The sequence below is a fragment of the Sminthopsis crassicaudata genome, chromosome 4, assembly GCF_048593235.1.
Source record: "Sminthopsis crassicaudata isolate SCR6 chromosome 4, ASM4859323v1, whole genome shotgun sequence".
NCBI classification, from domain to species: Eukaryota; Metazoa; Chordata; class Mammalia; order Dasyuromorphia; family Dasyuridae; genus Sminthopsis; species Sminthopsis crassicaudata.
This window is the reverse complement of record NC_133620.1, coordinates 41,542,862-41,687,040: the sequence shown is the minus strand read 5'-3', so window position 1 is coordinate 41,687,040 and position 144,179 is coordinate 41,542,862.

The following is a 144,179-nucleotide window of genomic DNA, read 5'->3' as shown; positions in this document are numbered from 1 at the left end:
TTTACCACACACTTTATTCTCTCTTTCTCTCTCTCTCTCTCTCTCTCTCTCTCTCTCTCTCTCTCTCTCTCTCTCTCTCTCTCTCTCTCTCTCTCTCTCTCTCTCTCTCTCTCTCTCTCTCTCTCTCTCTCTCTCTCTCTTTCCTTTCACCCTGTCCCTTCTCTGACTGGTCCCTCCTCTAATCTGCCTTCCCTTCTATCACCCCTCCCTACTCTTATTTCCTTCTCTTCCTACTTCTCAGTAGAGTAAGATAGATCTCTATACTTCATTGAGTGTATATCTTATTCCTTTTTTGAGTCAATTCTGGTGAGAGTAACTCCCTACCATTATTAACTCCCTACTATAACTCCCCTTCTTTTATTCTTCTATTATAAAACCTTTTCCTTACCTCTTTTATATCAGATAATTTTACCACATTCTACCTCTCCCTTTCCGTTCCTTCCAGTACATTCTTCTCTCACCTCGTGATTTTATTTTTCCCCTTCATATTCAACTCACTCTTGTGCCCTATATACTCTTTCTAAGTGCCCTAATAATGAGAAAGTTCTTATAAATTACAAGTATCATCTTCCCATATAGGAATGTAAACAGTTTAACCTTATTAAGTCCCTTATGATTCCTTTTTCCTGTTTCCCTTTTTATGTTTCTCTTGAGTATTATATTTGAAAGCCAAATTTTCTATTCAGCTCTGTTGTTTTCATCAAAAATTCTTGAAAGGTCTCAATTTAATTGAATATTCATCTTTTCTCCTTAAGGATTATACACAGTTTTGTTAGAAAGGAGATTGTTAGTTACACCCTTGCCTTTTGGAATATCATATTTCAAACCTCTGTTTCTTTAAAGTAGAAGCTGCTAAATCTTTTGTTATCCTAATTGTGGATCCACAATATTTGAATTGGTTCTTTCTTACTGATAGCACTATTTTCTCCTTGATCATGGAGCTCTGGAATTTGGCTATAATATTCCTAGGAATTTTCATTTAGTTGTCTTTTTCAAGAGGTGGTCAATGGATCCTTTCCATTTCTATTTTACCCTCAGGTTGCAGAATATCAGGGAAGTTTCCCTGATGAAGGAATTGTGGCTTTCAGGTAGTCCAATAATTTTTAAACTATCTCTCCTGTAACTATTTTCCAGATCAGTTTTATTTTTTTCAATTATTCAATTCTCACTCTTAAAGATTTATTATTTTTTCAGTGAGCTTTGTATATCCTTTTTTTCCTTTTTTATTAAGTTGATTCTGCTTTTTAAGGATTTGTTTTCTTCAATATGTGTATGTGTGTGCCTCCTTTACCAAACTGTTGACTCTTTTTTCATGTTCACTTACATTTTTCTTTCAATTATTCCTCTACCTCACTTACTGGATTTAAAAAAAAAAATCAGTCTTTCCATGACCTGAGACCAATTTAAATTTTTGGAGGCTTTGGATATAAGCTCTTCTTCTAAATGTGTGTTTTGATCTTCCTTGTCACCATAGTGTTTTCTATGATCAGAATTTTTTCTGTTATTTGCTCATTTTCCCAACTTATTATTTGGTTTTTAACTTTGTTAAAGTAGGGCTCTGCTTCCAGAGGGAAGAGTTCACTGACCTAAACTTTAGAGGTTTTATGTAATTTTTCAGAGATACTTCTAGGAACCTGTAAGCTTTCAATTCTTCCAAGATGGTGTGATTTATAAGAGGTCTACTTACTCCTCTCCTGCCCTGGGCTCTGGTTTGTAAGTGACTGCCAGCACTTTTTTCTGCCATGAAAATGTGAGATTTCACTGTGACTATGAATTGGTGTGCTAATGCTTCTCCTTGCCTTGAGATTGTCACTGAAAACTGAAACCCAGATCCAAACATGAGCAAATCCTGCCTGAGTGCTAACAGAGAGATCCTGTAATCTCCTTCTGACCAGTTGTTGACCCCCTTACTGCCTATGGGATGAAAGCTCTGGAAGAGCTGCTGCCATTGCTGATTCAGTAGTTCCTAAGGCCTCTTCTTAGTTTAGGGGGGCCAGGGTTGTGCCAGCACAGCCTGAACTAGAGGACTTTCTTGACAACCTTCCCAGTTGTCTTGGATTGGATTTTTTTTTACTTCATCTTTTGGTGGACTCTACTGTTCTAGAATTTGTTCAATGTCATTATTTAAAGGTGTTTGGAGAGGCTTGCTGGAAAGTTCAGGTGAGTCCTTGCTTTTACTCTGACATCTTGTTTGTATCTCCTTGAATTCTTCATAATAAAAAATTTTTAAAAGTGAACCAGAATCTCTTTCCTAAACATAAGAAAAAACTGAAACCCCACCAAAATCTTACAGTATAAGTCAGAATAAAAATCCAGGTCATCCAACTCTACAGCCAGGATTCTTTTCTCGCTCACTTTCTTGTCCCTAGCAGACTCTCAGTAAATAAATATATTGAATGGAATTGAAGTCAGGAGACATCACAAAACTTCCCTCTGAAACTGCAACTGTAATAGTTCCTACAGCTCTACTTTATGATGGAAAAATGGAAGTAATAATAAGCTCAGTCAGGTAGAAACAGACAATCCCTAAAGTTCAGAAAACACTTCAACTTCTCTTTTAAAACATTATAGAAATATACTAAGCCTATTTTCATCTCTATGGTAGAGTTAGGAGGATATCCCAGCTTATTATCCCATCTTTCTCTCTGTGCCTTTTAAGCCCCAACTCTGCTTTTCATCCTCACCATAACCGTCCAAATGTCTATTAATTCTTTCCTTCAGGGGGCAGCTAGGTGGTGCAGTGGATAGAGCACCAGCCTTGAATTCAGGAGGACCCTAGTTCAAATCTGGTCTCAGACACTTAACACTTCCTAGCTGTGTGACACTGGGCAAGTCACTTAACCCCAGCCTCAGGGGGGGGGGGGGGCGGGAAATAATAAAAATAAAAATTCTTTCCTTCAGCCAAAGAGTTTAAATAGACTAATTGGTGAACTAATTCTAATACACTATACTCTATACTTGTTTTCCTTGTAATTATACTCTTATTCCTTGACAAACCTTGGCTTTAGGTTTTTCACAACATTCTGACTTCCCTTCTATCTATATGTTGTTGTACATAACTGAGGGGGTATCATAAGTCAATGTTGACCGGGTCCTCTATAGATTTGTATTATGTAAATATAAATAAGAATCTTTAGTAAAGAAAAATTTCATCTGGATCCTTGCTGTAATCCTTTTACATCCCCCCAAGTAATTGATTATCCCACTCACCACAACAACTTTTTTCAATTTCTTTATCCATCTTTAACTCTTCCATTGTTTCCCTTCCCCCTACCTTATAGGTGAAAACCTTGACTTCATTGAAAAATGGAAGTCATTCACTAAGAGCTCCATCTTTTCCCCTCTACCTTGTTTCACATCACTAAGAAGTCTTCCCCGATTATCTTTGCCTTCAATCTTATTTCATATGAAGTGACCCTTTTCCTTGCAAGGCTAGCCTTTCTATATGTACCATTGAAGCTATTCCATTCTGTATTCTCTAGTAAATTGGCTCCTCTATCACACCTATTCTCTCCTTTTCATGAATTCCTGTTTCCCTGTTAGCTGTAAATATGCTTATGTCTCCATCATCTTGCCAACACAAGCAAATATCAACATAAAACTTCATTTAACTTATCTATCCACAAAAACTATCACTCCAAATCTATCTTTTCTTTCTTGGTTCAACTCCTTTGAGAAAGCTGTCTGCAATTAGTGACTCTACTTCCTCTCCGCTGACTCTCCTAAATTCTCTGGAATTTAACTTTTAACCTCTTCGTTCAACTGAAATGTTTTTTTTCCAAAGTGACTACTGACTCCTTAATTGACATAGCTAATGGGTGCTTCTCAAATATCATCTATCTGGACCTCTCTGCAACCTCCCTCACTATGGATCCTTCTCTTTTCCTTAACTGTACTTTTTTCTAAGATTTAATGACATTGTTCTCTTGGTTCTCCTGCTACTTGTAAGATGGCTTCTTCACAGTTTTATAACTGAATTTGAATTTCCTTATATACACACTAGTCTCCAGATGCTTCCAAAAATTTGTCATGGGCATTCTTTGTTCAATCTGCTTATGCAGCACTAATCTCTCTTCTTGCTTCCAGACTCATATTTCCAACTACCTATTGGGCTTCTTGAACTAGATGTCCTGTAGCATCTTAAACTCAGCATGTCTACAATGGAATTCATTTTTCATCTTAAAATCTTTTTCTACCTTCACTCTTACTTTAGAAGGCACCATGATCATCTCAATTACCCAGGCTTATAAACTAGGTCACAAGTCTTGTTTCCTCATTTTCTTTCATCCTCCAAACTTTTCTCAACCCCTAGGACTTGTTTCCAAGTCCTATAAATTCCAAATTTACAACATCTCTCATATGAATACTCTTTTGTCATATGAAACAGGTACCACTCTGGTATAGGCCATCATCACCTCACACTTGAATTATTGCAATAATTTGCTAATTGGTCTCAAATCTCTCCACACTCCAGTACATCCTCCACTCTGCTGCCAAAGTAAACTTCCTAAAATATATGTCTGACCATATCACCTCTACTATTTAAAAAGTTCCTACTGTCATCAAATATAAAATTCCCTTTAGTTTCTAAAGTCCTTCACAACCTAATGCTTTCTATGTTTATAACCTTCTTACCTATTACTCTCTCTCTCTATGTATTCTATGATCCAACAATAATAGCCACCTTGATATTCACCACACATGTCTTTATATTTTTCCCTAGATATTTTCCATGCCTGAAATACTTTTCTTCTTTCTTAGTTTCAGATGACCTCCTATATTCCTTTACCTCTAAGCTCACACTCTACCTTCTGTAAAAGGCCTTTCCCATTTTCCCTCAACACTGGTACCTTCACTCTGAGATTGTCTCCAAATTCACCCTTTCTTTATCTTGTATATACATATTTGTTTGCATGTTAGTCTTTTTCACAATAATGTCACCTATAAATAAGGTGATATATAAATAAACAATATTGACAAGTAACATTTTAGGAAATATCAATTAAGATCATATGTAAAGTGCTTTATAAAACTATTTTCATAAATATGAAATATATATAATAAAATATGAAATAAATATGAAACTATATTCATAAATGCTAGTTATGTTTAATTATGAAATTACATTTCAAAATTGGTTATCAAATTATTTTTAAAAACCTCTTCCAACTGATATAATTAACCAGTCTAAAATAAGCAGACATTAATGTTTTAATAACATTGTTTCTACTTTCAAACACAGTGTAGTGAACAAAGTTCTAGAATTAAGCAAGAAAACATAGGATTGAATCTAAACTCAAATATTGACTAATTAGTAACATTACCTTGAAGTGGCCATTTGCTTCCATCAAATATCAGTTTGTTTATCTGGAAAATGGAGTACTCACTTCACAGAGTTGCCAGGAAGATCAGAAATATAACATTTAAAGAACTTTAGAAAAATCTTAAAGTGCCAATTAAGTGTGAATTATAATTATTAAGCAATCTTCATGAGCTAATACCAATTGATAAAAGTTTGTACCTCTATTAATAATAGACATTTAAACCAATAATTCTTTCCAATCTATCATTTAAAATTCTTCTTTGGAATGAGAAATTGGGGAAGTGATGAGAAAGTTCATTTAGTTCAGTGTAAATTACTCACAGAGCTCTTTGGCATTCTTCTCAGTGGGTGATCTTCCTAATAGTTGCTGGAAAAGGACAACACTATCAATAATGAAATTCCTTTTGCATTTGAGTTTGGAGGGTTGACCTGCTTCAATAATACAGCTCATGTTTGTGGGAGGAAGCATCTAGTTTAGTAATGCTCTGTTAACATACAAGCGTCTTTTGGTCAGTTCTCATTATGTTCTGTGATCTAATGAAAAATTACTAATGAAAGTTTCTCAAATCTCAGTTAATTCTTATCAGGCTACCTAGAGGGATGAGTCTTTTTCTCCCTCTGTTCCAGACAAGTGGGTCTCTCTTTGTTATAATGATAGATATTATCTGGGAATTTTTTAAGAAAGAGAACTTTATTGTATATCCATCCATAAATGTTTCCAATGGCAGACAAAACTATTTTTCTCTACTTCTTTTTTTTAATAAATACCAGAGGCAAAAAAAGCTTCCCAAGTCGTGGTAACCATTAGAGGAAGAGGTTTATGTGAGTCATTGGAAATTGCTGAATGAAAACAAAAACAAAAACAAGTAGCAGGATGCATTTTGGAAGTTATTTATGAAAATCTGAACTGCTCCAGCCTAAGGAATTAAAAATACTGGCTTAGGGAAAAGTAGAAGTAGTCTCTGAGTCTAACCACTAAAATTCCTGAGGTAGACAATCATATGATGACACTATTATCGCCAAGGTGACTTGGATATCCAAAGAAATCCATACTGCATGAATTTTTCACGATGCAGGTTTCTGACTTATCAATTATGGACCATGAAAGTCTATGAACTAAATGTATAATTGAGTTGATATTTGAGGTAAGATTGAGAAGATTGAGTACAAATTGGGCTGTCTTCTGATTAGATGTTGGATGCATACATACTGTGACTTAAAGTAATGAAGGACAATTTGTTCTTTCCTTGAACTTCCTGATTTCATGATCATTTATCCTAGAAACTGAAATGTTATTGGCAATTAATGTCAATTGCATCATCTCATTTAATCCTGTGAAGTAGATATTATTTGCATTTTTACAGATGGTGAAATGGACGTTCAGAGAGGTAAAGGGATGTAGATAGAATTTGAATATTCCTTATTTTTTAAAACTAGGACTTCTCTTTTGATTCAGCATGGTGATGATGATGATTTTGATGATTATGATAGTGATGATGATAGTGATGATGAAGAAGAGGAGGAGAAAAAGAAGAAGGAAGAGTTCAGTTTTGTCTGGACCTATGATTCCAACTGTGTGGGAACTTTCAAAAGAGGAAATTCTCTCTAGAAAAACAGTCTGTAATTTAGTTGTCTGAGGGCACAAAGAGGTTAGATGATTTACAGAGAGTCACCCAGCCAGTACATGTGAAATGCAGTCCTATGAATTGTATTATCCTGTTTTTTCAAGTGAAGAATTTGACATGCATAGTGGTAAGGTGACTTAGAGGCTGAATAATGAGGAAAGAGAAGGAGGAAGAGAAGGAGGAAAAGAAGAGGAGGAAGATATGAAAGGGGAGGAGAATGAGAAGAAGGGAAGATGAAGAAGGGTAAAGAGGAGAGAAGGAAAGGAGGAGAGAAGGATAAGGGGGAAAAGGAACCAAAAAACAGCTACTATAACTTCTACAACAACAACAACCCTATGGAAGACCAATTTATTCTCCTATCATAGGGGATGGGAGAATTGTGCAGTCAGTGAATGCTAGCCAGGGTGATGAATGGCAGAGACTCTATGTAATTTGAGAATGTTATGATAATTGGGAAAGCAGAGAAAGAAGATGAAAACATTTGGGACTGAGATAGTATCCAAGTCATTTAGCTGTAACTATCACCATGAATCTAAAAAAAAAAATAGAGTAGTAGAGGATCGCAGGCTAGTCCTATTCAACTGATCTTGAGAATCGGTTTAACATGAATTATATTTCTTCATGTTCTGGTACCACACAAAAGCAAAATACATGGGGAAAAACCAGAACCACCAATAATCCATTGTTTTAACAAATGTTTCACTGCAGAGGGCTTGACTGTGGCCACAAAGTATGAAAGCTCATAAAATGAGTAGAAGATTTGATTATTTTCATGCTGGCTAGTATTGCATCATAAATAATTTAATAAAAGGCATTAATTACATGCTTACTAGGTGTCAAACACTGAACTAAGTATGAGGATGCAAAGAGAAAATTAAGATAGTTCCTACTATAGAGAAACTTATGTAATGGAAAAGACAATATAGATATGGAAATTATGAATAGTAAAAGGTATTTTGATTTAAAAGCATGGGATAGTGAGTAAAACCATAGAGAAACATGTTTGATGTACCTTATCTAATAGTAATGACATTATTTTATTATGGGCTGTAAGAATGTGGTTCCCGCAAAACAAGAGAAGGGAATTGTAAGGGTCCTTTAAATGGGCAGGCACAGTGCAACAGGAGGTTGAGTGGCCCAGAAGTAATCTCTGTGGATATAGGACTGTCCTGTGGGTGGGATCCTGGCCATATTGAGATAGCTTCGTAATGGGTGACGGCTCTCTTGCTGGTTGGCTCTGTGTGTGACCTCACAGGCCCTTTACAAGCCCACTGCAGACAGCAGTCGCTCTCTTTAACCTGGCTCCCTAGCTTGGGATAGCTGAGCCAAGCTGATGGATAGCCGAGAGGTAAGGAGTTTAGTAGTGAACACGTGGGTCTTCAGACCAGGTGTTCACTAGGGAGCTAACAAGTTAGGGCAGTAAGGGCATTATGTGAGTAGGTATAATAAAGGCTTTTAAGTTTATACATGGCTGTTCTTGAGTGTGCTACCGGTTATTAAACTATAGATTCAAGAAATCTTAGCGAGAGATCTTTGAAGGCCTCAGAGGCCTTAGAGTTGTCACTGCAAAGGTCAGTGGTCAAAGGTACTCTGTTGGGCCTTGGACAGACTGGTAATAGTAACTGCCAGGAGTGCATGTTACAATGGCCATGGTATTAGAATTGAAAATGAAGGTAGAAATGACATGAAAGTATACATGAAAAAGTTTGATAACTAATAAAAATATGATCTAGGATAATAGGCTTCATGCATAAAGTTCCTATTGGGCCTATGATGAGGAAAACCTGAGTCCAAGTCCAGACTCAAAACACAAACTCTATGACTCTAGAAAAGCCATTAAACTTTTGTCTGCCTCAGTTTCCTCATCTGTAAAATGAGAATAATTATCACGTTTGGGCCCAGTCTCAGTATGAGCCAGTCTCTTCCAGCAGTCTGACAGTCTGACAGTCTGCCAGTCTCAACCAACCTCTGCCTTGGTGTGACTTTGTTCCCAATTTAAATACCTTATTACAATTACATCATTACAGTATACTGAGTGTATGTGAACTAGAGAACCATTACATCACCATGCTAAGTATGTATACTGGAGAACCATCATCTCATCAGTTCAACTGAGTTAACACCTTGTTTCAAGTATACTTCTCCAAAGTTCCAGCCCTCTACACATAATAATAGCAACTACCTATTCAAAATAATTTGAGATATTCTTTGTAAAGAAATTATAACAATGTCTGATATATAATAAGCATTTTATAAGGGACAGTGAGCAGTATAGTGGATGAAGCCCTGGAGTTAGGTCTGGCATCATGTAGACTCATCTTCCAGAGTTCAAGTTTAGATTCAGATACTTACTAGCTGAGTAATCTTGGGCAAGACATTTAACCCTGTTTTCCTCAGTTTCCTCATCTATAAAAGAACTGGAGAATGAAATGGCAAACCACTCCATAAAACCATAAGGTCACAAAGATCCAGACATGACTGAAACAAGAACTACAAGCACTATATGAATACAAATTGTTATTGTTCTTATTAAATCAAATATTTCTGAAACTAGACATGGTAGCTCTTATGAGATACTGATCAATCAGGATAACTGGAATGCCAGATTCAGGGTTCTAGAGCTAAGGGAATAAGTCTTCCAGTTCAAGTTCTCTGTTCTGGGTAGGAAAGGAACTGGTGAGAATATTACCCAGGAATAAATCATTGAAAATAATATTCAACAAATTATAAGCAAAGGTGATGGTGGTAGTGGAGGTGGAGGTACCTTATCCTCAATTAAGTCATTATAAAAACATCTTTTTCAAAAATGTAGGGAATCATTAAAAATAATTTCATTCCCAAACTAAGATTAAAAATATAGTAGAGAAAATCAAGAAATTACCAAAAATATAAACAAGGAAATTGGAAGATCTTATGGACACTGAAAAATTTTACTCAAACTTCAGAAAGTATACCTTAAAAAGTAAATATATAACAAAAAATAGCATAATATCACAAATGATTTTGAAGAAGAAATTAATTTATTTAGATAATAATTTTTAAAAGCCCATTTTTTCAATATGGCGATATGAATCCACCCAAAAAAACTCGGTATTTCAAAACAGTAATTTAAAACATTAATTGGTATCTAATACAGTTTTTATGAATGAACTCATTCTCTCACAATTTTTGATAGAGAATATAACATATTTCAGGACCTGCATACAACAGTATCATTAACAACTATTGTCATAGTAACAGGCAGCAAACACCATCATGGTGTTTTAGCCTCTAGAGAGGGCTATTGAAGATCTGTGGAAATTCATTGGAAGCTTATATCAATAACAAGATGCTGGATGCAGTAGAATGTTTGAGTATCATATTGCCCAATTAAAGGCAACAAAATAGAAACTTGCAAAAAATGTTATTGGAAGAAAGATCATATTTGTTATGCTGTATTCCCTTAAGTATCAGTTGAAAACAAGTCAAAAAGTTTAAGTTTATACAAAGTGACAAAGCTAAGAACAAAAAAATATTCCCATATCTGTTAGGATTCTTGCCGATGTTATGGGCCAGAACTTGAGACGAGGTAATGTGCTTATTCACACCTTTAAAGGAGTTAACACCAATAAAGGAGCTCCCTCATTGGTTCTTTAAGGAGTTCCTACAAGCCCATGGAGTACCCACAAGCCCATTCTCTGGAAGGATATAAAAGCCCACTCTCTGGAAGTCTGGAGTGAGTCAAGGGGAGAACTTCGGGGAAGCTCGAGGAGATTCAGAGCTAGGATTCAATGGATCCGCATCCAGCAGATTCAAGTCGAAAGGAAAAGCCTGCTCATGGACTTCTGGGAGATTCACAACTAGGATTGAATTCTGGGAAACCCACAATCCCACACTCTTGGAGACAGAGTCTGATTCATTCCTGTGTCTACCTTCGTGCTGGCTGGAAGCTTTGGATTCAGAAGAAGCTAGAGACTGAAGCTGGCTGGAGACATTCTGACAGGAAAAGATTCAAGACTATGAAGGACACAATATAGGATCTGGACTTTTAACTCCTGACTGCATTTTGGTGATTATTAGAACTGAACTGAAAGGAAGGCTGCCTCAAGAAGCTCCCCAAGAAACCTGCCCCCAAGAGAACGATTACGATTTTAGAGACAACAGAACACAACACATAGCAATAAAAAACATTACTATACAGGCTTAAGAAGTAAAGAAATAAGTGGCATAAGAAAACAGAAAAGGAGGATGAACATTTTTGATCATCTACATGTCATCAAAAATTCCAAAATGACAAATAAAATGCAAATAAAATAAATAAGGGAACAATTGCCATCAATGCATTGAAGGATTGAATACACATCAAAAAAATTGAATAAAACTCTACTTTCTCTGCAAAATTAGAAAACAATAGTGCTGATTATTGGCTCAAACTCATCGTGTTGGTTTTAAATTACTTACAAAGCACTTTACCAGTGTAATCTCACCTTCCTTAACAGACATCATTCCATAGTTCAAACTAAAAGATGAGAAGCCCAGCAATCCTTCCAAATACAAACCAATTATATGTTTATGTAATTAATCAAAGTATTTACAACTTTGATCATTTTCTAAAATCCATAAAGTAATATGAAGGAACAATATATTGGCTGAGAAGCAAAAAGTGCAGGCAAAGATATCCCAAAGGTATACAGATGAATACATTATTGATTCAGTGATTATTGAATAAGCCTCCTGAAAGTTTATATTTATTATGCCATGTCTATTGATTGCTAAAAGACTTAGTTTGTTCCACATGAATGGTGTATTCATGTACTGCAAATATATAAAATAGATCCAAGCATTGTGAGAATCATAGAACTCATAAAAAAATAGTTCCTTATTTAAAGAAAGCCAATAGCCACCAACATATCACCAACACAACAATCTAAGGAACTATCAATATGAAACTTACATGAAGGGAGTTTAAGCTTAGGGTAGTTCCCCCTAATCTTAAATTCATTATCATTCCTGAGTAGAATGGAATATGACTTTTTAAAAATGAGCAAAAAAAAGAATGGAATATGATTTTCATATCAAAGAGGGAGTCATAACGAAACTTCCTAGGAATCCCTTGGTATTTGTAGATGACAGCAAGTTATAAGATTACACTGAAAATCACATTTACATGTGCTTTCATCTCAATGAAAAATGAGAATTGATGATGATGACAGCCTTTTACAAAACATTATTTCATTCAATGTTCACAACAGTCCTTCAAAGTAGATCCTATTATCATTCCCATTTTATAGATGAGGGGAAGTTAACTAACTTACAGAGGGGCACACAGCTAAAGAACATCTGAGATAACATGAAAAAGGTAAAATCAGGTCTTCCTGAATCTACTCTATCCATTATATCTCATTCCTTCAAATATTGTGGGGTTAAAGGGTATACATGTTTGGGACAGCCTAAAATCATGAAGCTGTCCATAAATTCCCACCCAGTAGTGGACTAGCAAATGTTTAGCATCTAGATTACTGCAAGGAGGTGGGGTGTACTATATAAATCCTTTTAGTTTTAGTTCTCATGGTTAACATTTTTCTATTGCTATTTTAAGTATAGACCATCAACAAAGCAACAAAGCAGATCTAGATTGGTAGAGTTTGCTGGTTCTGAAGGTATAAATATTCAAATTGAAAATTTAGTAATGGAGTTCTGAGCCTATAAAAGCAGATTCTGGGGTCAGCAAGGTGGTTCAGGGGATAGAGCACTACCCCTGAAGTCAGGAGGACCTGAGTTCAAATCTGTCCTCAGACACTTAACACTTCCTAGCTCTGTGACTTTGGGCGAGTCACTTAACCCCAATTGCCTCCCCCAATTGCCTCACCAAGAAGGGAGAAAAAAAAGCAGACTCTGCCATAGGTTTTCTTCTACTCTTCAACATACACACACATCCCCTCATACTCACACTCACAGAAAGAATTGGAGACACAGAGAGGAAGGGAAGCCTTTAAGTTTGGGCTCCTCATTTAATGTTTTTAATTTTCTTTGGTTATTCCCAGAGATCCTAATGGACAGATTGCTTTACAAAATTTCATGTTTTGGGGTATTTTCCTCACCTCATCATATCAGAAAATAAATTAATAAACCTCTCTAGTTCTTGTTTTTTTTCCTTATTGCTTCACTAACTCATCGAATTATTATCTTATTAAAAAAAGATATAATGGTAATCATGCAAAAATGATGCTATCTCCATTAATAACAACAGCAACCATCCTTTCAAAATTCTGAAACAAAAATCATAAAATAAGTATAATTCCATTTCGGGGTTGTTGAGAGGAGACACACATTCACATACACATACACATACACATACACACACACACACATACACACCCCTTTTCTTTTTTTTTTCACTTAACTTGAACAGCTATGATGTGTTGTCATTATGGAAAACAATTCCATCTCCTTACAAGTCACTTAGAGATCATTTTCCATGAAAGCATTTACTGGCCTGCATGAAGAAATTAGTTGAAATTACTTTGAAAGTGAAGGGGAAATAATAGAGATTCATAAGAGTAAATGGAAGTAAATGTTCAAATGTAAGTAAAAAGGGGACAGAAAATATCTCTGAAGACAACACCCAGAATACTAAACATGAAGGAAGAAGGAGTCTATGTTTTAAACTTTTAGAAAATAATATCAAAGAAAACCATGAGAATGCCTCCAAGTTGTAAGTAATCTTCACTTTAAAAATTACTCCTAAAGATGTCCTTATTTCTAGGTAGAAAATGATAATATATCCTCAAAATCTCAACAAATTAAAGAAGATATTGTCACTCAATGGAAAGAACACTAGCTCCAAAGCCCAAGTTTCTAGGATCCATTCCAAATCTACCTTTGTAACATTAGACAGATCTTGGTTTATTCACTTGGAAAATGAAGATATTGGACTTGATGACCGCTAAGAGCCTTGCCAATTCTAAATCTAAAATCCAGTTATCCAGAAGACACCTTAGGCATCATTCATTTTACAATCTATTTATTTTACAGAAAAGAAACAGGTCCAGTGGCTTGTTTCAAAGTTACACAGGGATGGCCTCACTCTGCCAACTTCCTTTGTACCATAATTTTAAATTGTCAGCCAATATAAATTAATATCAAAATTTGGGAGGACTTTCAAAGGAGCAATTAAAAATTTCCCCCAAAAGTCATTGGGGTGGGTTTCAAACTAAAAAAATCATAAAATTCTATACTTGAAAGGGAGCTAAGAAGTCAGTAAAATTCATTATTTAGTTGATGAACTTCAAGCAGTCCTTAGACTCTGCTTATATTGAACAAAATTCTATCTCACAGTAACTTCTACACACTGATACATAAGAGATTAACAGTTATTGAATGATTGAATAACTGATCGTTGTCCTAGCTTCAGTCTATATTTCCAAACTTATTATAATGCATTCCATTATAAATGTTCCAACTAAACTTGAAAATTGCTATTCCACAAATGAATCCCACTTCTCACCTCCATGGTTTTCACAAAATATCTCCCATGCCTCCTCATTTCTACTTCTTAGAATCCTTAACTTTCTTCAAAGTTCAAATCCAGCAAAACCTTTCCAAATATGTTTAGAGCTGTTCATTACCTAAATTTACCTGGTGACAAGAAGATGGATTTATCTATAAATCTATAAAGCCATAACATTTTCTATATTTCCTTTTCTAAAAGTTATGAATCTTTTTCATAGAAATTTAGAATAATACAAACCCTCTTTGAAAGTTCGCCCAAAAGCTTCACTTTGAAATAGGAATGACCTGAGGTTCTCAATTCAAATCAACAAACATTTATTAAACACCAACTATGTAAGAGCCAGTATTCTGAGAACAAAAAGAATAAAATAATTCATTCCCTTTAGAGTTTAAATCTTCTGAATTATAGGTTCAAGAATTACTGGTTTAGGAAAACACTTGGATGAGGAAACTCTATATAAATGCAGTCAGTATCTTCTCTGAAATTTATGTTCTTCAAGAATTTTCCCAGAACATTCAGAATAACCTGTCATAGATCACGTAATATGAAATCTGTTCTTTACTAACTGAGTAACTTTAGATAAATTATTTAATTTCATTGGGACTCAGTTTCCTCTTCTGGAATTTGAATTGAATTGTTCTGAGGTAGGACTTGAAACCTGCTCCTGAATTATAGGTGGTATATACAGAAATATTTTTAAATAGATAAAAATAAAAAAATATATAAATGTTTACATAGGTAGAAAAAAGGTCATTAGAAAGATAAATAGATAGATATGGAGAAGACAAAGGGAATGGAAAGAAACAAAAAAATTAGAGATTGAGGCAGAGATACAGAGAGAGAAAATGGTTTAGAGTATTTTCCTTCATTCTGGATTTTGATATTCACAATAAGAATGTAAGGTATGTAGTAGAAATACTGTTCCCATTTATTACTGATATTATTGCCTCCATTTTACAAATAAGGAAATTGAGATTCAAAGTAGTAGATTTGCTAACAGTCATCTTCCAACTACAAGGCTATTGCCCCTTCTACCATACTTCATTCCCCCCAAAGTAATGCCAGTACAACTTTTGGCAAGTTTTGGCAAGATATAAAACCTTGAGAAGGGCCAGTTATTTACTAAGTCACTTAAGAATCAATTTAATTATGTTTGGAGAGACTCCTCACCAAGTTACTGATGAGTTTATTACCATCAGTTAAGTCCGATATGGCTTGAAATCAGCCAAAGTGGAAAGGGTAAAATCACACATTCTAAGAAAAAAAAAAACATTTTTTAAAAGTTAGAAAAGCATGCCAATTAAACTTCCCCAAACTTTCCTTGCAAATGTTTTCCCTCACAAAGGAAGTAGCCTGTTCTAATACCAAGCAGATAGACATATTCTATTTTCTACACGGGAACATTCTCAAGGCCATTTGCCTGAACTGTCTTTGCTTGATATTTTATAACATTTTTAAAAATTAGCTCTTCATCAGATTATTTAATGAGGGGAGATTTACAAGGCACAGCACCACATTTGCTCAACGTACAATTGGGTTACACAGTTCATAGACCACAAATTGCCTTCATGCTGAAAGAAGAACATTTACTATAAGAGTAATGTAGGTGAAGTTCTCTCCTATAGATTACCACATGGGGCTTGTTCAGGCAAAGATTAATAGCATCCAGCCAACACAGGCGGAATGTTAGGAAACATTTCAAAATGGTGAGATCTATCAGCATATGGACTAATCTCTCAAGGGAACTAATGGGAGTCTAATCACTTGAGTCATTTAATACTGGTTCAGACAAAGTCATTCCGGAGAAAACCACTGTACACTGGCAGGGTGATGGACTGGATGACCTAAGAAGTCTCTTCCATCTCTAAGTTTTATGACACAATGAAACAAGGTCATATATTAAAAATGAATGCATCTACTAATATAATTCATTCTCCCTCCAAAAAGGACCACATTGTAAAATTTTGAAAATTTACAGTTAATCATAGAAATTATGAGTCATCTGAAAATCATCTTAAAAATCAGCACTGTCCGTTGACCCAGAGTTCCCATCGCTTGACATATGCCCTGAAGAATCAAAGATAAAAAGAAAAATGACATCTGTTCACAAATATTTATATCAGCCCTTTTTGTAGTAGGAAAGACTTAGAAATAAAGCAAGTGCCCATCAATTAGGGGAATTCTTAAGCAAATTATGGTATGTGGATAATGAAATATCACTGTGACATAAAAAGCAATAAATAAAGAATTCAGAGAAATATACATGGACTTATATGAATTGAGACAAAATAAAATAAGCAGAAGAAGGAAAGCTATATGAAAAAGAAAATTATATTTAAAAGGAAAACTATATAAGTTGACAGCACATACATATAAAATAAAATAAATCTCCATCTGAATGCTATGTTATATTGTAACCAAGCATATCCCTAAAGAAGAGAAAGAATGAAAAAAAAAGTTTCTCCTTCCCTGCCTTTGTAAGGCTAAGGAATTTGGGGGTTGGGGTGAAATAGGAGTGAAAAGAACTGCTTATACTGTCAGACTTATACTCAAGTGGGGTTTAGTTTTGTAGAATTGAATTTTCTTCATTTTTATTTTTTATTCTTTAATCCAGAAGATAGCTACAGGTGGGACACATCTGGAAATGAAATTGATGTGAAAATAAAAATATAAACATATATTTTTAAATCTCCATGTTCCCTATAGTAACTTCCATCATCCAAGCTTATTTCTTCACAAAACAAATGTTTCTACTTTTATACCTAACTTTCAGTCCCATGATATGCTTTGTAAAGAATTATATGTTCTTTGTTGATGTTGTTCTTTCATTTTTCAATCATGTCCAACTTTATATGACCCCCTATGGAGTTTTTTGGTCAAATGTACTGAAGTGATTTTCCATTTCCTTCTCCAGTTGATTTTACTGATGAAGAAACTGAGGCAAATAGAGTTAAGTGACTTTTCCAGGGTCATATAGCCAGTCTGAGGCCAGATGTGAACTCAGGAAAATGTTTTCCTAAATAATGGCACAGGACTTTCTACTGCAAAACTTCTTAAACTATGGTTTGTGACCCCATATGGAGTCATATAACTGAATGTGGGGGTCACAAGATTTATTAACAATAAATATTTGACTTGAATACCTATTTTATATATCTATATAAATATAATTATAAATTAAAATATAATAAATATAAATTAGATATATTTATATAAATATATTTTATATACCTATATAAGGTCATGTAAAAATTTCTCAAGTAAAAAGAGTTCACAAATGGAAAAAGTTTATGAAGCCCTGTTCTACTATACCACCTAGCTAATCATGTTTGATCTTAATCGTCCATGAATTGCAGAGAACTGTTAAAGTTGTGACATTTAACTGTGCTTTTTTCCTTTTCTTTTATGAAAGAATTCTATTGGATATTTGGAGAAGGGATAAGGATTGGAAAATAACAATGGATTTAAAAATAAAAAGACAATTTTTTTCCCAAAAAGTGGGTTCTTTGATCTCAATAAAGATTGCTTGTTTGACTTCCTACATTTGTTTCTACCTTTTGTCAATTCTAATGTTATATACTGATTGGTCTGGGAAAAAAATGTGGCTTATAGAATATGCAGAACAAATTTTCAGGGAATACTTTAATATATATGTAATATGGTGAGCATCTGTAGGTCTACTGACATCTCTTACCAGACTGCAACCTTACCCCAGTGATATTCTTCAAACTGAGAGTGCCAGAAAATTGTTTTATGGCTCCATGGATTGATCAATCAACAAGGATGTAGTATGCCCCTGATATATAATGATTGATCCTGTCTTAGGTAGTAAAGTCACAAAGACAAAAAGGAAAGAATGTCTGTACTAAAGGAGCTTACACTATATCAAAGGAGCCTAACATACACATATAAAAGCCATTTGCTAATTATTATTTAATAAAAATAGCCAGTATTAATATAGCACCTTGTGGTTTGAAAAGTGCTTTATCCAAATTATTTCAACAGATCCTCACAACAAGCTTATGAGCTAGTCTCTCATATTGTCACTATTTTATATGTGATGAAATGAAGATTTTAAAAAAAAATAAATTATTTGTCCAGGGTCACATAGTGTCTATGACAGAATTTTTTAACTTGCGTTTTTCCATGCACCCAATCCAGTGTTCCTGCCCACTGAAATATCTAGCTGCTTCATACCCAAGTCATCCTTCTCCTAGACACTGCTTCTGAAAGCCTGGGATCTGACAAGTAAGCTTTTTCTCTCATCTTAGCTAAAACACAGACTACTGACCACTTCCCCAGTAAAGTATCATTTCCTTCCAAATAGTGATTTTTTTCTTTCATAGTGTTTGTAATGCAGTAGATAAATACTAAATATCCAATTAATTAACGAAGGCTTTGCTGTTTATTAGCACAAGTAGCTCAGTGGATGGAGTGCTGAGCATAGAGTCGGGAAAGCTCATCTTCCTCTTCAGTTGTGTGATCATGGACAAGTCACTTAACTCTTTTTATCTCAGTTAGCTCATCTGTGAAATAAGCTGGAGGAGGAAATGGCAATGCACTCCAGTATCTTTGCCAAGAAAACCCCACATAGAGTCAGAGTGTGAAGCAACTGAACAACAGGGTAGTTACTTAATCATTCATTTATCCATCCATTCGTTTATTTAATTATTCATTAATTAATTTAGCTGCTAATTAATTTAACCAATTATCTATCTAATCATTTGTTTTTTCTTGGAAGGTTTTGGACAGGCCTTAAGACTTACTTGACTCAGGAGATAAAGGCTTAAATCATATATGTCAAGAAGCTTCTTGATAGCATAAGAACTAAAGTGAGCATATGAAAAGGCAAGAATTCCTTTTCTTCAAGCTTAACCAGAATGTTGACACTTTTAAAACAGAACCTAATGCCCTTCTAATTCAACCTGTACACAAAAATGAATCCTTGTCATAAAATGGCATGCAGTCTCACTTTTTTGGACAACTCTAACCTTAGTATATTCTCATAACTTCCAATTTACTATTTCCTAATATCTAGTATTACTATTTTCTCAATCTAGCTTTTTTATTGTTTTGGGTTTTGGTTTTTCATTTGTTTTGTTTTTTTGCTAAGGCAATTGGGGTAAAGTGACTTGCCCAGGGTCACACAGCTAGAATCTATTGTCTGAGGCTGGATTTGAACTCAGGTCCTCCTGACTTCAGGGCCAGTTCTCTATTCACTGAGTCATCCAGCTACCTCCATATTTTTGGTTTTAATATGTATTTCTACTCATTTTTTCTGCTCTTGCATCTGGCATATATAATGCTGAACATGCCTAATCTTTCTTCCATATAGCAATCCTAAAAATCTTTGAAGACATGTATAATGACCCCATCTGCCACCATTCCAATCTCTCCTTCTCCCTCCTCTCTTCTTCTCCTCTGCTTTCTTGTTTTCTTTTCTCTTCCTCTCCCCCACTTCTCCTTTCAGCTTCATTTTATGTGTTAAACTCACCCAACTGAATTCAAGCTTCTTCAAGCCAGGAACTATCTTTCTCTGTGCCTATATTTTTATATCCAGCATTTAGTACAATGATGAGCTTTTTATAAATACTTATTGACTTAAATTGACATATGTATATGTTTACTTGAGAGTAATTATATATATAATTATATATATAACATATATATAATTATATATAATTGGTTTATTTTTAAATAGTATGCATATCTTATACAAAGGTTGTATAAGCTTTATTGTATATAGATGTATAGATACATAGACAGAAATAGGAAATAGTAGGTGATTAATAGATACACACATATATTATATATTATGTACACATATATTATACATATACATACATTATATATGTATAATATGTATCATACATATATACATATATTTACAAAAGTGGAATGACATATATAGAGGGAAACATGTATATACACATATATCCTGTGTGTATATAATTAAATTAAGACAAAATACACAAATGTAGTTATTTAAATAACTACATAATAGCTAACTATAAAATGATTTGAGAGGGAGGGTATTAGTAGGTGACCAAATTGGGAAAGAACATAAAAGTAACTGTTCCTATCACAGGGCAGAAGTAGCCTCAAAGGCAAAAATTTCCTTATCAATTTGCAAAATTCTTCCTCTTACCAACCCTTTATGTTTGGGAGATGGGAACACATAATGACCAGCCTCTCTACTCTCATTTCATCCAATGTGTGTCCCAGGAGATCACCAGCCCCAGTATATTTGCTTGGCAGACAGGACAAAATAATCAGTTTTTTTTCAGGCCCATTGACCCAACACATTTCTCCCCTGAGCCTTGAAATTCTTCTAACTCCCTGTTTATTTAGCAGGTAGCCTCTCCATATGATAGAAACAATCCCTTTAGCTTATCTTCTGACTTGATCCACAACACATAAGCTTTGCCAATGCTGAAATTCCACCAATATCACCATTGGTGGGAAGGAAACAGAACTGGGAGGTGTTGAAGAAGGCTTTCTCAATGATATGGCAGAACTCATTTTTGGTCTGCCAGCAGACTCCTGCCAGGTGAGTATTTAGCAGAGTGCGACCTGAGCTTGGGCCAGGGAAAGAATATTGCCATGCTCTATAGGTTGCTACGATTTTTGAATCTGATATTTTGAGTTACTTCCAGGAAACCCAGTTGGTTTCAGTGTGTTCCTCTGTGGGGAAAGCCAGCTGAGATTGACTCTCCAGCCTGGCACTGAGTAATGGGCAGGCTGCTGGCCTTCCTCAAACTGTTGTAGTTGTATTTCACCCATGAGTCCTGGAAGCCCTTGGGCAATGGGTGTACTTAAAATAAATCAAATAAGAAGTAAATAATTCGAACAGGTCAGACCTGTCATTCAAAGGCCTCCAACAAGCAGCATAAGGCTTTTGAGAAGAAAAATCATGAGTGCTCAAAGCAGGATCTGCTTTGCTGAGGGGAGGAGGAGACTGGTCTCATTCCAGTCTCAGCCTCAGAAAAAGAATTTGAAGAGATTATGGAGCTCATAATGCCTTTGCGATGCCTTTGGAAAACAGAGCCAGAGAAAAGAGAGATAGCAACCCTTCAGAGGCAAAGCAGAATAACTTAGAACTTCATGTCCCTTTTTCATATATTTTAATTTTGAAGTTGCCCACACAGACATACTTGTTTCTTACAAACAACTCTCCCAAAGACATTTACCACCAGAAATGTGACACTAATATAAAATGGGAAGCTGAGCAAGGAAGATGGACGATCTCTGAATAATTTAAACTCATTCCTCCCCTTGGAAGACTTTCTTTTTAACCTCTGAAACTTCACCTGACCCTTTTCCTTTGGCTGTGGCAGTAAGACAGGAAAAAAGTCCATCCAGAGCATTCAGGGGGGTGGTAGAGAGTAGGGAGGGAATATATAAAAAACTTTTCAAAACAATCAGGCTCCTTACAATTTTTTTGGGTTTGTTTTTTGTGGAAGATTTGGATTGTAGTTTTCTGCTTTGTCTCTAAACTGTATGTCCTAAAGTGGGAAAAGGGTGAATTTAGGTGAGGCAGCTTGGCTCTCAGCCTACTAGCCCTTCCTTGTTCCATCCCAAAGGAAACTGAAAAAGGATCTTGAATTTTTCAGATCATGGATTCACTGGTCAGAGGTTGAGTGTGGACAAAGAGCACAGCACACACAAATGGATGCTTGTTAATTGGGTTCTTGCTATGTCTGGCCAATTGAGGTCAAGGTTTCATAGTGAAGGAAATGGAAGGTCTAGAAAGCAGGAAGATGTCTCCCCAGGAGATGACTGGTTGGGAGTCCAAAGAAGCTTGCTGGAAATAGGAGATTTTGACTAAGAGCCAACAGGAAAATGGCTAAAAGAGAAAAGGCTGGATACCCTAGAAATCCAAGTCAGGAAAGATTTCCTTCAACTGTATCACATGGTTCAAGAGTGGGATAAAGACAAAAGTTTATATAATTCAAAGAAGGCAGAATGAGATCATAACATCCTGGATTAAGAGCTTGAAGACTTTTCAGCAATCCTACTTTACACATGAAATAATTGAGGCATAAATCTGGTCTCAGACACTTAATATTTTGTAGCTCTGTGACCCTGGCCAAATTAACACCGATGAAGGAAGGAAGGAAGGAAGGAAAGAAGGAAGGAAGGAAGGAAGGAAGGAAGGAAGGAAGGAAGGAAGGAAGGAAGGAAGGAAGGAAGGAAGGAAGGAAGGAAGGAAGGAAGGAAGGAAGGAAGGAAGGAAGGAAGGAAGGAAGGAAGGAAGGAAGGAAAGGAGTATGGGAGGGAGGGGAGGGGAGGGAGGAAGAATGGAGGCACAGAAAGGGGAATTTAACTGAGAGAAAATTAATATGTGTTCGTGGAAGGATTTCTTTCGGTCTTCTGAAGTCTTCTTTAAGTCTACTTTCCCAAGCAAAGATACAATGTGAGAACAAATGATTCTGCCATCAATAGATTTGTATAATAAAATTATTTATTCAGAATAGCAATGACCTCAAATCCATCATTTATCTTTTGTTTGGTCTCAAAATCATTTGATGATAAGCCAGAGAGAATGTTGAGCATGTCCAATCCTAAATGATATAATTATCTGCAAGAAAAAAACTGTGATCTCTGTCTAGACATACTCACAGAAAACACCAAAGAGCGTGGAGATGAAGTTTTCTTGGCTAGGTGTGGTGACTAGCCTGGAGATGTCAGCCTCACCTTCCCCTGAAGTACTGATGCATTTAGAAGGATAGAAAGTAACACCCCAAAGAGCTTACAAGTTACAAACCAGTCAATCAATCAATCAGCATTTAATACAATCCCTCATGTGTGTTGTCTCCTCTTGTTAGATTGTAAGTTCATGGAGGCCAAGGACTGTGTTTCTTAATTATATCCTGGCACTAGTGCCTAGAATATAGTAGACACAATAAATGCATACTGAATCCAGTGGCTGCCCAGTGCAAGATACCAAGGAGATAAAGACAAAATTTAAATAGCCTACCATCCTAAAGAACTTATCAGAAGTAACAATAGACAACATAGATAGATAGATACATGTATATGCATATATATAGTATATAGAATATATGTATGTTTATATATATGTAAATAAATATATGTATAAAATTTGAGGGAGAGGTACTAGTAGATAGGAGTATTAGAAACATATTAAGGAAAAGATATTTGAGCTAAGTTCTGAAATAATATAGGAATTTTAAAAGTTTGGGATAAAGAGGAAACATAATAAAGATGTGGAAAGGCTTGTAATAGAAAGTTAATATGAAAAACAAGAAGACCACTTTAACTGAACCAAACAATGAATGAAGGGAAATAGAGTATAAATTATAAAGACAAGTTGGATTCAGTAACGAAAGGCAATTCATGTCAAGCAAAAGTTTTTATTTGATCTTACAGGTAAGAGGGAGCCACTACAGTTTATTGAGCAGGAAAGTTATCTATCATGACATGACTGGAGGATACATTAGAGAAATGAGAGACCTGAAACTGGAACACCAATTGGAACTCTACAGAAATAGTCTAGGGAAGAGTGATGAGGGTTTATATGTTAACAATATTACTTTGGTAGAAGTGACTCATAAAATCATAGATTTAGAGTTGAAAAACAACTTGGAGATCATCTAACTTTCTTATATAAGATTTTTTTAATGAGGTCCAGAAAGATCAAGCTCCTTATTCAAGGTCATTCAAAGTTTCAAAACAGGTTCTTTAAACAACAAATCCAGCTTCCTTTCCATCATATTATCATGTTCCTTAAGCCTAAACTGGACCGGAAACCAGAATGGCTCTATAAATAGAAAAGAGACAGAAGCAAAAGATGCAGTGATATAGGACCACTCGAGACAATCAATCCAATATTCACATGAGTCCTGAGCAATCCACAAAGCAATGCTCAGGAGTGATTAAACACTCCCAGTTAAGAAATGCTTCCATGTTCAGCAATTGCCATGAGACTAATGATGGGATACCTAGTTAATACTATGTGACAAGGATCATCACCTCTAATGGTGAACAACTGCCCTGTAATGAAAGAGCAACATGAACATAGCTCCAGAAGAAAATGATGGTATTTAGTAAACAGTATGTAAGATGAGGACTTGAACTCAAATCATCCCAAGTTCTCTCAACATTCTATCTTTTTCCTCTCCTTTTCCTCTTATTTTACATAGTTTGGAGAGCAGTAGACTAGATTAAGGAATACAAAAATAGCAAAATTCAATTCTATAGACAGTAAGTCTATAACCTCTAAACGGATGCTCTACTTATAATCATGTCATTTAATAATGACTGCATGTTCAGTGTCCTCAATTGCCATCCTCTCACTGTTATAAATGAACACCAAGTAGAAAGAGAAATTCCATTTAAAGTAACTGTAGATAATACATATATAAATATATTACTTATATAAATATAATTCATAAAAATATTTTGCACTCTACTTGTCAAGACAAATCTCAAAACTACATAAACATAATTACAAAGCACTTTTCAGGCAATGTTATAGCTAAACAATTGAAAAATGTCAAACACTTATGGGTAGGTCAAGACAATATATTAAAAATGACAATTAAATCAAAATTAATGTATTTATTCAGTGCCACCAATCAGTCAAGCTACCAAAAATTATTTTATAGAGTGAAAAAAAAATAAAATTTATCAGCAAGAACTAAACATCAAAAATATTAAGGAAAGTGATAAAAAAAACATTTCAAAGAAAGGGGGCCTAACAATAGCATATCTAAAACTACAATATAAACCAGCAATCATCAAAACTGTTTGATGTTAGAAATAGCATGGTGAATAACTGAAATAGGTTAGGTACACAAGACACAATAGTCAATGACTATAGTAATATACTGTTTGGTAAACTGAAAGACTTCAACTTCTGGCATAAGAACTCACTATTTGACAAAAATTGCCAGGAAAACTGGAAAATAGTATGATATAAACTAGGTAGGCATTGACCAATATCTAATACCTTTTCCAAGATATGGTCAAAATGGTTATATAATTAGACAAATTAGGAGAGCAAGGAATAGTTTACCTATTAAATGTACATAGAAGGGGAAAATTTATGACCAAACAAAAGATAAAAGATAAAAAATTTTGTAAGTTGCCAAAGATTATGAAGAAGAAATTTTCAGATGAAGAAATTAAAGCTAAGTCATATGACAAAAATGTTCTAAATTACTACTGTTTAGAAAAGTACAAATGAAAAAACTCTGAGCTACCACCTCACACCTATCAAATTGGCTACTATGACCAAAAAAAAAAAAAAAAAAGGAAAATGATAAATGTGGGAGAGGATATGTAAAAATCAAAACACTACTATATTGTTGGTGGAGTTGTGAACTGATCCAACCATTCTGGAGAGTAACTTGGAACTGTGCCTAAAGGGTTATAAAGCTATGTATAACCTTAGAACCAGAAATACCACTACTAAGACTGTATCTTTAAGAGATTATTTTAAAAGAGAAGGGAGACCTGCATGTATGAATATATTTATATAAAACTCTCTTTGTGGTTATAGAAGAACTTTCTCCCCATCAACTGGGGAATGACTGAACAAATTGTGATATATGAATGTAACTGAATTCTATTGTTTTATAAGAATGAAGAGAAGGTGGATTTCAGAAAAACCTAGAAAGACCTTAGTGAACTAATGCTGAGTGAAATGAGCAGAACTATTGTACCAAGCAAAAGCAAGATTATGTGATAATCAACTATGACACACTTTGCTCTTTTCAATAATACAATGATCTAATATAATCCCAAAGACTAATGATGGAAAAATACTATCCACATGCAGAGAAATAATTATGGAGACTGAATACAGATTGTCGCACACCATTTTTGGTTTTGTTGTGTTTTTCTTTCTCATCATTTTGCCCTTTTATTCTGATTCTTTTTTTTCTCAACATGATTGATGTGGAAATATGTTTAATATGGTTGTGCATATATAATCTATAGCAAATTGCTTGCCCAATCAGCTAGTCAACAACCTTGACCAGCCAATCTTACTAACCATTAAGGTAGGAAGCTGAAGTCCTTTTTTTCACTGTCCAGACCCTGTTTCCATATCATCAGTGGTCATCTATAGACAGAGCAGTACCAAATGCTATCATTAAAATGAATCATGAAGTTTTCTCTTCCTCAGTTAAACTATTTTTCTCTATTAATTAGTTCCCTGCCAATGATTATTATGTTGTTCTTGCTGTTTTTGTTTTTATGCTTGTTGTTTAGTTGTTTCACTTGTGTCTAACTCTTCATGAACTCATTTGGGTAATCCTAGTAAAGACATTAGAATGGCTTGCCATTTACTCTGTCAGTTCATTTTTTCAAATGAGGAAACTGAGGCAAATGGGTTTAAGTGACTTGCCCAGGGTCACACAGCTAGTAAGTGTCTGAAGCCAGATTTAAATTCAAGTCTTCTTGAGTTCAGTCCTGCTACTCCTATCCAATGTGCCACTTAGCAGACTGCAGTCATTATCAGTGGTGCTGACTCATACATTCCCATCTCTGTCAAACATAGATCATAGTCCTACTGTAACCTAATCCTTGAACCTACTATGTTCTTAATAGGGTACCATCTGATCTGCTCTTGTTCTACAACCTCATGTTCTTGTCATGTGTCCTGTAACTTTCCTTACATAAGTGTTATATGGCATTTGCATGAATTATTATGAACTAAATATGAACATAAGACCTTTTCATGTGTTCTCATTCCAAATTACAATATTCCCTAAGAGAAGGAATTATTAGGTAGGGAGGGAATAGTAGATAAAATGTTAGATTTGAAGATAGAAAGCATTCAAATATTATTTTAGACACTTTACTGTATGACTCTGGTCGTGTCATTTAATCTCAGCCTTGATTTCCTTATCTGTTCAATGGGTATAACAAATATAACACCTAACTTTCAGGGTTGTTGTATAGCTCAAATGAAATTTTATGTGTGCTTTGCAAATTTTAAAACACTATGTACATATTAGCTATTTATGATTATGATTATCAGTTCCTACTGTTTAGAATAGTACTTTGAGCAATGTAAATGCTTTAAAAATGTTTTGACAATCCATTCCCTTGAGGAATGTGGAGAAGCCATCTATCACTGGCAAGATCCAATTGTTAAATTTTTATTATGAACATTTCACCTCGGAAATCATCAAATGTTATAAATCAAAGCTTGCTTTGTGTTTTATTGATTTTCTAGACTTAAGAAAGTTATGGAGAAAATGGTAATAATGTAGATTAAACTTAAAAGTGTGTCTCATGTATATTTTTCCCAGAGAGCTGGTTATTAAACATTAATCTGCCCACTCAATTCTTTTTTATAGAGAGGTTTCCTTTCAACAGGGTTAGGTTTCATGGTTTATGATCCCTCATTCTTTGGGTACTCCTTCCATTGATGCAGAAGCACTTAATAAATGTATTGGATTGAATTAAACTAATAAAATGTAAATACTAAATCAATCAATGAGCACTTGTTAAATGCCTAATATGTGCCAGTCACTAGGTTTAGAAATCATAAACTAAACATTTCTTTTTATCAAGTAGCTTGATTCTACTCTAGATTAGATCACATACACAGATAAGTACTCAATAATACTACTTCATGTAATTCCCTTTATTGATTTCTACATAAAGGATAAATTCCCTTTTCTTTTTCTTTGCCAGGCTCCCTAGGCCTATTTCCTTTTGTATAAAGGTGCTTGATTGATTCATTAATTTAGCAGCCAGTACCTATCCTGAAATTTCAGATCTTAACTGAACATTGGGTATCTCTTCACTCAGAAGCTTAATTTGAGACAAGAGAATTCAGAGCACTGTCTACATGCTGAAATCCATTTGGGGAACTTACAAAAATTCTGAAGAACCAAAATATTTCATATACTGGACTACTCCAATCCAAATTATACTTACTTAACTTCCTCCTACAAAAGAAACCTATTTCTTCCCTTGTTTACCACCATATAACTAAAGGTCATATTGGCTTGTTTCCCCCCAGATGGCAGGACTCTTTATTAACACAAGTAGTTAGAAGCCTTCCTAACTCTAAAATGGCAAAAACTAAGATATTCTCCCTGGCAAAACATTCAACATGTTCTAGAAAATTTGATTTAAAAGACCAAAATTGAACATTTTAATCTCCTCTGGTTAAATATCTAGCCTTAGGATTTTGTATGATGAAATATAAACTGAAAGATTTTCTGATGCCTTTTGTTTTTCATTTCAGGGTATCAAATGGATATGTGCAAAACACCTATTATGTTCAAGTCTGCTATTTGCAGGTGACACAAAAATAAAACAACCTCTCTTATTTAGAGCTTACATTCTACTTGGGCAAAAAAAAGTCTATAGATAGATTTCTGAGAATATATTGATTAGGATGAGAAAACATGATCATTATTTTTACTACTTTCTATCTATAATTGAATTTTTTTTCAATTATTTAAAAACATTTTTATATAGGACATTGTGTATTTCACCAAACTTGCAAATAGTTCCAGGACACATACACACACACACACACACACACACACACACACACACACACACACACACACAGAAGTAACCAATGGGAAAGTTAGCTACCCTATCTCCCACAAGGCTATGGCAACTATGAGCACATAGCCACTTTTATTCTTTGTTGATCTTAATTGAAGATTATCTTGAGATGACTGGCTAGAAAGCGACCTTGTGAGGTTTGGAAGGTCTATACATTTGAAGTTAAAATGAGTTGAGTAGGTACAAACGACATGTTCCATAAGTATGATACCAAATAGAGAGTTAATAGAACAAGGGAAAGAGAAGACAAAGAAGGACAGGAAAAAAAGATAGAATATATTACCATTATTAGCAATAATAATAATAACAGTTAATAGTATTTTAAAGTTTGCAAAGTGTTTTAAATATATCTCATTTGGTCCTCATAATAACTCTAAAAGCATATGCCATTCTTATTCCCATTTTACAGATGATGAAATTGAGACTAAAGACATTTAAAATGACTTTCCTGTGGTCACACAGTGAGTAAGGATTTGTGGGGAGATCTGATCCCAAGGTCCTCCTATTACTCCTAGTCATTCTGAATTGTCTAAACAAAAGGTCATGGCTTATATTTTAATGCCACCTAAAAATGCTATATACTTCATTCACTAAAGGTAGTACAATCAAAGGGTCAACCCAGATCTGGAAGACCTGAATTCAAGTTCTGTCTCCAATGCTTATTAGATGACTCACCATTCAGTATTTCCAGGAAACTTTCTAAGATTTTAATTTGCAGAGCATTTATAAATATATATTTTTTTCATCCTGAGAGTTCCCTCCAGACATAGTAGATAAGATCTCAATTCAGATACCACCTCAAATATATACTAGGTGTGGAGTCCTGAGCAAGTCACTTGTTGTCTCTCAACTTGAATTTCTTCATCTATAAAATAAGGACTCTCATAAAACCTAGTTTTCTCAGTTGTTGCAAGAATCAATGGAATAACATAAGCAATACATTCTGCAAATCTTAAAGTGCCATATCAATTTATCATCATCATCATCATCATCATCATCATCATCATCATCATCATGTCCTGCATTACTATTATTATTTAATTATATTGGATATTGTAGTGTGAAATATGTATATATTAATTATGTATATTAAATATATTATGTATTAATTATTTTCCATCTAATTGATTCATTTAACATCTTTACTGTCTAATTAAGCAACCTTGCTAAATACTCAGTGGAGAAATGCACAAGAGCTTTGAGAGAAGTTTCCCCAAGTAGAGAGAATCCATCCTTATGTCTTTCCCCCCAGCAGATTAGCTTCCAAAGAGAATTCCCAAATCCAAGTGGTGACTGTTTTTCTTTTGTTTATTTGGAAGGAGGGAAAAGAGAGCTTGTGACCATTTTTTTACCATAGGTACATTTCCTCTATTTAATTATTTGACACAGTTGACTCATGCCTGTGTAAATTATCTCTTGGTGTGTTTAACATTAATGTATAATGGTTCTGTATTTCCAAGCCAAATGGAATTTTTATGAGACCATACAACCCTTCTTGGCTTCCCTTTTTGTTTAATGGTCATGGTGTTGCAAACAGCAATGTGCAATATGAACAGTTAAACTATTCTCTTAATTATTGCATCTGGTTTGCCATACCCTGCCCATCTAGTATGTTTTAATTGAAGGGCAGAAAAGATCTCTGGTTGATCATTGATGGCTTTAAATTGGCACATAATGATAATACTGAGTTCTGGAGGGAGTTCTCCCTAAATCTCAGCATATGTCTTTATGTTAAACAATTAAACCACATCTGGATAGAGAAAGCTGATCACTATATTTCTCAGTGGACTGGAGGAGAAAACAGATTCCATAGGCTTAATGCTTGTTAATATGTATATGTATGTGTGTGTATGTGTATAATGATATTTTAGGGGGAAAGAAAGAAAGGAAGGGAAGGAGGGAAAGAGACAGAGAGAAAGAGAGAGACAGACAGAGACAAAAGGAGACACAGAGACACAGAGAGAGAGGGAGGGAGGGGGACAGAGAGAGAAAAAAAGGAGAGGAGAGAAGAGAGAAGATAGAAGAGGAAAATAGAGGAGAGGAGAGAGATAACCTTGAACTAAAAGAGTATTTTCAGATAAAAAATGAACAGGTGTTTGAAAGAAAATTCCCACAATGAAATACTTTTTTTATATATCAGCAAGGGCATTTAAGCAATAATGAGGAGATTTCATGCATTTTATGCAAGGGTACCAGAGGGAATTAGGAACAGAAGAATATAAAGATCTTATTTCAAGAAAGTATATTATTATTAGGATTTGTCGAAACTCCTGTGTAGTCTTAGCTCAACCAGAACCTGCTTAGCACTAAAAAGGGAGTGTAAAAAATGAGAGTGTGCAGAGCTTTTAGGAAGGGTTAATGAGCTTTTTCACAGGGCCTGAGGCAAATCAAATATGAGTAAACATATTTCCAAGTAGGATTTAAGGTGAATTTCGACTGTCCCCAGTGCAGTTAAGAATCTTATTGCCACACTACTTCCTTCATAAAACTGTATTACTAGAAAAGCCTTTAGACATCAAAGTTCAAACACTCAAATAAGGAAACTAATATCCAGCAGGAAAAAGTGACTACTCAAAAGTCACTCTGTATTAATAGACAAAAGCAAGATTTGAACCCAGATCCCCTGATGCCAAAGCCCATGTTCTTTCTAATAGACTATATTTCCTGACTTTTCCACTATAATATAATCCATATAATATAATCTATTATAATAATTTTCTACTACATAATCTACTATGATCTGTATATGTATTAATAATAGTGTTCATCCCTTATAGCAACAGATAAATGTAAAAAGGGCTCATGGATAGTGAAGATGCTATGCTTGTTTGACTCACAGGGACATAGAATAGACAGCTCTAACCTCTTCTTCCCACAACCTTATCCAAAGGAGACTTTAATTCCTTCCAGGAGAGGAATCAGGAGATTGACTTTCTCCTCGAAGACAGATGGATACCAGGCTAGAAGTATACTTTCTGCCTTAAATAGGATTGGGTTCCATGTAACTTTTGATCATTTCATCATTTGGCAAGATGGGGACTCAGAGTTCTACATCTAAGACTTGATCCTGTCACCATCTAATACCTATTTCACAATGACCACACATAGCAAATAGCAAAAAAAATCCATCAGTAAGTGGATCAAAGCAGTATCAGAACAGATATCATAGAATTTAAACATAGGAACATATATAACAAACGAATGGAGAGTGAAAGAACACTTTCATTGGGAACGAAGTAACTCATGTCAACCAAGAAGAAGGGTCCTATCTCAACCAAGGAGAAACTCAAAATTTCTAGAGGAGCAAGCTGGGAACAGGGACATTGTAAAGACTTTCACTTCCTTCAGATCTCCCCAAATTTTTCATTCAGCAGTTTGAAATAGGACTAGTTTCTTCTATCTTTTCTCCCAAAGTTGGAAGCTAATCAATGATGTGCTTGAATGATCCTCTTGCTTAAAGAATCCCAAAAGATCTGGAGCTGCCAAAAGCTGGAGCTTTCTCAACTCTCTTGCCAACGCTATCCTGCCCCTCAGAGGAAGGCATTCATCTCCGTCAATAAGGAGAGAGTTTGATACCAATGTGCTTTTGGACAAAGTTTACATATAACATACACACACACACACACACACACACACACACACACACACACACACACATTTTCCATCAATCATTGTCATCATCATTACTCAATTACTAGCCTTATCTCATACTAATCTCCCACTGTAAAACCTTCAATACTTTTTCCATTTGTTTTACAGAAAAAAGTAAGATGTCCATAATCTGATACTTAAGATTTTCTGTAATAAAACCAAAACCCACCTTTCCAATTTTGTATTACCCCTCAGCATTTATATAAATACATTTTTATTCCAAAAAATATATTCACTGTTCCCTAAAAAGTCCTTGCATTTGCCTGCCTCTTGCTTGTTTTAGTGTAATGGGCCAGAACCCTGGAGAAATATTTTTGAGGCAAGGATTCTTACAAGGTGTTAACTCAGTGGAATTGATCACACAATGGTTATCTAGTTTAGCATGGTGATTAATTCTCTAGTTCAATATGATTAATTTAATCTTACAACAAATAATGGTTCCCTAGTGATATAATGATTGGTTTATACTCAGTATGATGAATTGATTTAATTGTAATAGAGTATATAAACTGGGGACAAACTCGGCCAGACAGAGAAGACTTGACCAGCCTCATGGTGGCTCTCCTGCCTTCATCACTTCTCCACTAAGACCAAGGACTCAGGCTGGTTCTGAGATCCTCCAGAGAGCTAGTCTGGACACTATATTTTAATCCACCCTGGTGTGGGGGCTCTAGAAAGCAAGAGTACATTTTGTTACCCCAACTTGGGGACTCTAGAAAGCAGGACATTACATTGAGATATGCAGACTTCTGACTGGCTGATTGTCTGAGACTGCTGACTTAGACTGGGAGACTGAAAGAGACAATGAAGACTTTGGACACCACTATTCTTGTGGTGATGGTGATTATTCTGCTGAAATCAAGACCCATCCAGAGATCTTCCAAATGGGCTTTGTTTTCAGCAGAATAATCATCATGTGAATAGTCAGGAATAAAGTCCAAAGTGTTTATGATCTCCTTCTTGTGGGGCGTGGATAGCTTTCTAGGGGACCTTCAGGCAGGCCTTGGTCTCAGTGGAGGAATGAAGGAGGGAGGAGAGCCACCATGAGGCTGGTCAAATCTTCTCTGTCTGGCTGAGTTTGTCTCCAGATGGTGGGAGATAGCATGTCTCTCTTCAGTTTTTATTGGTCCTTATATACTGAATTATAATTATATCAACTGTAGAACTATTACATCATCATGCTAAGTACTAAGTATATGTAAACTACATAACCATTGTCTCATCAATTCCTCTGATTTGACATCTTGTTTCAAGTATATTTCTCCAGAGTTCTGACTCTACATTTTAAGCTATTCCTTCTTATCTAAAATTTCTAACTCTCATCTCTTCGGTTATCTAAAGCCTATCCATCTTTAAGAAGACTATATGAAATCGTATCTTTTCTATAACCATCCCAGCCTCTACTTCCTCTTGAGCCCCTTCCCTTGCATGAACCATAAAAACAGCTAGGTGGTACAGTGGATGGAGTACTGGCTCTATATTCAAGAAGATCTGAATTCAAATCCAATCACAGACTCGTCCTAGTACTATGACTCTATGCAAGTTTCTTAGCCTCTGTCTGTTTAAGTCTTCTCAATTATGTAAATCAGGTTAATATTATAATGGGCTTCCTAGAGTTGTTTTGAGGAATAATATATAGATATATATAGATATATACATATCTAGATAGATAGATAGATATATACACACACATATATAGATACACACATATACACATATACACATATGTATATGTGTATATATATATGTGTATATATATATATATATATATATATATATATATATATATATATATATATATATATATATATATATATATAGTAAGCTTTGTACTGTTAGGTAGCCTTCTATTTGAATAAATCTTGTTTCCCTAGTTACTATAGAATGTAAGGCAGGGTTCAGGTGTATGCTCTTTTATATCCCTTATAATGTTTTGAATGATTTATATAAAGTGTTCATCAAACATATGTTAATTGGTGGAAAATGAGGAAACTATATTATATGTTAACCTTAAAGTCTATTTCAAGGTAGGCAGGTGGGGGTGGGGGATATCCATGTGCCACTTAGATAAATATAATAAGGGAATCTTCACATACACTTCCTGCTACTATACCCTTGGGTTCTTATTACAAAGTCATACATTTTAAAGAATCAACCAATTAACATTTTGTAAAACACCTACTATGTGCCAGGTACTTTGTACTAAGTACTAGGAATATAAAAAGAAGCAAAAGATAGTTCCTCCCCTCAAGGAGTTTACAATCTAAGGAATAGCAATAGATTAAACAATAATGACCTAGGAAGTTATAGGTCTTAAACCTCAATCTTAATTCTAAGTCTAGATGAAGTTTGCTTACCATGCCTGCAGTCAGAGCCTTGAGTCAAAGAACTCAAATTCAAAATTTAGCTCTTCTTTTTAGCTCTTTAAATAAGTTACTGCAAGTATTTTAATCTAACTTTCCCCTGGCATAAAAAGGCATCATTAACTATTGATCAGAGAAATACAAATTAAAACAACTCTGAGACACCACTCCTCACCTCTGAGATTGGCTAAAATGATAGGAGATGACCAATGTTGGAGGGTATGTGGGAAAAGTGGGACACTGATACATTCTTGGTGGAATTGTGAATACATTCTACCATTCTGGGAAGCAATTTGGAACTATGCTCAAAAAGTTATCAAACTTTGATCCAGCAGTGCTACTACTGGGTTTATATTACAAAGAGATCTTAAAGGAAGGAAAGGGGCCTGTATGTACAAAAATGTTCTTTTTGTAGTGGCAAGGAACTGGAACCTGAGTGGATGCCCATCAGTTGGAGAATGGCTGAACAAGTTATGGTATATAAATGTTATGGAATATTATTGTTCTGTAAGAAACGATCAGCAGGATGATTTCAGAGAGGCTTGGAGAGACAGGAACTGATGCTGAGTGAAATAAGCAGAACCAGGAGATCATTATATAGAGCAACAGCAAGATTGTATGAAGAGCAATTCTGATGGACGTGGCTTTTTGATGTTGTTCACTTGGATTTTGTTTTCTTCCTCATTTTCTTTCCTTTTAGATCTGATTTTTCTTGGGCAACAAGAGAATTGTATAAATGTTTATACATATCAGATTAAACATATTTTAATGTGTATAACATATTGGATTGCTTGCCATCTGGGGAGGGAGTGGGGAAAAGGAGGGGGAAATCTGAAACAAAAGATTATACTTGTCAAGGTTGAAAAATTATCCATGCATATGTTTTGAAAATAAAAAGCTTAAAAAAAGGCATGGTGACAGCTAGATGTGCAATAGATTGAGTACCAGCTCTGAAATCAGGAGGACCTGAATTCAAATATGGTCTCAGACACTTAACACTTCCTAGCTGAGTAACCTTGCGTCAGGTACTTAATCCCAAGTGCCTCAGGAAAAAAAAATGCATGATTAGATGAGCCCTAAAGTCCTTTAGAACTTGAGATCCTACTTATGATACAGTTTTATCCCATTTTTAAATATTCCCTAATTCTGCTTCTGTTCAAACACATAGTTATTACTTAATAAATGCCTTCTCATCTAATCTGTCCAAGTTTTCTTACACAACTAATGCCCTAATGTCCCCTTCATCCTTCTCTCTATCAGAATTCACTCTCAGAAAATGATCATACAATAACAATAATACTGAATAATTATATAGTATAATAATAAAGACGATGAAGAAATAAAACTAGCACCTTAATATTTACACAATGCCTTCCATATTTTATTTCATTTGATCCTCTAGCAACCTTGAGAGAGAGAGAGTTGTTGTTATTAGCTCTATAAGAGGTTAAGTGATTCATAAAAACATTATGGAGTTAGTAAAGACCTGAGACAGGATTTGATTCCAACTCTAGCATTCCATCCACTATGTCACCTAGATAGTATTATTTCAAGTGAGGTATGGATTGTAGAATGGCAGAACTAGAAAGGAAGAACTATGGGGATCGTTAAATCTAACTCTCATACTTTTCAGATGAACGATCAAAAAATATTAAGTGGTTTGCTTGAGGCCCCATATTAAAGTAGTGGTGGACCCATGACTAAAATTCAATTGCCTTTATGTTCAATCCAGCTCATTTTCCATTATAGCCTCTTGCTTTGCAAGGCACTAAGTCCAAGAAATGGAGGCTTGATTATGGAATTTCATGTCTTTTTGTGCTAATTGCAAAGATATTCGAGGCAAGGTATGGCAAGACTTTCAGGCCCCTGGAAGTCGTCACCTCCTCTTAAAACCAATCTTGTTTAAATATATTTTGAGTCCATTTAGCCCTTTGTATTCCCTTTATCAGAAATGGGAATGGGGGTCAAAACTAAGTTGCTCAACTTCCTATTGCCTCCATTTCTCATCATTTTTGTAAAATGAGGGGTTTAGACTGAGGTAGGAGCCAAGCTTTCAAAGAATACCTCATAAAACATACACACACACACACACACACACACACACACACACACAGAGTCATTTGGAAATGGAAAGCCTCACTCAAATTCTTATTAATAATGATGTCTCTGCTGAGCATATGTAGAGACAGATAATTAGGTTCACATAACGAGTGGTCATTAATTGGATCCAGATGTGAAAGAGTATGCTAACCATTAAAGGGAAACTGCACCAAATATTCAAGGAACAAATAGAATTGTAGCCCCAAAGTTTATGGGGGATTAATGGACAAAGTAGCCATAAAGTCTTTCAGGCAGCTTTGAGTCCCAAGTTGGAGACATTTATCATAGCACCAAAGGTTATTACAAAGAAGTCTTGTCAGTAAACAATGGTGCCCCTTTGGAAAGAACACAAAACAGAGCCCACAGCAGGCAGGAAAGGCATTTGCCATGTCCCAGGAATGCCGCCTTTTTATTTATTTGTCAGTGGTATTTCATGTGAAATTAGCAGTATTAAAAAATGACGACCTTCATCTTTTATGGATCCCAAAACAATACCTCGCCTTTGATGGCTGGGATGAGGGGACAGTGCATCCCCACGAACCCACTGCATGTACCACCATCACTGTCGAAAGCCTAATTTGAAGACTGCCTGACATACATTTGTGAATTGGCTCTTTAAATCCAGCTGTAACTCTGAGCAGGTGCTGCAGGGAAACAACACAGTTACCAGCTCCACCACCCACATGTGGCAGTGGGGCCGTGGAATTCGAATCTACACACCCTTAGCACTGGAGGTAAGAGAGAATTATGTTGGCTTTGCAGGGTATTAGCAAGTCTATCTTCTCCACTGGCAAGTCACTGGAGGGTAAAATAGATTTCTGTGTTATGTGCGTGAGAGAGAGACGGCAAGGAGTTACGCTCGCGGGAAGACCTCATTCCTTTTACTAGTGTGCAGTGAGACATACATACTTCAGTCAATACATCACACGTCTGTGAAGGGATGGAGGCACGTCCTGATAATTGAAAAGAAAACCAAATACAAAAGGGATGGCATCCAGCATTGCCTTTGATTTTCCCAAGACTAGAATAGATGACAAAACTTCGATACCTGCAAAATGCTGCAACCTAAGAGTGCCCAGACCTAACTGGGCAGTGGAAACATAATACCTCTTCCTTATTCCTCTGGCTAAAGTCCCCCCTCAAAGTTTTACCACCCAGCATCTTAGGGGACACACTAAGAGAAAGCAAGCTCTGATCCTGTAATCAAGCTCCAGAACCTTCAAAAATGGGGCCCTCTGCAGAGAGAGTAAGTGTCCACATCCAGATTTGAACACAGAGCTTCTCCTAGTCCCAGAAGCTAGAAACGAGAAGGGAGTGCAATCTAGGCATGTGGACAGAAAGGTGACAGGAGAAGGAAGGGACAAGAGAAGGTGAGCAGAACCAAGAGAGAGAGACAGATAGGGGATCTTGTTTACAGAACAACAGAGACTGGTGCCATTGTATAGAAGTGTGTCTGTTAGGTATTAAGGTATATGAATATGTATGTATGTGTGTATGTGAGAGAGAGAGAGAGTGAGTGTGTGCATGTTTGTGTGCATGGATACATATATGAGTATGTATATATGTGTGTGTGGAGAGAAAGAGAGACAGAAATAGAGGCAAAAATAGAGACAGACAGAGAAACCAAGAAACAGAGACAGACAGAGGGTTACAGAGAGAGAGAGAGAGAGAGAGAGAGAGAGAGAGAGAGAGAGAGAGAGAGAGAGAGAGAGAGAGAGAGAGAGAAATCAGAGGGAGACAAAGACAGAGAAACAGAAAGACGGAGACAGAAAGAGAGAGAGAGAGAGAGACAAGCAGAAAGAGGCAGAGAAAGTGACAGAAGGACAGACAGAGACAGAAATTCAGAAAGAGGCAGAGACAGAGACAGACAGAGAAAGAGACAAAGGTACAGAGACAGAGAGAGAGAGATACAGAGAGACAGAAAGTCATAGGGAGACAGAGACAAAGAGACTAAAGATGGAGACAGAAAGAGACCAAGAGAGAGACAAGCAGAGAGAGGCAGAGAAAGTGACAGAGGGACAGAGAAAGACAGAAATTCAGAGAGAGAGAGAGACAGAGACAGGGAGAGGGACATAGAAAGAGAAGAGAGACACAGAGAGAAGAGAAAGAGAAAGGAACAGAGATAGACAGAAAGACACAGACAGAGAGAAAAAGTGACCGAGAGACAGACAGAGAGAGGGAGGCAGAGAGAAGAGAGAGACAGAGGGACAGAGACAGAGATAGAAAGACAGAGAGAGAAAGAGACACAGAGACAGAGAGAGATAGAGACAGAGAGACATAGAGAGAGACAGAGACACAGAGAAAGAGAGAGACAGAGAGAAATAGAAAGAGACAGCCAGACAGAGAGACAAAGAAAAAGACAGAGACAAAGACAAAGAATACAGAGACAAAGATAAAGACATACAGAGGGAAACTAAGAAACAGAGAGGCAGAGACAGAGACAGACACAGAGAGAGACAAAGAGACAGACAGAAAAATAAAGATACAGAGAGAGATGGAGAGAGGGAGACAGCGAGAGAGAGAGAGAGAGAGAGAGAGAGAGAGAGAGAGAGAGAGAGAGAGAGAGAGAGAGAGAGAGAGAGAGAGAGAGAGAGAGAGGTGTGTGACATGGTCAAACCTGGGCTTTAGGAAAATCACTTTGGTTGACAGCTGAATGGAGTACAGTAGAATTACAATGGGGAGAAACTTGTGGCAGGTCGACCTCCCAGCAGGTGTGAGGTGCTGAGTCCCAGAACCAGAATGGCAGCATGTTACAGAAGAGGAAGGGGCATATTTGTGGAAATACTGCCAAAATGTAGTGATTGGCCTTAGCAACAGACTAAATACTATAGGACGATAAGAGAGAGAAGGATTTGTAGATGATAAACATGAGAGACAGAAACATAACTAGAAAATTTAAAGAAGAAAAGTTGAAGAGGGAATATGAGTTCTACTCTGGACATGCTGAGATTAAGATATCTGTTGAGATGCCTGAAAAGTAGTTGGAGTTGGGAGATTAAAGATCCCACTGGTATAAGAAAATGAAGGTTGACACTTTCTCTGCAATTTAGAGCTGCTCCCTTGAGCACTAAGAAGGCAAATGACTTAACTAGCATTGCAAGGCCAGTATGAGTCATAGGACCTAAATTCAAGTGATCCTGCCTCTGAGACTAACACTCCATCTCCTGCTCCACACTGCCTTTTATAATTACCACACTCTTTATTTATGGGATCTCACTGAATCCTCACAAAAGATCAAGGAGGTTTATTATCCCCATTTTACAGATGACAAAAGACAAATGAAGTAATTGGCCCTGGCCCCATGGAATAAAAGAATAAGAAATAAGGAATAAAACTGGGACTCAAATGTAGGTCCAAGAATCTCAAATGCAATGGGACAGTCTGCCGCAGTTGAAAAAACAGCTACCTTGGGAACCATTTTTTCCCAACTGGAATGGCTTAGTGGTTCAAGAAAAATTGTTTTGCCATTAATGTGCACTTCTCTTCTGGAGAGAGAACTAATATAAACTATGAAAAAGTACTTCACTTAATAATCATCAGTCAACTTCTTAAATGCCTGATATATGCCAGGAAAGGGCATCCAGGTGGCAAGTGGATACAGTATCAGACCTATAGTTATCTTTTTGAGTTCAAATCTAGCATCAGACACTTACTAGCTGTATAGCCCTGGGAAAATCACTTAACCTTGCATACCTCAGCTTTCTCATTTATAAAATGGGTTAGGGAAAGAAATAGCAAACTGTTCTATTATCCTTGCCAAGAAAACCCCAAATAGAGTGGAGCACAATTGAAAATCACAAAAGAGTAGCAACAGCATATACTGAGCACTATACTGAGCACCAGAGATGCAAAGACATCGATGGAATAGTCCTACACCCTCAAGGAGTCTCTATTCGAACAGGAGAGACAATGTGTACCATAAAGCCATAGAGAAAGGACCTGTCATTCATTGATATGGGTAATTGTCAGATGAGGAGATCTCTTCTACCAAAATATAGGTGAGCACTAACTCTGGGATTTATATCTTAGGGTCTTCTATAGCTGGGATTCCTAAACAATTTTGATCTCTCCATATATATATATATATATATATTTCACCTAAACAAAAGCACTTCATATATATATATAAATTATATTATTATATTATATTATTAGAAATTAGAATATATTGGTATTGTTGTGATAATAGTTTTGTCTTTGAATCAGGGCCCTTGAGAGACTTCGATTGGTTTTTGCAACCCAAGGCCATCCTACTCTAGGGGTCCATAAAAGTCTTGAGGGAACAGGAAGGATGACTTAACTTTAAGTTCAAATGATATTTCCCAAAACAGGTCCAAGAAAATGGATCCAAATTACAATCTAGGAAGTAGTCATTGTTTGACTGGATTGAAGGTAAATCAATGAATTCTCGATCCTACTACCCAATAATTACAAACTGAGAAGAGTACCAAATTTTGCCTAAACAAGGCAAATATAAACCCCAACTAGCTGAACTACTCTGCTGGATTTATATTGTGCTTTGTCATTTAAATATTCTATTAATCCACTCTGACACACCTTTACTTTTCTACCAAGGGACCACTATGGACCACAGGTGCATAAGCAGAGTAAATGACCACCTCTGTGATTCAACTTCAGGGACAAGGGGAAAATCCCATGTTTTAGCCTGTAGGAAGGTAGATTGAATTCTCCTTGAAGGAAGGAACTTTTTAGCATTTTTTAAAAAATTGTAATTCTAGCACCTAGTCCCATGTGCCTGGGACACATAGATACTCAACAAATGATTGGTGATTAACTGGCCATATATAAACCTAGGCCAAAAAAACAAAACAAAACAAAACAAACAAACAAACAAAAAAAAAAAAGAATAGTTTTTAGTTTTAGTTTTTAATGTTTAGTTTTTAGTTTCTTGTCCCCAGTGGAGGGCACATCATCCTGAATATAGTAGGTGCCTAATATGTGCTTTTTAGATTGGGATAAAATCCCATGATCTGCCAGATTTTCTCAAACTCTTGCATGATGATTCCTAATCTTCCTTATAATACAGTCATCTTTATAAGAGCCTCATCCTCATAATCTATGTATTTTATTTCTTTTCAAATTCAAGTACCTTCCCTCCCACCATCACTACTGAATCAACATTGAATCTATTAATCATATACATCTTAATATATGAAGAATCTATGAAGAAAGGTTATGAAAGCTAGAGGGAGGAATATGTCTGACAGCACAAGGCAACTTGAGGGAGAAAAGAAAGATGCTGTCACTCAAATGAAAGTTGGCTGAGCCAAAAACAAACATCCTGATTTCACCTCTGGCAGGTTCTGTTGGGGAATCCAGATTATTTTACTCTCATCGTCCTTCAACCTTGGGGAAGGGGCTAACTAAGGAAACTGCCCACCATCACCCTTCACCTCCATCAAATCAAGAATTGTTTATTAATGGAGTCACTCATCATTTTATGAAAACAAAGAAAATCGTTAGCAATTGTCCAATGGTTACATCATCATTGATTCCACTGAGCTGAACAAAGAACAACTCAAACGAGACACCAAATGTAGTGGGGAATGTGTGTATGTTTAATAATTTGAAATTCAATAAAGTCTAGCACATTTTTCCTGTAATCTTTTCCCCTTGGTTTTCTTGATCGTTTTTTAAGTCAAAGGCAATTTAATGTATGGCATATGCAGAAGAATGCTAGCAATTGGCAGCAGCTGGTGAGAAAAGGCTTGAGCAGTGACATCTTGTATCCTTCCCTTTCTGTAAGGGACTTTGCAAGTGAAGGAATAGGACTATTCCATACTGGATTTGGAGGCAGAGGTTTGGGTTTGAATCCCAGCTCTGTGAGTCTCAGGGTACAGTTGGAGATAGGCTGGAGATGGGCAAATACCCATACATCTCCCTGTTCACCGAGACCATGACTCTGGCATCCCAGAATGCTATGCAGTCAAGTCTCACCTGGAGCAGCTGATGTTGTTAGTCCAGGGAACTTGGATGGACACCATTAGACTTGGGATGCAGACCTGGCAGTCACTATAGGATTATTGTGATGCCCTGGCCTAGACCCAACATGGGTCCCTGAGATGGCCTTCCCTGTTGGCTTTCCCTCACTGTGGCCTGACTTCCATATGGGTTTAACCAGTGGCAGCTTAAGGTCCCTCAGAGGGCCAAGATAATATTACCTCCCACCACTTTGGTTCTGGGAGCAGAGGAAGCAAGAGACCCAACTGATGTCAAACACCTAGTGAGGGTCCTTCCTTGCACCTGAGAAAAGTTATAGGCTGTGGGAATGTGCGCAGAAAGGGCTACTTCAAGGCCCACCTGAGGGACAATCTAGATAAAAACCCATATGATTGCACTAGGCCTGAGTACCAATGAACAATTCCCTGACATAGTAGAAAGAAAGGAGACATTGCCAGAGGACTTGAAGATTGTCCTATCTAAATACCTGTTTTTACTTTGAAACCTCACCAGTGAAATAAACCTTTTCCCTAAGAATTTTCTTCTTTCCTTCCTTCCATCTTTCCTTGCTTCCTTCCTTTTCTTTCTTTCCTTGCTTCTTTTTCTTTCTTTCCTTCCTTTCTACCTTCCTTCCTTCCTTTCTTCTTACATCCTTCCTTCTTTCCTTCTTTCTTTTCTTCTTTCTTTGTTTTCTTACTTCTTTCTTTCTTTTCTTCCTTCTTTCTTTTTCCTTCTTTCTTTCTTTTATTCTTTCCTTGCTTCCTTCTTTCCTTCTTTTTCTTCCATTATGCCAACACTCCTAAGCTGTACCTTCTATCTTCTCTGATATTATCTGGTTTCTGCCCTACTTTAAGGAAAATACATAGATAAAGATATATATTTGTGTATATATATATATATATATATATATATATATATATATATATATATATACTCAAATAACAATTCATATAGAGAGACAAGCAAGACAGAGACAGAAATTTAACTTTTATGGCATGGTAGAAAATTAACTTTTAGTCACCTCAGATACCGTCACTGAATGCCCATTGAAAAGACATATACAAGGACATATATGTTTACTAGACCTCAATTACCACTGCGAAAATAAAAAGGCAATTTTTTTGGGGAGGGGGGAAAAGCAAAAGGACAAAAAAAGCTATAAAATGTATTTTAGATGTAAAAGATTTTCTATAAATATTTTTTGCATGTATGGAAGGGGAACCATTGTCTTCCTTTTACTAGTTGCATGATATTGGAAAAGTTATTTAAAGTAGAATATCTCTAAGTTCTCATACATCCCTGAAAGAATCATAGAATTTCAGTTAATAACACTTCAATGGCTATCAACTGATAAATTGATTAAAAATTCTTTTCTACTCATTCCAAATAAGTGGGCATTCCAGATTTACTTGAAGAGCTACAAGGAAAGGAAAGCCTCTTCTACTTTGAGTTTACTCTAATTGTTAAGAATTTCATTGATCTGTGGAAATATGTATAGAAGACTTGAACATGTTTATCAAATATTGGATTACTTTCTGTCTGGAGGAAGGAGGTAGGGGAAAAGGGAGAAAAATGTGAAACAAAGGGTTTTGTAATATGAATGTTAAAAATTACTTTTGCACATATTTTGAAAATTAAAAAGCTATTATTAAAAAAAAAAGAAATTTATTTACCCTCTCCTCTTTCTCCCCCCCTCCAACTTCCTCTGCCACCAGTCTAAATCTTCCTATTAAACATTTTACCTATTACTCGGCGCTTTGCTCTCTAGGGCCAAAGCAAACAAGTTGACTCTCCTATATAATACCTTTTTCAATATTTGATTGGAGAAAATGCAATAGCCCATTTAGCTGGGGTGTATAATATATGTAGGAAAGTGATGGAGGAATAAGATAAAAAGGTAGTGGTGCCAGATTGTGAAGGGCCTTTAAAATTCCAAGATATGGAGTAGTTTTGAATAGTGGAACTGCATGAGCACATCCTTGAATGGAAAAGATTGTTTTGCAGCTCCGTTGTCAACACATTATTGAAGGGAAGGATTGGAGACAGCAAAACTAGTTAGACTATGATAACAGGCAAAGATTGAGATGGCAAAGACTCCAACTGGGTGGTTGCCAGATGAATGGAAAGAAGGAAAAAAAATACAAGAGATTTTGCAGACATCGAACCAATGAAGATTAAAAATTAACTGGATATTTTTAGCCTTTCTTGGAAAATTATAATTATAACCAAAGAGCTGAACTGAAGCTAACAAGTTACTTTCTAGTTGTCTGAAATTCAAGTTTATAACTATCATTAATTGCCTACCAGGTGCCAGACATTACACCAAGCACTATAGCTTCCTGTCTCTCTTGGAGTGCAAGGAGTCCTGTAAATCTAAATGGACACAGCTAAATGAGACTTGTGAACTTAGAATAATTACCTGATAAACAGATACTCTCATTAAAGAAGTCTGGTGCTACTATGGAAATTGTGTAGATGTGTGCTTGGAAAACTTGGATTCATGTTCTGGTTTTGCTTAAAAAAAAAAAAAAAAAAAAACTTTCTGTGTGACTATGAACAAGTCACATAGCTTCTTTGGACCTCAATTTCTTTGTTTGTAAAATAAGGTGACTGGAGAATCTCCAAGATCCTTTCCAGCTCTAGATAAATAAATCAATGATCTTATGAAACAATGACACACTTCTAACTTGCAAATGATGGTTGAAAATTACTTACCTCTCATTCATTTAATTCAGGCATTCTAAATGTGTCAGAAGAGTACACCATAATGTGGCTGTGTGTATATATATGTACATGTGTGTATGTGCTAATATGTATGTATGCATTATATATATGCATTGATTGAAGCACTGGACCTGGTGTCAAGAGAACCTGAGTTCAAATCTGGCCTCACACACTTGATATTCCTAGCTGTGTGACCCTAGACATATCATTTAACCTTACTTACCCCCTCCTCCCCCCGAAAAAAACTGTGACAGAAGCTGTAATTTTTATTATTGAGTGTATCAATTCATTTGCCTATTCCATTCCTATATATTTCATTTCCAACCTCTTCTCTCTACTCACCTTGCTACCATCCTAGTTCAGGATCACTTATAAATCACTTGCTTCATATAATAAATAGGAGCCTATAATACTCTCATGTCAAATCTTCCCACTTTCGCTCTTGTCTATCAAATCCAGGCTTCATATAGTTGAGAAAATAATCTTCCTATTGCACAGCTCTGAAAAAGTCTTTAGTGACTTCCTATTATATGTCAAGAAGAAGAAAAAGGGAAGGAAAAGGGAAGGAAAAAGGGAAGGAAAAAGGGAAGGGAAGGGAAGAGAAGGGAAGGGAGGGACTCCCATTGTTGAAATTCTTACTATCTTATAAAGCTCCACCCAATGTTTCTTTTTTCCAGAAAGTCCTCCCTTAAGTCCTATTGAGGTAATTATTCTTTCTTCTTCCATGTTTCTATGGATTGTTTTCTCCTTTGACCTTCTCATATTCTACTTTATGGCATATGCTTTTGTAAAAAGCATTTACAACAGTGCCTGGCAAATAGGAAGCACTATAAAAATGCTGACTGCTCTTATTTCATTAGCAGCAACAACAGCAGCAACAGCATCAGCATCAGCATCATTATTAGTTCCACTGTATTTACTCCTTGTTAAACTCCATCTGGAGAACTTTGTTCACTTCTAAGTACCTTAGTTTAGTAAGAATGATGACAAGTAGAAAAGTGTTCAAAAAGAGCAGTCATACTGTGTAAGGACCATTAAAGGAACTAAAGTATGGAGAAGTCTTAGAGCAGAAATGGAGATTTTTTTTTGTTGTTATTAAAAAAAAAAAAAAAAAAAAAAAAAAAAAAAAAAAAGAAGTATCTAAAGGTCTGACTTAAGGGAAAGAGATTAAATTAAAGTCCTAACTTAGAAAAGACTAAGAGCAATGAGTGGAAATTTTAGATTGACAAATTTAAGCTGAATGTAAGAAAAGGGTTTTTTTGTTGTTTTTTGGGTTTTTTTGTTTGTTTGTTTTTAATAATTAGAACTATTCAAAATCAAATGAACTGCTCAAGAAGGCAGTGGATTGGCAGAGGTCTGCACATCCTGCACTGGATAAATTATAACATGAACATTCCCAGGTTATCTTGTATGTAGTTGTTGTGAGGATCAAATAAAATAGCCTAAGTAAAGTACTTCATATACTTTAAAGTTATTTATAAATGTTAATTATTACTGTTGCTTATTATTATTACCAGCTGTATGAACCTGAGCAAATCACGTAGCCTCCATGGTCCTCAGTTTTCTCATGTGACAATGAAAGGCTTGCATTTCACAGCTTCTTATGAGATTCTAAATATATGATTCTGTGATCTTCCCACTTCTCAAAGTATCACACACACACACACACACACACACACACACACACACACACACACTCAACACAATGCAAATTAGGGGGAAACAGAAGAAGCAAGAATCCAACATGATGAGACCAGTTTTGGGCAGTTTCATGGAGTGAGTTTTAAAGCAGAGAGATTTTTCCTTTTATTTATTTTCTTTCTTTCCCCAAGGACTCCATTGTCACAATAATTCACTTCACCCTAACTATTATTCTCCTTCCTGATCTTTCTCTATTTGACCTTTCAAACTTCAATCATCTCTCAAAGGGCACACATCATTACCTCTATTCCTCACCATGTGTCTCTAAGTGATTCTGAAAAGAATATAGGCTCTTAACCTCCATCACTACTAATTAACTCATTATCCGTCCCTAGCCCTTTCGCTCAGTCTGGCAATGGCAATCTTCCTCACTTGGGTACTCATCATCCCACCACTCATCACTTGAAGATTCTTATTTACTTTTAATATTTTCCTTATGGTCCCATCAGCACTTCCTCTCGCTTCCTCTAACACCTACCCCACCTTATTACTGAGGCATTTGGTATTTAAAACCTTTCACATAATCTGGCTTCAGTCTTCCTTTTCAAACTGTTTCACATTATTTCTCCTCACATGATTGTTGTTCCAGAAAACTGGGACCTACCTCCTAGCCTTTGCATAACCAATTCCCTGTGCCCAATAATCACTTTCTTATCAGCTTTGCCTCTGGGAATCTTTAGCTTATATCAGGGCTCAGCTGAAGTGTTGTCTTCTCCATATAAAGACTTTCCCAATCCTTCCAGGAAGTAGCTTTCCTCATCCTCTCCTGTTCTCTCCTTGCCTTGGCTTCCCTAAGTCTTTCTTTCCCTCCCTATGCCTCCTTCTTTCTCTTTCCCCTTTTCTCTCTCTCTTCCTCTCCCTTTCCCTTATCTTTTTCTTCTTCCATTTCTCTTCATCTCTTTTCCTTTCTCCCTTTCATTTTTTCATCTTTATTTCTTCCCTCATTCTCTCTGTCTTTTTGTCTCTAAGTCTGTCTCTCTGTCTCTGTCTCTCTTCCTTTCTCCCTTCCCCACTTCTTCCCTCCCCCCTTATCTCTTTCCCTCACTCCTTCTCTTTCTTTCTTCTCTCCATCCATTCCCTTTTTAACTTTATATTTTTTCTCTCTCCCTCTCACTCCACATATACATATATCTGTGTATGTGTCCTATCCAGCCCCTTCTTCCCAAAATAGAATGGGAAAGTCCTTGAAGAAAAAAACTATTTTCTTCTTGCTTACACTTAGCACAGTAGCTGGAAAATAAATGCTTATTAAATAGAGTAAAATAATTCTTGCCCTTCTGTTTGAATCTGTTGCTTTTTTCTTACTTCTTTCAGCTATCACTACTTATGACATCTTAATGAAAAAATTCTAGACTCTGAATCAACATGCTTGCATTCAAGTTCACATGATTATCATGAACTCATAGTGTGATGGTGGACAAGTCACTTAAGTGCTTTGGTCCTGGGGTACTTTACCTACAAAAATGGGAATAACATTTCAAAGGACTTCTGAGAATATCAAAACAAACAAGTACATATTGCTTGGCAAAAAGATCCATGGATTTGTGCTCAGAAGGTCTAGATTCAAATCTACATCTATATAAAGTGAGAGCATCAGAATAGTACTTCAATGATCTTTCCTAATTCTAATTCTAATCTTGGCCTGTGCTACATTAATATAAAATACTATATAAGTTGATTATTATTATATTAATCTATTATGTCATAGATTAATTAATATAAAATACTATATGTATGTATGTATATATATATACATATATATGTACATATATATATATATATATAATACTATATAACTTAAGTATCAAGAGATAGTATGCACAGAGAGACATTCTTGTAGTTAGGAGAACCTGAATTCAAAACATGTGCCTGACACATATTAGCTGTGTGACCTTGAGTAAAGCATTTAACCTCTCAGTGTGTACAGGAAACTTTCTAAGACTTCAAAGTATAAAGTAGTATAAAGTATTAAAGTAGTTATGAATCAGTGGAAGGAGATTACACATCAAGGTGAGCCCCATATGGATTAAATTACCTCCACATCATTCTGGGTCCTCCCAAAAGGATAAGATTTGATTGTTATTTTGTTTTGTTTTTGGTTTTTTTTTTTTCATTTATTCTTCCATTCTCTTTCCTCTGACTCCTCTAAGATCCTTTCCATTTCTACATATCATGATCCTTCTTTGCTTTCAGAAAAGTCCAAACATTTTACTGGCAGATAAGAAAACTGAGAACTACAAATACTAAGTGACTTGCCCACTTTCACAGACCTAGTAATAAAAATCATTATCATCACCATCGCCATCACCATTGCCATCATCATCATCATTATCATTTATACAGAATGTTAAGTCTTACAAAGTGCTTTCCACAGATTATTTTATTTGATCCTCACAACAACCCTACAAAGTAGGCACTTTTTTAAAAAATCAAGTCTCCCTTATTCCTGAATGTAAAATCTTTCTGTGAATCAATTTTCCCTTAAGCTGTTCCTGGATCCACCTCAAAAGTACTAGGAAAGTAGCATAGTCCAGAATGCAGCTTTCATTGTTGTTTGAAGTAACAAGGCCTCCAGAACTAAGTGACTTCCATTGATACACAGATCAATAACCTATTAAGCTTAAATGACTACTTTATTCTAAGCCATTATTGTCCTTTGGATAACCCCTGGTGCTATGAACATAACAGACCATATCAGATACTTGGGAGCCATTACATATTTGAAGTTCACCATTTTTACTTCATGACTGATAAACTTTAATGAAAAAGGTCAGGAGGGCCTAGAAAGTAGATACTAGGTCAATATAAATTCCATACTTATACATTAAAAATTGAACTGTATTTTCAGCATGGAAAAGGAAATTCAGAAATCTAAAATATTGGTCTGAGTGGTACCTTGAGAAAGAATTGCTTTAAAAAAACTACCTTTTAATGAAAAATAAACAACTCATGTTGTTTAATCAATTAGATTGCAATTAATAGTGTATCAATTAATAGATTGTAAATAAGTTAACCAAGGACAAGGACTCTCTTGTTCTTGTTTTTCTATTTCTGTTGTTCAGCATGTTTTCCCGTATTTGAATAAGGCCTATGATTTTATTGGTCTAAGGAACTTCTGATGAGGAAACTCCTTCTAGCAAAGCAGAATAACAAAGTTCTGAAATCAATAATCTTAATTATATGAATACTAAGAGCTTTATTAATTTGCCCATAGTCATAGAATCAGAGGCTGTCCTTGAACCTGGGACTTCCTGACTTTTAAGGCAGCTTTCTATCTAGTTTGTGATTATGATTCCTAGGAACATATCAAATGTTTGTTAAATTGAAATGAATTAATTTTGGATAAACTGCTCTTGTCACTGAACCTGAACCTTTAGGGACTGATCTCATTGCTATGAAGTGTACACAAATGGGGCCTGCAGCAGAAATAAAGAATTAGTAGCACCCTGGGACTAAGAAAAACTCTAAAACATTTATATCCAGAACAATTTGACTCTTCCCCATGATATAGCCCTTCAAAAGTTGAGGAGATTGATTAGATATCCTCAAACCATCCTGTATTGATATATTACAAGATTTTGGTTAAGTCTTTTGATTTCCCTCACTAAACCTAGATACAACCACATGTAGTATAATGGAATTAACCCTGGTTTCAGTGGTCAAATCCTGAGTTGGAATCCTAAGCTACTTATTGACAGCTAGATGGTGCAGTGCATAGATCACTGGGCTTGGAACATGAGGATCAGAAAGATTTAGATTTGAATCCAGTTTCAGATCATGTGCCAAAGATAAGAAAACTCTTGCTACCTCCATTTTTAGATAAACATCTAAAAGAAGTCAAACAAATAAAGGAAATCAAATCAAATAGCTGAGCTCATCCTCTCTCATCTCTCCCTGGCAGAGAGATGAACCCAGGGGCTTGAAACCTGTGTTTGGAACAAAACTTAGCCTCCCACCCCATCCTCTTTTCTTCCCTCCCTATTTTCAGTACCATGGAGACCCTAACTCCCAGTTGTGGAAGTGCTTTGGTCACAACTGACAGACTGTGCCATTGGCAGCCTTTTATGAAGAAAAGCCTGCTTAGGGTCTTCACAGAAAGTAAAATGGCAAACCCACCCCATACCACCATTGCTACAAATCTCTGAACTGCTCCAGCTGATGGAATATGTAACCCAAGAAAATCAGTTCTCTGAATTGCCAGTGCCAGGTCAGAAAACTAAAGAACCAAGAAGTGGGGCAAGACTCCAAAACAATCCCCAGAGTGGGGAAGGGAAATAGGAGGAAGGTAAATACTTCATTAAGCCTGAGGGAAAGAGCTGAGCATCCAACTGGACCAGTATAAGAGGAAGTAGTTAAGACATTTTGAGATCCAATTCCCCAAAGATATTACTATCAGAGGGGATAGAATTGAAAGTGAAGAATAATGGGAAATGTGTGGAAGTGGAGCAAAGACTGAAATTACAAAAGTTCTTAAAAAGAAGGAAACTCAAATATTTTAAAAATAAGCACATACATTAATAGGGAAAACCTTAAAAACAGAAGAAAATACAGCCTCCTAAAAGAGTTTAGGCATCTATGAATAATATTGCAAACCAATGGAAACATGATTGAACAATAGGATCTTGTGGGATATGAGAAGATAGAATCATTGAAAAACAAGGGAAAATAATTGAACAATTGAGAAATAGGATCTTGTGGAATATGAGGAGAAGATAGAACCAAAACATACTATTCCTGTAATTGAAAAGGGAAAAAAATTAATGAGAAATAAAATTTATAGCCTTCAGGACAAAAACAATGGGTAGAATAGAGAAGCTGTGATGGCAAGACTTAACCAAAATAAAAACAAGAGAGAACAATAAATTGGTTCTGCAAATATATAGAAATGAAGGGTAATCTAGAAGAAGAGAGGCCAAAGGAACCCAATATTGAAAGAATATTTGTTCACTATATAAGCAAAACATTGATCTGAAAGATAGAACGCAAAACAACCTAAGGATCACAGATCTCTCAGAAGACCATGACAGAACAAAAGACTGTAACATATTGGTGAAGAAAATAATAGAATAAAACTTCCTAGAACTTCTGAACATAAGAAATAAAATAAAAATTGAAAGAATTCATAGATCATCCCCAGGGAAAAACAACAACAAGGTTGCAAACTCTAAGACAAATAGAGGTTAAATTTAACAATTCTATTAAGAAACAAGTTCTGAAAGAAATCAAATAAAAACCCTTCAAATACAAAGGAAAAGAAATACAAGGAACATAATATTACCCTGTACCCAACAGAAAACATAGGAATGAATAGAATAATATATTCCCAAGAGCAATTGAGCTCAAGATACAGCAAAGGGTGACCTATCCTAAAAAGCTTAACAGTAAATGAAAAAAGATGGATGTTCAATAATTAAAGAGCTGTTTAAAACATGTTTTGAAAGAAAACCAGAACTGAAGAGATTATTTGCCTCTTCAACATCCCAAACAAAAGAAATGTGCAAGGACTGAATAAATGGAGCAGCAATGGAGAGCAATAGCAGCAGAATGGTAGCAGAGAGCCCAGTAGGAAACTTCTTTCTAAATATGAACTAGGAGACAGGGGAAAATTTGGAAGTCAGAATGAAGAGGTGAGTTTGGAGCATCCATGTTTAACAATATGATCATCTCAATACATGCAAAAAAACCTTCAACAAAATATATTATTTATACTAAAAATTTTAGACAGTAAAAGCAGAGAGGGTCCTTTTTTAATATCACAAAAAGCATCCAACTAAAACCAAAAGCAAGCATCTTATACAGAGTGTTATTCTAGAACTTTTTCTAATACATTTGATAGTGAAGGAAGGATACCTCCTTACACCATTATTATTTGATATAGTATTAGAAATGACAATAACAGCAATAAGACAATAAAAAAGCAAGTAAAGGCATAAAGATAGGAAAAGGGAAAATAAAGCAATGTCTGTTTGCTGATGATATTATAACATACTAGAAAATTTAAGGGAATGAGCAAAAATACTTATTGAGACAATAACTTCAGCAAAGTTGTGGGGTAGAAAATAAATCTTCAAAATCAATAGCATTTCCGTAAAATTTTAATGAATTAAAAGAAGCAACAATATAAAGGGAAATTATATAACTACAAAATGAATAGAATACATGGAGATCAACCTCTCTAGGCACCCAACTAACTTCTATAGATTGGATTATAAAATAATCCTTAAAGAAATAAAGAAAAACTTAGAGGAATATTCAGTATTGATGGCTTAGTCATGCCAATATAAATTTTAAAATAATAATACTGCAAAATTAATTTTTATTTTTAATTCTATAATAATCAAATTATCAAGGAAAAACATTATAGGACTTAATAAAATAATAACAAAATTCATTTGTTAAAACAAAAAAATCCAGTATATTATGAAAAGAAATAGGAATAAAAAGGGATTATCACTCCAAATCTCAAACTATATTATAAGGCACCAGTTACTAAAACTATCTGATGTTAGTTTTAAAAATACTTATAGGATCACTTTTTAATAGCTAAGAATTGGAAACAAAGTACAAGTTCAACAATTGGGGAATAGCTAAATAACTTTTGGTACATGAATATTACTCTAAGAAATTATGGACAGCATAGGCAGCTAGTTGATATGGTGTATAGAACATCAGTCCTGAAGTTAAGAGGACATGAGTTCAAATTTGACCTCAGACACTTAATATTCATGTATGTGTGACTCTTGTCAAGTCACTTAACCCTAATTGCCTTAGTAAAGAAAAAGAAAATAAATTATGGAAAGCTAGGTAAGCATAGTAGATAAGGTACCGAGCTTGAAGTCAGAAAGATTCATCTTCTTAGTTCAAATCTGATTTCAAATACTTAATAGCTGTGTGACTCTAGGCAAGTCACTTAACCCTGTTTGTCTAAGTTTCCTCATCTGTACAATGAGCTGGAGAAGGAGGAAATGGCAAGATACTCCAGGATCTTTGTCAAGAAAACCCCAAACAGAATCACGAAGAGTTGCACCCAACTGAACAAAAACAATAAGAAGTCTCATGGATATAGAGAAGCATGGAAAGATCTGTATGAACTGATGCAGAGTATAGCAAGCAGAATCAAAAAAAAACAATATGCACAGTAATAATGTAAATGATATGACGACATACCCAATACCCATATTCAAAAGTAAATTTAACAAAATTGTAAAGATCAATCAGGACTCAGATAAAGAGATATGAACTGTCATCTCCAACACACTGCTTTGTGGAGGTGGGAGGTCACAAATGTTATACGTTGCATAGGGGCTTTTTCAAGGTATTTATCAATTGTGAGCAGTTTGTTAAGGTTGTTGTGGGCAGCAGATGAGAAAACCCATAAAAAGTACTTTTCAAGTATTGATATACTATGTTAAAGTCATTTATTGAATTATTCCAACCTTCATATCTTTTTGGTAAATGGAATTCAGATAAAAAATGTTCAAGTCACATTTTCCTATCACTCTTTTATGGTTAATGTTTGGCAACTTATTACATAGGGTAATAAAGTAATTTGTATTTATATTTGAATAAAAGTAGTATGTAAGCTCCTTTTCTGGGATCTTGCCAAATAATATCTTGGCGACAACTCCAGTAGTAGACAATATGATAGGGGAAAATAGAACCCCCCATCCTTCACTTACACAATATTAATATCTTCCACTGGGTCTCTGTGTGCTGAGATTGTGCAGGGAAGAACAAAGAGGCCAAGCTCTTCTCAGACCCAAGTCACCTGTTTGCAGACCCAAGGGTCTTTATACTGTACCACACTATCTCTTTCTCAACGAAGGTCTTCACAAAATTTGGTGACTCTTGCATGAAGGGGAGCATTAGGAACTACCTCTAATGAAGCTCAGGAGAGTCTATTGTTCAACTTTCAAAGTGAGCATTTGCACCTCAGAAATCTGCAAAGAATACAAATCAGGTTTTGATTGTATTATTGATTGTCCAGACTTAAGAGAATGATGGAGAAATAGTAATAATGTGGATTAAATTTTAAAATGTGTTCTGCACACATTTTTTCCCCTTGAGAGCTTGCTTTTAAACATTTACCAGCATATCTCTGCTTCCAGGGTATTGAATAGATAAGAGAATAGATCATAGCTGCAGGATTTGAAGGGACCTCAAAAGCCATCTAGTCTACCCCAAACCTCTTTAAAAAATGAGAAAATTGATGTCCAAAAAATTAAGTGACTTTCCCTCAAAGAAAGGAACATTAGAGTCAGGATGATTATAATTCACTCATCAACATAGCATTTTATGACTTACAGTAACCCTATCAAGTAAGTAAAATGGTCACTGTTATTCCCGTTTTAGTAGTATGAAAGGAAATGCAAAAGTTTAAATAGCAGCATCTTAGACACAGGATAAGAATGAATCTCAATCTAATATATTATTATTAAATTTTTATTATTTGTTTTTAACATTTTTTAAAATTTTGTCTTTCATATTCTCTCCCTCCATCTGAATCCTATCCCACCCATTAAAAAATCAAACAATATGATGTTAATTATACATGTGAAATCATATTATCCACCTCATATAAAAAAGATAGATAGAAAAGTGAAGCAATAAAATTATATTTCAATTTACACTCAGAGTTCATCACTTCTCTTTCTGGAGGTAGAAAGCATTTTTTTTCATCATGAGTGCTTAAAAATTATCTCAGATAATTGTATTATTCAAAGTAGTTGAATCTTTCACCATTACCATATTATTGGTACTGTGCACTAAACTCTCTTGGCTTTTCTCACTTCATTTTCTATCAGGTCACATAGGTCTTGCCATTTTTTTTTCTCTCTCTGAAACCACCCTTCTTCATTATTTCTTTACCTATCATGATCACACACCACAACCTGTTTAGTTGTTGAACAATTGATGAGGATCCCTCCAATTTCCAGTTCTTTTCCTAAGCGTTGCTATGCATATTTTTGTGCATTTAGATTTTTTTTCTTTTATTTTAGATCACTTTGTGATACAGACATAGGAGTAGCATTATTGTTGGATCAAAGGGTATGTACAGTTTAATAATCCTTTGGGTAAAATTCCAGATTGCTTTCTAGAATGATCTGACCAGTTCACTACTCCACCAGAAATTCATTAATATATCTATTTTCTTTCTGTTTTCGCCGCATTCTCTCTAGCATTTTTTATTTCTTACAGAAATGAAGTAGTATATCAGAGTTCTTTTAAGTTACCTTTCTCTGGGGCAGCTAGGTGGAGCAGTGGATAGAGCACCTGCCTTGAATTCAGTAGGACCGGATTTCAAATCTGGTCTCAGACACTTAACACTTCCTAGCTGTGTGACCCTGGGCAAGTCACTTAACCCCAGCTTCAGGGAAAAAAAAAAAAGAAAAGAAAAAAACATTACCTCTCTCTGATCAATAGTGAGAGTATTTTTCTTGTGACTATATATCTCTTTGATTTCTTCTTCTACAAACTATCTGTCCCTAACCTTTGATTATTTGACAAATGGGGAAAGGCTCCAATTTTTAACTTTTGACTTAGTTCTCTATATATTTGAAAAGAGGGCTTTGTTAGACAAACTTGCTTATCAAGTTGTTTTTTTTTGCATTAATTATGGTGTCTTTTATCAAAATGTGGTTCCCTAGATGACTACTAATTTGGTTTTGGAGCAGCAAGGTGGTGCAATAAAAGAGTGCCCTACTGGAAGTTACAGAGACCTAAGTTCAAATCCATTCTTAGACATTTACTATGTGACCTTAGACAAGTAACTTAATTGTAATTGTCTCTATTTGCCTTATCTATAAAATGAGATGAAGAATAAAATGGCATATAACTCTAGTGCGTTTGACAAGAAAACCCTACAAGTGGTTACAAAGAATTGGTCAGAAATGAACAGGTTTTGTTGATGGTGATGGTGGTGGGTTTTTTTCCCTTTTCTTTCTCTGAAATCATGGTTGCTACATCTTTTTTTCTTCTTCTGAAGCATGAGATTCTGCTCCAGCCCTTTATTTTAATTCTCTTTGTGTCTGTTTCAAATGTATTTCTTTTACACAACAAATTGTTAGATTCTCTCCTATATTTCTTAGCCCATTACTTTTCTCTCTTCCTATTGGGAAAGATGAATTTCTGTACCCAACTGAATGTTCCTTCTTTGAACCAATTCTGTATTCCCCACTTCCCTAATTTTGTTCTCCAATGTAAAAACTCTTCTTGCATATCTCTTTTATATGAGAAAGCAGTCCCCATTCCACCTCTCTTTTCCCCTGTATCCCAATACATTCATCTTTCTCACTTCTTAATTTTTAAGAAAATCCTAACATAATTACAATGCTTTCTGCTTTCTGGCTGCTTGCAATATTTTCTCCTTGAACTAAGAATTCTGGAATTTAGCTATAATATTTCTGAGTTTTTTTCTTTTAGGGATTTCTTAAATGAGGTATCTAGTGGATTCTTTCCATTTCTATTTTGCCTTCTGGATGACATCAGGGCAGTTTCCCTTGATAATTTCTTGAAGTATATTGTTTAGGATTTTTTTTGTCCATAAATTTCAGGTTGTCCAATAGTGTTTAAACTGTGTCTCCTCAATACTTTTGTCCTATAAGAAATGATGAACATGTTGATTCTAGAAAAACCTGGAAAGATTTACATGAACTTCTGAGTAAAGCAAGCAGAACCAGGAAAACATTGCACACAGCAACAGCAAGATTTTGTCATCATCAATTATGAAATACTGGCTCTTTTCAATAATTCACTGATCCAACATTATTCCAATAGACTTTGGATGAAAAATGCCATCCACATACAGAGAAAGAACTGTGGAGATTAAATACAGATCAAAACACAAGATTTTCATTTTTTTTTAAATTTTTATCTTTTTGTTCTGATTTTCTCTCCTAATATGAGTCACATGAAATTGTGTAAAAATAAATGTATATGTATAACCCCCCCAAAAAAAAATTAAAATAAATGAATAAATAAATAAATAAATAATATATTTCCTCAAGCTATTTTCCAGGTTAATTTTTTGTTTGTTTTAATGAAATGTCTCACATTCTATTTTTTTCATTATTTTGACTTAATTTTTTGACATATTGAAATCTCATAGAGTCACTTGCTTCCACTTGATCAATTCTAATTTTTTTCAGTATAATTTTGTACTTTTTTTTTATATTTTGTCACTTCTTATTTTTAAGTTCTTTTCTTCAGTGTTTTGTGCCAATTTTACCATTAGACCAATTCTATTTTATAAGATATTTTCTTCAGTATTTGTGTGCCTCCTTTACCAAGCTGTTAATTATATTTTCATACTTTTTTTTTTAATGACTCTTACTTTTTCTTAATTTCTCCTCTATCACTCTTAAGAATTCTTTCCAGTGTTGGATCCAATTAGCATTTTTCTTTGATTCTTTGCTTCTAGCTATTTTCACATTGTTGATACCATTTTAAGTTTATATCTTGATTTTCCTTGTTACCTAGTTTTTATGATCCAATTCTTTTTGTTGTTGTTGTTATTTGCTCCTTTTCCAGTCTATTTCTTTACTTTGTACTTTATGTTAAAGTTTTACTCTACTCATCTAGGATTAGGGAGGAAGTATGCCCAGCATTGGATGTTTTTGTTATGCTATTTTCAGAGTTAGTTCTGAAGTTTGCAGGTTTTCATTGCTTTTGATGTGGTATTATCCTGGAAGAAGTATGGCCACTGTTCTTCTGGTCCATGCTCTGGTTTTTGTCCAAGAAGGGTTCTTGCTCTCTTGCAGACTCGTGTATTAATGTTCCTCTTGACCCCAGAACTATTACCAGAAATATTTGTAATTTGTCAATCAGTGCCATCAAAGTGTCCCCTGTAATCATGTTCTCACCAGTTGTGTCCCCCCCCTCCCTTATTTTCTTTGGATTGAGAGCAAATTTGCTACTGAGGGCACTACTTTTTTTTTGGGGGGAAGGGGGTTAGAAGGAGAAAATTGTTTGTATAAACTTTAAGCCTGAAAGGCTTAGGAAACCATCCCTGAAAGGTAACTCAAGATGGGCCAAAACAGACACAGCTGCTTTATATGGTAACCTTGAATGTTCTCATGAAATTCCTGGTGGGAGCTTCAAACAGATGGATAAGGCAGTGGAAGGAATGAACAAGAGCCTCCAAGGTCATCCAGTAGTGCTCCTACTGTTCTCCAGAACCTTCATCTACTCAGGCTGGAAAAAAAAAAACATTTTCTCTGAACTTTTCTTGGCTCTGATACTTCCAATTTTGATTTGAAGGTGGGTTTTTTCTTAAATGTTTGGAGGATAATATTGGAAAAAGTCATCTCAGTCTTGGCTCCACCCTAATCTCTCAATTTTCAGCTGGATTACACTATCTCAGAGACATGAAATAATTTGCCTCAGGTCACCATGGTAAAAAGTAGCATAACTACATATTCAAACTCAGTACATCCCCTAAATATCCAGGATTTTTTTTTCTTGTTAAAACATATTATGACCCAGAATCAATCAGTAACCATTTATTAAGCAACTACTACATGCAAGACACATCCTATTCAGTAGGGATACAAAGAGAAGCAAAAGACACTTCTTGCTCTCAGAAAGTTTGTAGTATAATGTGGAAGACAACATAAATATAATTATGTGCAAACAAGCTTTGTACAGGAAAACCAATGGATAACCAATAAAAAGAAGGCATTAAAATTAAAGGGGATTTGCAAAAACTTTCTGAAGAAGGTGAAATTTTATCTGAGACTTGAAGACTTATATAGTTGGTAAGAAAGACAACTAAGACTGTAGGTTAGGTATTTCTGATTCAAAAGACCAGTGGTATGCCCCCTAAGGCAGGCTAGCCTTCCAAGATAGGGTGGTTTACCTTTTCTGAATAAAAGAGACATTTCTTTATCCTTATTCACCATTAGATTAGAGAAAATCCAGAGGTACTGACATTTTCACCTAACCACATCTTTCCTATGAGTTCATCGGGACAGTCAATCATCTGAATGTACCTAATTCTTCCAGTGATATAACAGCATGAGCTCAGCTTGGCTCTCTTTTTAATTAGCCTGTTTCATGAAAAATAAAAATCTACTTTTCACAAAATATCAGAACTCATTAGTCTATTCACCTGTAAAAATAGGACTTTTTAGGTTGTTGCTTTTTTGGAAGAAAAGCAATGCACAATTTTTTAAATACATAAAAATTATAATTATTCACTTTATTTTTCCAAGGTCTCTGAGAACTTTAAAAAAAGCCAGAACAGATTTCTTGGACTTTATAAAAGAAATTAACTTCCCAGATTAACATATTGCTTGCCAAGTTTTAGTTTAGAGTGATTTTTTATAACCAAGTTATAAAACTCCTGAAAATACCATGGGGACCTAGAATGGAAAAGCTAAAAGACCTCTGAATGGGCTTGGTGCAAAGGAGTTGATGAGGACCTAAATGCCAGAAACACATGGCAGGTTTGCTCTCCCAAATGGCAAAATAAGGGACAGATCCTGCTCATATGGTGGAATAAGTGATATATTTTATGGTGTTCATATATTTTTGAAAAGTATGCTGTAGGATATTCTGTAAAATTTTATTTGGATCCATGGGAGTCTGAAAGACTCAGTGGTTGGTAACTGGTTACAGACCCCTTCTATCTTGGGGTCACTGGGACAAGTCTTTCCTGAGAAGAAAATACAAAAATTGCAACAAAAACACAAACATTATATACTTAGATATTATTTATCCACAAGGAATTCAAAGAATCTTACTAAGCAGATTTTTAATTTAGTTAAGCAAATGCCCCATTCATATAGCAGCAATTCTCAAAGTATGGTCCAGGGACCACTGGGCCTCCTCAGGACACTTTCTGGAGCTACAGGAGTCAAAGTTATTTTTATAACAATACTATAATATACTAATTTCTAATAAGGTAAGTGTCACTAAATATATCACATAAACAAATGTTCTCTGAGGACCTCAATACTTTTTAAGTGTATAAAAGCATCCTAAATCCAAAAAGCTTAAAAATTATTGATTTACAGAATTCATAAAAAGTAACCTTGCATGATAGAAAGATATTGGATAGGTTCAAGAGAAACCTGAGTTTACCCTAAATGTGATTCCTCTAAGCCTGTTTCAAATCATCATAAAAAGCAGATTAAAAATACTTGCTATGACAGACAGTGAAATGTACAGAATAAACAGCTATCCCTACAGGCTGGAGTTCAAATCCCAATCTCTATATGACTCTATGCAAATTACTTAAGTCAAGAGTACTTGGTAAAAACTTAAGATTTGCAGTTGCAGATCAGTTGCCAATCTGTCTTGGTAAATGGAGTTTACTCACCAGGAATTTTCTCTACCAGTGAAATCTAGTACAATAGTGACCATGACATTGGTGATGGTGATGATGATGATGATGATGATGATGATGATGATGATTCTGCCTTATCTCACAGAATTGTTATGGAGATCAAATAACACTTTACAAACTTAAAAACACTGCCATTATTTCCTCATTTATATAAATATAGGTTTGGAGATAAATTCATGGCTAAGTAACTGGGTCATAGGCACAACTAACTAGGGAGAGAAAAGGGGAGGGGATAAGGGAAAGAAGGGGAGCAGAGAGAAAGGAAAGGGAGGAAAGGACAGGAGAAGACAGGAGAAGAAAGATGAAAAGTGGACAGGACAGATGAGGAAAGAAGAGAAAACAGAAGAGGGGAAGAGAGAAGAAAAGAAAAGACAGGATAAGAAAGGAGAGGGGAAAAAAAGAAGAGAAGGGAGGACAGAAGAAGGGCAGAATAGAGGAAGAGAGACTTTTCCACATGAAAAAACCTCAGGACACATTTTAACAGAAAGTCTTATTAAACTCATGAATCTAAGTAAAAGACTCATGACAAGTTCAGGATATGTATAGAACCATTTCCACAGAAAGAAAAATATATATATAAACATAGAAGCATTTATTTAAGGCTATACCAATCTAATGCTCTCATTTTATAGATGAAGAGACTGAGGCACAAGATCATGAAGATCCAGGATTGGAGCTCAGAACCTCTGACTCTAAATCCAGTGATCTCTTCATTAGCCTATGACAGCTTTTTCTGTTTATTTCTCATTGTTTTATGTCATTTCCCCACAGAGTAAAAGAGATATAATAATAACAACAACTAACTTTATATGGAATTTAAAGTTTATAAAGTACTTTGCATAGATTATATCAATGGATTCCCTCCAACAACAAATTATTATTATCCTTATTTTACAGATGAAGAGACAGAGGTGGGCAAAGGTTAAATAACTTGCTCAATATTTTTTAAAAAAGTAGTAAATATTTTAGAGAGGATTATGAATTCTGGTCTTCCTGATTTCAAGACACTATTCCAATCATCTGCCTCAAGATCATGGAATTACAGATCCGGACTTGGGAATGACTTTGGGTGCCATGAATTCCAACCCTTTCTTTTTTAAGTATGAGGAAACTGAGGCCCAGGAAAGTAGTCACACAGGTAAAACTTTCAGAGTCAGAATTCAAACTAAATTTCCTTTTAAGTTAAGAACTCTTCCCACTCTATTAGATTATTAACTCTTAGATGTTTGGGTCAAAATAATATAGTAAAGTTATAAAGTAGGGGTAGGAGAAGAGAAACATTTGCCTTCTGTCAAAACCATTCAGATATATGATCTGCCAACAGAATGATTTCAGAAAGGTCTGGAGAGACTTATATGAACTGGTGCTAAGTGAAGTGAGTGAAACCATGAGATCATTGTACACAGCAACAATAAGATTATATGATCTAATGGACGTGGCTCTTTTCAATAATGATGTAATTGTGGCCAGTTCCAATGATCTTGTGATGAAGAGAGCCATCTACACCCAGAGACAGAACTGTGGGAACTGAGCGTAGATCACAACATAATATTTTCACTTTTTATTGTTGTTATTTGCTGCATTTTGTTTTATTTCTTATTTTTTCCTTTTTTATCTGATTTTTCTTGTGCAGCAAGATAATTGTATAAATATGTATATGTAAAGGGCCAGAACTCTGGAGAAATATACTTGCAACAAGTGTTAACTCAGTGGAATTGATGAGATAATGATTCTCTAGTTTACATATATATACTTAGTACTTAGCATGATAATGTAATTGTTCTCTAGCTCACACATACTCAGTATATGATGATGATGTAATTGTAATAGGGTATTTAAACTAGAAACAAAGTCAGACTCAGACAGAGACTGGTTGAGACTGGCAGACTGGCAGACTGCTGGATGAGACTGGGTCAACTCAGACTGGGTCAGACTGTGTCAGACACAGACTGTTTTAAGAGACAATAAAGACTTTGGACTCTATTCTTGTCCATTCTCATGGTGTCTATCCTGCTGAGACCAGGGCCTTTATGGAGGGCCTCCAGAAAGCTAGCCTGGGCATTACATGTATACATATGTTGGGTTAAGCATATTTTGCATGTTTAAATTTGGAACACAAGTTTTAGTAAGGGTCAATGTTGAAAAATTATCATATATTTTGAAAATAAAAAACTTTAATAAAAAGAAAAACTATATGATCTACAATGATACTGTTGATGCTAAAAATCACAGGTGAAAAAAATTTTGTTTCAGTGAAAAATGACAAACCCTTACCCACACATTGGCTCAGGTTTCCCAATGGCCCACTCTGCAGCAATTCTTCTATTTCACATGAATGCTAGTTTCCTTGGACAGGCCAATTCCATTTGATAAATTTCCAGGAAGGCTGGGACACACACACACACACACACACACACACACACACACACTACACACATCTGGTATGATTTCTAAAAAGTGAATTGTACTCCAAAGAAAATCAAGGGCTGCTGGATCCCATTCAACATTTTCCACTGCCATTGAAGACATTACAAAAAATAATAATAATAATGCAAGACAGTTAAGCCTTTAAATTGCCTAATGCTGTCCTAAAATTACCTTTTAATTATGCTGAAATTAAACACTTGAGCCCTGAAAATCAGGAATGAGCCACAGATGAATCACAGGTACCATTTTATCATAAGCAACTTTGCTGTTTTGAGGGTTTTCTCCAAGGATTTCATTGCCTGAGACTTTTGGTCACTGGCAGAGGCTGCTAGTGCATTCTAATAGAGATGTGTGAATGCTGAGAGAAAGCAAAATCCCTACTCAAAGTCAAGCAAGGCCACGGGATTTTATTGCATCTGAGGGAGAGGGACGAGAAAAGGGACTTTGCAAAAATGGGAGACCTGTGGCCAGGGTTAAGGAAAGAAGGACAAGATAGTGATGGGATCAAGGAGATTAGACAAGAGGACAAGAGAAGGGAAGGGGACCAGAGAAGTCCCATGAAGTAGTGCCATTCATTTCTTCATTGTTTTTTTCTTTGTGAAAGTAAAGAAACAGTTACTGACAGATCTCAATTCCCTGTGATGTTTTCAGATTAAAGGCTTTTCAACTACTAAAAATTGAGAAAATTGAAGGTCAGTTGTTTGTTTGGTTGGTTTCCATGCTAATGCTTTCTGTTGGGAAAAGAGAAGCCAGTATATGGGTCCAAATTTAAACTAGTTGGCCTGAATGTAAAAATAATAATAATAATAATAATTAAAAAAATAATAATAATAATAATAATAACAACAACAAATGTATCCTTTCTTAACTGTTTTCATAACTAAGCAGCTTGGTGCTGGACTTAGAGACAAAAAAGACATGAATTCAAATCCTACTTTAGATAATTTTCTGCTTTGAAATCCCAGGCAAGAAGCTTAACTTTCAGTCTCAGCTTCTTCTTGTACAAAGTGGGGAATCGAATAGCCCTCCGTCTCACAGGGTCATTGTGAATATCAAATGGCATAACAAATAGATGTTTGCAAACCTCAGCATGGTTTTGAAATGTGTGTTAGAACCCCCTCCCTCCCCATGTGTTCTACATTTCAGCCAAACTTGCTCTCAAGACATCGTCGTATTCCATCCTCTATGTATATGTGCTCAGGATGTTCTCTCTTTTCAACTCTTTCTCTTAAAATTCCTAGTCCCTATCAAGGATCACATAGGTGCCACCTCCTGCAAGAACCCTTTCCTTAAGTCTCCAACTGTTAGTGCTTTGGCCAAAGTACATTCTGTTTAAATTATATTTTATTTTACTTACCTGTATATATGTTATTTTGTCAAATAGAAGGTAAGCTTTTTGAAAACCAGGATTATTTCATGTGTCTTTATTTCACCAAAATAGTAGATTCTTAATATTGGTTGAATTGAATTTGATTGATTAAGTATTGTGATGATTATTAATGTGAATGGAGAAAAATTCTAATTCTAATTATTTCAAAGTTGAACAGATTGCTATTTATTAAAGTGAAAGGGAGGAAATTATTATTAAGGGCCTATGAAGTACCAAGTGCCAAGTACTTTACAAATATTATCTCATTTTATTCTTACAAGATCTCTGGAAGAAGTTGCTATTATTATTTCTATTTTACAGTTAAGGAAACTGAGGCAGACAATAATGAAGTGATTTTCAGAGCCCAATAGCAACTAAATTATAAAGCTGGATTGGAACTTATTCTTCCTGATACCAAGTTCCCTTCCCTCTCTGAAATGTTGGAATTCTACATATTTTTCCTTCCTACATTATAAGAATTTGTGAGATAATTTTTAAATAGTTTCCTTCTAAACTCCTGGGAGGAAGAAGGAGTGCAAAGGAGAGGAAGAGGCAAGTGGGAGTTGATTCCTCTAATCTCCCTCTTTAGATTTATATCCAGTGGAGTTCTAGACCTGCTAGTTTTCCACTTTCTACTGTGTTTTGTCTTCTTTAGGGACTAGGTTTAGAAGTGGAGGACTTACTTTTATTGTTCCTACTACCACCTTTTCTCTTATCTTCTGATTCCTTTATTTACTCAGCAACATGCAAAAGAGAGAGTTAGGGTTTTCTTTTTTATTCTGTCCTGTTCCCCTGAAATCAGCCAGCACATCCTTTATATACTCACAGTGGCTCCTGCCTCGATTAAAACAAACAAAAAAACAAAAAAAATCAGTTTTAAATAAATAAACCTATAGAGATTCTAAGTACCATAGGAAAGAGCAATAAACTTAAACCTTAACCTTTATCATACCTGACATTGAACATAGAAAGTAGGGTTTTTTCTTCATTTCACTATCTTCTTTCCTGTCATTCACTCTTCTAAATCATTTCCTCTAAGATATTCATCCTCCTCTGTGTCAGATGTTAAACCAAAATCTTAGTTTTTCTAACTAGGGAAGATTTAGCCTATTAGGACTTCTGGATCTTTGAGTGATTCCTATTTTAACTTCAGTCTACAATTCCAGTGCTTATAGGAAACACTTCTTTTAAAAACTAAAAAAAAAATAAAGGTTTTATTTTTATGGATGCTTGTTGTTTCAGAGACATCATAATTTCTGCATGTACCTTCCCCACCACCTAGTGCCCAAACTGAACTATTCTTTGTGGGGGAAAAAATCATTTAAGGAAAACAAATCAGTACAGAGAATATCTGAGAGTATGTGTAACATTATGCATAAGGAGCTTCTATTCCAAAAAAGATGGAAATATGTTTAATCATATGTACTCTGGGACCAGTATTAGGTATTATTACACAGAGTCTTGTTTTGTGTGTGTGTGTGTGTATGTGTCTATTTTGCACATTGTTCTCTTGGTTCTGCTTATTCTACTCTCTGTCAGTTCATAAGGTCTTCCCAGATTTATTGGAATTGCTTTTATTTTGGCCAGTGTATTATTACAGATTATAAATCAATTATATTCAGGTGCCATTCCGTTCAATTATTCCCCAATCTATCGGTTCTCATTTATTCTTTCCCCAGACTTGTTACCACAAAAAAGTGCTAAGAATATTTTAGTATATATGAAGGCTTTCTTTCTATCTTTATTCTTAAATTATATGTCTGCTGTTAAAAATCTCAGAGGCAAAGAATATACTAACAATTTAAGGATTTTCTAAGAATTTCCTTTTGAATATAAGCTCTTTGAAAACAGGATCTGCCTTTTCCCTCTTTTTGTATCCCCAGTATTTAGCATAATACCTGAAACATAGTAAATGTTTAATACATGTTTATTAATTAATTATTACAAATTGTTATTCAGAACAAAGATGAATCAATTCATGGTTCTGCCAATGATATAATTAACTTTCTTAACATTGATTACTTCCTTCTTTTGTCATCTTTGTCAATTTGGTGGATGTGAAGATAAACTTTAGGTTTGTTCTAATTTCCATTTCTCTTATTATTAATCATTCATTTGAAGCACTTTTTTTCTCCATATTGTTTACTGGTTATAATATTTTTCATTTTAAAATGTGCATATTATTTGGTCATTAATGTGTTAAAAATGGCCTTTAGTCCAATACAAAGCACAAGACAAGTAGGTGATACAGTAGATTGAGCAATGGGTCTGGAGACAGGATAACTTGAATGTAAAACCAGCCTCACATACTTACTAATAGTGGGACCCTGGTAAAGTAATTTACCTTCTGTCTGCCTCATTTTCTATGAGAATAATAATAGCACCTAGTTCCAGAGGTATTGTGGGGAATCAAATGAGATATTTTTGTCAAGCACTTAATAACAGTGCCTAGCTCATAATAGGTGCTTTATAAATGATCATATATTGGTATCAGTTCCCTTTATGGATTGCAGACTTTTTATTTAGAATTGTAAACTTATAGGCATAAGGAATGTCTGGTGACAGATGAAAAAATTTCCCTTTACCAAAGGAGAGTTGCAAGAAATAATTCCTTGATTACTGATTATTAAGTGATTAATTATTGATGGTATTTAGTATCAGAAGACCTAGCTTTGAACCCTGTTTCTACTACTTTATACCTATGTGAATTGGGTAGATCATTGAACTTTACTGGTCTCAAGTTTCTCACCTATAAAATGGCAGTACAGAATTGGTATCTTTAAACTTGGTGTGTCTCGGATCTGTTCAGATGATTCCTAAATCTTTATCAACAATCCCACTCCTTCTCCCGTATATCTGGATATAGGATAACTAAATAATTTCTGAATCGAGTTTGTGTCTTTTTATCTAAACATTGTTCTTCTCCCTTCTTTTTCCTGAATGTCTCAAGTCATGTTCTTCACTGAACCCTATTCAGACTATCACTCCATAACTGAGAATGAGGCATTGTTCCTGGAGCTATCTTGAATTTGGATAGACAATTATTGATCTTACTGTCCTTAGATCTAGAACATGCTCTCCTGGCAGTTACAATTACTAGTCTGTCCTAGGCCCAGCAGAGTACCTTTGACCACTGGCCTTTGCAGTGTCAACTCTACCTGGCTCGCCAACTCTGAGGCCTTCAAAGGTCTCTGGCCACGATCTCTTGGATCTATAGCTTAATAACCGGTAGCGTACTCAAGAACAGCCACGTGTAATCTTAAAAGCCCTGACTTGATGCCCTGACTTGTTGGTTCCCTAGTGAACACCTGGTCACACTTCCAGGATATTTCCTGGGATAACACAACCCTTATGTATAAACCACCTTTCTAGCTCCTTTGATTATGTTGTCTTCCATCATTGGAATACTAACAGGAACTATGTTGCTTGTTTCTATTTGCATCTACAGCTCTCAAATCATTGTTAGCAGGAGTAAGTGTAGAAGTAGGCATCAGGTATCAGGTCTTTCTGACTTGAGTTAAAATCCAATCTCAGGTACTACTAGATGTGTGACCCTAGATAAGTCACTTAATCCTATCAATTTCCTCATCTGTAAAATGATCTAGAGAAGAAAATGACAAAACCACTCCAGTATCTTTTCCAAGAAAACTCAAAATGGGGTCACAAAGAATCTTACACAACTGAAATTACAGAACAAGTGTTTAATAAATACTATATAGCTTCTTTTCTGATTTAATTATTTCTGTCATTTATAATTGTGTCTTCATATTCAAAAACTTAATGTTCTCTTTGTTGTCTCTCACTATTCATAGTGAGTATATTTTTCATCCATTCACTCTTTACTATTCCTACCAATAGCCATTGCTATTATACAATTGTTATCCTCTGTCCCTAAAATACTTGAGTTAATTTTGTATTTATTTATATAAACTTGTCTATATATACATTCTCTTTTTCTGAAAGAAAGTGTAAATTCCTTGAGTAATCTCAAGGAACTGATTTATTGTTGTTTTTGTATCCCAGGACCTAATTCAGGACTTGGTACATAGAAATTGATGAAAGATTGGCTTATCAATCTCCCCTACCCATTGCCCTCCCATGTACTATTGCAAATACCCACTTGATAAGCATTCCTGTCCACATTCCCTCTTTCTCCAATACTTCCTTCACAGCTCTACCAAGTTTATATTCCTTATTATTTAAACCTTTCCTTCTTCCCCATTTTGATCATATAATTTGTCTATTATTGTTATGAACTTTGCAAGCATAATAAACGTGTTCACTTCATTGTATCAAAAACACACACAAACAATTACATATAAAAACTGTCTATTTTCCATTAACTATAGTTTAAACATTTTTGTCTGCTAGTCGTTACCTCCACATCTTTCCAAGCCTATCTCATATTACTCCTTTTTTTCCATGAACCATGAACCCAGTTTTTCCACATGGAAAGATCAAAAAGAACTAGTTTACACAGAAAATATAGTCTGAAAACACTTGCATTTCTCCATCTGACTCTGGACTGCCTTTCAGTTCCCTGATGGAAACAGCTTGGTATAGAGAAGGGAGAATTACATTTCAAGTCATAGTACCTGGGCTCTGATTTTTGGTTCCATTCTTTATTGCCCATGTGACTTTGGGCTATATTGTCTATTACCCTTTCCATTATTAACATACCCCATGCTTTCCACATCCATGTCTTTGCTCTTCAGTCATTACTTCTAATGCCTACAAAGCTTTCTCCTTCATTAACTTCCCTTCCACCTGTTGAATTCCTATTCATCCTTTAAAGTTCAACTAACATTCAGAAACTAAAACTTGACAGGATTGGGGGGGGGTAGGGAAGGGACCAGAAATCTTAGAATTTCAGAATTTGAAAGGAATTGTAATGTAATATATTCCTGGGATTAAGAAGGGGGGAAGAGTTCTCTCATTCCGGGGGTGGGAGGCAACCAGGTAGGACCTAAAGCCACGAAGAGCTGCAATCATATCCTGTCTCAAAAATTTATAACTTCTGTGACTCCAGAAAGATTATTTTAAAACTTGGACTCATTTTCCCTTTATGTAAAATGAAGGAGTTAGAGTTTATTTCCTGTAAGTTCCCTTCCATTTCTAAATCTAGATTCATATAACATTTCCAAGAAGTGGTCATCCAAGCTTTTCTTAAATCAATCAATAATCATTTCATAAGTGTTTATTAGATGTTGTATGCTACACTTCATGTAGGGGAGCCCAGTGCCCTGAAGGCAGCCTACTTGACTTTGAGGCCATTCCAAAATTTGGGAGTTTGTTTGCTTTCCTGGAATCAAGCCTATAATGGCTTCTTTGCAAGACCTACCAATTGTTCATTGTTCTGTCCTCTGGGAGAAAAAAAAAGGCAAATCTAAATCCCTTTCCACATGATAACCTTCAAATACTTAAGCATATATAACTATCTTTCTCCCATTTCCTATTTCCCAGTTCCCTAAAATGATCTTCTTATATTATGGATTAAAATACTTTCATTATCTTGGTTTCTTGCTCTGTATTTTCTTTATTTCTCCATTTAATAATAATTTTGCATCTTGGATTTCAAATTACTTTTTTTTTTGCTTTTGAAGCTTTAAATTCACTTATCCTTTTTATTATATTTTATCTTTGTATGAAACTTACCTGCTACTCTAATTTACATATTGGAAAAGTTAATTTTGTTTACGAAAGAAAGAAAGAAAGAAAGAAAGAAAGAAAGAAAGAAAGAAAGAAAGAAAGAAAGAAAGAAAGAAAGAAAGAAAGAAAGAAAGAAAGAAAGAAAGAAAGAAAGAAAGAAAGAAAGAAAGAAAGAAAGAAAGAAAGAAAGAAAGAAAGAAAGAAAAAGAAAAGAGCTAGTTTAGGTGATTCTCTATTCCTTTTATAAGATTGCAAATGATAACCTTTATACTTCGTTCAAAGCTTAGCAAAGTTCTGCACATAGTAGGTAATTAATAAATGTCTGTTGCTTCAAATTCAATCCTGTATTACTCAGCCAAGTTGAACAGAGCCAAAGGGAAATCAACATGGTTCACAATATAAAATGCATTCGATTACTTTACTTAATTATTTCAGTTTCACAACTTTCATGCCAACTCTACGTGGTACAAAGTAGAGAGCTGGCAACTGTCTGGTGATTGTGCACAGTGCTGACAAAGAGCCTGGAGAATGAAGGCCAAAAATAACAACAACAAAAAAAAACCTAAACAAAAACAGAATGCCTTTTTTTTCTCCAATCTGAGTAAATTTTGGACAAAGCTAGTTTTTAAGCTTGAATTATCCAGATAAATGAGAACCTGAGGGACTGGGAGGGTTATTGGCTTTAAAAATTACTTTATTCCAATTTGTGAAATTCAGTTCTCTGATGTTTGCAGAGCCCTAGGATTGAACCAGGGGGTTCTGGCCTATCTGGGGCTGTGCATCTGCCACCTACAATACAATCCTGTTCATTTGTCTCATAGAAAGGTCTGGCAAAGAGAAGAGAACCAGAGTAGATGATTTGGATGCTGCAGTCTACACCTGTTTCCAGCTGAAACCCACTGAGAAAATGTCTGTTTTCAGAACTAATGGAGAAAGTGAAGTTCAATGACAGAAGAAACAGAGGTCATGCCCTGCTGAGAGATGACTGGAGGATGGATTTTGTGAAGGTGCCAGGTCAGTGGAAGGAGCATCCACTGGACACTAATGCCCTGTGAAGCTTCAAGCCAAAATTCCATCAGGGCCCAGCTTTATACTCAGTTTCTTGACCAATAACATCAGCGTCCTCACTAATGAGATTGGTCATTTCAGAGAGGTTGTCCAAGATGTCATGTACAGGAAATGTACAGATCAGGCACAACTTTAGTAGGCCAGGAAAAAAAGAGCTGCATCTGACTAGTACCAGAAACACACAAAGCACCTTAATTTTCAACAGAATTGCTGACAAAACTTACTTAAAATTTTGTTTCTTTAAGGATCTTATTTGCTACCTCTCTTCTTTCCTCAGTTACAGGTTGATGGAGAATGCTCACATTCTAGTTTATCCTTCCTTTTGACATGATTTTGAATAAAAGTTTAAAATAAGATGAACACAAAGAGAATTAATGCAGAGAACAAGGTAAATGAACCTTCTTAGAGAAAAGGATGGGAGGGGAGAAGCTAATAAAAGAAATAATTTGGAGGGGAGGAGAAAAGAAAGAATTTGTGAACTAGCTACTTAAATGAGTAAGGGGAATAATAAGAAGAAAGAGAGCCATCAGATTTAGATAAATACATATTTTAAAAGTAATAAGTTAAATAAAACTTTAAAAGTAGGGAAAGGATTGAGAAATAATTAATGTGTGGAGAGGACAAGGACTCGGATGATGAGAGAAGAAGATAGCCTGTGGGATTGGGTTACTATAAAGTTGATTAAGTAAAACCATTTATAGAAACAAAAAGGAAAAGGAAATAAAGAAATATTAGGATATTTCATTAAACTCTAGTATATCATCATCCCAATAAATTGTGTCCTCTCCTTTTTTCCCTAGAATGGATTTTTCTCCTCTATATTATATTCACTACAATCTATATACATGTTAAATCTGCTATCCATTGCTCATTCCCTATAAAAGTTTTTTGAAGATAGGCACCATTTGAATGCAATTCCTTGACAGCAAGAATTATTTTATTTTTATACTTACATCCCTGCATGACACCTGTAAGACAGCTTTGTACAAAGTAGTACTTCATAAAAGCTAGAAGAATTGAAATTTATGGAAATATTATTTCTGAAGCTCATTCACTGGACAAATATGAATTAAGTAACTACTGTGTGTTTAATGCTATATTTTAAGCAGATGTGGACATTACTCCCTCACAATTAGGTATGAAATATTGATTTTTTTAAAAGTTTCATATTTATAGAAAATGTAAAAGTATGCTGCTGTCCAATAGCCAACTTGAATTATTATAACCTATGAATTATTGAAGTCTGAATTAGTAAGATTTTATTTTACTAATATTAATAGCTAATAGTATTAGTCAAACTGCATTTTTATCATAATTAATCACGCTTTTGTGTGTATGCAAAAAATCATTATATTATATTAACTCTTCAAACTCATCTGCCTCTCATTTCTTCTAGGCTCAGGTTGCAGATGTCCTATTCCACCATTAGGATTTTTAGGAGGTGTTTTTAAAAGTTACCAGGTCTCTCTTCCACCAAAGATTATTTCTAGTCCTTTCTCCAGATGTCAATCCTTAATCTACCGTCTACTTCCTATTTTTTTGTTAGATACAACAGAAAGTACTATTTTAAAAAAATATATTCTAAGATCTGAAATCCCACTCAACTTTGTTGAGTATTCAGCCATTATATCATTATGACATTTTCCATTCTAGGGATAAGCCATTGTTTCTTAATATTACCAAATTAACCAAGTACAAAGTTGGAAAGTTCCCAAAGACCTTTCAGCAGCTTTATACATTTAGGCAGGGGAGGTAGCCTGGTATACAGCACATTGGACAGAGAAGCTCAAGTTTGCCTCAGATACTTACTGGCTATCTACTATGCTATGTAAATCACTCTTTCAAAACAATTCCTCATCTGTAAAATGTTAATAATAATAATAATAATAGTAACTAACTCCCAGAATTGTAGTTAGGATCAAATAAGATAATATATGTAAAATGTTTTGACAATCTTGAAATAATGTATACATTTTAAACTATCATCAACATCATCATCTCAAATACAAATAGGAATAGCAACATGAATATGTTTTCAGAAACCTGTATGACTGTAAAAACAGGGTGCTAAGCATACAAATGAGCCTGGGTAACTAATGAACTAGTTGTGTTGCACTAATGATCACACAATGAAAAGAAAACTAGAAGAAGATCACCACCATGTTGGATGGACCTCCTTGTCAAGGGTTTGTTAGTAGATATGGACAGGAGTCCCACAAGATAAGAAGGTTAGAATCTAATCATTTTCCTCCATTTGGAGAGAATATCCACGAGGAATAAGGAAAAGGAAAGAAGGAAGGAAGGAAGGAAGGAAGGAAGGAAGGAAGGAAGGAAGGAAGGAAGGAAGGAAGGAAGGAAGGAAGGAAGGAAGGAAGGAAGGAAGGAAGGAAGGAAGGAAGGAAGGAAGAGAGGAAGGGAGGGAGGGAGGGAGGGAGGGAGGAAGGAAGAGAGGGAGGAAGGAAGGAAGAGAGGGAGGAAGAGAGTGAGGGAGGAAGGAAGGAAGAGAGGGAGGAAGGAAGGAAGGGAGGAAAGAGGGAGAGAGGGAAGAAATAATAGCAAACACATTTAGTACTTTAAGTATTAAATTTAACGTACTTTATTTGTAAATATTATCTTTTTATCATCACAACAACCATGAGAAATAGATACTATTATTATCCAGATTTTATAGATGAGAAAATTGTTAGAGGAAAGTTGTCACTTCCTAGAATTATATAACTATTTCTCTTTATTTAATTCAAGTCCACTTAACTTTAGCCCCAGTATTCTATAAGATCTCAGACTCATCAGAGTAGATAATTATGTTTTATTAAATAAATGAGAGAGATAAATTAAAATGTAAATCCATTAAAAAAAAGATGTGATTAAAAGATTAAAACAATGAACTAAATCTGAAAGGATATAGACTTGAACCAGATAGGTTACAATGAAAATAGAGAAAAAGGAATGAATAACAAAAAGATAAGGAAACAAGCCTCCTGATCAGATGTAAGGGGGGGGGGGGAAGATTGTGTAATCAGAAATGACTCCAAAGTTTAGATCCTTGACAATTAAGAGAGTGGTAGCACCTTTGACAAAAATAAGGAAGTTATGAAGAAAAAAATAACAAGCACAAATGTTTTGAAGCAACTGAAAAATGTATTTTTTGAGAAAACTTAGAGGTCATTCTTCAGCCAAAACTGAGAGATTAAATGAACTTTCAAATAGTGTATTGAAAAAATATTTCAGAAGTCCAACAACTAGTTTTGAAGCTACTCATAGATAAGAGTCAAATGGAGCAAAAGATCCAGTAAAGGAAAAAAAGAAAGGGGGTTTTAAAAAGTAAAAGAAAAGAGGATCAAAATAGTCTATTGATCTAAAAGGAGAAATAATTATTTGTCAGCAATGCCAGATGGGTTAAGGAGACTAGAGATTGAGAAAAGGGCATTGTAATTTATTGAAAGTAGGTAACTGCTGATCATAGAAAGGAATGCTAAAGTTCAGAGCTAGGAGGCAAAAGTCTAAGTACCCAGAATTAAAGAAAAAGTAAGGACATGGATATAACGGCAAAAACCATTAGTCTGAATTTTCAACATAAAAATCCAAACAAAAGATAAGGTTAGCTGTCATAGAAGTCTGCACATGCATAGAATGGCCAACTAATCTAATTTTTCCTAGCTTAGATATTCCTTTATGCTGCCAATGGAGTAGTCCATCATTCAGATAGTGGGAAGAAATGACAGGAAATCATTACTAGCAAAAAGCTTGTTGACTTGAATAAAATGACACAGTTCATTTCTGAAAGTGACTGAATACCATATACAGAAGTATGAAAAGAGAGAGTCATAGGCTTGAATTTGGAAGAAATCTTAGAAGTCATCAAAGCCAACCTCCTCATTTTACAGATGAAGCAGCTGAGGCTGAAAGACTTTAAGTGACTTGACCAAGATGTCACAGCTATAAAGTTTCTGAGCTAGGGCACCAACTCAGGACTTCATGACTTCATGACTGTGCTATATCTTTAGATGTGAATCTGTGTTCTCTTACCCCAGACTCAGTCATCTTTCTGTTCTGCTGCTGTGCCTTCCATAATGTATGCTCTCCTAAAGCATATGAAAAATAAAACGTCGGTGTCTCAAGAATTCTAGCCATATGGTATCCCAAGGGAAATGTGGCTTTGGTTGACTTTGATGACAAGCACAAAATAGTAAAGTCTTTTTTTTTTACTCTTGCTGTTGAACCCCCAGATTCTATGGGGTTCCATGAGTATTAAGTTGATTGGTAATTGTGATAAATTCTATCTTGCCACGTAGTAATGAAAAGTCACAACATAGATCATGTGTATATGAGTTGGAGGTACAGATGAATTCAAATTAAGATGGTGGAAACTCAACACCAAAGTAATTTTCTGTAATTAACAATATATTTCCTAGAAATTTAAAACTGGAAAAACTATATCCCATTAGTAGCAATAAAGGAGGTTCATCTGATCAGGTTTGCTTGAAGCAAGGTATTCCCAACCTTTAAGTTCCCTTTCTTCCTCTTCTTCCTCCCTTCTAATGTTAATTCAATGAAATTTCATTATTTGTAGTGAAGTCTTATTCAATAAAAGCAAAAACTCCAGGAAAGTTGCTTAGGAATCTCTCTATGGGTAAGATTTTTGCTTGTAGGGAAGAGATTCTACTGGCTTCTGAGGCAGCCTAGCTAAACAGTCTCACTAAAAACATAAGTCCAAGGGTCATTGTTTCATTTCAAGAAGGAAACCGAGTCCAGTGTTGAGTTGGGGGAACCACATGACAGCATTATTCTTCAAAATGCTAAGGAGGCCAGTCAGGTGATGAGAGACAGAGCAGTCCAACACCAGAGGCTATGTGTAACAGAAAGGTGTCCCCTTGTCACCTTAGCAACTTACATATATGCCTGTAGTTGCCAATTGCAGGCTCATGACCTGTCAGTCACCTGGAGGAACCAGGTATGGCTTATAACACCATGAAAGATTTCCACAGTCATGTTAGAGAATGCCTTTTCCTTGAAGTGTTCCATGTCAGGCATCTGTAAGCTGGCATATAATCACATATTGGAGTCTTAGGTTTTTCAAATATTCATCAGGGTATCATATTCTCTTTCATCGAATCCCAGTGAAAGAGAGAGATCATTCTTTTTTTTTTTTCCTTTTTAAAGGCAACCTGCAAATGTTCATTCATAACCAAGGAAAAGGGCATCAGAGGATAATAAGATTTAGATCAGAAAAAGGATCTGAGAGGTTTATAAATTCATAGATTCGGAGCTGGAAGAGAAGTCAGTGAGTCCAATGCTTTCAGCTTACAGAGAAGGAAACTGAGGCACAAAGAAGTTAAATTATTTCTCTAGAATCAAAGAACCAGTAAATAGTTGAATAGATTTGAGCTTAGGGCTTCCTGATTTGAAGACCAGCACTCTAATATGCCATACTGTCTGATAAACTAGCTCAACTCCTTCACTTTGCACACAGAAGAATAAGAATTAAGAAAAATTGTTATCAGTTATGAGAGTCAATTAACAAAAGTCTATAAAATAAATCATGAGTCTGCTACCCTTCAGTCTTAGCTCATGTTGAGGGCCATAGCAGGATCATCCTTTCCCTTTTTGATCATGACACGTCTTTTAGACTTAATTCACATGCTATTTTCTTACTGAAACCTTCCTCTCTCATTGAAAGCAAGAATTAGTTCATTTTTGTCTATCTCTACATCTGCCACAGAACTCAACAGATAGTAGGAGCTGAATAAATGCTTGTTTGATGATAGACTGATGAGTAATAGCCTTTCCTCCCCAAATTTCATACATATAGTACCCAATGTCATCCCTCTCTAATTCCCTAATGGCACAATATATAGAGAAGTGAGCCTGGAATCAGAAAACCTGAATTCAAATTCAGCCTCAGAAACTTCCTAGTGTGTCATTTCAGATACTAACTGTGTGAACCTAGGCAAGTCACTTAACCTTGTCTGCCTCAGTTTCCTCATCAGTAGTAAAATTAGTTGGAGAAGAAAATGACAAATCACTCTTTGACAAGAAAACCCCAAAATGAATCATGAAGGGTTGAACATTACTGAAATGACATAACAAATTCCATAACAAATTCCATATTCTTTATTACATCATCTTCCCATACAGTATAGCCTCTTTTTCAACTGCAAACTTTACATAGCAAACTTCCCAAGGGCAATTGTATCTCAATTTTGTATTTCTTTAGTGTCTTACCTAGGTTTTAGACACTAGATATTTAATATTGTTGAATTTTTAAAATCAATTGTCATTTTTTCTATACTTATCAGTAGAAATATAAGCTTTTTAAGAGGTAGGATTATTTTGATTTGTATGCTCAGAATCTAGCAAAAGTGATTAAAATATACTGCTTATTGGATTTATTACATGGGAATCAATTAAAAAGAAAGAAAACAAGGTTTGGTTTTTTTTTTGTTTATTTGTTTCTTACATCTTTTATTCTTTCTCTACACAGTGATGTTGGCGAAAGTTGACTGTTACACTGTCCCAGTTAATTTGAATAAGTATGTCCAGTTGCCTCCAAAGACTCATAGATCTCAAGAGACAATTGCAAAGAAATTGAGGTATTTTGTCAACCATCAAGACCCATGGGAAACATTAACATGTATGAGAAAGACATTAACCGTGTCCCTGGAACAAAGGGCACATTAAACTGTGTTAATCAACGTATCTCAACCTGGTATTAACAAAAGAGTCTAGAGATTATTAGAGTAAGGTGTGCTACTGACTATTTGGTGGATATTTATGTTAAGCCACTCTGGGAGATTTTAGAGTAAAGACTCTTGGGTCATCTGAATTTGCTTGTAAGGTCACAACATTGAAACTCTGGAATACTCCATCTGAATCCACAGCAAAAAAGTGTCCCCTTCTCTCCATTTTCTCTATCCTGAGAAAGGTCCAGTAGTACCCTCTACAGGGAAGTAATGAGAACTGCAGGAAGAGTGACACAGGGGAGCAAAGACCAATGCCTTTTGCCCATCCTATCCTCTACTGCCAGATTAATTTTCCTAAAGCACAAATTTTAAACTAAGACTGCCCTGTTCCAAAACTTTCAACTAGATCTCATCTCTCTCCTACGAATACTCATATCATTTTGATCATTTCTTTCTTAGGACATATTTCATTCTGTCTTGGATTTTATTTATATATGTGTGAATTGTGTGTATGTGTGTGTATATGTGTACATATATATATATATATATATATATATATATATACGTGTGTGTGTATGTGTGTGTATATATATATGTATATGTGTATGTGTGTATATATATATATATCATGGAAATGTGTATGTATGTACATATGTGAGCATATCTATGCATTTGTGTATGTGTATTCCAAGCATATTGTAAATACCCTAGTTCTAGAATCTCTAGTCAGACTCTAGAACACTGGATCTCGTGCGAAGATCTGCTTTCTAATAATACCTCAGACATGCACTATTTGTATGACCTTGTCATTTGAATTTTTGGTTCTAGAGCTACTTTAAGATCTAAGAGTAGCAGCTGAGAACTAGCCACAACCACTCCTCACCCCCATCCCCAGTTGTGCGGGGCAGCTTCCATTAGCTGACATCTTCCCATTCAGGTCAATGTCTCTATAAAAACGACATAAGTATCATAGCCCTTTAGGAACACCAAAATATAGCCTTAATTCTGCAATCCTGCAAATGTTCACATTCTACCTAGCTCAAGGAATCATGATGAGAGGCTCACAACTGCCGTGGAAAGAATATTTTGCCACTTTATACTCCTCAAGTTAACACAAATGCATTTGCCTGCTCAGACCCAGGCTTCCAAATCTGTATTCTCTCCTCTATACAAAAGACTGTGCTATAGGAACCTCTGGGGGGTTTCCGAACCACAGAGTTGTTCAGGGAGTGTAATCATTAATAAATAATGATAAATGAGATGCTACCCTTTTACGTAAAATTATATGGCTAATGCAGCTGATGCTGGGAACAGAGAGGGAAAAAAACAACTTTTCTCTCGTCCTATATTACAGTCTGTAAAGCATGAACATTGAATTAACCCAATAAAAGTGACAATTCTGACCCTGGGCTATATCCATTACTCTAAGGTTACAGCTTGCAAGCCAACTCAAAGTATACTCAATGTGGTGCTTTGCTGAAATACTTATCATCTGCAATCCGTATGTACTGCAGAATTCTTAATAAATAATAACACATTTTATTTTGGTTTACTGAAAATTAACAGGGCATTGGGGAAATTGCTGTTATTGAGAGTGCCTGTTTCGCATTTGCTTTGGCAGTACAACAGCCATCTAAGTGGAAAAGAAAAGAATTGGTGGGGGGTAGGAGGGTGGGATTTTTTCCTCTTTTTTCTTTTGCTCTCCCCCCCCTTTACTGTTGGTATTCAGAGAAAACAATGCAGCTGGTAACATTAATGACACCCTATATCCTCAGAAGAGATGAAAGAAGTCAAAGTTGTAAAGGGCTTAACCAGCTGAAGTCCTCATACTGAGCTGATTAGCTTTGCATCCAGACACTGTAAATCTATTTCTTTCCAACTATAGTCCAATCTATAGTCCAACCAACCTGGGGAGTCTCAAGTCATCTCGTCTATTGCCTGGGACAGTTGTACTAACACACTGTGCTGGAAAGCAGAACACAGAGTCTGCCTTCCCCCCGGTGCCTTTGAGAATAGCCAGAAGGCTTGCCTCTACTCCAAGGTAACCTTCCCCCATAGCTCCAATTGCTGAACAAACCAATTATCAGGAGTTTACAATCAGAGTTCCATTATAACTGGACTGCCTAAAACATGGCAAATAAGGTTATCAGTCTTGGGAAGATAAAGGTTAATTGGTGAAAAAACAGTTCCACTATTGAAGTTGGAGAAAAAAAGGAATAACCATAGGATTAAAGAGAGAATGATAAACATTGTTGGAGAAGACAAACAAATAAGTTTTTGTAGCTATTTAAACTGATGTGTTGGGAGAGGGAGAGTTCTTTCTGCTGAGACAATACTACATTAGTGTAATCAATGGGGCATAATAAGATCCATATACAGGAAGGGTCTATTAGAATAACAATTTTTTTCCAAACAGTACCTTACCCATCATTTTCCTACTTTGGAAACTTTGGGCACTCTGTTTACCCTAAAGCCCTGAAGACATTTCAGAAACCCACTTCATGGCTCTGAAACTGTGGAGACAATTCAGGTTTCCTGATAAGACAGAAATATCTCTAACAGGTTTCATTAAGAGTCCTGTTTGTAGGTTTTCTTTTAAAACAAAAAACCCTTAACCCAACTCTCTTGTGTGTTTTTTTTAATTTGTTTGTTTGTTTTTTTTTGTTCTGTTATTTTGTTTTGTTTTATTTTTTTTAAGTTTCTATCAAGTATACAGAAGTCAGGGGTTTCAATCTGGGATACCCTGTAAAGGATCTTTTATTTTATTTATTTTTGCTTCTTATCTATTTTTGACAAAATGAATTTATTTGTCATTTCCTATATCTAGGAAAATTTACTATTGGTAGCTGGATCTCCTGTCTCAGAAAAAAAGGGCAAATAGGATTCTATCCAATTCCTACCAATTAGCCAGAACCACTTATCTACCAGGCAGAGTCCTAGATCTAGATTTTAGAAGGACACTGGAAATCATTTAGTCTGACCCTTTCACTGTCCAGATGAAGAACTGAAGTTCAGGGATGGTATATGACTTTCAAAAGGCATATAGGGAACAAGTGGCAAAGGCAAGATTTGAACCTAAGCCCTGTCTTCATATCCAAAAGTCTTGCCATTTAGAGTGAGACTACCTTCCAAGCTATGGAACTACCTCTGCTCTCCCACCACCACTGGAAGGAAATGGCTCCTCAAAGCTTTCCAAGGGCTAGATATGAGATCTAAAGGCAGCTGCTTCTACTTCATTCTTGATCACTAGAATGTCGATCATTAAAAAGCAGGAACTAATTTTTTTTTGTCTTTCAATTGTTTATCTTTAGTACATTCTGACATACAAGAGATGCTTGAAGAATGTTTGTAGAAATGAATCAAATTGATCAGAGAACTGAGAGCTGGTCTTTAACTATAATTTCTATGTTTTTGGCATTCAATCTTGGACACAGGACATAAGTCAGGTTGGTTTGGCTTTACTAAAACTTATGTCCCAAAATCATAATATAAATATATTTTGTGCATGTTCACACATGTGTATGTGTACATATGGATATATGTACACATAAGGACATATATACACATATGTTTCAATGGAGATATATATGATATGTAAGCATGTATTTACATTTTATTACACATACACAGGTATGTTTGTATATACATATATCATATATATACTACCACATGTGTGCATAACATATATATGCATATATATGTATGTAAATATATATATACATATATATATATAAATGTTTATCTGGAAACTATGACATGAAGGAGGAAGGGAAAGAAGAAAAATATTCTACTCCAGTTCAAAAGTGTGAAGAACAAAAGCTGCTAATCAACCATTTGGGAAAAAAATATAAAGATGTCATTGTCTAGTATTTTTTTAATAGAAAACAAAAGAAAGCCCAAGCTCCCCTAAATCAAACCATCACTAACTTTCAATCCTGTGATTATAGGATCATAGATCCAGTCAGAGCCATATAGTTTCCCTTGAATTTTATAAACAAAGAAGATGATATAGAAGATCAGATACTTTGTTACTTACCCAAGAAGATAAAGGTAATGAGCACCAAAGATGGGATTTGAACCCAGGATCTCATAAATCCAAAGAGTCGGAGACTCTATCCTTCTTCAGAATTGGAGAAAAAAGAAAGGGCATTAATTCTTAAGGTCATAGTTAGAATTGTGAGAGGTAGGAGGAGAGAAGTAGAGGAGAAATGAAGACCGAAAGCAGTTTTTTGTTGTTGTTGTTGTTGTTGTTGTTTTTAAATTTCAATCCTATTTTCAAAAAGGGCCAAATATTCTTTAATTCAGCCAGTATTTATTAAGTGCCAACTTCAGATCCTGGCACGATGCTAGATGCTGAGAATATCAAATACAAATGTGAAACACGCTGATAACTGTGTAGGTCATGAAGGAAGGTAAAATAAAACTTTCTAACCCAGACCCTGTATATGACAAGCTTTAATTGAGACCATTTTTTTTTGTTTTCCTTTGACATTTTTGCAGCTTATGATCAAAGACCAGCCCATGTCTCCTACCCACAAACATTAGGAAGATGTTACCAAAAAGGCAACTTAATTTATGGCAGCAAAGTCCAAATACATTTTTCACATCACATAATTAAAACTAGGTCAGTGAATGAAAAGAGAAAGAGAGGCAAAATTGTCAAAATATTACACTGACAAATGACTCCACCACATTGAAACAATTCTTTGGCCGCTTGTCTCTTTACATAGTGATGGCCTCGAGTGTTCCTTCTTGCTTTTATAGAGCACTCAGTTACCAAGATATCAGGTTCTCCAACCCTCCCATGTGTTGTTTTGCCAAGTGCTACAGATGGAGCTAAAAGGATCCCCTGTAATTTGCTGTTCTCTCCAGACAAAGGGCAAACTTCCCTCCAGTCAGCATTGCAGACCTCTGCTGCATTTTCGGCATTCATTTCCTGGGCAGAGATCCCATTAATATCTGCGGAAGCTCGGTTGGTGGAATGCATGTGCTGAGATCCATGGTGCAGATCAGAGAGAAGAATTCAGTCCTGGGCCCAGCTGGGCATTCCAGAGAGGGAAGAAGAAATAAACAAAAATAATGTCAACAAATGGGGAGCCTGCCATGCCTGCAAGTTAGAGTTTTTGAATCTTGCAGGAATTGTGGAAAATATTCTCTGAAGTGCTATGTGGTGGATGAGGCAAAGCTAAGAGACAACCAAGGGAATAAAATCTCAAAGAAGAAAACCAAGTCAGGGAAATCAAAGAGATGTTTGATTTGGTTCCAGTTAAGTCACTCTTCTGGAACACACAGGGCATGATGGGGGAGGTTATCCTATGTCTTTCATTTGAGTTGGCTTTGATGTTTGGGAGGAACTAATCAGACGAACTCAACTGCACATATGGCAGGCGGACTTGGGTTATTTCCCTCCCTTTCTCCACCACCTTCCCCTACACATTGCATATCCAGTGGATACCTCCCCCAATTCCATATCCCACCACCACCACCACCACCCTCCTTCTAGTGCCCTTCCTGATTGGAGAATGACATGTATGCTGAATTTCCTGACAGCTTGGTGGGAGCATGAATGCCTCAGTATGATTGATCGTTTTCCCATCAACACCTTTGGGTCTTTGCAAAATCTACACTTAAGCCTCTGGCAAGGCGGGCTCATATTGCTTAATTGCTAAAATCTACTGGGAAAATGCAATCCCCATTAAAAAAAATTCTCTAGCTAACCATTCATCAGTTATAACTCTTTGTCCAACAGACAAGTCAAAAAAGACATTTTAAGTGCATAATTTAGTTATGAAAGTCTTTCAACATGTTACATTTTGAACAGAGCACTTTGGTCTTCTTGATGGTGCATCTAATATTTTAAAACCTCATATCCAAACTTAGATAAATGTACATCTCTCCACAATGACTTAAAGCACCTATTCTCCACATAAAGGAGAAAGAGTAATTGAGAACACACCAGAAGCACTGATCAATCAATCAATGGGTACATCAATTGCTACTCATGAAGAACTTACTGTATCAGAAAGTAGTACTGAGAATAACATATAAGGAATAAAACAATCTTTTCCAAGGTTAATAATTTGATGGTGAAGACAAATGCTTGTATGTAAAGTACAAAGGGAATAAACATAAATAAATACAAATTAGGTAAACATAAAACAGTTGGTGACTCTAGTAGTGGGAGGATGTGGATGGAGAGGAAGACCCTTGAATCGTATCTTAAAGGAAAAGATTAAGATAGTGAATTCCAAACATAGAAGATGGACAATGCAAATACATGAAGGTGGGAGTGTTAGTTGTGAGGAACTGAGAGAGCTATTTTGCAGAAAGAGATGAAATGTTCAAGGAAGCTGTAGGAAAGGTTAAGGATTAGTTGTGGGTATGTTAAAATAGTTATTCTCTTTCTGAAACACCTTTTACTTTATAGGACAAAAATCTTTCTGAATAGCAGTAGGATATTGGGAAGAATACTGTGGCCAACAGACTTAACTTCTAGTCTCAACTCTGCTGCTACATAGATATGTGATCTTGACAAATTTCCTTCACACCTTTTATCCAAGCATAAAAAAAAGAGGTGAAAAAAGGAGGGCAGAGATAAGATTATTTCTGAGGTCGGTTTATTTATAAAGGATGCAAATACTTTTTACATTAAAACATGAAATTTTGAAAATCATATTTTATGTGTGAAGAGGCATAGAGTTAGTTGCCTGGACCCCTATGATTTCATTAGCATAGGAAATTTACAAATGAGGGAATTCCCCAAACCAATAGAGATTGGCATCTTCTATGTAACTTATGATTAAAAGAATTTCCTATAAACAGATGTGTACATACATATGCATATGCACATGTTTTATACATATGTACATATATGTTTGTATGTATATATACTTGTTAGAAATCATGATTAGCAAGAATGACTGGTTTTCAAACATCCACCCATTTTAGTCACATCCTATATTCCTTTGTCTTGAGAGAGATGTCAATCTTGATTTACTACACATGGCTCCACACTGCCTATTGGACTTTTCCATGTTTTGGGCATTCTTATTGCTTCAGTAGTCATTGTTAAATAAGCAGTTTAACAAAGATCGATTAAAATATATTACAATTCTGCAAAAATGATCCAACCATTCTAGAGAGCAATCTGGAGCTATATCCAAAGAGCTATCAAACTGTGCATACTCTTTGACCCAGCTATGCTACTACTGGGTCTGTATCCCAAGGAAAAGGACCCCCATGTGCAAAAAATGTTTGTAGTAGCTCTTTTTTGTGATAACAAAGAATCAGAAAATGAATAGATGACCATCAATTAGGGAATAGCTGAATAAGTTGTGGTATATAAAGATAAGGGAATATTATTGTTCTATAAAAAATGATGAACAAGCTGATTTTAGAAAGGCAAGATTTACAAGAATTGATGATGAGAAAAACAAGCAGAACCAAGAATACACTGTACACAATAACAGCTCTTTCCCATGATTTTCCCTTTTGCTCTGATTTTTCTCTCCCAATGTGATGTGAGTTAGAAATATTTTTCAAAAAATAAAAATACTCCAGCAGGATGATTTCAGAAAGATCTGGAGAGACTTACATGAACTGATGCTGAGTGAAATGAGCAAGACTGGAAGATCATTATATACTTCAACAACAATACTGTATGAGGATGTATTCTGATGGACCAGGCCCTCTCCAACAATGAGATGAACCAAATCAGTTCCAATAGAGCAGTAATGAACTGAACCAGCCACACCCAGCGAAAGAACTCAGGGAGATGACTATGAACCACTACAATCCCTCTATTTTTGTCTGCCCGCATTTCTGATTTCCTTCACAGGTTAATTGTACACTATTTCAAAGTCAGATTCTTTTTGTACAGCAAAAAAATAAAAATAAAAATATTACAATTCAAAAGCTATAGAACAGGTATCACAGTAGGTAACATTCTACTCATTTCCCAGTTCTAACTCTTCAGGACAAGAAAAAATCCATTTAGCTGAGAGTTCTGTCTTAAGTCTTCCATTCCCTTGAAACTTCCAAGATGCAAAGGGAAAAAATCACCTGTTCAATATGAATCTACCATCTCTTGCACCATTTCATCATGGAAGAGACTAGAGAGGATATTAACCATCACTCAAAATCTTACCTTCTGGGGCAACTCCGTGGTACAGAGGATAGAGCAGTAATCCTGCACTCAGGAGGACCTGAGTTCAAATTCAGCCTTAGATATTTATTAGCTGTGTGATCCTGGGTTAGTAACAATCCTAACCTCCCAAAACCCTACCTTCTACAGGAAGCTTTTCCCAATTCTCTTAATTCTAGTGGTTTCTTTATGTTTGTTATATTTGATTCCTACTTTATGTAGTTCATTTGTACAAAGCTGATGGAATATTCTTTCCTCTATTAGATTGTGAGGTCCTTTAGAGCAGGAGTCTTGTAATCTTTTATATTCCTAGTACTTAGCTTAGTGCATAGCATACAATAGGTTTTTCAATGAATATTTATTGATGTAGGGACCAAAAATGCTTGCTAGAAAAACTAGCCACTGATTATATAGGAGATAGTCAAAGTAATTACATTATTGTAAATGTATATACATATTCATATATATTATATATGTGAATATATATGTGATATGTGTGTACATTATATATGTATCTTGTGGTAACAAAAATTTATTCAATAGAAAGACCCACTAATATTTAATTACAGCCTCCAGATACCCTTATTTAGGAAATGCTACGTATGTGATTTAGAAACCTAAAAGGTACAAGGGCAGAGACTCTCATTTTTCTCGCAGTATCCTTTGAATGCACAAAATAAGCATTTAAACAAAATATTTGTGCAATTGAATTGTTAAAGAAAGGAACATGAGAACTTTTATATCTTCCTCCTATTAGCATGTGACTACAATAGTTTCAGATTAATTAATCTTCAGCTTGGAAGGCACGAATAAACCCCACATGATGGGATAAAGTCTGAGACAGAAGGAAGGAAAGGGTAGAAAGGAGAGAAGAATGACAGCAGCAATTGTTGGGAGGATAGAGGCCTTTCTGATGGAAGTCAACAACTATTAGCTGGATGGAGTGGGGAATGTAAGGGGGTACTCGGTTCAGTGTTGAGGGGTGAGTGGAGAGAGAGGGGAGAGAAGGAAATGGGAAAGAGCATCAGACCCCTAGTCAGAGAGATTTCATAGTATGGAACCTGTCAGGGAGTTAATGAGATGAGTCAACACAAGAATCCAGACTCAATTGTTTACCTTGGCTAAAAGAATGGCTGGCACCAAGCCTGTATTTAAAGTCTCCTGCAGCTGGTGAACTGCTGGCTCCCGACCTCAAGATAAAAGGATATCTAAGCTCCCTTCAGCTCTAAAGTTCTATGGTTTTATACCCTTGAAGATTAAAATAATAACAATCCCTTGCATTTGAGAAAACTGGAGTGCTTTCACCTGTTTTACATCTATTTGTGATGTACTGAGGCAGCCAGGTGGTAGAGTTGCCAAAGGCTAGGACTAGAAGTTAAGAAAATTGAGTTTGAATCCACACTCAGACACTTATTAGCTAAGTATCTCAGTTATCTAAGTATCTAACTATCTCGTTATCAAAATTATAAAATAATAGCACCTATCTCCCATAGTTTTGTTTTGTTCTTATTTTTTTGCTGAGGCAATTGGGGTTAAGTGACTTGCCCAAGATCACACAGCTAGGAAGTATTGTGAATGAGGCCAAATTTGAACTCAGATCCTCCTGACTTCAGGCCTGGTGTTCTATCCACTGTACCACCTAGCTGCCTCTAGTTGTTGTAAGGATCAGATGAGATAAAAGTATTGTAAAGTATTTAGCACAGCACCTGACACAAAGCTGTTTCTCCTTCATTCTCCGAAGACCATGGTCTCAGGCAGGTGATGCTGTGACATGCAAGTGAATTGGATGTAAGTGACGAAGGGCCCTGCAGAATCACCTGCCTCACTTCCTCTTCCAGAGCTGGATCCAGTGACAAGATATAGATCAGGACCACTGGAGATGACCCTGGATTCAGGGGGAGATTTTGACCTTTTTAAGCTAAGGTCTTTAAAAGGTCTTAGTATAACTGAGATAATATCCGTTCGATGGTTAGGACTATGTAAGAAATGAGGCAGAAAATGACTTTTTACCTACTCAAAAAGAAAAAAAATCACCCTGAGAGGGGGAGACTTTCAGGGTTTCTGGCCAAAACAGAAATAATTGTTATTTACATTCACTGCCAACCAATCAGAATCCAAATAATGCACAAGTGGGGATTGGTCTGGAATCTATTGTTGGTCACTCAACAACCACAGTGGTTTGGGTTTAAGGGATGGTCCTTAAAAAAAGAAAATTAGCCAGTATATTTCCAATACATCCTGAAGGTTTCAGGGATCAGAATTTGCATTCCTTTGAGCTGAGCACCCATAAGTGAAGGTATAACATATACTTAATAAATGCTTATCCCTCCTCCTGTATTCCTTCCAATTCATCCTCACAATAGCTATAGGAAAGAGGCTTAGATGGGAATTATTATTGCTATTTTCAAATGAGGTTCAGAATAGTTAAGATACCTCTTTTCCCCAAGGTCACAAGGCTAGTGAGTGGTACAGCCAAATCTCCAAAGTAGCTGTTTTGATTTCAAGTTCAGAGTTCTTCTTATTTAATGCTGACCCTAAGCTTCTCATGTTCCAAACTTAAAAGACTCTTTTCCCCACTCTTGGCAATCCCCTTTCTCCATACTCTTCACCTACAGGCCCAGGAGAGAATTAAGCTTGTTTGTTCTTCATCATATTCCTGGATTACTTTTTTCTCTTAATTTAAAAAAATTACTTGAAAATAATAAATATTCATATAGCTCTTTAAAGTCTTCAAAGAACTTCTGACCTCCCTGACTGCCTTTAAGTTCCAACTAAAAGCCTTCTCCAGCCCTTCTTAATTGTAGTGCCCAGTTCTGTTAATTATTTCTTCTGTATCCTGTAAATAGCTTGCTTTGTACAGTTTATCTCTTCTCTTGGTGACTTTACCCATTATAGTGTTGATGTATCATGTATAACAAATTAAATGGGATTTTTGAGGGAGTTTTGAGGAAACCATAGACAACTCATGAAAGCCAGAAGATGACACAGAAAAAGTTTAGAAAGCCAGAAATGCATAAAACATATATTTATATGAAATATATAAATATAAAAATATATTAATATAATATATAAAATATATTATATATTATATATGAAGTATGTACAAGTAAAAATATTAAATGTATATAGTATTATATAATATTGATATGTTTTACACCATAATAATTCAAACTTCTGTGCAAAGGGAAAATCAAAAAATTTTATGTGGATTTACCAAATGATGAGTGACCTTAAGCATTCCTTACCTTTATCACTCTACCTTCCACAGTGTGGAAGGCATAACTATTTTTTTTGCATATTTCCTCTCCCTTTAAATTACAATCTCCCTGAAGTCAGGAACTGACTTTTGCTACTTGTTGTATCTGCAGCACTTGGCACAATGTGGGGTTTTGATCTTTGGTTATTGATTGATTGATACAGGATATCCCCAAAATCTTAAAGCAGCCTTGAGTGTGAGTTATTAAGACATACAACTTTGTGTATTCAGCACATTCTCATTTCTTCTCAATTGAACCTGGCAACAATTATAAGTTTGGAACTGCAACAATTATGTGATGGCCAAATAAATCAAAACAGAACCTACCTAGTGTTCCATCACTAGTTCAAAATGGTATCTGAACTCAGATTCTTTTTTCTGGGGGCAAGTAACTACTTATTGCAGTACACCTGGATGAGGAAAAAGTCACTTAGTCTGTGTGCCAACTTACAGTGAGATAGTGGTGGGGGCGGGGTAGGCAGACCTTGCTCTCCCAGTGTTTTACTTAGAGAGACTCCTACCAAACAGAACCACATGTAGGCTAAAGCTTAAATAGCAATTAAAACAAAAAAGAAAACAGGCTGTCTGCAAAATCTTCAACAGCAGGGTTCTTTTCCTCCCAGTGATGTGACAACATCTTTGCTTTTCTGATATAATCTCCTTTTGATAAAAAGAAGCCCAGGTTTCCTTGACCCAAAAACAACTGTCAGAGAGAAACAAATCAGGGATTCTGATATCTGAAAGTTGACTAAAATCTTCAGCAGCCTGCTTCCCTAATCTCCAGCAGTGAAAGAAATGTTCTGTAAATAATAAATTTTTAAGATAAAATATAGCGTTCCTATGCAGAGTCAGGTACAGGTGAGTGGGATCCAATGCCCAGCTAGTAGAATAAGTGTCCTCTTTGACATTGACAAGTTAATGGTACAAGTCCCATGGTCCCATGGGCAAAGTGAAAAGATGATAACCTATGCTAAAGCACAGACCATATTTCCCATCATACTTGCTTGTGGTTGTTAACTATGGTTCTCAAATGTTCTAAGCTTTTTAAGAATTCGCCTTCATTCTCTGAACTCCTATGTTAATTGCTAAATAGATTAAGGGCTAGAAAGGATTTTAAAGTTCATCATCTAGTACAGGAGTTCTTTATAATGTTCTTGTTGGGTTTTCAGGAGGTCTCTGGGCAGGCTACCATTCAGTAGAGTAATCACCATGAGAATAGCCAGATGTTAAAGTCCATATTTTTTGTTTTCTCCCTGCTTGGGGTTGGGGAACTTTCTGGAGAGTCTTTGAGACTGGCCTTGGTCTCAGTGGGGGAAAATACAGGATGCCAGCCACCAGGAGCCTGACGGAAGATAGAATGAATCTCTCTCCTTGGCTTCAAGAGCTTGAGCTCTTGCCTCTAGTCCTCTGTCTTCTCTGGCTCTGAATGAATCCAGCTCTTAGTCCCCAATTATATGCTCAACACTGAGTATAAACCAACCATTATATCAGTAGGAAACCATTATTTGTTGTAAGATTAAATCACTCATACTGAACTTAGAGAACTATTAATCACCATGCTAAATTAGATAACCATTGTCTCATCAAGTCCACTGATTTAGCACATTGTAGGAATTCTGGTTTCAGAGTTTTGGCCCATAACAGTTCTTGACCTTTTTTTTTTCTGGGGAGAATGGAGGACAGATAGATCACTTTGGCAGTCTAGTGAAGGCTCTGAATGTCTTCTCAAAATGATGGAATAAAATCATAAGATAAAAAAAAACTAATTCTATCAAAAGTTAATTATCAAAATATTTTTACTAGTTCATGGACCATAATAATCTAACAAATGTTTGTAAATCCCTTTGTATAACTTAGCTCATTTGATTCTTACAACTCAGTAAGTAGAATTGGAAGACATTTTGGAGATATTATTGGAATATTGAAAGGAAGGTATGCTGGAGTCAGATGCCTAGATTCAAATCCTACCTTTGAAGCTAATGATTTGCCATCCTATTATTTCTAATGAATAAAAACCTACTGTGGCATTGTCTCCCTTACTAGTCACATCACTGAGGAAGCAAGAGAAAGAAGGAGGGAAGGAAGGAAGGAGGGAAGGAAGGAAGGAGGGAAGGAAGGAAGGAAGGAAGGAGGGAAGGAAGGAAGGAGGGAAGGAAGGAAGGAAGGAAGGAAGGAAGGAAGGAAGGAAGGAAGGAAGGAAGGAAGGAAGGAAGGAAGGAAGGAAGTAGAGGGAGGGGGAGGGAAAGAGAGGGAGGGAAAGAGGAAGGGAGAGAAGAATACAGGGGGAAGGAAGGAGGAAAGGAAGGAAGGAGGAAAGGAAGGAGGAAAAGAAAGAAGGAAGAAAGGAGAGAAGAAGGAAGGAAGAAGCTCACATTCTAAGGGTAAAGACAATTGTCTGTCCATAAAACTTTATCAAAGATCTACTATATGCCAGACACCATGCTAAATGCTGGTGATATGAAGGCATAAGAAAGACAATTCTTTCCCCCAAGAAGCTTACAATTTAATTGGGAAACACATAAAAAGAAATTGAAAGGAGTGAATAGAGAGAAGAGAAGATACCTATAATGCTGAGAATGTCCAAAATAATGCAGACAATTAGAAAATGAAAATAGAACTGGCCTAAAGGCCCTCTTGTAATGGAGGTTTGAAGAGGAATTCTTAACAGCATCTTCTATTTTCAGAGAGTTCTCATGAGGAGAGAGTACTGATGAGATAGATGTAAGTTCCAATGCTGATTTTATCTTGTAGGATGATGCAGATGTTGATACCTTTTCTTTAAAGACATTTTCGCTTAAAAAAGTCATTTTCTGATGGCAATGCTTTTGACAATAATACAAACAATGACAAAAACTTTCTTTTCTAGCTCTTAAGTAGCTAAGGCTTTAGCCCCTCCTTGCAGGAGGAATTCCCAGGCTTCATCTTTGCAGAAGATGCTTCCCAGGGTGCTGGTTGAGGAAACTGGGATAGAGGCATTGCTATTCCAAGGCTCTTGGAGTGAGGGTCCTAGGTTGTTTCCATTAAAGTCCAAAAGGGGTTAGTGGTCAAGGTAGAGACGGTAGTTTGGCTTATCTAGTACATGTTATTTCCTGTCTCCTCCCATAGTAGCTTGCATTTCAGTGGGACTGACTTGCCAATTTTATTGATAAGTAGTTGACAATTCACAAAGATGTCTGGCCCTTCTTCACAAAAGTTGCTTCCTCAGATAATGACCTAGGCTTAAACAGAATTTGTAGATCTGGAATACACTGTCACTCCAAGAGTCCTGGAAATGGCAGACCTCTTTGGTTTTCCCTTAGTGCTCCTTTGTCTGGGCTAAAGACGCCCAGTTCTCTCTATCATATAGTATAGTTTCAAATTCCATCATCATCCTTGTTTCCCTCCTCTGGCCATTTCTGATTTATCAGTGTCCCTTCTAAAATATAAAACATAGAATTGAACAAAATAGTCCAGATGGAGTCAGACAGTGGGATTATCATTTCCTTCCCTCTGGATGCAATATATCTATTGTACAGCCTAAGATCACATTAGCGCTTTCAGTAGCCATATCTCTTTTGACATACTGAGTTTTCAGTCAACTGAAAGCCCCAAGCCTTTTTCACATGAACTAATGTCCAACTATATCACCCCATCCAATATTTGTGTAGTTGATTTATGAAACCTAAGTGGAGAACTTTATATTCAATCCTATTGAATTCATCGTGTTAGATTTAGCCCTTCATTTCACTGTTAGATTCTTTTTTGAATCTTGAACCTGTCATCCAGTGTATAAGCTATCTCTCCCAGCTTCATGTCATTCCTGGACTTGATAAGTATATCATCTATATCTTAATCCAAGTTATTGATAAAAAAAAATGGTGAACAGAACAGAATTGAAGACAGCCCTGGGGCTGTCAGAGTCCAGCAACCTCTGACACATTGACACACCAAAGAGAATAGGGAATGGCTCAGAAGGCAACTGTCACTAATCTGGTGAAACAGATTCATCACTGCCAAAGCCCTCAGGCAGCTTAAAACACAGGCTAGTACATGGCATCCCCAGAGATACACATAATGCAAGGGAGTACAGGAAAAGTCACCCGGAGTTCCCATAGACATAGTGCATCACCAGGAATGAGCTCTCACCAGGCTTACTATATCTTGTCCCTTCTAAGCAAATGAAAACAGTAGAATGGACCAACATAACAAATGTCCATCTCCCTCTCTTTTTTCTCTGTTTTCTAATAGAATGGAATCTAGAACAGCCCTTTGAATTAATGTTTACAATTTCTACCATATCAACCCCACAACTCAACTAATCTAATTTCCTTAGAATCATATCCCTCCCCCCAACACTACCAGCACTCTTTAAGACCTGTATTCCATCCCACTCCCAGTTCTTGAAGTTAATCCAAATGCCCTAGAGCACTCTCTTTCAATATATATTGGTAATATCTCAGAGATTCCAGTGTCTACCCTTGGTTCCCAAGAACTCAAGGCAATAGTTTTCATGCAACCAATAAACAATTATTAATTAGCTTTGGGAAGACAAAGACAAAAACTGTCCCTGCCCAGAAGCAGTTTCTATTTTATTTGGGAGGAAAATACACATATATAAAAAACAAATACAAAGTAAATACAAAATGGAGAAGGAAACTAGCAATTGAGTAGCTAGCTGGTAACATAAGTTGAAAATAGGTTTTCTTGAGCAGGGCAGAAGTAGTTGTAATCCTCACTTCTGAGTTCTACTAGTTCCTAGAAGTCATTAAACCCACTTTTTAGGTTTCACATGAAACAAGCCCCAGTGACTAGAGGAGAATGTGCTACGGCTTCAGGAAAACTCTGGCAGGTTTTATTTTTCTCAGATCTAGTATAGATGAAGCTCATGCTGCTTGTATCATGTAGCCTGAAAACTACTTCTGTCATGGTCCTGACCATCCAAAGGACCATTCAGTCTAAGCGATTTTCCATACCTGAACAAGATACATGAATTTCCAGCTAAGAGCCTGTCTTCCATATGATCTGGGATTGAATGTAATTCAATTAGCATTTCAGTTGCATAAGACTGGTAGGTATTCAAAGACAAGAATATTCAAAAGTAAAAATGAAAGTGTCTCTGCCTTCAATTAGTCAGACAGCAATCAAAAAACTAAGTCCTGTACTAAGTAATGAGGATACAAAGAAAGGCAAAGAAGTATATCTTCATATGGGGCATAATAACATGTAAATAACTAGACATGTAAATAACATGTAAAATCTCTACAGAGTTGAAGGAGATTAGTTTCTACTGTGATTAACTGTGGTTGAAATTACACCCAGCTACTTCTTGGATAAACTGTGAATAAGCTGTAAGTCCCAAAACTCCCCAAAGAAATTTTTCTCAAATCCCCAGTATAAGAAACAGGGTGATGATGTCTTCTTCCTACCCACTCACTCACTCCCCCACCAATATTCCCTGTGAAACTTAGGGGTTTTGCACAAGAAATACTAGTCACAGTGGGACCTAGAAGACTGAGAACCCATAATATAGCTTCTTGAAGTTTCTGATGATCCTTTCTCCCAAAAGTGATGATCTTTTCTCCCAAAAGTGCTAGGAGGCAAATAAGATTAATGTTCCTATTTTATAAATGAGAACACTAAGGTTCAAAGTGATGCAATGCTTTGCACACGATGATATAGTTAATTAAATGTTGGAACTGAGATTTAAAATTCAGTGTATTGATTCTAAATCCTATCATTTTTCTACTACTCCACAGTATCTTTGCCTAATTGCAAGAATGCTAAAAAATTTCTGTTTCCCCTTCCACACATATTCATTTGTCTTGAACTAATTCCCTTTTCCAGGTGTTCAAATACTTAAATACTTACTTTGGAAAGAAATCAGGAATGACATGCAAATAAAGCAATTAAAATGTCCATCACCATTGACTCAGAGATTCTTTTACTTAGAATATACCAAAAAGAGGCAATTGATAAGAAGAAGGACCTCATAGGCAGCAAAACATTTATAATAGCACTTGGGGTTACCAATGATTTTCCATGTACAGAGTAGCCAGCTAACAAAGTTTATTTATTAGCCCATTATGTTTTATAAGTCAGAAAGAAGAATATGTGGTAAAACTCAAAGGGAGGACCTTAATATTAGCCTTGGAGGAGTATGTATTTGGTCCAATAGACATCAACAATCATGGCCTCTCCTCTGACTTCACCAAAACCCAATTCCAAATCCACCCCAAAGATCCAGAATCTTCTAATTCTCTTCTGAACACATTCTTTCATTATTTTTGCTCAATTGTTATTTCAATTGCCTTTGTACAAAATTCAATTTCTTGGTTCCTCTCTCTTTTCTTTAACCATAACCTCAGTTCTGCTTTGCTGCCCTACTTTCAAAGCTATGACCCTATAATTATAGAACCATAGAACCTCAGGTTGGGAAGAACTTCAGAGACCATCTAGTACAACCCATGGCAGAGTAAGAATTCTCTGACACACCTAACAAGTGGTCATCTACCCTTTGCATGAAGATCTTCAAGAAGAAAAAAACCTGCTCAGAAATAATTCTCGTTGTTTAGAAGCATTCTTACACTTTTTTTCCCCTCTTGACACCTTTTCCTCCTTAGCCCTTTGAGGTCAAGCAGAACAAATCTAATGTGTCTCCCATATGCCAACTAATCAAACATTTGAAGACATAAATATTTAAACACACACATGCACACACACATACACACAAAATATTTTCTTCATTACCAGTGCCATAAATCATTCCTCATAAAGCATGATTTAGAGCATTGGTATCCAATTCAAATGGAAATAAGATTGCTGAACTGTACATGAGGATCCCTAAGAGCTTCATATTGATTTAGAAAAGCACATATTAACATTATCCATCTTCTGGTGTATTTTTATTTCTTTTGTATATTTCCCAATTATATTTTATTGTAGTTCAGGCTATACTCGAGTGTCCATACCAACTCTCTGTTTGAAATCTCTCACCTCAGCCCTTCATCATCTTGGATGCCTTCCTCTGGACATTCCTCAGATCATCAGTCTCCTTCCCAAAATAGCCCTAAACTGAATACTTCAGACCAGGGCAAAATACAATTGGACTCATCTTCCTGTTCCTATACTCTATTGTCTCTCTTTATGAAGCCTAAGATGACATTACCTTCTTTGGCAAATACAGTATATGAATAACACATTAGGTTTCTGTACCACTAAATCCCTCTGGGGTCCTCGTGAGATGAGTTGCTATCCAGCCATGCTCCACCATCTTGCAATTATAAAGTTTATTGTATAGGTGCAAGACTTTTCTTGTGTAATTACTGAATTTCATCTTAATAGATTTGGCCCAATATTGTAACTTGTTTGATCTCTGTGTTTGCTGACTGTCATCCAATGTGTCAGCTATTCCTCCCTGATTTACTTCATCTGTGGATTTAATAAATGTGCCATCTATTCTTTTATCCAAGTCATTAATAAAAACATTAAAGAATAATCTGCCAAGCATATATCCCTTGGGTATTCCCCTGAAGAGATCCTTCTAACTCAGGAGTTCTGAATGTTTTTGGACTCCTAGACCTTTTTAGTATTCTAACAAAGCCTATGGACCCCTTCTCAGAATAATGGTCTTAAATGAATCTAATAAAATGTTTAGAATTACATACAAAAAGATAGTGAAAATAAAGATAGACAGATAGATATGGATATATTTCTTATCCAACTTCATGGACCTTCTCCTAGACCAGATTAAGAATCCCTATGCTAAGATGACACTCTCCATTAACTAACCCTTTGGTTCCATATATTTTATTATTTCTAAATCCACCTAAATCCCTGATCACCTAACTCACTTCTTCCTCATTTTGTCTATGAAAAATAATTTGAAATAAGTTTCCAAATACTTTGCTAAAATTTAGATACATTTGAGCTAAAATAGTCTACTGATCCATCAGTTTATTAAACTTGGAAAAAAGGAAATGAGGTTAGTCTGATATGGTCTAGTCATGATGAAGCCATGGTAACTATTTCCTTTTTTAGATAATTACTAAAGATATTTTCATAGTACATTATAGAATGTTGTCAGTAATTGAATACCAGCCAAAATGCCTATGGTTTCCAAACTGTAGTCTCTTTTCTTTCTTAAAAATTGAAATAATCCTGAACTACCTCAATCTTATTCTCCATAATTTTTTCAAGACTATTGACCAATAATTCTAATAATGCAATATTCTTCACTCTCAAATCATTGCATCTTAGAATTTCAATGATCCCATTTTGGTAAGTATCCTGGATCATTCTCCCCTATTATAAATCTTTACAAACTCTATTCAAGCAGACACAATGAAATGACATTTCCAGTCCTTATCCCAATCTTTCTCTAAACTTTTCAACCACTCCTTCATTTAAAATGACCTACTCCCTTTCCCAACTAACATTTATCATCAAGAATCTTTAATACAAACCATCTCATGGCCAGATTCAGTATATCTATGTCTGCATTTTTAATAAAGCATCTGATCATCCATGGGAATTATACCTTAAACTATACATAACTCTTTAGAAGGAAACTACTCATTTCTAGCATAAAAAATGCCCAACCCGAGAAACCCTTCCCACCCATCTATAAAGAAAAACCATTCTAGTTTGGGCAATTATAGAGATGCAATCCTGAATGCTAAATACCAGTTCCCATTATCTACAGAACACAAGTGGAAGACCCAATGACATCATAAAATTTCTATACCTTTAGTGAAGCACCAGGAGAAGGTGTTCTATAGTTCTCTCTTTTTCCTTTTTTTTCCAAAAAAAAAAAAAGACTGCAATATCAGTAGAATGAGCCAGTCTAATAAATTCTGTCAAGCAACAGAAATGATATAATGTGTGAGGAACTGGCCTAAAATAGGAAATAGCTTTCAAGTCCTGCTTCTCACCACTACTGAGTGTGTGAAACTGATTATATTATTTCACCTCTTGTGCCACATAATTCCCTAACCCTAGACATTGAAATGAAGTTGCCTTGCATATGCCAGGATATGTCCTTACCTACTCTGACTTAGGAATTTATTTTTTCTCGTTGTAAGCAGCCCTAGTAATGGGAAAATAAGTGGGGCAGTCAAAAAATCTGAGTTATAAGAAATCTTTCAGTACAACACAGACCTGAACAAGAATGCCTTCTACAAAATATCTATATTTGTGCATAAAAAAATCTTATATCTATAGAATAGCATTCATAAATGCAAGATAGGGGCTCATGACTTGAAAATGGTCATTATATTTATAGTAAATCTTCTCTTCCAGCTGAACAACCAATCCATATATGGCATAATCTCAAATTCCTTCACCACCTTAAACACCCTACTCTGGACTCCAACCTATTAATGCCCTTCCTCACTCTGGTACCTGCGAAGGTCTGGGCTAGCTCCTCTGAAGGGCTCAGAATAGGTCCTTGCCAGGATAAGCAAAAGTCCTTGCAACATGTTGTGGGCGCCAAATTGTGAAGTTCTGTTGTCTCCAAAAACTGCCGATCACTCTCTGGGAGGTCTGCAGTCTCAACTCAATCCCAGACTAGACTCTTCTTCCTCCAGAGTAGACTACTCCTCCAGGCCCAACTCTGTCCTAGAGTAGACTAGAGTCTAGTCTGGGGTTGAGTTTGGACAGTAGATCTCCTCCCAGAGAGCGATCGGCAGTTTCTGGAGACAACAGAACTTCACAGGTACCCACAAGTGAACATAATTATCCAGATGTGATCTGACCAATGCAAAGTATATTAGAACTATATAACATCCATCATTCAGGCCATTATATTCTTTCCTTAATTCAAGTTAAGACCTTGTTTGGTTTGTTGGCTGCTAGATCACTGTTGCCTCACAACATCAGAGTTTTGGCTCATCACAGCTGCCTTCCTGTGCCCACAATTCAGGTGATCTGATTTCCTCAAGATTGTTCTAATAGCAAACTGTTAATTAGTTATTTGGACTTACCGGAATGCAGAGCTATTATTTAAATGTGGTTTTCATAAAGAAGTGAAGTACATGGGACAATCACGTCAAAAAACAAATCTGCTAATTTTGGTTAATTAACTCATATTCATTTTTTGAAATTAAGCCTTTCAGCTCATGAATAGCACTAGGGCTAAAACTTATCTGAGGCCCCTAATATATATAGCACTAAAAAATGTCAAATGATTTTTTTTAATTATCTACTGTCAGACCAGTATAACTCATTGAGTACAAGCATATTATAATACATGTACAATATCCTTTTCCACTTTGCAGATAGAAAAGATAATACAGAGAAGACTGAATCAAATTCTGAGATTGGAACAATTGCATAGCAAGCTGGAAAATGAATCCAGGTCACCAATTTTCCCATTTGTAACCTCTTCATAGGAATACTAGCTCCTATAATGGACTTACTGCTAAGTGTTTAAATTTGTCTAGCTCCTATAGTGATGGATACCAAGTAAATCCTCGTAATAGAAGAAATGAATGTAATTCTTATTTTAATTAAAATAAGCTTATAGTAACTAGCATAATTTCCTCCCTTGTATTTATGAGTCATTTAATAAAAGCTAGCTATTCTATCAATAGTTCTCTACTTTGCTTCAGGCCCTTTACTCACTCCTCTGGTTCATCACTTCATGGCTGGAGAAAAAAAAAATTTTAAACATCATGATTGTTGAAATATCTTGGAGAGTTAAAAGAAAGCTTTTGCAAATCTGTATTGTTGCCAGAATGTATCTCAAATATGTGTATTTTCATAGATATGAATGGAAATACTATGTCTTGTCAATTTTATTTTGAGTTGGTTTTTTTTCCTCTCTTGCTTTCATTTTTGGCAAAGAACATTAATCTTTGTTGTTTCCTCAACTATGGACGCACATGTACTCTTAGTCCTCCACCATGCAGCACCTGCAAATAGATTTTTAATATGCCTGTCAACATACCTACATTTCACTTATACAGCATATTACTTTGAATTTGGTTTCTATGTCTTTTTTATTTATTTATCTGTGTATTCAGTGTGCCTCCTCTTATTCCAAATCCTCCTCTATAACATGGAAATTTTATGAAAGAATGTATTGTGGGATTTATATCCCCAGAACTTAGTACAATGTCTGAAACATAATAGGTATTTTGGAAATTCTTGTTGAATGGATGGATGGATGGATGGATAGGTAAATAGATGAATCTGTGTAAAAAAAAAAAAAACACTGAGATTTGGACTATAATGTTCTTGTAAGATGGAAAAACTATACAAGGCTTAAGTTTGTAAAGGATAATTATGAATACTTAGACCAAAAATTTCCCCTAACAAAATATATCAAATTATTTCCCTTCTGTTCTAATAATCAGCAGCCCCATGGAGTAAGTATATGAACTACTTTTCTGGAAGAGGCTGCATTTCTGAGATTGTGTTTGAAAGAGTTTTCTATTTTTTTACCTTTCACTTGTTTTAACGGTTTCCCTCCAAGTAGGAATATGTGAGAACTCAACTGAGTCAAAGCTAACAAAAATACTTTTTATTGTCATGTATTTGTGCTCTGTGATGGACTTAGGCTACTTTCAAATTGATCAAGGAAATCTGTTTAAAAGAGGACCATGCTAAAAGAAAGAAGATTCAGTTGACCAAAATATACAAGGGTCCACCTTAAAAAAAAAAAAAGAAAGAAATAGACATAAAGATAGGTACACATGTCATTGCTTTTGCTTTTGCTTTCCTCAAGACTGAAGAAGAGTAAGGTAAGGATGGCAGGCAAGGAAAATCAAATGATCAGATGGCATAAAAGACTATGAGGAAAAATAAGAAGTTGCTCAGCTAATACTACCTTTCAAGTAATATTAGGATCCAAAAAAGAATCTCAGCTGAGAAGTGTGTGGGTAAATACTTAACCATCAGCTTTCTCCAAAATAAAAAAATGCATATATTTTAAATTTAATCTGCATTACATTCATTTTCCCATTATTAATTCATCTAGACAATAAAAATGATTAAACAAAATTTGATTGATAGCAATTATTGATTTTCTAGAGTGTATATGCACAAACTGAAAATTTAGCAATTGGCTAGGGATTGATCTTGTTCAAATTGCACACTCTTGCACCTGAGACTGTCAACCAATTCCCTAAGGGCATGGTGCCACAAGCCTTTAATCCTTGTTTCTAGGGAGACTAAGGCAGGTAGATTTCTTGAACTAAAAGTTCTGATTTGTGGCAGGTTAGGTCAATTAGGTCTCCATATTAAATTTGGAATTAATATGATGCTTCCTCCTAGGAAGGGGAGAGGGTGCTCATTGGTTGTAATGATAACAATAACACCATACAATGCACCCCTAAGCTTCAGAAGGTTTCTATTAAACTGAAGTTGGAAAAAAAAAAGCCTTGGATTCCAAGGGGAGAAGTCAAAGAGTGAGGACATCCTTAAGCACATACTATGTGCTCAACTTTGTGACAGGTGCTGGGGATATGAAAACAAAAAGGAATGAGTTCTTTTCCTTAAGTTGTTTATAATATTTCATTAGATGGAAGAGATACAGAAAGACAGTGTAGAAGACTGGATAGCACCGAGCTGAAAGACTGGAAAGATCTTGATCCAAATATTGTCACAAATGCATTGTTGAAGCAGGCTAGAAATCTGTCTTAATTCTCTTCCTAGACCTACTCCTGACTTTCTGTACTTAAAAACCGTGCTTACTCTATTGCTAACTCACCCAAAATCTTCCTTGCACAGAGCAACCTAACACTCCAGAGCTTGCTTGCATTGGAACTTCTGTCAGGTAGTTTCCCTTCTCCCATTGTGAGTTCCTCATGGATCTTCCATTTTGAGGAAGTGTCCAGGCTGGTTCACCTTGGCTTCCCCCAGAACCATACCTTTACATGGATACTTTCTTTTCTGCTTCTTTTAAACTTCTCCATACATGTTACCTTTCCCCATTTAGAATATAAGTTCTTTGAGGGCAGTAATTAAGCTTCTTTTTGGTTGTATTTCTGCTGATCTTCCTTCTTTGCTTCTTCTTTCCCTCTCTCTTTTTGTCCATTTCTTCCTCCCCTGTCCCTCCTTCCCCTTCTCCCTCTTTCCCTCCTTCACTTTCTTCTTTCCTTCATTTCTCCCTTTCTTCCTTCCTCCCTCTCTTTCCTTTACTTCCTTCTTTCCTTCCTTCTTTCTTTCCTTTTCCTCTTCCTTCCTCCCTTTTTCCCTTGCTTATACTATTCCTTTCTTCATTTCTTCTTTGTTTGCTTCCTCCTTTCCTTTCTCCCTCTCTTCCTCATTTCCTTACTCCTTCCTTCCTCACTTTTCTTCTTCCTTTTCTCCATTCCTTCTCTTTTTCCTTCCTTCTTTCTTTTTCTCCTTCCTTTCTCCCTCTCTCCCTTGCTTATACTATTCTTTTCTTCCTTTCTTCTTTACTTGCTTCTTCCCTTCTTTCTTTCCTTCCTTCTTCCCTCCCTTCTTTTCTACCTCTCTTCCCCCTTCCCTCCTTTCTTCCTTCATTCCTTTTTTCCTCCTTTTCTCCTTTCATTCTCTTCTTCCGTCCTTCTTTCCTGTGTGATGGGGCCAGAGTTTCCTCCTGCTTAAAGCTAACTTCTGCTGCACTTAATAGCCTTAAGACTATTTTCTTCCCTCCTCTGAACTAGCAGCACATTTCAAATCTCACACTATACCTCAGTCCCAAAGGGAAGCCTTTTTGAGTCAAAAATTTCAGCAAATATAAGTGACAACAGGGATTTCACTCCAAAGTTTAGATCTCAATCCATCTTATCAAATAGGCCAGGGATAGGGGCCAACTAAAAGAAGAAAAATATTAAAAAGTACTTTACCTTACTTTAGCAAGTAAGGCAGAAACTTCTGTTGGTGGGAAAAAAAAACATTTCTTAAAACTCTCAAGCTAAAGTTAGAGGAAGGAATTTTTTTTACAAGAGTATCAGCCATATATCTTGGTGAGTTATCCCTAATAGATATCTTTGTATATATCTATTAGGGATAACTCACCCAGAAAGGAGGGGAAAGGTCCGAGGGGGCGGGGAGGATAAAAGAGCCTGACAAAATTCCCTAAATCAAATCAACAAACATTTTATTAAGCACCCACCATGTGTCAGGCACTGTGCTCAATACCAGTGATACAAAGAAAGGCAAAAACAGTTCATGCTTTCAGGGATGTCACAGTATGGAAGGTGGTGGAGTACAACAAAATAGATATATACAAGAAAAAAATAGAGATACTCTCAGAGAAAAGAGATTTGCATTAAAGAAGATTTGGAAAAGTTTCTTACCAAAAATCGGATTTTAATTGAAAACTGAAGGGGAATGAGAAAAGTATTCAAGGAATGGGGGGGCAGCCAGGAAAAATTCTGAGTCACTAGAAAGCCTGCTTCACAAGGCATGATGATATATAATGTAAATGCCATGCCCTAAATTGAGTACAATTTGGAGCATGTGTTAATGTTCTCTAGCTGTTGGTCTGCTAACCACATGATATGGAGACAGACTATTGATTTGCTATTTAGTCAGAACTGGGGTTCATTCAAAAGGCATTACTCAATCATAGTCTTGTACCAGGCCTAGTTCTTTCCTGTCTGGACAAATTCTGGTGAGAGACAATGCCATACACCTTTTCCATCTAAAACTGAAACATGGCGCATATTCAGAGCTTCTGTTCTTTACATTTTTGCCTTTATTCTTTCCTGTTTTAGATGAAGGAGACTGGGGATAACTATACTTTGTGAACTTCAAGCAGAGTGACTCATCTAATGCTTGGGAACCAGAATCCATGCTTAGACTTTTTAGAAACTAAAGGGTGAGGAATAAAATCCTAAGCAGCCTGCCTAGCCCAGTCCAGGAGGAACAAAAATTGCAATCTCAACCACCCATTGGCCATGGCCCAATTGGAATTGAATTTAATTGGCAAATTTATGTAGAAATTATGTTAAATTTTATCCTCATCCCTGAGGTAGTCTAAGGGAGTATGTTTAGAAGATTCTGTAACTCAATTATTGTGTATTTTCACAGTATATTTCACTTGTTTGTCCTTCATTCTTGAAGAGAACCATGACATCAGGGATGTGATGATATGATATGCAAGTGAATTAGATTTAAGTGAGGGAGGGCTTGGGACTGAGGTAGTAGTCTTGAGGAGTGTGTTCAGAAGATGTTCAGAAGACAATTCCTGTTATTTTCACAGTAAATATACATTTGTATGGCTTGGACATACTTCCTCATATGTATCAGAACAGAAAAGGAAAATAAATGTGAGAGAGGGTATAGAAAAAATGGGAAACTAATCCACTAATGATGAAGTTAGGAACCAATCCAAACATTTTAGGAAACAATTTAGAACTAGTTCCAAAGTTGTTAGTTTTTTTTAAAACAATGTACATGCTTTGACCCTTCATACCACTAGAAGGTCTGCATGCCAAAAAAATCAAAGAAAAAAAGAAACGAACCTATATATACAAAAATATTTATAGCAGCTCTTTTGTTGATGGCAAAAAATTGGGATGCCTATCAATTGGAACATGGATGAACAACAACTGTTCTATGATTGTGATGGAATACTATTTTGCTATAAGAAATAAGCAAATTGGTTTCAGAAAAATTGGGGAAGACTTACATGAACTGATACAAAATAAAATGAGCAGAACAAGGGAACATTGTATTGGCATACCTCCTTTTTGTGCTTCACAGATGTATTTTTTAAATCAAAGATTTGTGGCAAAAAATGAATAAATAAATAACCTTTTATAAAAGCTAACTGATGTCAATTGCTTAGGTGGAATTGGGGGAACTTGGTCACAATTGGCACTAACAATGGGGATAATATATTGTAATGCAAACCGAGCATGAGAAACTAGAAAGAAAACACTAGAGAAAAAACATTATAACAAAAGTGTACTGGTTAAATGTTTAACAACCAGCTCTCCCCAAAACAAACTTTTACATTTAATCTACATTAGCAAAACTATCATCCTTTCTTAATGATAAACAGTTAATAAAACAGTAAGTCAAGCCCTGATTTGTGTCATTTGGGAATTTCTTAGGTGAAAATGCTCACCCTGAACATTTAATAATCCATTCTTAAGAGCCAGTAAGATCTGGCTCTAGTACCTGCTTGTCTCAGAAGAACCCTAAACTCTGAAAGGGAAGACATTGGTAATCTTATTTTGGAAAAATGTGCCCCAGAGTCTTTCTATAATAATGACCTCAAAAAGATTTGCCCTAGGAAGGAAGATTTAAGAATGCATGGCACATTGTTGATGAGGCTAGAATTGGGGTATCTAAATGAAATTAGGGTTTAATTGAGGTCTAGCGGCAGGTTCAGGAAACAGGGAGTCAAATAGAGCTCCCCTGCAATCCCTTTGAATTCAGCGCAAGGATATGGAGTTAAATGAGATCTAGTGGAGGTGCAAGAGTCCTCTGTAAAGGAATTTACAGACCCCAAAACCTAGATTGATAAAAGAGGTTTATTATGGGGTTTGGAAGTAAAGTCTAGTTAGCAAAATTGAAGGTAGAAATAAGAAGGCACCAGAACCAGTGTTCCAGTGGGCTGAGATCCTTGGTACCAGGCATAAGGCTGCCATGTTTGGGACCTCTGCAAAGAGGTTTTTCTATAATAGGGGGCTTTGGCTAAAATTGAAGGGGGCTTGTGGAGTTCCAGGTTGGCTCCTGGCTGGGTTTCAGCCAGGGTTAGAATTTGAATTGAATTCAATGGGTTTGGGGACTGAGCCGCCCCCACCCAGATTACAAAGATGAAATTGTTTATACTTGGGGTGGAGTCCTCTCCCTGATGCAGAGTCCAAGGAGGTTTTCTCCTTTAAGGATTTTTCAGAATTTTGGAGTTTCCTCTTCATTGTGATGGAATTATCCTACCTATGTCACCTTTTTGCCCCTAAATAGCAGAGATGAGGGAAATGATAGTCATAACTTCCCCCTCCCCCACATCAAGAATAAAATGTGAAGATGCACAGGTGGAAATGCTAGAGGCAGAGTGGGAGGGAAGGGAAAAAAGCAGGATGGGGGAAGCTATTCTTTCTCTGGTTTGAGTACATTCAACTATGAGTACCTTGACTTAATTCTAATCAATAAATTCTTAATAAGCATCTACTATGGATCAGGATAAGTATTGGAGAAAGAGACAAAAGCAAAAAAGTCTCTCAATAAGCTTAATTCTGCCAGTGGGAAATAGCATGTACTTAGGTAAGTTCATCCAAAAAATAATAATGTAAAGGTACAAAGTAAAAAGTAAATTAGTACTCTTTTTCCCTTTTCCCCCTCTCTTTTCTTTCTTGGCTTTGCTAAGGAATTTGTTTTGTTTAATTCTTCATATTTATTACCCAAATTTTGTTTTTCTCTCTTTTTCCCCACTGGAGATGAAAAGGAAGAAAAAATTTAGTTTTTGAGTGTTTATTAAAACAATTTATGTTTTAAGTTTTTTTAAAAAAAGATGTATAGAGCATAAATTGAAAGCCATCTTAAAAAATAAGGCACTGGCAATTGTGAGGAGTCTGGAGAGAAGCCTTCTTGCCAAAAAATTAGATTTGAAGGAAGCCCCAGAAGTGGAAGCAAAGCGGGAAAGTGTTCCAGGTTTAGGGATAATTAAATCAAATGATGAAAAAAATAACAATAATGGAAATTGATTTTTCTGACATTTGAACCTTTATATAGCACTTTCCTTGTTACAATCCTGGAAGGAACGATGACCAATTCTAGAGTTGTATAAATAATTAACAGTTTTGCAATCAGCAAGATGATTTTAAAGAGTCCTGGGGAGGCTTACATGAAGTGATACTAAGTGAAATGAGCAGAACCAGGAAATCATTGTACACTGTAACAACAAGATTATACAATGATCAATTCTGATGGACATGGTTCTTTACAACAATGAGATGTTTCAGACCAGTGCCAATGATCTTGTGATGAAGAGAGCAATCTACACCCAAAGAGAGGATTGTGGGAACTGAGTGTGGACCACAACATAGCATTTTCACTCTTTCTGTTATTGGTTGCTTGTGATGTTCTTTTTCTCTAAATTGTAATCATTCTCTTGGAGCAGATTTCTTGGGGAACTTCTGGAAGCAGCCTTAGTTTCAGTTCAGTTCAATAACCTCAAAATGCAACCAGGAGTTAAACTCCAGCTCCTTTATTGTCTCTTTCAAAATCTTTTCTCCTTCACTTGGGGCTTGGCTAGTTTTCTGGAGGCCTTCCTCTCTCCTTGGTTCCCGAGAGCTCTTGTCCAAATATCTCCAGCACAAATATGGAAATGGGAATGAATCTTCACTCTGAATCTCCAAGAGTGTGGGATTGTGGATTTCTGCCTTGTGAATCTCCCGGAAGTCAATCCTAGTTGTGAATCTCCCAATGTCTTCTACCGAAGTTCCCTCCTTGACTGAATCCTGACTCTCAGGCTTTTCCTTTAGACTTGTGAATCTCCTGGACTTGGGAATCTCCCCACTGAATCCTGGCTCTGAATCTCTTCCCAGTGATCTTGTCCTTTTATATGCTCTCTAAAGTTGTGAAGTTTAATGCGTGAACCAAGGAGAGAACTCCTTTACAGGTATGAACTCCTTTAAAGGTGTGAATTAAGTACATAAGTACCTTGTTTCAACTTCTGGCCCATAACAGATCAACCATGCTAAATTAGATAATTATATCCATTCCAGTGACTTAATACCTTGTAAGAATCCTAACAGTTGCTTGCATTTTGTTTTCTGTCTGTTTTTTTTTCCTTCTTGATCTGATTTTTCTTGTGCAACAAGATAATTGTATAAATATGCATACATATATATATACATATATAATATATCAGATATATATTAAAAGTTAAATTATCTGTTGGATAACAATTCATTATATATATATATTGGATTTAACATATATTTTAACATATTTAACTTGTATTGGATTACCTGCCATCTAGGGGAGAGGATGAGGGGAAAAGGGGGAATATTTGGAACACAAGCTTTTGCAAGGATCTCTGTTGAAAAATTACCCATGCATATATTTTGTAACTAAAAATATTTAATTTAAAAAATTAAATAGTTAGTTTTGTCTGTTTCTAAAAGCATGGGGGACTGGGATGGGGATTGGGGTAGGACTCTACAGAATAGAAAAAAAGAGCACTGACATAATTTGAACCCTAGACTTCCTCCCTTTCGCTACCAAAAAAAATAAATAAATAAATAAAATACTAGAAGCCATTTCCTTGATCACCAATGCAGCAACAGTCTTGTCCAAGTTAGAACTATGGGCCAATGAAAATGCATCTTCCCCCAGCCCATCATGAGGATTGTATATGTAACTTCCCTGCAACTTAGAGAAGAACTCACAATAAAAGGTTTCTGAGTTCAGAAAGCCCGGGGGTATTCAGGAAGACAGTTCAGCTCCTGTCTGAGAAGAAAATGACAGTTCTCCTCACTGGGATTAAGCTTCAGATATTCAGGGGGAAAAAGAAATTCTCTAAATAACTCATCAGACCAAATTCAGGGGATCTGGCACCTTTCTGAGCCCAATCCCCACACAATGGAGTGCTTAATATATCCTAGTGCCCAGAGGCAATGGGCATCCTCCCCATGAAAGATAGATATGACTAGATTTCTAGAAAATTTGCCACAGAAACTGTCCCTAGCTACTTGAAATGAGGGAATATAACATAGCTATGTCATTCATTGGGCTCATCATGAGAAATGATGCAGAATTGATTCAGCTGCAGTGATCTGCATCCATGAAAAAAATGACTGGTCGACTATGTTTCAGTCTGGGTTTGCTCCTTCAACGGTTAAAACCCAGATTATCTGTTAGATAACAATTTACATTTAACTCTCATTTATTAAACTGATAATAGTTTGATCCATGATCCTGGTTCTCAATCTGCCAGAAGACACTTAGCTTCCAACCAGAAATTGGGTGTGTTTTCAAGACTGCCAATGAAGTCAACCACATAAACCCAGTAATGAAAGGCATAAAAGAATAGCAAATAAAATTGGCAGCAGGCTCTAAGCTCAAGAAGATGAAAACAACAGGAACCAGAGGTTATTGGGAGTAATGACTGATGCAAATGTCTTTTATTATCAACCTGTACTTTGTATTGAGACCCACACAATGTCCAAAGGCTATTTCTTCAAATACACAATCTGGAGTTCAGTTTTTTTTTTTTCATTTTCCATCACTGTTTTACTGCTTACTCTAAAATGTTAGAGAGGTAAACATGGATGTGGATGCTAAGAGATAAAGGAGAAAAGAATAGAAAAGCAACCACAATTGAAATGATGAAGAGGCAGCTGGTACAGTAGTTAAGGCTCTGGACTGGAAATTGAGAAGATCTGAGTTCATATACTAAGACATTCACTGGCTACATAATTCTCATCAAATCACAACTTCTATTTGCCTCAGGTTATTCATGTGTAATTGGGTATGATGGTAGCTCCTATCTCCTAGGGTGGTTTTGAGAACTAACTAAGATTACTCTTGTAAAGAGCTTTGCAAATCTTCAAGCTCTACAATGAGTGTGTGTATATATCTTCAAGCTCTATATCAATAGTAATTATTACAATTACAAAATGAGTGTATTTATAAATGTATACATACACACATGTATATATGTATGCATGTGTGAATGTTCATATGTTATTTGTGATATCCCAAAAACTTTGTGTATATATGTAAATGTGTCCTGTAAAATATATATAAACACATAAAAACATTGTATATATATGTGTGTTTATATGTATATATATGCATTTACACATATTATACAAGTAAATTCCACATATATATGTATATATTTAACATATATGCATTTCTTTTGTTTTTATGACATGTAAATTTCATTCTACCTCCCTCTCAGAGAATTATTACTTATTACAAAGAATTTATTTTTAAAGAAAAAGAAAAACATAATAAAACTAATCAATAAATTGGGAAAAAAATGACAATATATGATATGAATGGTGGAACTATCTTTTTATACCACTTCTTTGGGCTCATGATAGTCTTTGTAATTTTGCTGCATTTATTTTTTACATTCTCATAGTTAATGCACTTATTGTTTTCTTGACTAAGTTAGGTCACTTTACTCTCTCTCTATCTCTATCTCTACCTATCTCCCTCTCGTCCCCCCTCTGTCTCTTGCTTTCACTCTCTTCCTCCCACCTTCCACATATATAGATACATATACACATATATACATATAAAATATATGAATATAAATAGATAGACTTACATAGGTATGTATATAATCTTATGAAGTTTAAAACTCAGAGGCTTGTTAAGCATTAAGACTCTGGTGACACTTTGACTACATGAAAAATTATTTTACTAATTAAAGAATCTGTGATTTTTTCAGGTTGCCTCCTGTCTTCACTAGTGCAGTTCACAATCATTAATTGTCTTAGTAAACAATCTTTATGAATTACTGTTACTGAAATACCCATCACTTTTTAGACAATGACTTGCAGGACTTCTCTGAATTTAGATTAGGCCTTGGCAATTGATGTCCAGTCCATTATTGGACCTTTACTGTTTATTAGGATCTGAATCAGTTTGTTCTTTGCTGCCATAGTGTTCAAAAATCCAAGAATATGTTTAGACCATACTGAGTATTTAAATCTAAATAAATGTGGGAATTCTGGGAACCCAAGGTGATCTTTGGAATAGTTAGGTGGTCCAGCAGGTAGAGTGCCAAGTCTGGAGTCAGAAAGATTCATCTTCTTTAGTTCAAATCTGACCTCAGATACTAGCTCTGTGAATATGGGCAAATCATTTGCCTCAGTTTCCTCATTTGTAAAAAAGAACAGAGAAAGAAATGGCAAAGTATTCCAATATGTTTGCCAAGAAAATCCTAAATGAGATAATAAAGAATTGGGCAAAACTAAAAATACCTGAACAACAAAAAGGGATCTTTTACCCAACTATTTGTGAGTGTATGAAAAATCACCATGATCTAGCAGCTAGAATACTGGGCTTAGAATCATGAAGATCCACCTAAGTTTCAAACTCCATCTTTGACAATTTTGATCTGTGTGAATCTTCAACAAATCATAAAATATCTTTCGGCCTCCAATAGCTCTCTAAGACTTTAAATTGCAAACCACTTGTGATTTATTTTCAAGTCTTAACTATTTCTAACATGCGCTACTCCCTTCCTAACAATTTTGTGCAATGGGGAGACTGGCCATTCCTCTCCAGACCTTTAAAAAAACACTTTTCTCTAGTAAAAAAAAAAAATTCCCTCCATTTCTGATCCTTGAAAAACTTAAAAATCACAACTTCCAGGATCTTGAACAATGTAGACCCTTCCTCCCCGCAAAATCAAGTAGTCCAAAGTTGGACCAGACCAATATGTTATATTGTATATCCCTATTTATATTGTCCCTTCCATAGAAGACAAACTTTTTTGTGTCCAAGGACTGTTTTTGTTTTTTCTTCGTATCCTCAGTACATAGCGCAGGTACATAGAAGAACTTGATAAATGCTATTTGATAGATATTTTTATATTTATTCATATATGTATGTATATATATATATATATGTTTTCTCCTTCAGTGGACAATAATAATGAGATCTAGTATGAGAACACATTAAAAATCCTTTCAGTTTCTCTAGAAATATTAATAAATAATATTTCTCCAAACTAAAATCCTTTCTAGGTGGGTAAAATGGGTAGAAAAAAAACTAAAATACATCTTTTGGACATGTATTAAACTTAAACTCTTAGTCCACATGATATTATTTGCCTCCCTTAGGAGGCATTTAGAATGATCCATTTACGGGTAGTGATCTCTTGTCCATTCAAGTTTAGAATAATGATCATAGAAAGGAACCCCTTTCTATCTTTGAGGGGGGTGATCCAGTTGATCCAGGAAGAAACTGAATAGTGATTCTGAAGAACCCATATAACTGTATTTTAATATTATAAGATCTTTCCCTCACTCAGGATTCTTATCAGTGTAACCTGAAATTTTCTTGTGGCATGAGGAACCATGTTAGTTTGAATATCTCTCTCCAAGACAGAAATGACACAGATGTAGATTCTTTATTAATTAAAATTGTTCCCTAACTGACAAGTTTAAATTACAGAGAAAAGCATGAATATGAATATATTTTCTTTTATTTATTTACATAGCACTTGAATGTTTGCAGAGTACTTTGTTTTATTTCATTTGCTCCTCATAACAACTGTGGGAGGTGGTGCTATAGAAGTCTTATCATTTTACACAGGAGAAAACTGAGGCTGAGAGGTGATCCTAATAACCCTGCACCAATGATACTATATATTCTTTCTCAGTTTACAGATTAAGTGATTTACCCAAAAGTCTGATTGTTCATAAGTATACAAAGCAGGATTCAAAAATTAGGTTTTCCTGACACCAAGTACAGTAGAGTTAATTGCTCCACCTAGCTGCCTATAAAGATCCTTGAAAATTAAAATTTTGTTTTAATATCCAATACAATTCTGAAACATTGTGGGTGCTTACTAAATTATTGTCATACTTGTAAAAGGCTGTTCCTATACCAACAAAATTATAGATCCTCATTTTCCTAACATGGAAAGCAGCATAAGTTCCAAACCAAGGAACTCTGATCAGCATAATGTGTCTTGGTAACCAAAAATATATTTCTGCTTCCAAGCCCTCAACTCTCTATATCTGCCCTTCCTATGGAACCCATTCCATCCAAAGATACTTTGGTTTCAGACTGTACTGATGGAATCAGGTAAAGGAGTGTGCATTAAGCTCCAATCAAGTCACAAAAAGTACTGGAAAGGAAGAGCTAAAAATATTCAAGAAAAAATAGTTCAGAGAAGACTTTAAAAGTGATTCTTTGGCCTTTAATCTATTTCTAAAAAGCTTACAAAAATCAACAAAATCCTCCCAACCTGTGTGATTGTACTGTATTGGTCACTAGATAGGTGTGGATTACTATTAGTCTGGGGAGTGAGTGACTTAATTAGAGGCAGACACCATGGTGTCACAAATGTTTTCCCATACTTGCCTCATGAATACGTTTGTGTGTGATAGGAGAGAAAAAGAAGTAGACATAAATTATGTAGACTTTTGGATGCTTTTGATACAGTGTCTCAGAAAAAGCTAATATAAAATAAGGCAGGAACAGAGAAGCTTTTTGATTAAATAATGAGGTAGGAATGATATTTAAGGATGAGTATTTGTGATGGGAGACAGTCTGAAATGGAGAGAACAGACAGTTAAGGGTCTGCATTTATAATGGCTTTTGGTTTAGTTAGTTTTAAACAGGAATTCTCTCCATACCTGGATTTTCTTGGATCAAAAATCAGTCAACTTTCCTGAATGGAAAAAAAAATCAACTCTCAGAAGTTTGTTTCAAAATGTTACCTGATTCAGGAGTCCTTCGTTTATAACCTGGAAATAGCTGAGAAGGAAGTAGAGATTTTAATCTAATCATCCAAGATAGAAAACTGAAAGTGGAGAAAATAGAGACATGTTTCAAAAATGCATGAGAATTAGGCTAAATTATGATTGGTGAAAATGTACTACATTAGCCTAGTTTTTTTTTTTTTCTTTTTAACAACCACCTGGACAGTCTTAGGCCAGATCTTTATTGGCAAGGGAGATTCAACCTGAGCCAAAGTTGATGACAATAACTAAAATCCAGGACGTATGTCCTCATATCATTTCTTCCTTCAGAGGAAACCCTAGATTGAGCCTGGTTTTGAACAGAGATCATAAATGGAAAGAGTTCATAATATTATTAAATTCCACCTTATTTTATAGAATGATACTTTAATAAACAAGAATGTATCAAGCATCTACTAGATACGAATCCCTGTGATAAAAAAGTGGGGATACAAAGACAAAGAAAACAAAGAATCACCCCCACCTTCAAAGAGTTCAAATTGTAACAGATTATCTTTAGTTACAGTAGCTCTCTTCTTGCTGGTTAGCCTCCTGTTAGCATTTTTGTCTGCATAGACATAGCATACTATACACCATCATCCTGATGGTGATTTTTGAATCCTAATGAGACTTTACATTAATTCCTATTGAATTTCACCAATTAAATTCAATCCAGCATTTTAGCTTGTCAAGATCATTTTAGATCCCTCTGTCATCATTACTTTTAGCTGTCCATCTCAACCTTAAGTTGTCTCCAAAATAGATAAGTACATTTTCTATGTCTTTATCCAAGTCATTTGTGCCTATAACACTCTCCTTAACAAATGAACATCCAGTTTCTACTTGAAGATACTTATAGGAAATTTATTATCTTCTGAGGAGTCCATTCCACTTTGGGTGAGGTCATAATTGTCTGGTTTGGGGAGTAGCAGCTAAAACTAACTCCCTCAGCCTAGAATATTTTAGGGCTCAATGGTGTTTTAGAGCTAGCTCAAATGGGCTGGAAAACTCATTACTAAATTTCAGTATGAAAATATACACCTCAACAAGTACACATATATTTAGCATATTTAACATGTATTGGTCAACCTGTCATCAGGGGGAAGGGGTGGGAGGAAAGAGGGGAAAAGTTGGAACAAAAGGTTTTGCAATTGTCAATGATGAAAAATTACCCATGCATATATCTTGTAAATAAAAAGCTATAATAAAAAAAGAAAATATACACCTTAGAAATCTCCAAAGACTACAAAATCAGGGTCTGATTTATTGTCTTTACTTAAGAAATTGATAAAGAAAACATTAATGATGCAAATTAAATTTTAAAATGTGTCAGAAATGCTTCCACCACCTAGAAACTGTTGGAAAATATTTACCAGCACATTCCAAGCTGAATCAAGCAGGGGAAGCCAAAATCCCCTTCAACATGGCAAATCCTCAGGGTCCTGTCATGTTTATCAGTCATGTCTGATTTTTGTAGACAGAGTTTTCTTGGAGAAGGTACTGGAATAGTTCATCATTTCCTTTTCCAGTCTCATCAGTTTCCCTTCCCCTTGTAATACCAGAGAAACTGAGGCAATATAGAGACTAGAGAGTTTTTACTATTTTATTTGAATTTCTGAGAGAGAGAGATTTTCTGGGGGGCAGATCAGAATCCATTATTCCTCCCCCCAGGGCTGAATTGGTCTTTCATCTCAAAGAATTCAGCATCAAATGTGTAAAGGGATGAAACTCTTAAGTTAATGCACTGAGGTTCAACAACCAAGCACTTAAGGCTAATAACTGATTGGACAATACTCTATTAGAATATGCTTCCCTTCCCACTATTCTGTGCTGGCTCAATAATTGGTGCATACAGTGAATTGTAGGAGGAACTAGGGGGTGGAGTAAGACTAGCCAGAGTCACTTCTTGGCGGGAGATGAAAAGGAGAGGTCGGGGAGATTCTACGTCCATCAAGTTCACTCCTAACCCTAAAGACCAAGAATAAATACCAAGGACTTTTACTTATCCTGACTCTAGCTGATTCTAAGGTACCCAGAATGTTAACTCAATCTTCACAAAATGTGAGATTCCAATGATTTTTATATAGCTCCAAGTGATCGGGGGAGACAAAGGCAAGGGAAGAGTCTGAACATTGGTGATCAGGAGAATTTTCAGGAAGGAAGCATCAATTCGGTTCTGACAGATTGGGGGTAGGGCCATAAATTCTGATAAATTGGGAGTGAAGGGGGTAGCCACTAGAGACAGAAAGTCTGGAACAAGAGATATGTAAGCATATCTCTTAGTAAATTATCTGCTTATAGAATGTTAATGGTCAGGGTTCCCATCCCTAATTATCTCAGTCCTAATGGTTAGGAAGGGAGGTTGCAACCAAAGGGATTGAGGCAGAACATTTCAAGGAACTGAGGCAGAACAATTTAAGGAAATCAAGAAAAGAAAAATTAGGGAAACTGAGGCAGAACAATAAAAAGAAACTGTGGCACAACACTCTTAAGTCTTCTCTAGACTCAATGACCTTATCTTCTTCAACAAATCTTCAACCTGACATGAACTGTAGACCCTTCTCCATTTGGGTTACCATTCTTTACACACATCCTTTTCTCCAATACAGGAAAACTGACATTGGCTAGGCTGATCTTTAGGTAGTTCAGTGGACAGAGCACAGGTTCTGGAGTCAGGAAGACTTCAGTTCAAATTTTACCTCAGACACTTACTAGCAACCTTAAGCAAATCACTTAACCCTGTTTGCCTTAATTCACTGGAGGAAGTGGAAACCATTCCACTACCTTTGCTAAGAAAATCGTATGGACAGTATAGTCACAAAGAGTCATTTATAATGGCACAACAGGCAGGTCCCCAAACCAAGAGATTGAACTGAAAATCTCCTCTGCCTCTATAAAATGCCCTATTGCTGCAAATCACCATTGTTTTCCTGATGTCCTTGCATTCTAATCCCTTCTTTTGATGCAAAGTCACAATATGCTAATCTGCCACCACACTGGAGCCTCAGTGTCCTTGTGGGTTCGTGCCACCAGACCATGCTGTGGGTAAAAGCATTATAATGAGGTCCTTCCAGTAATTTCAGTTGTAAAAGTCCTTGGACCCAGTTCAAGGCAGATCTATTTTATACTAGGTGGAATTCCCTGCAACAGTCTTTCATCCAACGTACAGTATATTCACAGTCAAAGATTGGACCCTAGAGTTCATGTTAAGCTAAAGGGCACAGATATTCAACTATAAAACACATTAGAACATTTGTACATTCTATATCTGGCCAGGTAAAGGAAGAACAGACTTCTATAGTGTATAATTCTATACTGAAAGAAATGAGTCCATATCCTGGACAATTTCTACATTAGCAATGAAAAGATTTCAAAAAACAGCTTAACAAAGCAGTAATGTAAGGGAAAGTGCTGAATATCAATTGGGATGAAAATGCTTTTGCAGAGACACTACACAAGGCCACAAATGGAACATTTGGCCATCTGGACCAAAAATTACATTTTTAAAATGGGGATTGGAGAGCTATACACCAAGTATTCTGTCCTCTACCAGGAAGGAAGTATATTATAATGGATAGCTACTGTATTTGGAGTCACAAGACCTGTTTCATACCCTACCTTAACAGCTTCATGAACATCACAAAGAATTTAGTTTCTTGAAATTTCAGTTTTGAAGCACAAGGCTATGCAAAAGTCAATATTGAAAAATTATCCATGCATATGATTTGAAAATAAAAAGCTTTAAAGATTAAAAAAAAGAAACTTAAGTTTCTTACATTTTAAAATAAAGGATTTTTTGAGGAAAATACTTTTCAGACCTTTAGTTCATACATAAATGTGGTTTCTTATACCAATACATTATGAAGATCTTTAATTGATTTAAGATTAGGACCAATACATTGAGATACAATTTATTAGGGACAAAATATAAAGTCATACATTGAGAAAATATCAAGGTGTCCAAGTGGGTAAAGTTTTGGGCCTGGAAGCAGGGAGACCTGAGTTCAAATTGAACTTCAGACATTTGCCAACTGTATGAACCTAGCAAGTCATTTAATGTCTTTGCCTCAGTTTACTTATCTGTAAAATGAGAATTATAATAACCCCAACCTCCCAGATTTATTGTAAAGATTGAATGAGATAATATTTGCAAAATGCTTAGCACTGTGCCAGGCAATTATGTATGTGTGTATATATACATATATATATATATGTATATGTATATATATACAAATTCTAGCTATAGTTATTAACTAAATTAAAAGAAGCAGCTTTACAAGTACAGAATAAGATGGGGGAGGAAACAGTTGGCCTGAAAAAAGCTCAATGTGAATCAGCAATATAACAGGGTGTCAAAAAAAAAAGAAAGAAAAAGAAAAAAGAAAAGATATATATAATAAAATAAAAATAATGGTATCTTGGGCTGACTTAAATGAGGTACAGCCACAGTTTAAGGAACAACCCTGAGAAGTAGTTGCTTTTCTTATTTCCATTTTGTGAATCAAAAAATGTATAAGAAAGAGGTTAAAATGAGTTAACCAGGACCAAGTATCTGAAACCAGATTTAAAGACAGGTTTTCCTGATTTCAGGTTCAAGGATCTCTAACCATTGTACCACTTAGCTACCTATAGGTGAAATGAATTTGTATTGGTAAAAGATCCAGAAAGGTCAATGGAAATGTTCCTTAAGTCAGTAACCAGAGAGAAACAAATTCATAGAAGAGAGAATAGTTCTCTTTGAAGCCTTTATCCTTTGTTAAAAAGTCAGCAGAGAACTTTACACTTCATTGAAAATCCATTAAAACAATTACCAGGTCATTAGCACGGACTTCTAAGTACTAGTTTCCAAACCTAGCCTACTAGAGAAAACGCTTTGATAGACACTTTGACTCCCTTAGCACACAAAATCCCACAGTTTTATATAGCCAGAGACAGAAAGAGTCCCCAGAGTTGTGCTTTTTGCTAATATTATTATTTAATTCAAATGTTATAAAAACATGTATTAAGCACCTACAGGGCTATATCCATCACTGCTAGGCCTCTGAGGGAAAAAAAGAAAAAAGAAGGAAGGAAGGAAGGAAGGAAGGAAGGAAGGAAGGAAGGAAGGAAGGAAGGAAGGAAGGAAGGAAGGAAGGAAGGAAGGAAGGAAGGAAGGAAGGAAGGAAGGAGGGAGGGAAGGAAGAAGGGAAGGAAGGAAGGAAGGAAGGAAGGAAGGAAGGAAGGAAGGAAGGAAGGAAGGAAGGAAGGAAGGAAGGAAGGAAGGAAGGAAGGGAAGGAAGGAAGGAGGGAGGGAGGGAGGGAAGGAAGAAGGGAAGGAAGGAGGGAAGGAAGGAAGGAAGGAAGGAGGGAAGGAAGGAAGGAAGGAAGAAAGGAAGGAAGGAAGGAAGGAAGGAAGGAAGGAAGGAAGGAAGGAAGGAAGGAAGGAAGGAAGGAAGGAAGGAAGGAAGGAAGGAGGGAGGGAGGGAGGGAGGGAGGGAGGGAGGGAGGGAGGGAGGGAAGGAAGGAAGGAAGGAAGGAAGGAAGGAAGGAAGGAAGGAAGGAAGGAAGGAAGGAAGGAAGGAAGGAAGGAAGGAAGGAAGGAAGGAAGGAAGGAAGGAAGGAAGGAAGGAAGGAAGGAAGGAAGGAAGGAGGGAGGGAGGGAGGGAGGGAGGGAGGGAGGGAGGGAGGGAGGGAAGGAAGGAAGGAAGGAAGGAAGGAAGGAAGGAAGGAAGGAAGGAAGGAAGGAAGGAAGGAAGGAAGGAAGGACTCTCTACTGGTCTACTCCCTCAGAAAGTTTATATTCAACAGAGGAAAGAAATAAAGAGCAAAATAAATTCAAAATAGATACAAAAGAAATGTACAAAAAAATTAGTGTAAGGAGAATAGGAAAAGATCTAACGTAAAAGCTGGTACTTTGGCTGCCTCATGAAGAAGACAAAGGGTTCTAAGTGATAGATGTGGAGAGGCAGCATATTCCTAAAAAGGGGAAACAAACAGTAAAAAGCCAGTAAGTGGAAAGCCAAGTATAGGTAACAGCATAGAATCCAGTTTGCCTTGGTGCCATAGTGGATAGAGTAACTGATTTAGACAGATCCTAATTGGAACTCTGTTTCAAATACTCTACTATATGATCCTAGGTAAACAACATCAGCTTTCAGTTTCCTCATCGGTAAAACAAATAAGAGCATCTACCTCTTGAGGCATTGGGGCAAAGAAGATAATAAATGTGAAGTGCTTTGGGATCTGTGAAGTGCTACATAGATGTTACCACCTGCCAGGGAATGACATGAAAACATTTTGGGCAAAATAGAAGGGGGTTGCTAGATTGTGAAGCCATTTGGCATTTAAATACCAAAAATAAATTTTTATTTCATTTTCAAGACAATAGAGAGCCATAGAAGGTTGTAGTACATGTGACCTTGTTGTTCATTCATTTCAGTAATGTCTGATGTTTCATGACTCATTTGGGATTTTCTTGACAAAGATAGTAGAGTGGTTTGTTATTTCCTTCTCTGAAAATTGAAGCAATTGAGGAAATTGAGGCAAAGAGAATTAACTTGATCTGCCCAGGGTCACATAGTTAAGTATCTGAAGTCAAATTAAAATTCAGGTCAACCTGACTCTAACTATTCCACTGCCCTTGGAATATTAATTAATATGAAAGCTGTATAGAAGATACATTGAAAACAGAATAGACTGGAGCAAGATCTCTTATTCTTGCAGCAACCCAGAGGAGGGTGTTGACATCCCTAATAGCCATATGAATGAAGAGAAAAGAAAGGAGGAGAAATGTCATGGAAATAGGATTGACATGCCTCAATAACTAATGGATTTGGAGAGGTGAGAGAGAGATACAGAGCTTCTGAGGCCATGAACACAAAATTCTTGGAAGGATGGTGATATCCTCACAAACAGGAAAATTAAGACATGGTGGGTTTCTACGAAAAAGATCATGAGTTCTGTTTTGGACATTTTCAGGGAAGGATGTCGTTGGAAATCCAGGTGAAGATGTCCAATAGGTAGTTAATCATTCAAGGCAGACTGCTTGATCTTTATTAATGTTTATTTGCTTGATTATTTGAACTGCACTCAAGTAAATATAATAATAATCAAGGTACAGACTAGATCTATGACTTCATTATTATAAAAATCGACCTCTATCAATGTAGGTTAGACACTTCTTGGAAATTTATCTTTAGAACAGATCTGTAAAACATACCACTCTGGGCATTACTGCCATAGGGAACATTCCCAATGAGACTGGACCAGATTAAAATATAATTGGGAAATATTGAACAAAATAAAAATATCATAGAACTTAATGTTATATGTAGTTTTCTAAGTCAATATATAGCTGCAGAGATTTTTATTATAACATTTGGTGGCCTCATTTTTATTTTAGTTTAACACCTCTAATTTAGAGATGGAATGGAAGTCCACTAAATCTACAGAGAATGGAAGATGTTTAGAAGACATGTTGAAAGTAGAATATAGACCAAGAAGATCTTTTATGAGGTTCTTGAAGTAGTCCAGATGTGGAATGATGGCATCTCTAATAGCCTTATGAGTGAAGGGATAGAAGATATTTTATGAAAATAGGAGTAAATAATTTACCCAAAGTTATGCAATCAATATGCATTTTTAATATTTCACCAGTTTATTCTTTCTTTGCAAATATTTTTCTTAAAATTTGATGTATTTCTTTCTCTTCTATAATACTTCCCTTTTAATCTGCTTTTTTGTTAGTTTTATTTGTGTATCCAATATATATTGGTGGTAGCATTTTACTCCACCCCATATTCCTAGTTTTGAGGCAGACTCTCTAACCACTATGCCACAATTAAATGAGCTTTTAACTTCTGCAAATTATTTTGTCTCATTTTATATTCACAGTCACTCTTTGAGGTAGGTGCAATCACCTAATTGTTATCACCCCCATTTTACGCATGAGAGAACTAAAACTCAAAATGCAAATGCCTTGCCCAAAATCACACAGCAAGTGAATATCTCAGTAATAGCAAGCCCAGTATCCCATCCAGGAAATAGTAAAACACAACATTGACCAGAAGTTCACATTTTGGGTCTTCTTGATTTTCAATGACCTTACACTAAAGATGTTCTTCTGCTTATATTAGATTCCATCCTCACACACTACTTTATGTATCTTCCAGCCATGAAAGTCACAAAAGTCATAGAGACTCAATTATATTGTCCTTGAGGACAAGTACTCCATCTTAAATGCATACCATATGCAACAACTTTCATTTGGGTGTGCACCAAGGAAAATTTATTTTTAAAAGGAAACATTTATGGAATATTCCATTGTAAAGGACTTTATTTAAATATCAACCAAAATTTAAAAGGCTTAACTAATTTTTTTTTTGTTTTTGAAACTATAATACTTTGAAAATAATGATTTTTACCTGGCAAAGACCTTCCATGGTCCTGTGTCTACACATTATTATAATGTATATGAGAGTCACTAGGCAACAGAATAAATAGAGCCTGGGAATCAGAAAAAACTCAGTTCAAATCCTGCCAAAGATAATTAATAGATGTGTGGCCTGGACAAGTTCCTTAAGCTCTCTGTGCCTCATCTAAAAAATGAAGATAAAAATATCACCTGCCTCACAGGGTTACTGTGAGATTCAAATGATTCATCATATATGGAGTGTTTTGCAAACTTTCTAATGATATATAAAGATTATCATCATTGTTATTTATTATCATTGTTGTAATTATTGTATCTTTTCACAGGAGCCAGCAGTGTCTTAAGCAAAGTATCCATACCAATTAATATTTATTGAATGAATGAATGTTGTTCCCACTTCCCAGAGAGTTTTGTTTTTAATGAATATTTGACAAATACACATCTGGATGACCATGGATGAACCAATCAATTAACTTCTCAGTATTCTGTTTCCTTATCTATAAAATGGGCATAACAAGACTTGTCCTATACTCCTCAAAAGATTGTCTTGAGGAAAATCCTATATAAATGCAAATGACCATTATTTTTCTCCATTTTCCGGTTAAGCAAATATTTTCAGAATCTAGGGGGAAAATAGGAAAAGGAGCTCCGAGATCTGGTTCACAACAAGAAGGAAGGATTGACTTAAGCCAGAGATTCAAATCTTTTGCTTACTGCTTGAGTAACCTTGGAAAAGTCACTTAAGTCAGTCACTTAAAGCTTTTGGGTCTCTCTTTCCTTGTCTGTAAAATGGAAAGAAGTGCTCTTGGGCTTGACCTCTTTCCTAGATCTATTATTGATCCTATACTTGATTTACTGTCCCTAAATCATGTTCTCTTCTTTAGTTAAAAATACATAAGCTAAAACTTAATCTCCTTAACAGAAATGACTGATATTCATTTTTAAAATTAATTTTTTTCATTTATATAAGTATTTCTTATAGAAATCAATTGACAGTTGTATATCTTTTTTTACTCCCTTTCTCTGTATTTTATCTTTGAAAACTTGGAACTGAAGAACTGTTTCCTATTGCCTCTCTTGCGTATATGATGCTTTGTTATTTTGAGGCTCAGAAATACATCTTTTTCTGAGAAATGAAAGCTTTGAAGATCTATAAAAGGGGGAAAAGGAAAGATCGTGTGGTCCTTTCTGATAGATAAAAGAACAGAAAGAGTAGATAAAGTTAGAACATATTAATCTTGACAAGGTCTCCTTAAGAGTCAAATTTAATCTCAATAACAAGGTATCATTTTACTAAAATTATACTGCAGTGAATGAATGAAAAGTTGAATGCAAATGTCCCTAATCACTAGGAGAAAACATCGAGTTCCCCTGAATCTGCTTCTACATATTCTCTTTGCTCCCCAACCTCTCAAAAAAAGCCTCCCATTCTCAGTCAGAAGTATCTCGCAAAATCAATAAGCATAAAATTTGTTTAGGATTTTAAGGCATTTTTGTCTTTTCTTGATGGTGATCCTCCTCCCCCTACAAAATCTCAGGCTCACAATCCAGATTTGTGTGGAAGGAGGGCCACATTTCACTCAATAATCTTGCCAATTCTCCTAAATCTGCCAGATTAAGAAAGCTACAAAGCCATTCACAACAGCTTCAGCTCCCAGTGGGTTCCTTTCAGTTATTCTCCATATTTATTGTGAGTTTCAGAACCAAACCTGTCTCTTGGAAGGTCTGCCAAATGTGGGGCAACAGAGGTGTGTTTCTCTCTTTCCTTCTCGGCCCCACAGCTTATCTCTGTCCCAGTTTCCAAGAAAACCAAATATCATTAGGTTTCTGAAAATATTTATCTTGGAACTCTGGGAGAATTCCTAGTTGGTGAGAAACGGCTGTTTTCAAGAAGCCAGGGAATAAATCTCCAGATGATGTGGGGGTCCCCTAGCAATAGCCATACTCACAAAGTTGCCGGAGGTGAAGCATGGCCGACAGTGGCCTCCCTGTTTAGTTGGGGGACTGGAGGGAAAAAAATCATTCCAGGCAACAATCCAAGAGGAAGCTTGTTTGAGGTCTGGTGGGAACTGAAATCCCTGAATTTCATTCACCAATCACATCAACACTCAATGGAGGCACCAAAAAGGCCAGACGAGTGGTGATTTAATATTTATCCCAATGAAATATATAAAGATGTCCTCACTCTTGTCGGTCCCTTTGAAACCTATGTGAGAAAGGCTGAAGTGTTAGGGCTCAAACTTTTACTGTATATGTGTGTATATATAGATGCATATACATACATACATATACATATACATATATATATATGTATGTATATATATATATATATATATATATATATATACTTATAATTACCCAAGCCACAGCTGATTTTTCTAGATTTTTCTAGTCACTCATTGAACCAACACATAATGTTCTAAGCCAGGCACAGTACTAGGCACAGGAGATTCAGAGCAAAAAAGAAATATCCACTGCCCTCAAAAAGCTTACATTCTGTTTGAAAACATTACATATACAGACAAGTTAACACAAATAAATATAAAGTAAAGCTGTATAGGCAAAAGCAACTGAGAAACTTGACATTAAATATTTTAAATGTATAATCAGCCTGGAAAGATAGGTTGCAGCCAGATTTCCAGCAGAGAAAATTTAGGAAACCCTTTCACAATGACTTCCACTGCTCCTCCTTCCCCTTTTGTAAGAGAATATAACATAGTTACATTTTCCTGAGACCTTTCTGTTTGAGAATTTATTGCTACCTCCTGATATGATGTTCAAGTTAGGAGGAAAATGGAATAGGTAGACAGAATAGGCCATGGGCCATCTGTAGATAGATGGCCAACAAAGGACTCTCCAGTCCAGCTCATGGTAATATGAATTATAAGTATTGAGACTCAAAATGTTTAGTTATGGTTAATTTATAGCTAACGGCACTGGTATTTAGTGGAACAAAAAAGGTCATTAGTGTCTTACTAGGAAGCAATTAAATTAACAGCTCAGTCATTCATCAAATCACAAAACAGATGCTAAACTTTTCTGCAAAAAAATCAAACATTTACATACATTCATATATATCTGTACACATGCATTGTATATATACAATATATATACACTTGTGTATACACATGTGTACATACATAGATATAGATAGATAAAATATATACTCATTTCTTTCAAAACCTCTCAACAAAAATTTATTCTTCTTATAGTTCAGCTGAATGGCCTCTTGAATGAGTGTCAGTGATTTTAGTTGCAATTCTTGGCTCTACTGCACATTCCCTGGGTGATCTTAGTCAAGATACTGCAATTCTCTAGGCCACAGTATCTTTATTTTTTAAATGTGGAAACTAAGTTAGATGATCACGAAGGTCTCTTCTAGGTCTAACTACTATGCCCACTCTATCACTTATTACCTCTTTGACCTTGAAGAATTTGTTTCATCTTTCTTAGCCTCAGTTTCGTCCTATGTATAATGAAAAAGTTGCTTAGATGATCTTTAAGATATCTTCCAAATTGAAATACATCATCTTTATCCTCAGCTATGGTCAGAAACTTCCCTCAAAAGAATGTAAATCACCTAAAGACAGGTGATTGTTTCATGCTTGACTGTATCCATGACATCTAGCATAATACACAATATATAGTAGGTATTTAATAAATGCTTGTTTAATTTACAGAATGCATTTCAATTCATTTTTCAGTCATCTTAGGCCTATAAGAAAGCTACAGAAAACAAGCAAGAAATATTGTTTTAACCATTTCACCCTTGCAGCCAACAACTGCAATTGCTCAGCTAGTATTCACCATTTTTAGTCAGTCAAAACATAAGTAGTTAAATCCAAGACTGTTACAATAGAACTGGTCACCCTGTGTGACTACAAGATATATCAGTAATGAAATCCAGTATTTATGTACATGACCAAAAAAAATCAAGTCGGATTTGATATTGATTATTTGCTTTTTCTTTGTTTTGCATAGAAAAAAAATCACACATTTAATTGCTTTGGAAATTGATTTCAAGATTCAATTTACTTTTTTTGGTGGGAAAAGAAGGGGAATACTCTATGTTTATTGGCATAAATAGCTTCATATGAGGAAACTTCCAATAATTTGTACTTTGAAGACAATAACTTAAAAGAAAACAACTTTGACAGACTTTAGAACTCTCTCTGATCATTGCAGTAACCAGTCGTGACTTCAGTTAAGGAAGTATGTGTTCCTTTTGGCTGATAGACTAGAAGAACAGAATAAAACATACATTTTCAGATACTGCCAACATGTGTTTGTTTTTGCTTGACTATAATTAATTGTTATAAAGGGGGTTTATTGAGAGGAGAAGAAAAGGTGCCAAAATAATATTAAAAATAAATGTGTTTGTTGTTTATCCCTCATTTTCGATAAAGACCAGTGACATTACAGGATGATGTCTTAACTTACTAATGAACTGATTTAAGAGAGGCAGAGTTGCACAGACTCATCAGCCTCACTCTATCTCCTAAAGTTATCAAATTTCAGTGGCAAGACAAATTCAGGACCACTGGTGATGGCCTGGGATGCAGTGGATGACATTATCATCTCCAGTGTCTGACTTCCATAGCATCTGCTCCAGCTACTTTCATGGCTATTATAACAAATTGTTCTCGTCTGCCTATTTCACCAAAGGAAGTCTTCACATACTTGGGATAGATATCTACTAACTAATCAACAGATTTGAAGCCTATGGGTTATCACCTGGTTTTAACTGTCTGCCAAGGCACTTTTACCAATGTATAACCTGTGCTGTGCTACAGCTTTTTGAAACCACAGGGTAAAAGCTAGCCACCAAAGGAGAAAGAACCATTATGAAATTGACTTGGCCAGCCCTCACACCAGAGATGCTGTCCCCCCTGAACACCCTATACACCCTTAAATATGAATCAAAGACTATAGGATTAACTAGTGAAGGGGAGATGGACAAAAAGAGCAATGTCAATACTTTTCTGTTAAATTTAGTGGATCGTTTTTAAAAAAAGTTATACTTGACATATTCAGCTCTATTTTTCTGTTCTTTTTTATGTGGAAAGTTCATATTTGTTAAGTTCATGATAAAAATATTTTAAAGTTTAAACTAGTGAATGTAGAGAGTATAATATAGAAAACACTTCCACACAGTCAGAACAACAAACACAAATGAGCCATCTATATTGCTATATTTTGTTGGATAAATGCTGTATCTTCTAACTTGCTTTGAATATTTGCTCTACGTCCTGAAGTGGCATGGGGCATTTAAATCTTTAAATACCAGTCTCTTCCATTATAAAGAGTCTAGTGGGATCATATTAGTAAATGCTCCAGGAAAACCCTGCCACATCACTACTAAATACAGCTGAATAATGCAAGGCATAATTTTTTTCTTTCTCATTTTCAAAAAGAAAGAAGAAGGAAGGAAGGAAGGAAGGAAGGAAGGAAGGAAGGAAGGAAGGAAGGAAGGAAGGAAGGAAGGAAGGAAGGAAGGAAGGAAGGAAGGAAGGAAGGAAGGAAGGAAGGAAGGAAGGAAGAGAGAAAGGTAGAAAGAGAGAAAGGTAGAAAGAGAGAAAGGAAGAAGAGAGAAAGAAGAAAGAAAGAAAGAAAGAAAGAAAGAAAGAAAGAAGAAAGAAAGAAAGAAAGAAAGAAAGAAAGAAAGAAAGAAAGAAGAAGAAAGAAAGAAAGAAAGAAAGAAAGAAAGAAAGAAAGAAAGAAAGAAAGAAAGAAAGAAAGAAAGAAAAAAGAAAGAAAGAAAGAAAGAAAGAAAGAAAGAAAGAAAGAAAGAAAGAAGAAAGAAAGAAGAAAGAAAGAAAGAAAGAAGGGAGGAGGGAGGGAGGGAGGGAGGGAGGGAGGAGGGAGGAGGAAGGAAGGAAGGAAGGAAGGAAGGAAGGAAGGAAGGAAGGAAGGAAGGAAGGAAGGAAGGAAGGAAGGAAGGAAGGAAGGAAGGAAGAGAGAAAGGAAGAAAGAGAGAAAGAAAGAAAGAAAGAAAGGAAGAAAGAAAGAAAGAAAGAAAGAAAGAAAGAAAGAAAGAAAGAAAAGAAAGAAAGAAAGAAAGAAAGAAAGAAAGAAAGAAAGAAAGAAAGAAAGAAAGAAAGAAAGAAAGAAAGAAAGAAAGAAAGAAGAAGAAAGAAAGAAAGAAAGAAAGAAAGAAGAAAGAAAGAAAGAAAGAAAGGAGAAGAGGAGGGAGGGAGGGAGGGAGGGAGGGAGGGAGGGAGGGAGGAAGGAAAGAAGGAAGGAAGGAAGGAAGGAAGGAAGGAAGGAAGGAAGGAAGGAAGGAAGGAAGGAAGGAAGGAAGGAAGGAAGGAAGGAAGGAAGGAAGGAAGGAAGGAAGGAAGAAAAAGTGACCCCTAAAGCCCAAGGTGTGGGTTTCTCTTAACTTGCATAACTGCAAATACTAACAAGTATAAAGCTATTCTGGTCTCTGCACTGAAAATCTTTCATTCCAGGGGTCTAAACAACTCTGAATCATTTGAGGTAATTGTCAAAACCTTGTCCACCCAGGCTAATCTTCCACTATTTTCCACAGTTTAAAAAAAAAAAAACTGCCATTGAGCCTATCCTTTTAACTAAAGGAATAAAATCAATGCTTTTGAATTATGTGTATGTATTTTCTTTTTTATTTTTGCTATCACCCTACTTAAGGAAAGAAGGAAGTCCCTTTCAAATTCACACATTTGGACAAGAGAGAAGGGGTCACTTATGTAATTGGGCACTCAGCAGGATGCCAGAGTTACTGCTATAAAGGCATGTACCTTGCACGTAATAGAACCCATAAATAATTGCTGACTGATTGAATGGCTGCAACCAAAAGCAGCTCCCCTGGAGGCTGACTACCTGGAGACTAGCCCTTTTCCCAAAATATCCTAGCAACATCAGCTTTCCCTTCCATCTCAGCAATAAAGAATCATTTAATGCAAATGGTCAACTGATACTAAAGAAGCCCTTTAAAAATCTGATGTTGAGAGATAGAACTAAAGCTCTCATTCAGGCTAACTTTTATCCATCATTCACAGAACATAGAGTCTGCTTTTTCATGGGAATGAGTTGACTCATAGCATACCCATTCCTAAATCATGGATTGGGAATACCAATGGCCTTCTGGAGATCTACCTAGTCACATTAAACAATTAGGTATTTTTCTTAAAATTTAATCAAACTTCTGTGTAAATGAATGAATATAAAAGCTAAGTTCTAGGGATTCTGATTTTTTAAAAGCCCTTGCTTAAGGAGCTCATATTCCCAAGAAGGAAACAATACCTTATCATTCAACTAAGAGCAGATAGAAATATCTAGTGATTGGAGGCAGCAGAATGGCACTTGGAAACTCATCTTCTTTACTGTTATTTCCTTTGATGGAAAGATCTTTCTTTTGCTGAATCATTTGATAATACTAAAGGCTTTTGTGGCAAAAACTTTAATTTTTGGCTCCACAATAGCTATGACTACAGAGAAGGTGGAGGCTACAATGCTTCCTAGAATGCACTTCTACTCTGCATTTTTCCATCCTGAAGGATATGAAGGAAGCAGGGCTAATGGCCTTGGGTGCTATATTCACCCTGCTCTTGGATGCCTCCATTGGAGGTTCAAACAAAGTATATTCATGGAATATTCGATCTCTGACTTAAAAAGCATCTTAAAACCAATTCAACTCAATTGGACAAGTACTTATTAAGGACCTCCTCTATTTCAGACACTTTACTAAGCAATTGAGATAAAAAGACAAAATTGAAACAGTACCTGCTCTCATGAATCTTATATTTACTGGGGAAAACAGCATGTGCATACACAAATAAATATAAAGTGCATTTAAAGTAAACATAAGGTAATTGGAGGAAGTACTAACTTCTGGGGGAATCCAGAAATGGCTCTCATAGAAAATGGCAATTAAGGTCAATCTTTAAAGAGATAGGAGTTCCAAGAGGAAGAGATAAAGAAAGAAAGCAAGTATGAGTGATAGCTTATTCAAAAGTATGGTTATGGGAAATTAGGTATCATGAAGGGTGATCCTGGAGCACATAAGTTAAGCAGCACCATAGAGTATGTGAGGGAGGAGTATTAGGTACCGTATACAGAATTCTGAAAGAGAATGTAGTCAACAAGATAAATAAGTACCCAACCAAGACTCTGGTGAGAGGAAACATCTTCCTCTTAATACAACTCATCCCACTTTAGGATAGCTTTAACAACAAACTCTTTTTTTTTCCTTATGTTTCAAAATATTGCTTCTAACTCTGTTCCCTAGGAAACCACTCTTTCATGCTATATAGTTGAAGATTGCTATGATGCTCTTCTCACTGGCTCTACATCATTTCTCCAGGTCAAATACTCCCAGTTTCTTTAACCAGTTGGTATATCATTTCCAATCCTCTCACTAGAATTTAACCCAGTTCTCATTCTAGTTTAGCAAAGATCTAGTAAAAAATGTAGTTCTCTAGAATAGAAAACTATCTTTGAGATGTGTCTGAAAGTAGCAGAGTACAGGATAATCATTTTCATTTTTCAAGACATTATATATCTCTTAATGCCACTTAAGATCACATTAAAGTATTTTGTCTTCCATTTCAACATATTTTTGACTCAATGGTGAACTTGCAGTCTACTTAAACTTCCTGGTATGTTTTTTCACATAAATTGTCTAACTATAGTTTCTTTGCCCTGTACTAATACAACTGATTTATTTTAACCCAAGTTTAAGACTTTACATGCATAATTCTTAAATTTCATCTTTTTGTTTAATCACACAACCTCAGACTTGGGTGGGAGCCCAGAAGCGATCTACTTTAACCCATCCCTGAACAAGAATCCCCTAAATTTTGAAAAGATCAGGGACATGAAGCATCAATTACACCGCCTGATTGTGATAAGAGACCAGGAATGTAATTAATTTGAGCCTGTTAACTTGAACATATTGAGGGCAGGTCCCTTACCTTTTCCCAATTTATCTTGGGCTTTAATTCTCCATTAACAACTGGTATTTTCTCTTTTCCAATACAAAGTTGTTGTTGTTTTTTTTCTTTTTGGTAGATATATAAGGACTGATCCTCTAATTTTATTCATATACAGAAATTCTAGATGAGTAAATTCCCTTTACTCATGCAGCACATTCTCTGTAACTCATCATCTTAGTGTCTAGGAGCACTAAAAAACAAAGAGGCTTATCCAGGATTAGCTCAGAGAGTATATGTCAGAGGGAAGACTTGAAGCCATATTTTCCTAGCTTTGAGCTAACTCTCTATCTACTATTCCACAAAGTTCATTTCTGGTAGAGAAAACAGAAGCAAAATTAGGATTTAAAATTTTCGCGTTCTTACTGTTATAATCATAGATCTAGATTAACAAATACTAACTTGATCTATCACTTTTCCCAAAATATAGCTTTAAAACCTATGGTTGTTTTTGTTGACTTTCATCACCTGTCTCAATTTATTACAAGCTTTGGCACTCCTGGTGCCATTCTTACAGAACCATAGTAGTCATTTGTATTTTTTACTTGCCTCTATTTTTCCCCATTTTCCATGTATATCTTTTGTAATGAGCCAGAAGTCTAGAGAAAGGTGTTAACTCAGAGGAATTGATAAGACAATGGTTTAGCACAGTGATTAATAGTTCTCTTGTTCAGCAGTACATGTATTTAGTACTTAATATAGTTCTATAATATTCACACCTACAATGATATAATTATAATAGAGCATATAAGCTGGGACAAACTCAGCCAGAGACATTCATACCATCTCCCACCTTTGTGGTGACTGGAGGCTGGAGCACAAGCCCTCGGATTCAGAGATTCATTCAATCTCCCAACACCATGGAGGCTGGCCTATTGCTTCCCACACTGAGACCAAAGCCAGTCTAAAAGGCCTCCAGAAAGCTAGCTGAGCCCAGGCAAGGAGACAATAAGGAATTTGGACTTTGGTTATTCTTGTAGTGATTACTCTGCTGAAACAAAGCCTGATCCAGAGACCTCCAGAAAACCATCCAGAACATTACAGTCTTTTAAAAATCTAAGTTGATCACTGAACTCCTTAGGTATCCACATCATTCTTTTACTCATTGGAATCATGTGTTTGTCTTCAGAATTTTATCATTAAGAGCTTCCCATCCCTTTTAATTGGCTTCCTCTGTAGAATTTTCAACCCTCTTTCTGCCTTTCAAAAACCACATGATCAAAGTGTTAGTTATTTATCATACTCTGCACAGTTTCCTACTCTTCACTCATACTGCCCTAAACAGCATTCTCAATCTGAATATGTCTCTGTTCCTGTCACCCTGATTGTTGAATTCCTGAAAAGAACAACTATTTCAGAAAGTGCCTAGGTCATCCATTTCATTTCTATCTTCCCTTATGACTCTCTAGATTTCTCTACCTTGCCTTCATACCGGTAACCTCTCTCTACTATGTTCCAGTTCTCATTTATGTAGTATCTTTTCTTATTAGAATATAAGTTCCTTAGATGTAGGAATTGAGTCTTTTTTACTTGTGTTTATTTTCTCAGTTCTTAGCATAGCGTCAAGCACATACTATTTAATAATTTATCCTCTCTCTCTCTCTCTCTCTCTCTCTCTCTCTCTCTCTCTCTCTCTCTCTCTCTCTCTCTCTCTCTCTCTCTCTCTGTCAATATCTCTATTTTTCCAGGCAACTCTCTAAAAATATAAGTTTCAGAAAAGGTGCTGACTTCCATTTTCAGAATTTCTTCATCTAGAAATACCTTATATCATCTCTGATAACACCAACAATAACTAGTATTTATATAGCACCTGCTATGTTCCAGGCATTGTGCTAAGTACTTTGCAGGACTGTTCCATTTGATTCTCATAACAACCTTAGGAAATAGGTGCCATTATTATCCCAATTTTACAGTTGAGGAAACTGAAGCACACAGAGCTTAAATGATTTGACCAGGTTCACACAACTAATAAGCTTCTGTGATGGGATTTGAATTCAAATCTTATCAACTCTAGGCGCAACATTGTGGGAATACTAGGGAACTCATAATAAACTCAAGGTATGTTTAATAGTTAAGAAAAGTCAGCGTTCAAAGAACTAAGAAAAAAAAAAAAACATCCACTATACCACTTAACTGCCTCCTAATGGAATCATAGAATTAGGCTTTATCTTTTGCTATTATAAGCTCTAAGGCCAAAATAACCATATTTACTGCTACTTTTCATCTAATTCAATAAAAAAGTGAGCACCAAAGTCATACCCCAAGTAATAATGATTGGGGAAAAAAATTAATGCTGCATTTCTTGCCATCAACAAACTCATATTTTATTGCATAACCTTTCTAAAAAATATACTAGAAATTATATGTTTATATATTCACTGAACTTAAAGAACATAGCGACCTTGTCCCATCTTTATTACTATCTATGGGATCTTGTCCAACTCACAGTTCAGGGCCTCAGTTTTAGTGACTAAAAATGATGAGATTAAATAAGAAAGTAAGAGCTAACTTAATTTGTATAGCATTTTAGATTTTGAAAGCATCTTACATAGTTTCTTTTATTTTATCTTTATAATAATCCTATGAGCTATTTTCTATTTTTATTTCCATTTGACAGATAAGAAAACTAAAAATGAATGAACTTAAGGTGACACACAGCTAGTAAACATCTGAGGCAGAGGTACAAATTCAGGTCTTCTTGGCTACCATGCTCCACTCATTCTCTCTAGGGTCCTTTTTCACTTCTAAAAATCTCAATATTTAGCAAAGATTAGATGAGCACTTTTTAGGAATCACATAAAAAACTTTCTTCTTTAAGAATAGATTTTATTAGGGGGAAGCTGGGTGAGTCAGTGGATTGAGCAACAACCCTGAAGTCAGGAGGATTTGAGTTCAACTTTGACCACAGATACTTAATACTTCTTAGCTGTGTGACCCTAGGCAAGTCACTTAACCCCAATTGCTTCAGGGAAAAAAAGAGTAGATTGCATTAGAAAAACTCTAATGTTCTTCTCAATTCTGCAATTCTGTGATTTTAATTTGGTTGACTGAAAACACTAGGAGACTATTAAACTCAGACTATTTTTTAGAGTTAAAAATCATTGTTTAAAGAACTAGTGAAAGACAGGGACTTTAATGCCCTGTTGATGGATTTCTGAATTAGTCCAATTATTTGGAAATAAATTAAAAATTATGCTAAGAAAATCACTAAAAATTTCTATACTTTTTGGGCCAGAAAGACCACTGGTGGGCATTTAACTCAAAAATATCAAAATTAGAAAGGAAGATCCAATACACACACAAATTATGTGCTTTATGTAGTAATCAAGAACTGAAAATAAAAGAAGGGAACTGTAATGTTCTTCTCTAAAATGTAAAGTTCTCTGGGAGCAGACTTCTTGGGGGGCTTCTGGAGGTAGCCTTAGTTTCAGTCAATAAATACCCCAAATGCAGCCAGGAGTTAAAGTCCAATCCTTTATTTTATCTTTCCAAATATTATCTCCTTCCTGGGGCCCAGTTAGCTTTCTTAGAGGCCTCTCTCTCTCCTTGGTTCCGAGAGCTCTTGCTGCTAGTCCTTTGCCTCTGCCAGCTTCTGCCTCTAACTCCCCCTGAATATCTCCGAATCCAAAGGTTTGTATTTCAGCTTCCAGCCAGCACAAAGGTGGAAAAATGGAATGAATCTGTCTCTGCCTCCGAGAGTGGGCTTGTCCTTTAGTGGGCTTGTCCTCCCTGACTTCTGAATGTCCTGGACTGAATCCTAGGAGTTGAGGCCCCTACCTTATATATGCTTTCTTAAAGGTGTGAATCTTGTAGAACTCTAATAAGTACTAAGTACATTAGTGAACTAGAGAACTGTTAAGTACCATGCTAAATTAGATAACTGGCTTAGCACCTTGTAAGAATCCTAACAGGGAACAGTAGAAACAAAACATGATATGTAAATGTGAAGAAATAGTATTATAAGAAATTATCAATATAAAGAACATAGGAAGGTATAGAAAGACCTACATGAACTGATGCAAAGTGAAGAAAGCAGAAACCAGGAAACAAAATACACAATAACTATGATGTCAGTAAGAGGAAGATGACAACAAAAACATGTAAACTGAATTTTTGTAATTGCAATGACCAAGTTTGACTCTGAAGAAAAGTTATAAAAATGTATTCTCTTTTTTGCAGAAGGTAGAATTGCCCTGTGTATATAGAGCACTGTATATAAAGGACAAGTTAACTGATGTGTTAACTAGTTTTATTGAACTGAATTTTCTTCTTTTATATGAAATGGCTTTCTGAGTGGAGATGGGGAGAAAGCTATGTTAGAAAATGAATTTTAAAAAAAGATATCAATAATTTTCAGAAATCTGTCCAGATTTTGTTTTTGTTTACAAATTTTATAAATTTTTTAAAAATTTACAAAATGACCTATCAAGATGAATGAAGCTTATTTGATCATCAGAGCATTTCTTCACTTGCCTCTTTTGTTTTTCCTGCTCCTTTGAATATTCTACCCTTTTCCCTTTGAAAATCACAGAAATGTGGATTTGGAGCTGGAAGGGCATTCACAAATCATCTTATCTAGCCTTCTTACTACAAATAAGGAAACTAAGTCAGAGCAAATACAATGACTTGTCCAAAGTCACACAGATAATTAGTGCCAAAATTGGGTTTGAACTATATCCTTTGACCCTATAATCTATAATCTTTTTTTCCTCTGCTTCAAGTCTCTGTTTTATATATTTCATCTTTCACATAAAATGTCCAAGACTTTCCCAAAAAACATGTTTGATCATATGAACCTTCTATTCACTTTACTTCAATGGCTGCCTATGATCTATAGGATTCTGTAGAGATTCTTCTGTTATTTGTCATTGTTGTTATTATTGTTGTTCTGTCATGTCCAACTCTTTGTGATCCATTTGGGATTTTCTTGGCAAAGACACTGAAACAGTTTGCCATTTTCTTCTCCAGATGAGGAAATTTATGTAAACAAGATGAAGTGGCTTTCCCAGGAGCACCCAGCTAGCAATTGTCTGAGGCCAGATTTCAACTCAGGTCTTCTTAATTGAAGGCCCTATGGTCTATCCACTGTGCCACCTGTTACCCACCACAAACTCCTCTGCTTGACATTTAAACCCCTTCACAGCCTTACTTTAATCGACCTTTCCAGGTTTCTTATAGTTAGTCCCTTTCTACTCTATAATCCAGTAAATAAGCCTTCTTACTGTTGCTCACTAATAATAATAATAATAATAATAATAATAATAATAATAATATCTATCATCTCCCATCACCATGGTTTTGTATATATTGTTCCTTATACACAGAATCTATTTCATTTTCATTTCCAATGATAGTTCTCGCAAGGTTCATCTCAGATATCTGCTCCTACATGAGGCTATTTCTGATATCAAAAAATCTGTATGTTGTAGCAGAGAAAGAGCCAGTCAAAATCAAAAGGAAAATCTGAGTCCAAGCCCTGCCTCTGACGCTAAGTAACTTAGCTTGGCAGTGTGCTCTAGGAAATTCTCTTAAATATATTGCTTTGAAGGAGCTAAACTGCATTAGTTCAGGGAGTTTACTCCCTTGGGCCTCCCCTAAACTATCACAGATACAGTCCCCATTCCCCTAGAGAGAAATCCTATAGAATGTAAACTCCTTGAGATGACTCCATTTATTTTTGTATTTGTATCCAGAGATAATGCCTAGACCATAATAAGTTCTTTTAAAAATACTTATTGATTATGTATTTCTTTTTCTTTGCCTTTCTTTGTATCCTAAGAACTTAACATGGCTTAACACAGAGTCTGGCATACAAAAGGAGCTTAATAAATGTTTAATGTATTAGTCTTGGATTTCTTTATTCATTTTTTTCTTTGTGTTCTCAGAGCTTAACGGTATCTGTCTTGCAATAGGAGCTTAATAAATGTTTATTAATGGTTTGGTCTTGGATTTCTTCATGTTTTTCTTTGCCTTTTTTGTATCCTTAGAACTTAACATGGCTTAACAGCGTGTGGCACACAATAGGAGCTTAATAAATGATTAATGCATTGGTCTTAGATTTCTTTATTCATTTTTTCTTTGTGTTCTGAGAGCTTAACACAATATCTGGCATGCAATAGGAGCTTAATAAGTGTTTATTAATAGATTGGTCTTAGATTTCTTTTTTCATAGTTTTCTTTGCCTTTCTTTGTATCCTAAGAGTTTAGGACAATGCCTTAGCACATGTGTTTAACAAATCCTTATTGGTTGATTGATTGGTTTTATATTTCTCTTTTTTTTTTTTCTTTGTATCCCCAGGGCTTAGCACAGTGCTTTTCACCTAGATACATATTTACTAAATGCCTGTTGACTATCTATTAGCATTCCTTATACAGAAATATCTACATATGCTAGTTGCTGATAAAGGAAATTTCAGAATATTTGAATTTAATGTTTTTTAACATGTTAATATTTCATTGGTCTCCATTACAACATGAAAATCTAATTAGAAAACTTTCTATTCCCTCTTTTCCTGCCCTTTGACATTTTCAAAAAGAACCCCAAAAGCATTACTCTGTGAAGCAATCAGAAGCTAAGATTTTGAGTTGGGAACTAGCTAACTGCTCTGCTTTTGGCATGCATCCCTTTTTAACTCCCTGTACATAAGTAGAAAAGTACATTTTCCCCAGTTCCTGTTCACTGAGTGCTGCAGTTATGGAAGCAGTTATGATAAGTTTAGGTTCTATTGAAAGTTCATAGATTTAAATTTGTTTATTCCTGAGGAAGAAGGGGGAAAAAAATGTAACTTCATTACTAAGGAAAATGGCAGAATGCATGACATCTCCCCCCCAAAAAAGAGAAAAGCCCACAAGGCCTTTGGAAAATCAACTCATAATCAAAAAATATTTTGTTGAATTCAGCGTAAATGACTCCAAAGTGTGACAATAAAAGTTCTTTCAAGATGCACATGGGCTTCAAAGTGAAGGCAGAAAGCACTAGTAAAGCCTATGGAAAACTCTTTGAAAAATAATTGGCCACATTTGGCTCACCAGCAATGTGGCTGGATTCAACCCTCGATCTACAACATTTAGTGGTCTTGGTCATGTAAGAAATTACATTTTGTCAGAACTTTGGCTAAGTAAGCAAATAGAGTAATTTCTGTGGTTGAAGTAGCTCTTTAAGAAAGGAAATGTAGGCAAACTTAAGAAAACTGGAACCCACACAGAGATAAGGGACCCCTGTGTCTAAAGAACCACATCACATGCCAACTAGCCATTTGTTCAAAATAATCCCAACATGAGCAGCCCCCAGTTTTGTTTTTCCTTAAAATTCCAAATATTTAAGACTTCTTGATTTATGCTCTCTGCAGAGAAAAAACTGGCATTCATAATCTCCTGCCAAAACTTCTTAAAGCATTTTAAATAGATAAGACTCTTCAAAAAAAGAGAAATGCTTCTGAATGGAAGAATTCTGCTGGGAATTTCCATGGTAGAATGCCACCCAGAAAGAGGCCTTGATTCTAAACTTTAGACTTAAAAAAAAAATCTTTCAAAAAAATTTTTTTGCATTGTCAGGAGAAGCTTCCTCATTTAATAAGAAAGATGATACATTTGTTCATATTGAGGATTACAAACATTAACACTTTTAATCCCACTGCCAAGAGCAAGAGTTTTCATTTGCATCTTCAAGAATTTACTCACAGTCAGTTTTTTTTTTTTTTCTTTTTTATGGCCCTGACATGATTGCTTTAAGGCTCCAAGCTTGGGGATATATATGGATTTCAACGATTACAATTATAAGTTAATTTCCCAAATTGTTCGGTAGACACATGACATTTAGAAGACCCAGGCTATGAACTAAACTCTTGTAAGGTGACTTACACAGTCATAATTTGTTTCTTTGACTTTAGGCTGCCATCTCCTAGAGGTCATGGGTGAGTGGGAAAAATGCCAATCCTTCACTCCTGGACAACACAATTCAAGCAATCTCCAAATCTGAGAAAAGATATCAGAGAACAGCTAATCCAATCTATTGCTGAATATTAACTCTCTCCAATCATACAAAGAAAAGGGGAAAGAGAGAGAGAGAGAGAGAGAGAGAGAGAGAGAGAGAGAGAGAGAGAGAGAGAGAGAGAGAGAGATCAGACTTTTGATCTTTGCTTCAAGACTTCTGGGGAGAAAGAACCTACTCTTTCCATAGGCAGCATGTTTCATTAACCCTTAGGAAGACTTTCCTTTTATAAAATATAAATTAATCTTTTTGTAATGTCTGTTCATTGCTACTAATTCTATCTTTGGGACCAATTAGTACAATTCTAATTTTCTTTCCATGTGAGCACCTTTGAATAGAGCTACCATGTCATAAAATCACAGAATCCACAGTTTGAGAGATAGAAGTCCATGTAGTACTTCCAGCCTTTTAGTCCTCTCTTCTCAAAATGACAAGCCCAATTCCTTCAACTGTTCCTCATATAGCATGTTATTAAAGCCCATAATCATACTGGTCACCCTCTTATGAACACTCTATAACTCATCAATGTCTTTCCAAAGTCATCTTAGAATTGAATTTAGGTTTTTCAAGTGTCGCCTGATAAAGCACAGTAGAACAGAATTAACATCCCTTTAACTCTGGCCTCCATTTACTCTGCCATTCAACACAACTTATAATTGCATTAATTTTCTCAGCCTTCATATTACATTGTTGATTCATAATGAGCTCACAGTCCTCTAAAAAACTCTCAGATCTTTTCCAGGAAAACTGCAGTCCAGCCATAGGCTCCATCTTGTTTCAATGGTAAAGGTAATTCTTTTGTATGAATTTATATTTACTCATGTGCAAATGCGTAAGAATCTTTTTATAAGAGTGGATAATTCCCTCCACCCATCAATAACTTAATAAATAATAGTAATAGTTATATATAGGGAATTTCTTGAGACACATAGCATCACTTCCCCATGGTAAGAAAGCTATCAAAGGTGACATTTTAATGTAGATTTTCCTACCAAACCAGGGCTAGTCTGGTGAATGTTTTAATAACTGGTTCTCTGAAAAGATGATACCATATAAATGTAATTTGTACTATTATCATTTTCTCCCTCATTTTCTTTAGTGTAGACAATTAACACACTAATCCTTGATTTATACCTTGTAATCATTATTACCTAATTCTATGCCTATATCAAGCATATAAATGCTTACACTGAAAACTTGGCAATCAGCTCTCATGGGGTGGTTCTAGTGCAACTAGATCTCACTATTTTATCCATTATGGCATGCTTCACTGCTTCTGATATTTTACATTTAAGTTTAATTAAATCTTATCCTACTAGATTTGTCCTGTGTTATAGCCTATTAAGATCCTTTTGGATCTTGGCTCTGTCATCCAATCAGTAACCACAACTTTCTTGTGTCAATGATACATACAATAACCACACCATCCATATCTTTATCCCAGCCACTGACAAAAATGATAAATAGCACAGATCCTTAGGGATGCTTCACTAGTTATGTCTAACAAGTTGACATGCAACCATAAATGCCTGTATTCTCAATCTGGCCATGATATCCTTTCTTAATCCATGTAACTGTCCCATTGTCTAGCCACAAAGTCACGATCTTTTCCACAAGAATAGTTTTAGAAATATTGACAAATACCCAAATGGAAATAAACAGTTATATTAAACTGTAATTAGAGGGACTGAATTTGACCCTAGAAAATAGATGCAAGAGTGTTATTTTCCTCTTTTTGTGTCAGAGATAGGGCACTAAGTGTAGAATATTAAATATTCTGTCCAATGTCATTAACATGTGAGTATTTTATTTAATTGTATGCTTTTTCTTTGTTACAAGGAAAAGCTTACTGGATAGAAAGACCATTCAGAAATTATTGTAATATAATAAAGGTATCAAATAAAATAAACAAAAGCCAAACCCTGTAAATCATGTCTAAAATAATCCCTTGATCTACCAACACAGCAATCCAGTAAGGAAAAAAAAATAAGTAAGATCAGTTTGACACAGCTTGCTTTTAATGAAACCATGTAGCTCCTTAGAAATTATCACTGCTTTTTCTAACCATCCACCAACATTCCTTAAATAATAGATTCTAGAATTTCTCCAGGAAATAATGAAAAACTCAATGACTTATAGCTTTTAGAGCTTACTCCCATTCATTTTTTGAAATTTGAGAAAATATGTTCCCTTGTCTTGTCCTGGGCCACCTCCCTTTTCATTATATTCTAAAGATCATTGATCTAAGCTCAATCAGTTCCCTGGAGTCTATTATGTAGCTCAATTAGGTCTATTAACTGAAATTTTCCCAAGGCAGGTAGGTTTTCCCAAGTATCTGTTTCTTTATATTGTTCAGTTGTTCAATTCTTTCCAGAGAAAATCATAGCTAAAGTCCTCTGAGGTTCCTCCAAACTCTGTAACTTTGTGATTTTCTTTCACATGTTTATCATTTTTTTTAATTTTTGAATTGTTATTTGTGTATACATTGGTAACCTATGGGACCTCAGAGGACATTTGGTTTAGTATCTACTTGAGAAAGAATTCCTTCTATAACAAGGAGGTTCATATATTCCATGTTCAATCTTTGGATCTACTCACAAAGCATATTCTTTGACTTGTGAGACTAACCAAAATTTATGTATCTGAAATAAATTTATTTTACAACTTATTGTTTTTACAATTTGTTTCAGACATATACAAATTTAGCTTATTTTGTCCCAACTCAGCAATGCTCCAGAGAAAATCTAAACATAATTTGTCTCTAGGTCACCACAGAAAAAGAAAGAGCACCCTTATCTCCCTTGCAAGCATTCAATCTAACAATACAAATAATACAGAACAAGCTTTATTTCACTGAAAATGTACAATACATAAACCTAATGAATAGTCAAAATTATTATCCTTTTTCAGTGTATCTCCCACTTCTGCTTGGAACCCATAATGCTCATTAAATTTGAGGTCCTACCTCAGGGTTTCAGATTCCTCCTAAGTGGAAAACATGTAGTGTCATGATAAAATTGCATTATCTCCCACTAATTAGGACCCCCTCCTTTAAAAGTATATACATTCCTCCAGACTTAGACTACCTATTCTGGGAATTAAATTTTCATCCTTGCAAAGGAAAATGTTTGAGGATTTAAAAGGGTCCAATCTCCTCCTAAGCTTATTTGGCACACATAATTCCTAGTACTAAGGATGGCAAGACCAAAGGGTTGTTTGTCTGTCATAATTCTGTCCTTTGTATCTTCTTAGATACTTCACCTACAAGGCAGATATCTGGCATAGTGGACAGAACCCTCAATTAGACCTAAGTTTGTTTCCTGATTCGGAAATTTATTAATTATGTGTTCCTGGGAAAGTCATTTAAACTCTTAGGTTCTAAGTTTCCTAATCTTCAAAATGAAAGTATTAGACTCTGATTCCTATAGGATCTTTTCATGAACTATAATCACTTCTACTTGGACTGAGAAATTAGGCATTGTTACAATATGTATTCTATGTCTGGAAGGGTTGTGAAATTATTTGGCAAGTTAAATAACTTCATATCAAAAAGATAACTTAATTGTATATGAAAATACATATATGTATATATGTCATTGTCAATGGAAAGCTTGTGCAGCAGAGGTTCTTAATTTTTTTTGTACCATGGACTTCTTTAGCAGTCTTATGAAGCATATGGATGCCTTTTCAAAATAACATTTTAAATGAATAAAATAAGATGCAAAGGACAAAGAAAATGGAGCACACTGAAATGCAATTACTGGGATGTTAAAAAAAATATTTGCAAAACCCAGCTTAAGAACTCCTGTTAAAGGAAAAAGATATTTTCAATGACAGAACAAAGAGCTTCTCCTTATTTACATTTAACCTTGACCTTAACATATTATATCCCAATAGAATATTATAAGTTGCCAGTAGAGAAACAGAGAGAACTCATCCAAATTTTAGATGTCCCTTATTTGTGTGTAGGTACAACACAAATCCCATGAATGTTCCCCTTCTGGATTAAAAGTATCTACTTTGTCCCCAAGAACAATAATATTTTAG